Genomic DNA, 144,179 nt, shown 5'->3' on the forward strand with positions numbered 1-144,179 from the left:
GAAAATGATGTTTTGAGTTTTGGTTCACACAACTCCCTGCCACCACAGTCTGACGTAACAGTCGCGACAATCATTGCTGTAAAAGTTGTTACCGTTTGACAGCTGGAGGGACACTAGCGCTCCAAGCGGAGAGTAAGGAGAACGTTAGACGCGTCGTAAGAATAATGTTTGTTTTGCATCAATTTCCTACGTAATTTACGAAACATATGAATTATTTTCTTGCTTCTGAGGGTTTGTGTAGTATCAGAAGGCATATATGTTTGTAAAATGATTCGAAAATTAGCACAAATATGGACTAAAACCATGAATCGAGTTGCAAGCTACAACACATTCGTGAAGAAACACTTGTGACGTTGGATAGAAATGCAACTTACCACGTTGATATCAAAAGAATATAAAGACACAGATTCACCTGTAAGAAGCACAGACATGTACCTCTACATGCGAAAGCGAACGACAGCTCATTTATCGTTCTGTAGGCATACTGTGTTTGTCATTGTCGCCTGTTGCCGCAAGTATAGCCTTCATCTTTATATTATTCTAAGTGGGACAAGCAACTGCCAGATAGTGGGAGAAATATGTTGAAAACTTTATAATGAGCTGATTACATTACATTTCACGCAGAACCAAATATATGAATAATTTTCAAACAATCTGGCAGTGAACAAGGTGCTAACAAAATGTCATCACACGAAGGGAGAAAAGGAAATTAAGTGACTAACAACAGAAGTGAATGAAATACATACCTACAGACTTCAACATTCGTTTGTCCTTGTTCACTTGATCCTTCTGATACAGTTTCTGTCGCTGTCTGTAGACATTTTTCTTTTAGTGTAATAGTTTTGCTCGAAGTCTATCGATCTGCACATTCTGACACTTAACACGCACTGTGCAACAGTAATTACTAATTTATTATCAGCAATTCCATACTTAGGAACAGATTTAGCTCAATGAGTATCTAACCACTTCATCGTCACGTGCGTTGACGATCTACTGGCACTGATACATGGAGAGTTGAACTGGCTGCTTCTGTGTCATAGGACTATTTGACAGCTTTAGATGGATTGTCGAAACTCTGTGGCAGTTTCCTCTTCATAGTCAGTTTAGGTGGCAAATTTGGGATGAGAAACAGTGTGGGTAATGCATTCTACACAAGTTTAATATTGTCTGTATTCATGGACTGATTTTGTTCGAAATGTAGCGAACAAAACCTAATATTAGTATACAGGTAAACTGGGTGCTTTTTCATCTGCTATTAACTAGCCATTTGCTGCTCCTAAAACGAAACATTAATCATTAATACACATGTAGTTTGCAAATGAATCCTGACGATACAGTTTAGTTACATGATGGTTCTGTATATACCTCTCAGGATCCTTAGGAAACCTAAAAAGAGACAGCTGTGGTGTCTTCTTCCTGTTGTTGCTGCAATTTATTGTGCTACAAACGCTCCCGCTTGTAAAAACCATTGTAGATTGAAAATAAACAACCAATATTCGCTTTCACGATCGCACCGAACTCACAGTTTAACTTACTGGCCGCTTGGAGCGCTGCTGGCGCGGTAGGCAACAAAATCGAGGCAAAGTGTCGTGACTCAGTCTAACATAACAGTCGCGACACTTCGCCTCGATTTTGTTGCCTACAGCGCCAGCAGCGCCCCAAGCGGCTGGTAGGTTGAACTGTGAGTTCGGCGCGATCGTGCAAGCGAATAGTGATTGATTATTTTGATTTATACAATGGTTTTTACCATCGGGAGCGTTTGTAGCGCAATAAATTGCAGCAACAACAGGAAGAAGACACCACAGCTGTCTCTTCTGGGGTTTCCTAAGGATCCTGAGAGGTATATACGATCATGTTACTAAACTGTATCGTCAGGATTCACTTGCAAACTATATGTGTATAAATGATGAATGTATAGATTAGATTAGATTAGATTAATACTAGTTCCATGGATCATGAATACGATATTTCGTAATGATGTGGAACGAGTCAAATTTTCCAATACATGACATAATTAAGTTAATGTAACAACATACTTAAGTTAATATAACAACTCTTTCATTTTTTGTGTTTTTTTATTTTTTTTATATTTTTTTTTTAAAATATTTGTTTTTTTTTAAAATTTATATCTAAAAATTCCTCTATGGAGTAGAAGGAGTTGTCATTCAGAAACTCTTTTAATTTCTTCTTAAATACTTGTTGGTTATCTGTCAGACTTTTGATATTATTTGGTAAGTGGCCAAAGACTTTAGTGCCAGTATAATTCACCCCTTTCTGTGCCAAAGTTAGATTTAATCTTGAATAGTGAAGATCATCCTTTCTCCTAGTATTGTAGTTATGCACACTGCTATTACTTTTGAATTGGGTTTGGTTGTTAATAACAAATTTCATAAGAGAGTATATATACTGAGAAGCTACGTTTTAGGAGCAGAAAATGGCTTGTCAATAGCAGACGAGAAGACCTTATGAAGAAAGACCCAGTTTACCTGTATAGTAATATTAGGTTTTGTCCGCTACATTTCGAAGAAAACCAGTTCATGAACGCAGACAATAACAAACTCGTGTGGAATGCAGTACCCAGACTGTTTGACATCCTAAATAAGCCACCTCAACTGACGATGAAGAGGAAACTGCCACAAAGATTCGACAGTCAATCTAAAGCTGTAAAACAGTCGTATGACACAGAAGCAGCCAGTTCAGCTCTCCGTGTATCAGTGCCAGATTCGTGCGAATCGTCACCACAGACATGCTTTGACGATAAAGTGGTTAGATTAAGTGCAGCTGTTCATGTCTTACAAAAGCGTGTGAAGTGTCAGAATGTGCAGATCGAGCGAAAGTATTACGGGACAAGGAAAGTGCCTACAGACATTGTTTGAAAATTATTCAAATATTTGGTTTTTCGTGAAATGTAATGTGATCAGCTCATTATAATGTTTTAAGCATATTTCTGCCACTATTTGGCAGTTGCTTTACCTACTTTGAATAATATAAAGATTAAGGTCGTACTTGTGGCAACAGGCAACAATGACACACACAGTAGGCCTACAGAACGATAAACGAGCTGTCGATCGCTTTTGCATGTAGAGGTACATGTCTGTGCTTCTTACATGTGAATCTGTGTGTTTATATTCTTTTGATATCAACGTGGTAAGCTGCAATTCTGTCCAATGTCACAAGTGTTTCTTCACGAATGTGTTGTAGCTTGCCACTCTATTCATGGTTTTTGTCCATACTTGCGCTTATTTTAGAATCATTAATAGAAACATATATGACTTCCGATACTAAACAAACTCTTGGAGGCAAGAAAATAACTCGAATAATTCGGAAATTACGTAGGAAATGAATGTAAACAAACATTATGCTTACAACGCGTCTGATGTTCGCCTTACCTGCCACTTGGAGCGCTAGTGTCGCTCCATCTGTCAAACGGCAACAACTTTTACAGCAGTGAGTGTCGCGACTGTTATGTTAGACTGTGGCTGTTACTGTATCTACGAGTAGTGGCGCCACTTTAGCTGTGCGCATGACTATCGTAGCTTCGTTCGAAGTTCTCTGGTGGCATAAAAGTTTACGTTGACAGGACGCTGATGTGCTCGTGGACTGTTGTGACGCGTGTTGATAGACAGAACTCTAGCAGAAAAGAACGATTTATTTTTGTTGTGGGGCATGTTGTAGCAGAAGTTATAAAATGGCGCGGAAAAATGTCGCGGTTGTAGTTTTGGGCGATATTGGAAGAAGCCCAAGGATGCAGTATCATGCGCTGTCGTTTGCCAAAGAAGGATTTGAAGTTGATCTTATTGGTTATGATGGTTCAGAACCGATCAAGGAGTTGCTAGAGAATTCACATGTTAATTTTCACTACATGAGACCTTGCCCGGAGTTCCTCAGGCGTACGTATATAGTGCATTTCATTGGCTGCATGTGGTGTCTTCCAGCTGTTAATGTCTTTTTCTATGTACAAAGCTTATATTGATTCGTTGAATTTAAAGTACTTTAAAGGAAGATCGTTCTAAGAACCCCCCTCCACCAAGCGAACGTATTTAAGTGATCAATCTATCGAATTAACCAGAAAACTCTTTTACATTGTAAGCTACAGGCCAATGAAGACGTCGCCTTCTCTACGTATTTTTCGCAACGTTGCTGCACTTTGGATTAGACTTATACTGCACTTTAGATTAGATTTACTTTTCGTTCCAGTAGATCCATAATGAGAAGATCCTGCAGGGTGCAGAACATGTCAGAAAAACAATCATACATAAATAAATCCGTTGAGATTCATCATAAACTGACCTTTAATAATACTTAAATTTTTCATATCTGCCGGCAAGTTATTGAAAATGTGTGCTCCTAAACAGTGCACTCTCTGTGGTCCGAAGTAAGCGACATTAGATTTTTGTGGAACTTGGTCTTATTTCCCGTATTGATTCCATGGGGTGAGCTGTTTGGTTGAGTAAAGGATATATTTTTAATGGCAAATTTCACCATGGAAAAATTATATTGGTAATCAGCAGTTAGTGTCTCTAGTACCCTAAACAAGCTTCTGCAGGCTGGTCTTGAGTGTACACCACAAGTAATTCGTACTACATGCTTTTGGACCCAAGGAACTGTAGCATGGCTTGATCAATTATCGTAAAAAATAAACCTGTGTAACATTATGGAATGAAAGTTAGCGCAGTATGCTGGTTCTTTTATACCTCATATGTATGTAAGAATTCATGTTGCAAATAGAAATTTGAGTAACTTGTGGACCTCACCTTGCTTTATTCATTATGGCGCGGACATAAACATTATAAGTCACTACTGGTCAATTTTTTACGACAATCAGATTTTCTGCGTTTGCATTTGTTGGCCACACCAACTCACAACCAAATTGTCATCTTCCAACCTAACGTAGACCTCGGGCTGTGCTACAGATCAGGCTGTCACCATAACCAAGATTCCTGGGGGAGAGGGGGGGTGGTCCAATACGTCACTTTAGCCTGGATTTGTTTAGGCACTTCAGAAATTCGTTGACATGCTCCTGCAAGTTGAACTTATTATCAAGCTTTAATCCCAAGACTTGTTAACATTGTCTAATTCTATCTGTTTGTTGTTATATTTTAGGCAAATGGTCTACAGGTGGGATGCCTATAGTGTGTTTTTTTATAAGTTTAGTGATAAAAAATTAGCCAGTAACCATTTATTAATGTCCATGAAAATTTTATTAACCGATCTTTCAAATGTTGTACTTGATTTGGTATTTATTGCAATGTTTGTGTCATCTGGAAACAAAATAATCTTGGCATCTGCAGATGTTACTGGTGAAAGGTCATTGATGTACATAAGAGAAAGTAAGGACCGTAAGATGGAACCTTGTGGGATGCCACATGTAATTAGTCCCCAGTTGGATGAACTGGATAGCATAATACTCGTCTCTTTCCTGTTAACACACTTTATTTCCTTTCAAGGATATAGTATTTGAATCATTTTGCAGCACTTCCTATTGTGCTGTAATATTGTAATTTACTTAAAAGGATTGTATGGTCTACGCAGTCCATTTACAGATCACAAAATATGTCGGTAGCCTGTAATTTTTTGTCGAATGAATTAAGTACATTCTTGCAGTATGTAGGTATTCTACTCCATATCTGAACTTCTTAGAAATCCAAACAGTGACTTTGACAATGCCTTATGTTGTTTATTGTCATATGGGTAAGATGCCTGATTGTGTTAAGTTTTCTAAAAATTTTGGAAATGCTGGCAAAAGTGAGATTTAGAGATTTATGGAAATTTGATGGTATTTCTTTGTTTCCTTTCTTAAACAAAAGTTTACCTTCAGCTTATTTCAGCCACTAGGAAATGTTCCATTGATAAATAACTTAAATATGTTACTAACCTCGGAAGTACACTCTCTAATTAACTTCATTGATATTTTATCATAACTAACTGAGTATTTTGATTTTATGATGCACATTAGTTCTATTGGTGTAGTGTGTGTCGTATTCGTATTATTGAAGTTGTTTTTAAACTCTTCTGTGAAATATTTTGTGGCTGCGTCTACTGAATCTTGCACACGTTACCATTTTATCATTTACTTTAAAATGCTATTTGCTCTTCTTCATGTCCGGTTCTAACATTCTCCTCCTTCAGTATATTCCATATTGTCTTTATTTTGTTATCTGATATGATCATTTTCTCATAATGCATTTGCTTTGATGTCTTTATTACTGTCGAGAGTTTTACAATGAGCTATAGAATCAACATCAGATCTGATTCAGATTAACAGATACAGTTTCCTTTTTGTTTTACATAATACCTTTATTCCTTGAGTAATTCATGATTCTTTGTAGACTTTGGTCTAATGTGGGTTAGTTTTAGGGGAAAACAATATTAAAGCAAGTGAGGACTTAATTAATAACAATCTCGTGTTTTTTACTCATGCCGTGAACACTGCATACGTCACTCTAGTTCATGTCTTTGAGGAGTGTCTTAAAAAAATCGACTTTGGGTGACAAGTACATCGTAGTTGATTCTGAAAATCTTTAAGTGATACTGCTGTACTATCCACTTTCAAAATTTTTGTTATGCTTACAAGGAAATTCTTATCAGTAAAGGGAAACACTGTCGAGTTGCTGCCACTGCATATCATAAACAGTGGATTCTTTCTTTTCTAAGCAATGTTGGTTCATAGTTATTTTATTTTTATGTTCTGAACACAACTGAAATCGCACCCACATCAGAGGTAGCCCTATGCTGCAAGTATCATAAACCCCAAGGTAATCATACATAATGCTTTTGTAGTCATTGATCAGACAGGAGAACAGGCACCTGTGGTTTATTGTGAAATCGAAAGTGCAGCGCAATTTTCATACACACATAAAATTTCCAGAGGGTAAGTTATATGAAGTGAAGCATATAATTTTGGAAGAAACTAAGGCTTTAACTCTGAATCTTTGAATTTCTTGTCTGTCACCCACAGACACTAAACCATGTAGGTCCTAGTAGTATTGTACAGCTGTATTATGAAAAGGATAGATTGTTACTTGCCAAATAAAGGAGATGTTGATTAACAGAGAGGCACAACAAAGAGACTGCTATACATTTGCACTTTTGCCCGGAAGGCCTTCTGAGGTACACACAAATTCACACAAGCACAACTTGCACACACATGACCACTGTGTGTGGCCACTGAGGCTGGACTGTGCACAGCAGCTGTGTTGGGAGAAGCAATATGTGAGTGGTGGGGGTAAGGAGGAGGCTGGTGTGAGGAGGGGGAGGGATAGCAGGTTAGGAGTGGGGGGGGGAGATTTAGTGCTGCTTATGGGCGGTGACATGTTGCCCTCCTTCCCCCACCCCCTTCCACCCTCTTTCCTGTTGTCAAGCCTCTCGACTACATCTAGAAGCCATATCTTGTCTCTCACCCCATCCCAGCATTGTTCCACAAGCAGTACTACACCTTCCTCCACCCTTCTGCTATCAATGCCCCCCCCCCCCCCCCAACTGCCTTCTCCTTAACTCCATCACCCACAGTTTGCTTTAACCATCAAGTGCAGTTTCTGTGTGCTGTCCGGTCTCAGTGGGCAGACACAATGATCATGTGTATGCGCAGATTGTGCTTGGGTAGCTGTGTGTGAGTTTTCTGTGTTCAGAGTAGGTCTTTTGGCTGAAAGCTCAAATGTATAGCAGTCTTTCTGGTGTTCAAAGAAGGCCTTTTGGCTGAAAGCTCAAATGTATATCAGTCTTTCTGTTGTGCCTATTTGTGACTGGACTTGTATTTGGGAGGACGATGGTTCAAACCCCCATCTTTCCATCCTGATTTGTTTTCTGTGATTTCTGTAAATCGCTTCAGGCAAATGCTGGGATGGTTCCTTTGAAAGGGTACAGCTGACTTCCTTCCCTAATCTGATGGGACCAATGACCTTGCTGTTTGGTCCTCTTTCCCAGATCAATGAACCAGCCTATCTGTGATTCAACGTGTCTTCTATATGGTGAGCAGCAATTTATAATATTCGTTGTACTGTCATGCCATACTGGATTTTCCATGGTCTAAAAGTATTTTATGTGTAGGTACTGATACAAAGAACAAGAAAAAGTCTGTTCTTCACCTAAATATTAATAACTTGCAAACAGTATACAATAAAAAGTGACATTCCAAAAGATACAATTGGAAAAAAATACTAAGCATTATTAGAGCAAGTTGGTGCAGTTGTTAGCACACTGGACTCACATTTGGTAGGATGACGGCTCAAACCGGCATCTAGCCATCTTGATTTAGGTTTTCTGTGATTTCCCTAAATCACTTCAGACAAATGTCGGGATGGTTCCTTTGAAAGGGCATGGTCGATTTCCTTCCCTAAACTGAGCTTGTGCTCTGTCTCTAATGACCTTGTTGTCGATGGGACATTAAACACCAGTATCCTCCACCTCCTCTTCAGTTGAGTGTTTGTACAATAACAGTTTTAAAGCATTTGTTCTTACAGACCATTCTGTTCCAAGTTCTACTTTTCACATTCCAGTAGCTGTTTGGAAAACATGTAATGTTGATCGTGAATAGGCCTAGGTTTGTATGGCACATTGTTAACCCTTGTTTTATAATACATATAACTGAAGTAATATAGGCAGGATTAATTCAGCTTTCAGTAGGAAGCAGGCAACAACTCTTTAATATATCGGCAGAATCAGCAGAATTTCTGTTAATTTTACCGTTTCAGTTTTAAATTTAGTAATGCAAATATTTCATAATTGTTTAATAGATTTGGTTTATTAATACAGTTTCTAACAGGTGCTTCACTTTGTGGAAATGTTGAACCTTTTAATACCTTCTGGCTACTTTGACCCAGACAACATCAAAATGGTGGACATGAGCCACTCGCTGAAATACAATATGTGTAACATATGCACCAGTACAAGGCCTATAGTTTTCTGCAGTTTGTTAACAGCATGATACGACACCGATAGACAGTGACGTCATTAACATATGTGAGATAAGAGGATAAAGAACAATCAGTGGCTGACATCAAAAATTATTTGAAAACATTGGTAAAATAAAATTTGATAAACTAATGGGACTTCCCAGTTTTAGACCAGGAGTGTTCTTTTGATTAATGCCTCTAAACTAATTAAAAACTTGAACAGTGGAAAATCCAGGATGGAATGTAACAATATTATGAGAAAGAACGCTGCTACTAACGATATAGCAGAGATGCTGAGTGCATATATGCACAACTGGATCAAAGGTGATGACATGCTATCCACATTCCTCCAGAACCTCAACAACTTCTCCCTTATTTGCTTCACCTGGTCCTACTCAACCCAAAAAGTCACCTTCTTAGATGTTGACCTCCACCTCAAAAAAACATTTGCAGTGTTTTGTTCTATTACTGTTAGTGGATAGAAACCTAATGTTTGGTGCTGGTATGTTCACTGGACCTGAAAAAAAAGATTGTAATTACATACTCATTTACATTGCCAACTCTCAGTCAACCTGTCACTTTTAACCTGCCCCAACCACCTGGCAACATTACAGATTAGTCTGTCACCACAAACTTTGTTTACGAGAATGATATTTTGTCATAACACATCGATTGGCTTCACCTACTCACAACTGAACTATCACCTGCCAGTCAAAACTAGAGCTCTGGTCTACACTACAGTTCACTCTGTCAAAATGGCTCTGAGCACTATGCGACTTAACTTCAGAAGTCATCAGTCGATCAATCTGTCACCACGCCCTCATAAAAATATGGAGGTGCAATGAACAACACAATAGAACATTGTTCCTTTCATTGGATTGCCATCTCAACTAGACTTAGATAGTGCTAGTAAAAAAAGCAGTGTAAACCATCATCCAAAAGAACTAAACATGTGAGTGATGTCTACAACTAAAATTTTCAGACAGATACCATCCACATAACATATGATGTCACTCTTCAAAGTAAATACCGATGGCTCATGTTGTTCACTTGACCCAGTTTTCTTATGGCATCACATTTGTGGGCGTCGTCATCTGATAACCAGACTGTCACTTTTCAACAAAACAAGGCCTGGAGCTATGCTACAGATCAGTACATCATCACAGTTGAGATCTTGTAGTACAGTCCATTGGGTTTATCAACTCCTAACATGCCTGCCACCTTAAAAACTAAGCTAGACACTGGGCTATTCTACAGATGAGAATGTCTCCACAGCCTACATTCCAGAGCAAAATAAATTTGTGATCTTTCTGTTCCTGCTCTTTTTACGGATGTGTGACATAACATGCCACATCAATTACAGTGGGTAAAGGGCAGCATCTGATATTGCTAGGTTCCACCTATTTCCACTTTGTTAGTGAAACTTATACTTTTTCCACCTCTATGGAAGTCTTAACTGTGGAATATCCAGGATGGAATAATGACAGTATTATAAAAAAGATAAATATCTACTTGCCATGCAGTGGAAGTGATGAATTGCAGATAGGCACAACAAAAAGAATGCTAAACTGGCCAAAAAGCCTTCTGGGAGATTCCATGGTGACTCATGTTACGTTTTGAAATCAGTGGTTAATTATGTTGACTTTTGTTGTTGTTGTTGTTGTTGTTGTTGTGGTCTTCAGTCCTGAGACTGGTTTGATGCAGCTCTCCATGCTACTCTATCCTGTGCAAGCTTCTTCATCTCCCAGTACCTACTGCAACCTACATCCTTCTGAATCTGCTTAGTGTATTCATCTCTTGGTCTCCCCCTACGATTTTTACCCTCCACGCTGCCCTCCAATACTAAATTGGTGATCCCTTGATGCCTCAGAACATGTCCTACCAATCGATCCCTTCTTCTGGTCAAGTTATGCCACAAACTTCTCTTCTCCCCAATCCTATTCAATACTTCCTCATTAGTTATGTGATCTACCCATCTAATCTTCAGCATTCTTCTGTAGCACCACATTTCGAAAGCTTCTATTCTCTTCTTGTCCAAACTATTTACCGTCCATGTTTTACTTCCATACATGGCTACACTCGATACAAATACTTTCAGAAATGACTTCCTGACACTTAAATCTATACTCGATGTTAGCAAATTTCTCTTCTTCAGAAACGCTTTCCTTGCCATTGCCAGTCTACATTTTATATCCTCTCTACTTCGACCATTGTCAGTTATTTTGCTCCTCAAATAGCAAAACTCCTTTACTACTTTAAGTGTCTCATTTCCTAATCTAATACCCTCAACATCACCTGACTTAATTCGACTACATTCCATTATCCTCGTTTTGCTTTTGTTGATATTCATCTTATACCCTCCCTTCAAGACACCGTCCATTCCGTTCAACTGCTCTTCCAAGTCCTTTGCTGTCTCTGACAGAATTACAATGTCATCGGCGAACCTCAAAGTTTTTATTTCTTTTCCTTGGATTGTAATACCTACTCCAAATTTTTCTTTTGTTTCCTTTACTGCTTGCTCAATATACAGATTGAATAACATCGGCGATAGGCTACAACCCTGTCTCACTCCCTTCCCAACCATTGCTTCCCTTTCCTGCCCCTCGATTCTTATAACTGCCATCTGGTTTCTGTACAAATTGTAAATAGCCTTTCGCTCCCTGTATTTTACCCCTGCCACCTTTAGAATTTGAAAGAGAGTATTCCAGTCAACATTGTCAAAAGCTTTCTCTAAGTCTACAAATGCTAGAAACGTAGGTTTGCCTTTCCTTAATCTTTCTTCTAAGATAAGTCGTAAGGTCAGTATTGCCTCACGTGTTACAGTATTTCTACGGAATCCAAACTGATCTTCCCCGAGGTCGGCTTCTACTAGTTTTTCCATTCGTCTGTAAAGAATTCGTGTTAGTATTTTGCAGCTGTGGCTTATTAAACTGATTGTTCGGTAATTTTTGCATCTGTCAACACCTGCTTTCTTTGGGATTGGAATTATTATATTCTTCTTGAAGTCTGAGGGTATTTCGCCTGTTTCATACATCTTGCTCACCAGATGGTAGAGTTTTGTCAGGACTGGCTCTCCCAAGGCCATCAGTAGTTCCAATGGAATGTTGTCTACTCCGGGGGCCTTGTTTCGACTCAGGTCTTTCAGTGCTCTGTCAAACTCTTCACGCAGTATTGTATCTCCCATTTCATCTTCATCTACATCCTCTTTCATTTCCATAATATTGTCCTCAAGTACATCGCCCTTGTATAGACCCTCTATATACTCCTTCCACCTTTCTGCTTTCCCTTCTTTGCTTAGAACTGGGTTTCCATCTGAGCTCTTGATGTTCATACAAGTGGTTCTCTTATCTCCAAAGGTCTCTTTAATTTTCCTGTAGGCAGTATCTATCTTACCCCTAGTGAGATAAGCCTCTACATCCTTACATTTGTCCTCTAGCCATCCCTGCTTAGCCATTTTGCACTTCCTGTCGATCTCATTTTTGAGACGTTTGTATTCCTTTTTGCCTGCTTCATTTACTGCATTTTTATATTTTCTCCTTTCATCAATTAAATTCAATATTTCTTCTGTTACCCAAGGATTTCTACTAGCCCTCGTCTTTTTACCTACTTGATCCTCTGCTGCCTTCACTACTTCATCCCTCAAAGCTACCCATTCTTCTTCTACTGTATTTCTTTCCCCCATTCCTGTCAATTGTTCCCTTATGCTCTCCCTGAAACTCTGTACAACCTCTGGTTCTTTCAGTTTATCCAGGTCCCATCTCCTTAAATTCCCACCTTTTTGCAGTTTCTTCAGTTTTAATCTGCAGGTCATAACCAATAGATTGTGGTCAGAGCCCACATCTGCCCCTGGAAATGTCTTAAAATTTAAAACCTGGTTCCTAAATCTCTGTCTTACCATTACATAATCTATCTGATACCTTTTAGTATCTCCAGGGTTCTTCCATGTATACAACCTTCTATCATGATTCTTAAACCAAGTGTTAGCTATGATTAAGTTGTGCTCTGTGCAAAATTCTACCAGGCGGCTTCCTCTTTCATTTCTTAGCCCCAATCCATATTCACCTACTATGTTTCCTTCGCTCCCTTTCCCTACACTCGAATTCCAGTCACCCATGACTATTAAATTTTCATCTCCCTTCACTATCTGAATAATTTCTTTTATTTTATCATACATTTCTTCAATTTCTTCGTCATCTGCAGAGCTAGTTGGCATATAGACTTGTACTACTGTAGTAGGTGTGGGCTTCGTATCTATCTTGGCCACAATAATGCGTTCACTATGCTGTTTGTAGTAGCTTACCCGCATTCCTATTTTCCTATTCATTGTTAAATCTACTCCTGCATTACCCCTATTTGACTTTGTGTTTATAACCCTGTAGTCACCCGACCAGAAGTCTTGTTCCTCCTGCCACCGAACTTCACCAATTCCCACTATATCTAACTTTAACCTATCCATTTCCCTTTTTAAATTTTCTAACCTACCTGCGCGATTAAGGGATCTGACATTCCACGCTCCGATCCGTAGAATGCCAGTTTTCTTTCTCCTGATAACGACATCCTCTTGAGTAGTCCCCGCCCGGAGATCCAAATGGGGGACTATTTTACCTCCGGAATATTTTACTCAAGAGGACGCCATCATCATTTAACCATACAGTAAGACTTTTTTTTATCAATATATAAACATATATTTTCTTTTGTAAATCATCATCATCATCATGCATTGTGTTATTCAGGCAAAGATCTTGAATTAATAGTTAAGCAGTGAAGAGCATTGAAATTAAAGAACAAGAAAGTAATTTATATTGTGACTTATGTTACAAATTTGGGACATTCTATTGCTAATGTACAATTTAGGTCAAAAGTGTCTTCAAACTATTAGGAGTATGGATCTGGTTTTTATCACAGAAAATGCAGCACAGTTACAGATTTCTAAAAATATTTATAACATGTAAAATATTGTAATATATTGAAAAAAAAGTGTGTGACTCAATGTAAATAAAAATATGACATTATTTACCAAATAAGATAAACTCAACATTAACATTTCACTTTTTAAACACTATGAAAAATTATAAGAGCATGACATCTGTGCAAATAAACTGTTAATTCAATTAAAAGTCAGAGAATTGAGAATATCCTTTTGCATTGACAACATCAGGGGGATTAATTTTCTTTATAATTTTGTCCTTTGTGTACAGTATTTCATCACATTTTGCAGGCCATTTCCAGTAGTGACCAGCATGCTCCATTGTGCTGATTAGATAAGACTTTCCAAAAATTGCATGTATCTCTCCAGCATAGAATTTACTACCATACTCTGCTTTGTACCAGTTTCCAATTTTTACACTTTCTGTAGTCTCTTCAGTATGATGATTGGCAGCAGGGAAATTCTTTGGAGACAGCATATATTTTTGTAGTACCCCTTTCCCATAGTGAAAACAGCGAATGCTTTTTATGATTGGTACTGATGGTATTAAAGAAAATATTTGAGCCAGATTGAGTTTCACATTGATTCCTTCAATTTCATCTGTAGACACATAAAAAAACCTGCATAGTTGTGGTACTTGCAGGTGCCTCAGCAAAAGTTGATGCATCACCTACTATGAATTTTTGTCTTTTTACTGCATTCCACACTTGCCATTTCACAACTGCACCAATGCCATCTACAGCTCCTTTACTGTGGGGATGTAGCAAAAAAAGTTGCAATAGATTCCTACATTATGGCACTTTGAAGTTGAGGTACAGCAGCAGTAATATATTTATTTTTGAATTGTGAGGCAGATCCATGTGACCTGATTGAAACTACCTTCACATTTTCAGGTATAGTTGACAGTACCTTGCTAATGGACACGATCACAGTATCCTTGGAATGGGTTAAACAACAACAATTGGGTGATGAGAACCTGAATGCCACAATGACACAGTGAAAATACTAACTTGTGCTTGTGCCGAGGGTGCACTTTGCACCTCATATTGATAAACACAATTGTAATTTTCAGCAAAGTCAATATGCAGCAATACAAACTGCTCAGTATCTTGGCTTGGAACCATTTCATTTTGCTGACAATAAGATGTGGACTGAGCTCTCTCTGTGTAGCAATGAAGAAGAAACTTAGGAATTATGGAAATTACATATTTCACTGTACACTGTGTGATCAGAAGTATCTGGACACCCACAAAAACATACGTTTTTCATATTAGGTGCATTGTGCTGCCACCTACTGTCAGATACTCCATATCAGTGACTTCAGTAGCCATTAGACACCGTGAGAGAGCAGAATTTGGGTGTTGTGCGAAAGTCACGGACTTCGAACGTGATCAGGTGATTGGGTGTCACTTGTGTCAAATGTCTGTACACGAGATTTCCAGACTCCTAAATATCCCTAGGTCCACTGTTTCCAATGTGATAGTGAAGTGGAAACTTGAAGGGGCATGTACAGCACAAAAGCGTACATGTCGACCTCGTCTGTTGAGCCCCCTGCGGGTTCAGGGGTAAGAATAGGCCCGCGGTATTCCTACCTGTCGTAAGAGGCGACTAAAAGGAGTCTCAAATGTTTCGGCCTTATGTGATAGTCCCCTCTCAGGTTTGACCTCCATCTTTCTAAATTCTTCCGAAGAGCGAGCCAATTGGGGAAGGGCGCCTTACATGGTGCACTGTATCCATCGTGCATTGAGACCTTTAGCCGGCTTTTTCGTCATTGCAATGGTGTCCCGCTCGTTTTCCATCTCTTGGGCGAGGATACGTCCCTGTGTGCGATTACCATGCTGCACTCTGCAGTGTTGCTTTTAACTGCGACGACAACCTTGGACATTTTTGCACCTAAGATCCAGCACGGTAGCCAGTCCGTTGTGGTGGGGCCGGCATGTACCCTGTTGGTTGTAGCCCCCTGACAACACAGGGATCGCTCTGCTGATGCCTGCACCGTTTACTCCCCATGTATTCCAAGGAGTAGATGCCCATCTCCCTGGGGCATCGGGACTCCCGGCAATGGCCATCCTGCCAGATGGCCCTTGCTGTGGCTGGGTGGTGCCCATGGGGAGGGCCCTTGGTCGGAGTAGGTGGCATCAGGGTGGATCACACGCAATGAAGCGTGATACATCATCTCTCGCTGGCGGCCAGCCACCAGCAGTCTCTAAACGTTCGAGGGCTCATTTTAAAGCTAATGTTTATGACCCCAAATCGTTCCCATCCCTGGCCACACCATGGGAGGAACGAAAGGCAATGAATGACAGTGATGTGTATTCGCCCAGGTATCTTGTCTGTAACAGAGCTGATGGTGACTCGTTTCTATCCGTGAAGCCTCAGTTCTTTGTAGGGCATTTAGAGGACAAGTTTGGGGAGGTGGAGGGCTTGTCCAAAATGCGCTCTGGGTCAGTTTTGATAAAAACGGCATCCTCTGCCCAGTCAAGGAGGTTACTTGCTTGTGACAAGTTGGGGGATGTTAATGTTACCATCACCCCCCATAAGAGTTTAAATATGGTCCAGGGTATTATTTTCCATCGGGACCTACTTTTGCAGTCTGATGACGAGCTGCGCGCCAATTTAGAGCGCCGAGGTGTACATTTCGTCCGGCGCGTTCATCGGGGTCCGAGGGACAATCAGGTAGCTACCGGTGCCTTCATCTTGGCCTTCGAAGCTTATACATTACCAGAGAAGGTCAAGGTGATGGTCTACCGATGTGACGTCAAACCCTATATCCCTCCCCCGATGTGGTGCTTTAAGTGCTGGAAGTTCGGTCACATGTCCTCTCGCTGTACTTCTAGCCTCACATGTCAAGATTGTGGACGCCCATCTCGTCCCGATACTCCATGTGCTCCGCCTCCCGTCTGTGTCAACTGTGGAGAGCCTCATTCCCCTTGCTCGCCGGACTGCAGTATCTTACAGAAAGAACGCAGAATCATGGAATATAAGACCCTGGACAGACTGACCTACACTGAGGCTAAGCGGAAATTTGAACGGCTACATCCCGTGCGCATGATGTCATCTTATGCCTCCACTGTCACTCCTGCTCCAGCTCCTTCAGCTGCAAGACATACAGTCAGCTCTCAGAGTCAGAGGACCTCATCTGCCCCCTTGACGATGGGGGCCCCTTCTCTCGCTGTTGCTCCCATACCATCTACCTGGGGAGCAGCACCCACTAAACCACTGGGGACACCAGTCGTCACTTCTAAGCCGGAGAAACGCAAGTCTTCTTCGGCTTCTCTCGTTCGGAAGGGATCCCTTGGGTCACTCCCTTCCCAGGTTCCTACCAGCGGCACAGCAGACACCAACCAGTGGCTGAAGAAGCCACAGGTCGCTGGTCGACGGGCTTCGCGATTCTCTTCGGTTCCGGAGACTGACTCCAATAAGCCCTCTCAACAACGGCAACCAAAGGAACAGCGAGAGAAAACGACTTTGAAGACCCGTAAGACCAAGACACCTGCGGTGGCACCTACTCCACCGCTACCTAAAAGCTCTGCGTCTGACGATGAGGTGGAGATTCTTGCGTCCGCTGAGGACCTCGATCTCGCCGGTCCCTCAGACGCAATGGATAGCACTTGCACGGGTGCTCCATCGGAGGCAGGAGGCAGTAGGTGACCCAGCGGCGTAATCTGCCTTCCCAGTCCCGTCACGCCTTTCTCCGCCATGGACAATACCATCCTCCAGTGGAACTGCAGCAGATTTTTCCACCATCTAGCTGAGCTCCGCCAACTTATCAGCCTTCACCCTTTCTTCTGCATTGCTCTTCAGGAAACTTGGTTTCCAGCAATGCGAACCCCCGACCTCCGTGGCTATCGGGGTTATTATAAGAACCGGGCAGCATATGAAAGGGTGTCTGGTGGCGTCTGCCTCTATGTCCTTCACACTCTGCACAGCGAGTCTGTCCCTCTCCAAACACCTTTAGAGGCTGTCGCTGTTCGGGTGTGGACGCCACAGGCTGTTACCGTCTGCAGTCTTTACCTTCCACCGGATGGTGATGTCTCGCAGCATGTCCTGGCTGCGCTGATGGCCCAATTTCCGCCACCCTTCTTGCTATTGGGCGACTTCAACACCCATAACCCTCTGTGGGGTGGGTCAGTGGCAACAGGTCGAGGCGCCACCGTTGAGCATTTATTGTCGCAGCTCGATCTCTCAATTTTAAATGATGGTGCCTTCACACACTTCAGTGTGGTGCATGGCACGTACTCCGCCATTGACCTTTCAATCTGTAGCTCTAGCCTCTTACCGTCTGTCCAATGGAGTGTGCATGATGACCGGTGTGGTAGTGACCACTTTCCGATCTTTCTGTCGCTACCAGAGCGTCACTCTTCTGGGCGCCCTAGCAGATGGGCTATGAATAAGGCTGACTGGGACTTGTTCTCCTCCACTGCCGCTATTGAGCCTCTCTCTAATGATGACATTGATGCGGTGGTACAATCGGTCACCACCAGCATCGTTACTGCCGCCGAATCTGCCATTCCCCGTTCCTCTGGGTCCCCTCGGCGGCGGACTGTGCCTTGGTGGTCGCCTGAGATCGCTGCAGCGATTAAAGATTGCCAGCGCGCGCTACAGCGTCACAAGCGACATCCCTGAATTGAACACCTCATCACCTTCAAACGGCTGTGTGCGCGGGCCTGCCGCCTTATCCGCCAAAGCAAGCAGGAGTGCTGGGAGCGGTATGTGTCCACCATTGGCCTCCATGTCACTCCATCGCAGGTCTGGGCCAAGATCCAACACGTCTACGGCTATCGGACCCCTGTCAGCATCCCTGCGCTCTCACTGAATGGAGCAGTTTGTACTGACTCCGACGTCATTGCAAACCGCTTAGTAGGGCATTTTGCTATGAGTTCCGCTTCTGTGAATTACCCCCAGGCCTTCCGCTCCATTCAAGAGCGGATGGAACGTCGGAGCCTTTCGTTTCGCACCCACCACCCAGAATCTTACAATGCTCCATTCAGTGAGTGGAAATTTCGCAGTGCCCTAGCCGCTGGCCCTGATACCGCTCCTGGGCCTGATGGCATCCACTGTCAGATGCTGAAACACCTTTCAGTGGACTGCCAGCGACGATTCCTCAACCTTTATGACCGTCTTAGGGTCGAGGGGGAGTTTCCGTCGCAATGGCGGGAAAGCTTTGTCATCCCCGTTTTGAAACCTGGAAAGAACCCTTTGGAGGTGGACAGCTACCGTCCCATTAGCCTCACCAACGTTCTTTGCAAGTTGCTTGAACGGATGGTGAGCCGGCGCTTGAATTGGGTACTGGAGTCTCGGGGCCTTCTGGCTCCGTCTCAGGGTGGGTTCCGTAAAGGCCGCTCCGCCACCGACAATCTGGTGAGCCTGGAGTTGGCCATCCGTACTGCCTTTGCCCGCCGTCAGCACCTGGTCGCTGTCTTTTTCGACATGCGGAAGGTGTACGATATGACATGGCGTCATCACATCCTTTCTACGCTTCATGGATGGGGTCTTCGGGGTCCTCTGCCGATTTTTATCCACAATTTTCTGTCGTATCGTATCTTCCACGTGCAATTCGCGGCCTCATATAGTCCAGGAGACCGGTGTGCCACAGGGTTCTGTTTTAAGTGTCTGCCTGTTTTTAATAGCCATTAACGGGCTCGATGCGGCCGTGGGAAATTCTGTCTCCGCTTCCCTGTATGCCGACGACTTCTGCCTTTGCTACAGCTCTACTGGCATTGCAGCTGTTGAACGTCAGCTACAGGGCGCTATCCGCAAGGCGCAGTCTTGGGCTGGGTTCCAATTTTCGGCAGCCAAGACCTGCGTTATGCATTTCTGCCGGCGATGTACTGTCCACCCGGAGCCGCAGCTTTCTCTTAACGGCGAACTTCTTTCAGTGGTGGAATCACACAGGTTTTTGGGGGTGGTTTTCGATGCCCGGTTGACTTGGCTGCCTCATATCCGGCAGCTCAAACAGACGTGTTGGCGGCATCTCAATGCTCTGCGATGTTTGAGCCACACCCGCTGGGGCGCCGACCGATCTACCCTGTTCCGGCTCTACCAGGCGTTAATCCAGTCTCGTCTGGATTATGGGAGCCTGGCTTATGGCTCAGCTTCCCCATCTGCGTTGCGGGTGCTGGACCCAATCCTCCATAGCGGGATACGCCTTGCCACTGGTGCTTTCCGCACCAGCCCTGTGGACAGCATACTAGTGGAGGCAGGTGTCCCTCCACTGCGGTTACGACACCAACAGTTACTGGCTGCTTATGCTGCCCATGTTTTTAGCTTGCCCGGGCATCCAAATTACCGTGTCCTGTTCCCGCAGTCAGTCGTCCATCTGCCAGACCGTCGGCCCCGGTCGGGTTGTCCGATCGTCGTACGCGTCAAGGAGCTTCTCTCCAGGCTTGGGTTTTTCCCTGTTCCACCTCCTTTCCGGGCACCTCTGTGTACACCCCCATGGTGTATTCCTCACCCTTGCCTTCGGCTCGACTTGGCACAGGGCTCGAAGGACCCAGTCCCTCCAGAAGCCTTCCGCCGCCGCTTTTATTCCATCCTGGCCACGTATCAGGGCTCTGGAATTGTTTACACTGACGGTTCGATGGTTGCTGGTTGTGTCGGGTATGCGCTAACTCTAGGGGACCATTCCAAACAACGTTCCTTGCCGGATGGCTGCAGCGTTTACACTGCTGAGCTGGTTGCCATCTTTCGTGCCCTAGAGTATATCCGCTCCTGCTCAGGTGAGTCCTTCGTTATCTGTAGCGATTCCCTGAGCGGTTTACGAGCTCTCGACCAGTGTTTCCCTCGTTCTCGTCTGGTGATGGCTATCCATGAGTCCCTGTATACTCTTGCCCGTTGTGGCCGCTCTGTGGTCTTTGTGTGGATCCCCGGTCACGTCGGTATCCCGGGCAATGAACGTGTTGACCGCCTGGCCAAACAGGCCACCAGTGAACCCACTCTAGACATTGGCCTTCCAGAGACTGATTTGAGGGTGGTCTTATGCCACAAAGTTATCTCGCTCTGGGACACTGAATGGCGCGGTCTGACCACCCATAACAAACTTCGTGCCGTCAAGGAGATGACGACTGTGTGGCACTCCTCCTTGCGTCCTAAGCCGACTGCGCATTGGGCACACACAGATGACCCACGGCCACTTATTGCTCTGTGAGGACCCACCTCTATGTCGCTGCGGCTCCATTTTATCTGTGGTCCACATTTTCCTGGAGTGTCCACTTTTAGCTGTGCTCAGGCAGACGTTCGCACTGACTGACACGCTCCCTGCCCTTTTAACTGATGACCCTGGTATGGATGGCTTAGTTTTACGTTTTATTCGGGCAGGGGGTTTTTATCATTTAATCTGAGTGTTTCTGTTTATTAGTGTTGATTCTGGCTTTTGGTCTCCGATTTTAAACTGAGTTTTTAATGTGTTCTCGGTAGTTGGCTTTTCCTTTTTTTTCTCTATGGTCGGCCAACCACCGTCACACTCTGTGTGATTTTAATTTGTTTTGTCTGATCTCTGTCGGCATATTTCTTGTCCCGTGTCGTCTGACGTCTTTCCTGCTGTTCGTTTTTATTGTCTTTGGGTGGTTTTAATTTTTTGGAAAAAGGGACCGATGACCGTTGCAGTCTGGTCCCTTTAATCCCACAAACCAACCAACCTTGTCTGTTGACTGACAGAGACCACCGACAGTTGAAGTGGGGTGTAATGTGTAATAGGCAGACATCTATCCAGATCATCACACAGGAATTCCAAACTGCATCAGGATCCACTGCAAATATTATGACAGTTAGTCAGGAGGTGAGAAAACTGGGATTTCATGGTTGAGTGGCTGCTCATAAACCACATATCATGCCGGTAAATGCCAAACAACGCCTTGCCTGGTGTAAGGAGCGTAAACATTGTACAACTGAAAAGTGGAAGAACGTTGTGTGGAGTGACGAATCGTGGTACACAATGTTGCGATCCAATGACAGGTTGTGTGTATGGCAAATGCCCTGTGATTGTCATCTGGCAGTGTGTCTAGTGCCAACAGTAAAATTGGGAGGCGGTGGGGTTATGGTGTGATTGTGTTTTTCATGGAGGGAGCTTGCACCCCTTGTTGTTTTGTGTGACACTATCACAGCACAGTCCTACATTGATGTTTTAAGCACCTTCTTGCTTCCCACTGTTGAAGTGCAATTCATGGTTGACGATTGCATCTTTCAACATGATTGAGTACCTGTTCATAATGCCCGGCCTGTGGCAGAATGGTTGCATGACAATAATATCCCTGTAATGGACTGGCGTGCACAGGGTCCTAACCTGAATCCTATAGAACACTTCTGGGATGTTTTGGAATGACAGCTTTGTGCTAGGCCTCACTGACAAACATCGACACCTTTCCTCAGCGCAGCACTACATGAAGGATGGGCTACCATTCCCCAAGAAACCTTCCAGTACCTGACTGAACATATGCCTGCAGGAGTGGAAGCCGCCATCAAGGGTAAGGGTGGGCCAACACCATATTGAATTCAGCATTACTGGTGGAGGGTGCCATGAACTTGTAAGTCATTTTCAGCCAGGTGTCCGGATACTTTTGACCACGTAGTGTATCAGCTGTAGAGCCTTATTCTTTGACTTTAATAATTTTAGAACCTTTTCTTCCATCTTTCAAACATACCATGATAAATTCACAATTTCCAACGTGTCAATTTTAATGGGCTTTGTTGAAGCCTCTACCATTCTGACATGTGTTTCATTCATTCTACCAACAAAACTCACTGGGTGGCTGGCATATGATAATTGATACAAATGTGTTGCTGTTAGTTGGAATATTATCATGTTTGTTATGATGGCTGCTGATAGCATTTATGAAATTTTCACATTATTTACGCAGACATATGTTATGAGGCAGTTTGCTGCTTAACTGAACGTGTGGTGGCTGTATTTCTGCAAACGTAGATTTCCCAATTTGAACTTCAGGGTTTGAATGCCTCATATGTTTCCATGGTGGACATGACTCAGTGATGAATATGAACTATCTTCTTCTCATTATTATTTCTAACCACTATTATGTCCTTCCTGCATGGTGACTGGCAACTAACGTCATCACGACAGTAGAAACCAGTTACCAGGTGTCTAGTTTCACAAGAAAGGTCTCTATTTTGTGGACTGCTGCCATGACTGCATGTTTCTAACTTTCCATCTGATGAATTTCCACATAAGTCACTGAACAGCTTACGAACAACTACGACTTTATGCCATGGTGAAGATGGCAAGGAATGACTTGCTCGAGCTGTTACTTTACCCTGAGCACTATGTGACTTATTTGGTGACAAACCAACCTTACAAGGCTGCTGATTTTGCATCTTACATTGCATATGTTTTCTAACTCTCTCCGTGGTTTTGGTTCTTCTTTCTTCTAATAACAGATGTTGCTTACGTTGACTCAACTATAGGAACTTTTTTTTGTGCTTCTGTTGACTTTTACTAGTGTCTTCCAGATGCAGCTTCTTAAATTCTTCGTATTTTCCTTCACTCTTTAACTTTTCCCTTCTCCTTTTCTGTCTTTCTTGTGCTGTTGAAGGCATCTCGTTTTTTTAACCTTAAAAAAATATAACAGTGACTCAGATTATGTGACTCACATTAAAAATTTAATTTTCTGTTTTTACAATATTGGATGAAATTGGGAAATTTTTAATAGTGATGTTAGTTACGCATTCACACAAAGAAGTAAATTACTTAACAAGATGAAGTGAGCTGTTATATTAAAGTTCATGCTGTTGTATTATATTATTTATCCTAATCTATAATTTACATACTTCAATTTTATACTGTTTATGCAGTACATTACAGTATGTAACTGTAATGTAAATGCTAATTATTACCTTCCAATTAGTTGAAACGAAGGTCCAAAATCTCCAATAATTCACACTCTCATCACATGAAAAACATATGGCCTTACAAAATTGCCTACAAATTGTGGAGGAAAAGCAATAATTGGCAACAAACCATTGTCGCCATACAATAAAAATCCAGCCTTTCCAAACAATATATAAAATGTACTAAATTTTAAACTTTTAAAAATCATAAGTGTGTCCTACTTTACGTGGAATATCCTGGAATATCCTTTCTTCTGAATTAGGTAGTACACACACACACACACACACACACACACACACACACACACACACACACAAATGCAACTCCCATCAGCATGACCACCCTCTCTCAGTAATTATGTGGGTGTGTGGGTGGGTGGGTGCGTGCGTGTGTGTGCTCAGAAGAAGGCTTTTTGGCTGAAAGCTTACTGGTTTAGCAGTCTCTTTGAGACACTGAGAACCATTATGCCCTAAATCATATCATCGGCAAGTCTACATTTAAGTGAGTTTCAGAGAAACCGGTGAGGCAGATTTTCATGAATGTTCATATATACTATGTGATCTCACCGCACAGATAAACATGATTCACCATAAAATCAACAGATGTCAGAAGCATCATTAAATACGGGGTTATTACAAATGATTGAAGCGATTTCACAGCTCTACAATAACTTTATTATTTGAGATATTTTCACAATGCTTTGCACACACATACAAAAACTCAAAAAGTTTTTTTAGGCATTCACAAATGTTCGATATGTGCCCTAACGTTTTTTTCGCAGAAGAAAAAGGGGCCGTAAACTTTAAACCGTGAGATTGCACAAAACACGTTAACTTTTCGTGAATTGCGAATTTGCTGCACGAATACGTGAGGATTCTCTACCGCTCAGATTCGCACATTGTGTCTGTTCACTTCACCATTAAGAAAGAATGTTGCTTCATCACTGAAAACAAGTTTCGCACTGAACGCATCCTCTTCCATGAGCTGTTGCAACCGCGCCGAAAATTCAAAGCATTTGACTTTGTCATTGGGTGTCAGGGCTTGTTGCAATTGTAAACGGTAAGGCTTCTGCTGTAGCCTTTACCGTAAGATTTTCCAAACCGTCGGCTGTGGTATGTTTAGCTCCCTGCTTGCTTCCGCGGGCTACGCGTGAAACTTGCCCGCACGCGTTCAACCGTTTCTTAGCTCACTGCAGGCCGACCCGTTGATTTCCACTTACAGAAGCATCCAGAAGCTTTAAACTGTGCATACCATTGCCGAATGGAGTTAGCAGTTGGTGGATCTTTGTTGAACTTCGTCCTGAAGTGTCGTTGCACTGTTATGACTGACTGATGTGAGTGCATTTCAAGCACGACATACGCTTTCTCGGGTCCTGTTGCCATTTTGTCTCTGGCGGCAGAAACCTGAAGTGCGGCTTCAGCCGAACAAAACTTAATGAGTTTTTCTACATATCTGTAGTGTGTCATGACCATATGTCAATGAATGGAGCTACAGTGAATTTATGAAATCGCTTCAATCATTTGTAATAGCCCTGTACTATAAATACTACAGTCTCCCAGTTGCTGATGATGTGCTTTAGGCCCTTACATTTCTGATCACCACAGGTACACTTTTTCATTTACATTTGATGAGACTACTTTATTTCATTAACAGAAAGTGCTGTAACTAGTGCCATAACCATGATGTTTGTGAGGTTCATTATGCAATTTACTATGTCTTTCAAGGAGATTTTGCGTCCTCCGTGCACTCAATCTGGACTTTCGTGCTTTTATGTATAAATATAAAAAAATTCTTCTAAAAGAAAATAGGGAATCTGTACCATTTCAGAAATATTGTGTCTATGGTATAACATATTCATTCATTCGTGCATCATGTTACAAAAAGTCCATCATGAAGGAGAACCTTTAGGGATGTGGAACAAGTCAAGTTAATGTGTGCAAAAGCAGTTCCTGTTGGCTACTTCTGTAAAGTGAAAATTATTTTTACATCTAGTGTTGTGATTGTAAATTTTATGGTTCATCCTAAATTCACTCTTATTACGAGGGCTGTTCAATAAGTAATGCAACACATTTTTTTTCTCGGCCAATTTTGGTTGAAAAAACCGGAAATTTCTTGTGGAATATTTTCAAACATTCCCGCTTCGTCTCATATAGTTTCATTGACTTCCGACAGGTGGCAGCGCTGTACGGAGCTGTTAAAATGGCGTCTGTAACGGATGTGCGTTGCAAACAACGGGCAGTGATCGAGTTTCTTTTGGCGGAAAACCAGGGCATCTCAGATATTCATAGGCGCTTGCAGAATGTCTACGGTGATCTGGCAGTGGACAAAAGCACGGTGAGTCGTTGGGCAAAGCGTGTGTCATCATCGCCGCAAGGTCAAGCAAGACTGTCTGATCTCCCGCGTGCGGGCCGGCCGTGCACAGCTGTGACTCCTGCAATGGCGGAGCGTGCGAACACACTCATTCGAGATGATCGACGGATCACCATCAAACAACTCAGTGCTCAACTTGACATCTCTGTTGGTAGTGCTGTCACAATTGTTCACCAGTTGGGATATTCAAAGGTTTGTTCCCGCTGGGTCCCTCGTTGTCTAACCGAACACCATAAAGAGCAAAGGAGAAACATCTGTGCGGAATTGCTTGCTCGTCATGTGGCGGAGGGTGACAATTTCTTGTCAAAGATTGTTACAGGCGATGAAACATGGGTTCATCACTTCGAACCTGAAACAAAATGGCAATCAATGGAGTGGCGCCACACCCACTCCCCTACCAAGAAAAAGTTTAAAGCCATACCCTCAGCCGGTAAAGTCATGGTTACAGTCTTCTGGGACGCTGAAGGGGTTATTCTGTTCGATGTCCTTCCCCATGGTCAAACGATCAACTCTGAAGTGTATTGTGCTACTCTTCAGAAATTGAAGAAACGACTTCAGCGTGTTCGTAGGCACAAAAATCTGAACGAACTTCTCCTTCTTCATGACAACGCAAGACCTCACACAAGTCTTCGCACCCGAGAGGAGCTCACAAAACTTCAGTGGACTGTTCTTCCTCATGCACCCTACAGCCCCGATCTCGCAACGTCGGATTTCCATATGTTCGTCCCAATGAAGGACGCAATCCGTGGGAGGCACTACGCAGATGATGAAGAAGTTATTGATGCAGTACGACGTTGGCTCCGACATCGACCAGTGGAATGGTACCGTGCAGGCATACAGGCCCTCATTTCAAGGTGGTGTAAGGCCGTAGCATTGAATGGAGATTACGTTGAAAAATAGTGTTGTGTAGCTAAAAGATTGGGGAATAACCTGGTGTATTTCAATGCTGAATAAAACAACCCCTGTTTCAGAAAAAAAATGTGTTGCATTACTTATTGAACTGCCCTCGTATTAAGCATAAATGCCATTATACAGTAAGTGAAGCTCCCAGATGAGATTTCAGCAAGATATTTTATTTCCAACCTAACGCACATTCTTACTACACAGTTATATTGAATAAAAACTTTCTGATCTTAAATTTATTGTCTCAAGCATTATGTCATAGGTGAGTATTCAGTAGAAGTATCCTAGCAAACCTGCATGCAGGCCAGCACAATGAAAAGATTTCTAAGTGCTAAGCAGGTGTGACTGTGTTTATTGGTTAACTTATCCACATGCTGGTGCCATCTCAGTTTATTATCCATCTAAATGTCAAGGAACTTTGCACATGGAGTCTCATCAAGTGTATGCCAATTGATCTCTATTACTGGTACCCGTTGACACAGGCACTGACTCCATGGGGCCTGAGGGGGTCCGAGCCCCACCCCAATAATTTAAGATTATTAGGTATATTATGCTTTGTAAAATCACAAAATTATGTTGAAATTTTTTATTTTCTTTGATTGACGATAGCTGCCTTTTAAAATATATTCAGTAATGAGTTAAAACAAATAATTATTATGGTAGGAAGCAGATTAACTGAAAACGAGTGGTGTGAATCATGATAGTGGTACGGTGCTGCGGGCACACATTGAATTTGTCCCGGTGCGTGAACTTTTGGGTAAAGTCTGGCACTGGCAGGCCAGCAATGCGGCCGCTTTGGCATCAAAAGGACTGGAGCAGAAGCGCCTGGAACTCTCCACCTCACATCGCCTTGGCGCGTTGAGATATTATGACGCCACGGCTATATAAAGCCCACCCTGCTGTCGCAGTCATTCAGTGTTGATAGTTTCATTCAGTGTTTAGTGTTCTGACTTTAGTGTCTAGTGGACTATTTTATATGACTATATTTTATTCATTTCCCATAATCTCTTAGTGTATTGTGAATGATGCAATGGATAAATTTGTTACCAAAAAGGCGCGCTTGGAAGTTGATGAATCTGCAAGTCAACCTCCAACAATTATTGTCATCAATTGCTTCGTTGGCGTCAGGCGAGAACCGTTCACAGCCAAAACCTGGACAATCTGATAGGGAAAGATCATTTCAGAAGTCTTGGTTGATAAAATATACATGGCTAGAATATGAAGCATCTACCGAAAAAGCTTTTTGCAAAACCTGCGAAGAGGCAAATGCTAAAAATCTATTACAATTTTTTTTAAAAAAAAGAAAAGAAGATGCATTTACTTCTGTAGGGTTTTCTAACTGGAAAAAGGCTTTGGAAAAATTCCGTCTTCATGAAAATATGTTTACGCATAAAGAAGGTGTTCTGAAACTAAATTCTATCACTAACCAAAGTGTGGCATCCCAATTAATGAGCAGTTAGATAATGATATGAAGAAAGGCTGTTTAGCTCTTGAGATAATTTTTACTGCCATGCAATTTCTATGCCGACAAGGACTAGCAGTTAGAGGGCACAAAGATGTAAACTCAAATCTTTTTCAGTTTTTGGAACTCCAAAAGAATGACATACCTGAGTTTAAAGATTGTTAGGGTGTTCGGGCTATAAGTGGACATTCTACAATATTTAAAATGAGATCATTGATCTACTAGGAAAGTCTGTGTTGAGAAAGGTCTTGGCTTCAATCAAGAAGAGTGAACATATTTCTATTATGGTTGACAGAACAAGTGATTCTTCGATTTATGAACAAGTGTCATTTTGTATTCGTACTGACGATGATTCTTTAATCATCAGCGAAGACTTTATTGGCTTATATGAGATCCCCAGCACTGAATCACAAACTCTGTTTAGTATTTTAAAAGACTTTTTGCTCATCATGATTTGTCAATGGGTAACTTAAGAGGACAGTGCTATGATGATGCCTTGAATGTGAGAGGTAAGTTCAAAGAACTAAAACGTTAGTTTTGGATATACAACCAAAAGCACATTATGTGCACTGCACTGCTCACAGTTTAGACTTGGCAGTTGTAGACAGTCTCCGCCATCTTATGCCTATAAGGAATATTATGGCTTTAGCCAAGGACTTAATAAATACCATAAAGGAATCCAACAAAATGGTGGGACTTTTCAGAAGCTGTGAGAGCACCAACGACCAAGCTGCTCTACGAACCCTTTGCCCGACTCGATGGACTATGCGAGCTCCTAGTATCTTGAGAATATTGAAAAACTTGGAAGAACTCTTCTAGAGTTTTTTTGAAACATTTACTGCAGAGGACAAAACAGAGGCACGTTACAAATCTGTGGGCTACCTTTAGTCAATGTTACAATTCAAGACTTATTTCTTTTTACCTCTTTATTGCCATGCAATGAACCCAGTAGAGGATGTCAATGAAAAAATTCAATGCCCTCATCTAAGTGTTACTGATCTGGAAAAAATATATGAGGGCTTGATTTGTATGTTGAATGGAAGGCGTGATAGTTTTTACAACTTTTGGGAATTGTGTTTAAAATAAAAACCTTCACAAGTTGATGATCCTTCGCTTCCTCTGAATCAAAGTATACCAAAGAAGTATGAAAACAGTGAAGCCACCTCACCACACACTTTCAAAACCCAAAAGGAATACTACAAAGCTATTTACATTGAAATTTATGAAGCGGTGCAATCTTGCATACTGAGTGGTTTGCTTCAACTGTACTCACACAAGTCATTGCAGTGGAACAAGAGTGCTTGCTTTTAGTAAACAGAGGTGTAACAAATTTGAAAAATCAACTGAGTTTTTCAAAAATGACTTAGACGTTGAGAGACTGCACACACACTTGAATATGTTAGCCAAAATCGCTAATAAAAAACAACTGGTCTTAAAAAAACATGCGTGATGTTTGAAAGTACATTACACAAGAGCCTGCAGTTGGAGAAATGTTATATCAAGTGCATTAAGCTTCTCCAAGTAGTTCCAATCATGACAGTAACAGCAGAATGGTCATTTAGCCCTCTTAGACACCTGAAGTCATATCTCCGATCAACAATGGTACAGAAGTGATTGAACAACTTGGCTATTCTTCATGCCCACCGAGATGTTTTGGATGAATTGGATATCCAACCAGTCATCAACAACTTCATATTCAGTAATCCAGTCAGACGGTTGACATTTGCACCTGTCTAATGACACTCTAGCCCTAATAATGGCGTTTAGAGCAATATTAAAAATCTTTATAAAATTGAAAATTAAATACATACATAATGTTAAATTTCCGGTTTCGAAATATTAGTACTAGTTTACTACTGTATTACTATATTACTATAGTATTGTATTAGTTATTTTCAAGTACTTAAATATTTTTGGGTGTAAGACCCAATTAAAACCCGCTATTTACATACTTTTTGACTGAAAGCATTAGGCATACTGTATTAACTTTATAACTGTATTAAAGCATTAAGTTTGAGATATTGTTTTTATTTAATGAACCCTGAGCCTTATTCAAAGTAAGCTTAAATTAGCTATTTCACTTATTAATCAAAGTGCTACTACTGTGCGACAGCAATATTTTATGTTTTATTCTTTTAATGATAGTTTAAGATTTATTTAAATATAATTTCAGTCTTTTCAGAGCTATATATTCACTGCTCTGTAATAGTCTATAAGCATGATTATTATTATAAATTAAATTAGCTTTTTATGAAAATACTGTGTGTGTTTATGTCAAAGCCTTTGTCCAGTTTTTGGGGTTCTAATGTTGATCATATGACTCTAAGATGCTTAAAAAAAACTGTAAAACTCACTATTTTTCATCTAAAATTTAGAAAATTTCCTGGGGCAAGGCCCCCCGTGTGCCCCCCCCCCTCCCAATATTTTTTATAAGTTGGCACCCTGCCTGTTAGTCGTTTTATTTGTGTGGACTTGCATAGTATGAGCAGTTTTTTTTGTAAGATTAAGGGGTAAGCTATTTGCTTTAAACCAGCTAGGTTTTATTGCTACGGCAACACATTTTTCCTGTAGAGGCATTTGTATCTCTAATGAGTGGTTTTGGAATTGCAGTTCCCTGCTTCTGGAGCACCCTTCATTTTTTTTGGTGCTGACATGTTTCATGAACGCTGCAGTGACTTCTGTAGCTTCATTTTGTATCACAATCCTCTTCAATAACTGCCCTTCATGATCTCTCAACAGACACTTTTGTCAGTGTTCTGACTTAGTTGATGATACTTTTCCACTTTCCCTGCATGCTTTATAAATATTTTATACAGTCCTTCTTGAAACACCTAGAACTTTGGTACTGGTTTCAGATATAATGAACTCACAACTGTACAGAGTGCTGTTGTGATCATAACTGACAGTTGAAACGTTTTGAGGACACTACACAGTTGCCATTCATTGTTAAATAGAACAGTGTAAATTACAGGCATGGCTAGCATCTGCATTTGTCTCCCTGTAAGTCTAAGGGATCATCATTTCATTTCTAATAGTACTTCAAACTGCCTTTGCTTTGTTCTTTGTATTTTGAATTTTTGATCATAGTGTTTATATAGTTGTAGCCGTTATGTTTTGATTGGAGTTGGTGATCCATGTTAAACAAAACTCTCTTCCTGACACAAGACACTTTGATCCCAGATGTTACTTATCTTCGCTCTCAGTTTCCACTGTAATTTTTCCTGGCCTATTTTAAATAACAGCTGCATTCAAAGTGCTGTGAGAATATTTTTAGGAAATAACATTAAATTTCTCATTCACTGTGTGTCATTGGCAATAGAGTAAATTTCTCCTAGGTAATGTGACTCATTCAGTATTTATATCTTTATACTGGAAGAACGAATGGTAATGCCTTTAGTAACAATTTCTTCATATCTTATTCAGTCACACTGTGCATTTCAAATCCTGTGATTCAATAAAACCAGAAAAATTGTGACTGGAGGCAGTATCATTCGTACCTCCTGTGTATTGAATACAGTCATGTCCTCAACTGTGAAATATGGATAAATTTGGGATGTTACTTTGGGGACAATTCAAAGTCAGACACCAGTATTATCCAAAATGAAATTAGATACAATGATTACCCATTTTTTCTATTATGTTTATAAGTGTATGGCTTAAGCACAACATCAAAAGAGCTGCTCAATATACAGGGTGGTCCATTGATCGTGACCAGGATAAATATCTCACAAAATAAGCGTCAAACGAAAAAACTACTAAGAACGAAACTTGCCTAGCTTGAGGGGGGAAACCAGATGGTGCTATGGTTGGCCTGCTAGATGGCGCTGCCATAGGTCAAACAGATATCAACTGCGTTTTTTTAAACAGGAACCCCCATTTTTTGTTACATATTCGTGTAATACGTAAAGAAATATGAATGTTATAGTTGGACCACTTTTTTCGCTTTGTGATGGATGGCGCTGTAATGGTCACAAACATATGGCTCACAATTTTAGACGAACGTTTAGTAACGGGTAGGTTTTTTAAATAAAAATACAGAATGTAGGTACGTTTGAACATTTTATTTCGGTTGTTCCAATGTGATACATGTACCTTTGTGAACTTATCATTTCTGAGAATGCATGCTGTTACAGCGTGATTACCTGTAAATACCACATTAATGCAATAAATGCTCAAAATGATGTCTGTCAACCTCAGTGCATTTGGCAATACGTGTAACAACATTCCTCTCAACAGTGAGTAGTTCGCCTTGCGTAGTGTTCCCACATGCATTGACAATGCGCTGACGCATGTTGTCAAGCGTAGTCGATGGATCACGATAGCAAATATTCTTCAGCTTTCCCCACAGAAAGAAATCCGGGGATGTCAGATCCTGTGAACCTGTGGGCCATGGTATGGAGCTTCAAGGACCAATCCACCTGTCATGAAATATGCTTTTCAGTACCGCTTCAACCGCACGAGAGCTGTGTGCCAGACATCCATCATGTTGGAAGTACATCGCCATTCTGTCATGCAGTGAAACATCTTGTAGTAACATTGGTAGAGCGTTACGTAGAAAATCAACATACATTGCACCATTTAGATTGCCATTGATAAGATGGGGGCTAATTATCCTTCCTCCCATTATGCCGCACCATACACTAACCCACCAAGGTCGCTGATATTCTACTTGTCGCAGCCATCGTGAATTTTCCGTTGTCCAATAGTGCATATTATGCCGGTTTATGTTACTGCTGTTGGTGAATGACGCTTCGTCGCTAAATAGAACACATGCAAAAAATCTGTCATCGTCCCGTAATTTCTCTTGTGCCCAGTGGCAGAACTGTACACAATGTTCAAAGTCGTCACCATGCAATTCCTGCTGCATAGAAATATGGTAAGAGTGCAATAGATGTTGATGTAGCATTCTCAACACCGGCGTTTTTGAGATTCCAGATTCTTGTGCAATTTGTCTGTTACTGATGTGCGGATTAGCCGCGACAGCAGCTAAAACACCTACTTGGGCATCATCATTTGTTGCAGGTCATGGTTGACGTTTCATATGTGGCTGAACACTTCCTGTTTCCTTAAATAACATAACTATCCGGCGATTGGTCCGGACACTTGGATGATGTCGTCCAGGATGCCGAGCAGCATACACAGCACACGCCCGTTGGGCATTTTGATCACAATAGCCATACATCTACACGATATTGACCTTTTCCACAATTGTTAAACGGTCCATTTTAACACGGCTAATGTATCACGAAGCAAATACCGTCCACACTGGCGGAATGTTACGTGATACCACATACTTATACATTTGTGACTATTACAGCGCCATTTATCACAAAGCGAAAAAAGTGGTCCAACTAAAACATTCATATTTCTTTACGTACTACACGAATATGTAATAAAAAATGGTGGTTCCTATTTAAAAACCAAGCAAGGTGGCGTAGTGGTTAGCACACTGGATTCGCATTCGGGAGGACGACGGTTCAATCCCGCGTCCGGCCATCCTGATTTAGGTTTTCTGTGATTTCCCTAAATCGCTTCAGGCAAATGCCGGGATGGTTCCTTAGGAAGTGCAAAGCCGATTTCCTTTCCCATCCTTTCCTAATCCGAGCTTGTGCTCCGTCTCTAATGACCTCGTTGTCGACGGGATGTTAAACGGTAATCTCCTCCTCCTCCTCCTATTTAAAAAAAATGCAATTGATATCCGTTTGACCTATGGCAACGCCATCTAGCGGGCCAACCATAGCGCCATCTGGTTTCCCCCTTCAAGCTAGACGAGTTTCATTCTTTGTAGTTTTTCCGTTCGATGCTTATTTTGTGAGATATTTGGTCTGGTCACTATCAGTGGACCACCCTGTATTACTTATTTAGGTTTATTGCCTGGTGCTTTCTTCCACTTTTTGTGTAAATATTCACTCCTTGTTTCTTTTAACTGCCACAGGCAGAAATCCATGGCTAACACAGAAGATATTGAATTCAATTTACATTTATAACATTTGTAGATTTCTGAGAATGTATATTTGGAGCAGCATTGTATAGCGGTGAATTATGGACTAAGGGGAAACTGGAAAAAGAAGAGAATCAAAGTGTGTGAGATGTGATCCTATAGAAGCGTGTCGCGAATTAGGAGGAATAATAAAATAAAAATGAGGTGGTTGTGTGGCAGAATTGATGAGGAGAGGAACATGCAGAAAAATCACAGGTAGAAGGGACAGGATGATATCAAATTGGGTACAATGTCAAGAATAACTTTCATGGTGCTTGCGGGAGCTGTAGATTGTAAAAGCTGTAGAGGAAGACAGATTTGGAATATCCAATACATATAGGTTCGGGCAAGTAAAAGGAGCCTGGAGAACAGAGTTCAGGGTACAAAGAACACAGCTGAAGAAAGGAAATACAGTACTAACCAACTACAGCGGATGTTGAAATTGACCGTCATTCATCACTTGGCACTTTTTTGCCCAGATCAGCAAGTTGCCGAAGGCAGATTGAAGTTGGATTGCTGGAATTGCCTCAGTCTCATTTGAAATGTTCTACTACAGTTCTTGAAGACTATGATGGTTGTTTGCAATCAACTTAGACATGAGAGCACCCCACACAACATAATTGCACACTGGCAGATCAGATGACCTGGGTGGCCAGCTAGGGCTGCGACCAGGCTGACCTCTGCTAAAAACTCCGTCAGGCATGAAGATTGTGTAAATGTGCTCCTGGGTTCAGTTGGCTGTATGGGCAGTTGCTCCGCCCTGTTGGAAGTAACTGTTGGGGTTTCCTTCCTCTGTTAATGCTGCCTCAAACAGTTCGAAATCTTGGCAATGTCACATGCCGCAGTCAGTGTTTGATGAAAGAAGATGAGACAAATAATGCGGCATGCTGGTGCTACACACTAAACCATTGGTTTTTCATGGAAGTTATGCTGGTTTTCCACTGCCCAGAACCAGTGATTCTGTGAGTTGACAAAACCACTCAGATGAAACCAGGCTTCTTTAGACATAAGGAACAGATCCATGTCCAAGTCATTCATTGTTGTCTCAATGAATAGCCACTCACAAAACTGGAGATGCTTAGGAGCATCTGCTGGTTTTAATGCATGAACAACAGACACTCAGTAGGGACACTTGTGCAGGTTCAGAGGGAGTATTTGTCCACGTGATCGACGTGATATGCTGGTCTCTTGCAACAGGCATCAGGTTGATTTGGGTCCGCAGCTCGTGGTCGTGCGGTAGCGTTCTCGCTTCCCGCGCGCGGGTTCCCGGGTTCGATTCCCGGCGGGGTCAGGGATTTTCTCTGCCTCGTGATGACTGGGTGTTGTGTGATGTCCTTAGGTTAGTTAGGTTTAAGTAGTTCTAAGTTCTAGGGGACTGATGACCATAGATGTTAAGTCCCATAGTGCTCAGAGCCAGAGGTTGATTTGGTGGGACTCAAGCATTTTCTTGTGAACTACAACCATATTTTCTGGTGTGTGGACTTGTTTTGGAATGTTATTTGACTTGTTAAAAACAGATCCTGTCTGACACGATTTTCGGACTAAGCATTGCATGGCACTGTAATGGTGTCAAAGCACCACCAAAAACTTCTCAGCAAACAGCTGACCATACCATTTCCACGACTTGTATCATGTAACTTTCAACAACAAAAATCCACTGTCCCACTGTAAATATTAAGTTCCATTCACACTGTTCCACTCACACTGACATAGCCCGCACTACACTCTGAACCAGTGTGGATCGCGTGACAGGTGTACATATGGTGTGCATGTCATGGAGTGTGATTATATGCATAGATCTACACCCAGTCATATCCACTCGTCTGGGAGTTTTTATTTGCCCAACCCTGTAATTGAGGCTGTTGGTGCAAGTGCTACTCTGAGATAAAGAGGTTGGCACAAGAGAAGAATTCATCACACCATGTAGAAAACAGACAATAAGGAGAAGAAAAAATAAACTCAAGGCATTCCATGATGAAATGCAGGCAGAGATATTATCTACAACTTGTAAAGAAACCATACTTCCTTTATAAGAGTTGAAGAAAATGAAAAAAATGAAAAGGTGATTGCGGAAGGGAGAGATATGTCTGTAGCCTGTAACCCATGTTATTCTCTCCCCCCCCCCCCCCCCCCCCAACCCAAAAAAATGGTAAAGAGCCCAAGGAAAAGTTTGGGAAAGGAATCAAGATTTCAGGGAGTAGAAATAAAACATTTGAGATTTGTCTAAGAAATCAGTAATTCAATGACAACAAAGGACTTGAAAAGTCAGCTGAAGAGAATGAATACTGTTTTGAGAAGAGCCTGTAATATGAACAGTAACAAAAGTAAAACAATGTTACATAATGGAATTAAATCAAAATAAATCAGGTAATGTTGAGATAATTACAAGGGGTCTTGAATAAGTAATGCAATAGTTTTTTTTCTTGGCCAGTTTCGATGGAAAAATGCGGGCTTTGTTGTGGGACACCATCGAATATTCTCAGCCCCTGTAGTTTCATTTAGTTACAATAGGTGGTGACCATATAGATAGCCTTCAGAATAGCATATGTAACTGAGGTGTGTTTCAAGCAGAGGGACCTGGTGGTGAACAGAGCATGGTTAATTGTTGGGTGAGACGTCTATGTCATGATTGCAGCAAGTTCGCACAAGCCTGTCTGACCTCCTGCATGCCAGCCAGCTCCACACAGCTTGCCACCTGCAATTTGGAACATGCAGACTTACAAATTAGGGTAATTGACGGATCACAATAGAACACCTCACTACACAACCGAATGTCTCTGTTGGTAGTGCTGACACACTTGACCACCAATTGGGGTGCTCAAAGTTGTGTGCCTGTTGGGTTCCATGCTGACTAACAGGAGACTATAAAAAGTAATGGAGGACCACTTGTGTGGAACTGCTTGTGCATTACGAGGACAATCATGACAATGTTTTGTCTAGTTCCTCATCATAGGCAATGAAACGCGGGTTCATTACTTCGAACCGGAAACAAATTGCAATTCAAGGAGTGGCACCATACCAACTCTCCTCTGAAGAAAAAGTCTGAAGACACACCCTCATTCAGTAAAATCATGATGACAGTCTTCTGGGACTCTGAAGGGGTTATTGCATTCGATGTCACCATTCATGGTGCAACAATTATCTCTGAAGTGTATTGTGCTACTCTCACAAAATTGAAGAAAAGACTTCAGCTTGTTCTTCGCCACAAAACTGCAAATGAACTTCTCCTTTTCCATGACAACACAAGATCTCACACAAGTCTGCCCACCTGAGACTAGCTCACAAAACTTCATTGGACTGTTCTTCTTTATGCATCCTACAACCTGGATCTTGCATCTTGCTACTTCCATCTTTTCAGTCCAGTGAAGGATGCACTCCGTGGGAAGCAGTACTTGGATGTTGCGGAGATTGTTGCTGCAGCAGAACATTGGCTGTGACATTGATGTGTAGGGTGGTATCATGAGGGCATACAGGCCCTCCCAGTAAGGTGGCATGAGGCCATCGCATGGAATGGAGATTATGTTGAAAAATAGGGTTTTGTAACCAAAATTGTGGGGTATAATATGGTGTACTGAAATCATAAATAAAAACAACCTACTTTCAGAAAAACAATGTGTTGCATTACTTACCATATTTTATGGACCATAAGACACACATTTTTCTTTGAAAAATTGCCTCCAAAATTCAAGTGCACCTTATACTCGAAATTTGTACAAAAATGTCCAGTGTTTGTTTTAAAGTTCCCACCAGTTTGAAAAATGGCCATATATTTGATGCCGTAGGAAACCTCTATCTGGCAACATTCGATTCAACTGGCAGCAACAGTGCACCAATGCAACGAACATGCGTTGTGTGGATTATGAGCTAGCTAGCTCTGTCTCCCTCACACCAAGCCGTCACAAATCCAAAACACTGTCTAGCCTATGCTGCATCATTACTGTCTACGGCACCAGTGAACTTGAAATGAAAGTGATTTGTGCTATTAGTAACAGTACAATATTTTTGTTAGTAGCTAGTTTTGTAATGGAAAAAAGTAAAAGGTGTTCATATGATGTGGGCTATAAATTGAAAGTAATAACATATGCAGAAGAATGTGGAAACAGAGCAGCTGAGAGACATTTCGGTCCTTCACCAACAGAAAAAAACCATTCGTGATTGGTGGCCTTGTAAAGAAGAACTGAAAAAAAAGAGGAAGGCTAAATGTGCGAATAGAGGACTGAATGCAAAATGGACAAAAATGGAGGGTGACATATTGAAATGGATTCAAGGAAACCATCAAAATGACATCGAAATTAATACAAAAATGATTAAAGTAAAAGTTTGTAAGCTAGTGCTACAGTGGAAGAAGAAGAAGAAAGTTCAGATGACAATTTTCAGGCATTTTAAAGGTCAATTTGGTTTTATAAACCAAGAATTTTTTTAGTATGATGTTGCAGTCTAATAATAAAAATTGGAAAAATTGTTATTTTTTAAAAAAAAATTGCTTAAAAATTAAGGTACGTCTTGTAGTCAGTAGCGTCTTATAATCCATAAAATACGGCATTGAATGCACATCACATATCCCTGATGACAAACCTAAACACCCTAAAAATCTCTGCACTGTGCAAATTGAACCATGTGCAACTTCCAAATGATGAAATCTATCCTACCATGTATTGGAATCCTGAATAAAACCAACCAGCTCTCAGAAAAGAAAAAAGTTCTATTCCTTATTGAACGTCCCACATACAAGAGAAAATTAAACATTAAAAATAATAGATAGTTTTGCTGCTTGGACAGCAAAATAACCAACAGTGGCAGAAGTAAAGAGTCTAAAAGTACAGACTGAGTATAACAAGAAAATATTTTCTGAAAAATAGAAATAAATTAAGATCTAATTTAAATTTAAGTGTTCGGCTGTATTATTTGAAAGTATTTGTGTGAAGTGAAGCATTATGTAGAAGTGCTATCTGACATGGCAGAAGAGCAACAAGCCATTCTTGTGAAAAAGAATGGTGATAAAAATGTCATGTGACTAGGGCCTCTTGTTGGGTAGACCATTCGCCAGGTGCAAGTCTTTTAATTTGACACCACTTCAGCAACTTGCATGTCAATGGGGATGAAATAATGATGATTAGGACAACACAACACCCAAGCCCTAAGCGGAGAAAATCTCCAACCCAGCCAGGAATCGAACCTGGGCCCTTAAGATTGACATTCTGTTGCGCTGACCACTCAGCTACAGGGGTTGGCAGATGGATGATGAAGACTGCTGATGAGTCTGGGAAAGAAGGTGAATTTGGTCATCTCCGGGCAGATGTAACATCATTGCGTCAGGCTTGCAGTAGTTAATACTCACACTTCTGAACCCTTGTCTCCAGCTTTACGTTGATGCAAACCAGCTACGAGGCTGAATCGGTGACGTGTTGCTACTGTTTGCCAAGATGACTTCTGTCTTTGGGACTGCTACCTGTCTGAGCAAGCAAAAAGGAATACAAACGTCTCAAAAATGAGATCGACAGGAAGTGCAAAATGGCTAAGCAGGGATGGCTAGAGGACAAATGTAAGGATGTAGAGGCTTATCTCACTAGGGGTAAGATCGATACTGCCTACAGGAAAATTAAAGAGACCTTTGGAGATAAGAGAACCACTTGTATGAACATCAAGAGCTCAGATGGAAACCCAGTTCTAAGCAAAGAAGGGAAAGCAGAAAGGTGGAAGGAGTATATAGAGGGTCTATACAAGGGCAATGTACTTGAGGACAATATTATGGAAATGAAAGAGGATGTAGATGAAGATGAAATGGGAGATACAATACTGCGTGAAGAGTTTGACAGAGCACTGAAAGACCTGAGTCGAAACAAGGCCCCCGGAGTAGACAAAATTCCATTGGAACTACTGATGGCCTTGGGAGAGCCAGTCCTGACAAAACTCTACCATCTGGTGAGCAAGATGTATGAAACAGGCGAAATACCCTCAGACTTCAAGAAGAATATAATAATTCCAATCCCAAAGAAAGCAGGTGTTGACAGATGCAAAAATTACCGAACAATCAGTTTAATAAGCCACAGCTGCAAAATACTAACACGAATTCTTTACAGACGAATGGAAAAACTAGTAGAAGCCGACCTCGGGGAAGATCAGTTTGGATTCCGTAGAAATACTGTAACACGTGAGGCAATACTGACCTTACGACTTATCTTAGAAGAAAGATTAAGGAAAGGCAAACCTACGTTTCTAGCATTTGTAGACTTAGAGAAAGCTTTTGACAATGTTGACTGGAATACGCTCTTTCAAATTCTAAAGGTGGCAGGGGTAAAATACAGGGAGTGAAAGGCTATTTACAATTTGTACAGAAACCAGATGGCAGTTATAAGAATCGAGGGGCAGGAAAGGGAAGCAGTGGTTGGGAAGGGAAGTAAGACAGGATTGTAGCCTCTCCCCGATGTTATTCAATCTGTATATTGAGCAAGCAGTAAAGGAAACAAAAGAAAAATTCGGAGAAGGTATTAAAATCCATGGAGAAGAAATAAAAACTTTGAGGTTCGCCGATGACATTGTAATTCTGTCAGAGACAGCAAAGGACGTGGAAGAGCAGTTGAATGGAATGGATGGTGTCTTGAAGGGAGGATATAAGATGAACATCAACAAAAGCAAAACGAGGATAATGGAATGTAGTCGAATTAAGTCGGATGATGTTGAGGGTATTAGATTAGGAGATGAGACACTTAAAGTAGTAAAGGAGTTTTGCTATTTGGGGAGCAAAATAACTGATGATGGTCGAAGTAGAGAGGATATAAAATGTAGACTGGCAATGGCAAGGAAAGTGTTTCTGAAGAAGAGAAATTTGTTATCATCGAGTATAGATTTAAGTGTCAGGAAGTCATTTCTGAAAGTATTTGTATGGAGTGTAGCCTTGTATGGAAGTGAAACATGGACGGTAAATAGTTTGGACAAGAAGAGAATAGAAGCTTTCGAAATGTGGTGCTACAGGAGAATGCTGAAGATTAGATGGGTAGATCACATAACTAATGAGGAAGTATTGAATAGGATTGGGGAGAAGAGAAGTTTGTGGCACAACTTGACCAGAAGAAGGGATCGGTTGGTAGGACATGTTCTGAGGCATCAAGGGATCACCAATTTAGTATGGAGGGCAGCGTGGAGGGTAAAAATCGTAGGGGGAGACCAAGAGATGAATACACTAAGCAGCTTCAGAAGGATGTAGGTTGCAGTAGGTACACATCCCTTCGACGTCTATGAGAACTCTCTGGTAAAAATGCTATCTGCATTCTTGGCAGCAAACGCTTGTCGTAAGGGCTTCGCGGATTGCCAATGCAGCCTGCTGCCCACCCTACAATGTGGTTAAGTAAGCCAGATAGTGAAGGGCCATGTCTTCCAGAGATTGCTGAGATAGCGTCAGCAAGCTGTTAGGCTGTGTGCTGCACTGCTGCTGGCCTGGCTACATGATTGTAGCCTTAATGTAATAAATTCTTATTTCGCTAATGTCATATCGTTAGCACCCTACCACACTCCATGCTTCATCTTCCCGACAAAGTAGGGGTCTCAACCCAGGCCCTTACAGAAGCTTTTGAAATGCGATGTTTCATAAGAGTGTTGAAGAGTAGATGGATAGATCAGGTAACTAAGCAACAAGTATTGAATTGAAGTTGAGCAAAAAGAAATTTGTGCAACAAATGGAAAAAAGTAAGGTATAGGTTATAGAACACAATCCGAGACATCAAAGAATAGTTAATTTGGTAATGAAGGGAAGCTTTGTGGGCAAAATTTGTAGTGTGCGACCAAAGTGTGACTGTAGTAAACAGCTTCAAATGAGTGTAGACTGCAGTTGTTATGCAGGTATTAAGAGGCTGGATGGAGAAATTAAGAGATACACTCAAGGTAGGTTATTTTAGAGAGCTGCATCAAACCAGTTTTTCATCTGAAGATAACTACAACGACAATAAAGTGATAGTAAGTTGCTTGCATATAGGTGTGTTTGTTCAAATTCTCTGATTTCCAAATGATTTTTTGTTATGTGTAATGCATCTGTAGAAATCCTTTAAGATTTTCCAGTTTCCTGTTGTGATGTGATAAGTTCATCCTTCTTATTTAACAATCATCTTATATTTTGATGGAAAAGTCCAAATCTGTTACACTTGTCACCTTTTTGGGCTGTTCAAGATGTTGTTTTTCAGTTTTGCTTGCATCATGAAGGTACAAACATCATTTGTAGCAATTTTATGACTGCTGAGCATGGCCTTATCACCTCTATTTGGCTGCTAATGACAGGAATCAAGTTGTTAAAACTTCGTTACTTATTCATTCTGTTCACAGGCCATCATCAGAATATCTGCCACAAACATCGCAATTGTCATGAAATAACTAAAGCATGAAGAAGAGTTCACTGCAAGGCTATTAGGTATTGCACAACTACATACTTGATGAAAGTGAAATTTCTTGAATGACCAAAACATATACCAGTAAAAAAAAAAAGTTCTAACGAAAAGTGGACCCCTGTTATTAGTGGTAAAAAATCAGTGATAAGGACATGTTCAATACAATTGCTTTTTTTACCCCTGAGTGTTCTGATGTTGGTCAGTAGTTATTCAGCAGCTCTGTCTTTGAGAAACGTTTACTCTCCCTCCTCCCAAAAGAAAAAAAAGTAATGAAAATAATGTTGGAGTCACACAGGTAACTTCTTATTGGGAACATTCAAATGTGTCCTCACACTCTGTTAAGTGACTCGTGAAATTCCGCATTTACACACATTCCACAGAACAATTTGTCCAGGTCTTGTCATATCATGCAAATAGTGATACTCTTCACATTAGCATGAGGAGATTCTCTTTGATGTGCCTGATGTTATCCTTGATTGAGAAATTAAACTTATGGTCCAAAATATTTGCTACCTATGGAATTCTGTTCCAATTCAGACATTATCCTCCCATGATCATTCCATAGCAGAAGGAGCTTCTTGGTCTTTTTAGCTCTCAGATTACTGCTGGCCTTGGAACTTTTTTTCACTTTCTTGCCAGTGTACCTGAACTCCTTGGGTTGTCTGCACCCTTTTGTCTACAGTCTCCAGAGCAGCAAAGCTGTTGGAAGTATCTAAATAACACACACACACACACACACACACACACACACACACACACACACACTGAAATGCATGGCAGAGGGTACTTCCCATTGTACCTGTTTTTAGGGTTTTCTGTCGCATTCATGTACGGAGAGCAGGAAGAAGGGCTGTTTAAGTACGTCTGTGCTTAGTATAATTAATCTAATGTTGTTCTCACAATATTTATGGCACCAGTTTGTAGGTGTTTGTAGCATATTCTTAGAGTCACCATTTTAAGCTTCTTAAAACTTTGTAAGTACGCTTTCTCAGGATAGTTTTTATCTATCTTCAAGTGTCTGCCAGTTCAGTTTCTTCAGCATCTTTGTGATTCTCTTCCACAGGTCAGACAAGCTTGTGTCCATTCATGCTGTCCTCCTATGCACATATTCAATGTCCCCTGTTAAAACTAGGAGACTTGCAGAACCTCCTGAACCTCTTGCCAGATTTGACCAAAGTCCAGTCATCTATCCTATCCTATCCTATCCTATCCTATTCTTAAATTTACTGCTATGAACCGCAGCTCTCAACTGTTCTAATTTTGCTTGTGTTCCTTCCAGATCAGCTTTTCGTTTTAAGATCAAGTGCTCTTTCTTCTTAATTATGTAGTGACAAACGCAACTACTAAAGCACCAGAGGTTAGTCACATCTTCTTCAAAGAACAAATTTTCTCACTTATCCATTGTGATGATGTTTTTTGAGACCTGGCAGATTATTTAATGGTAGCTGTTCAACAAAAAATATATTTAACTTTTTGCTTGTTATTTAATCAAAAATGGCTGACTTATGATACACACTGAATGGAAGAAAGGTGTATATAATAATAAATATTACTAAAAAAACACTATCTGAACAGGCCTTAAAGGCCCAACAGTAGCGACTGGTTGCTGTATATCCTCAGCCCTTGGGCGTCACTGGATACAGATACAGAGGGGCATGTGGTCAGCACACTGTATCCTGGCAGTTGTCAGTTTTTGTGACTGGGTGTAAATGTATTCCATTAACTAAATTTTAGGTCAATAATTATTTTTCAATGAGATGTGATGGCATGTACCTGATTGAACTGGCTGTATAGCAGATCTGAGTTTATTAACTGCACCTTTGAACAGCTATTTCAGTTCCTGCAATAGCAAGTAAAATTTTGTATGTCTTACGTTACTTAGATAACACCTAATTTAGGTATACTGAGTTAAATACTTCATTTTCTAAACATCAGTCGTTCTGTAACTAAATGTTTGTTCAATGTTTCCTTGTCTACATGTGTTAAATTGTGTTACTGATTAATAGCATTGTGGACAGTATTACTGTAAAATATTGGCATATTTGAAATTACTGCTTTTCTTACAGGTAGAACAAATATTTCTGCTACTTTTCATGGGTGACATTTAAAAACATGACTGTATGCTGTTCATGGTATCCATACTATTTTGCAAAATAAAAATATCTGTGCGTCTGGCAACTGACTTTTATTTTTATACAAATACTTTCTTTTTTTGCTGGATAGAAAGAGATCCTTCTTTTGATAGTATTTATGTATTTGTTGATAGCAGAAGGTAAATATGTATTTTTCTGCCCTTATTTTATTATAGTTTCAATTTTGGAAACATCATTTGAGATATATAGCATTCTTATAGCTGTGGTAACTGAGATACTAACATTCTCTATGGAATTAACTAGATTTTGGACTGTTGATTGCATCATTATATATGCAAATATTTGAAGGAACTTTTTAATGATTTTTTATGTGCAAGTACATCTGTGTTGCAGTGCATAATGCTGTGCAGTGTGCTTATTCTAGGATCCTGCAGCTCTTTTTATTACTAATTCGTATACGAAGACAGGAATGTCAGCCACTTCATTTGCCAGTGTTGCAACATTGAGTTCATTTCCATTGTTTTATGTATAGATATTGGGCACTGCACTCAACATTATTTACGTGACTGAACGGAAATATTGTGTATATTTCTTTTTCTTCTTCTTCTTCTTCTTCTTTTTTTGTTTTTTGAAATGGAAGAAGGGTAAAGAGATATGTTTTGAATAAGAAACATTACAACACCAAATGTTCACAATGACACGGGTGATAATGCTGATAATTACCATACTTCACCGTTTTCTTTATGTTACTTGTGATTTATTTTGCCTTTTTTTCACTGTGTTTTTTTGTGTGTTTATAATTAATTTTGTTTTTCTTGCTTCTAGTTTTTTTGTTTATGCCTGTGTTTTGTGTGTAGTTCACAGTTGACTAGAACCATCAAACTTAACCAGTTTATTACATCTTCAAGTGGACACCTGAAAAAGAATTATCATTTACAAATGGGCAATTTCTTCAGTGGTCCAAAAGGGTTAACATTCTCTCAAAATTAATAAGAAATATTGTGCCTGAAAGAATGAGCTGTGGTTGGCTGAATTGTGAGGTCCATTTTCTGACGTAGCATTCGCATATACTGTTTCATTGACAAGTTATGTAAATGATGATGATAATTTGAATTACTTAGTGTTTGATATATTGTTCAATTTTAAAGAATGAGGGTGATTTGGTATCAGTGATGCGATAGTGAATTCATTTTATTTCTTGTTCGTGACGAAAAGAGAGAATGCAGTTGATAGTGAACTAATCCTACTTGACTGTTTGCACTAAAGTGTAATTGTCATTACTCATATAAAATTGGGGAGGAATAGCTCAGCTGTTTTATGTTTTGGGAGACATCTTTAACAAGTATTGTACATTTTCAGTGGATAACAGGACAGTAAAATGTTTCTGTACCACTATACCAGCTGACAGCCTCCTTTTACACTAAGTTATAATGTTCACAGTATTACTAGTGTTTGCATGCTTTTAGTTCTGCAGTGACTAGATAATTTCATTTTCTTTCACGTAATATTCTTTTCTTGATCATTCTTATTTCCTTACTTTCAGATTGTCCCCGTATGGTGTTATATGCCTTGAAAGTAATATGGCAGAGCCTGACACTTTTGTTTGCTTTGTTATTCAAGAAACGTTCCAATCATGTCCTAGTACAGAATCCTCCTGCTGTTCCAACACTAGCTGTCTGTTGGTTTTATTCACTGTGTGTAAGGGCAAATTATGTCATAGATTGGCACAACTATGGTTATTCAATCATGGCCTTAACCCTGGGAAAAAGCCACAAGCTTGTCCGTATATCCGAATTATTTGAGAGAACATATGGAAAATTATCAGATGGAAATATATGTGTCACTGCTGCCATGAAGACAGATCTCAAAGAAAACTGGGGAATAATGTAAGTCCTGCTTTCTGTTTGGATCATAATATGATGTTGATACAGAGTGAATATTGTTGCAGGTCTTCTATGTGTAGATGAGGTCTTACTTTTCAAATAAATCTATGTCCACGTGTTATTCATTCCAATATCTGTTACCATCTTTCCAGTTTAGTTGTGGTACAAATTATTTTATCTGTCTGTAAGGCAATTAATAATAAAAGTTTTATGATTAACAGTGAAGACACAGATTTGGTAATGTTCCACAATATTTATTTATTTTGTGAACTGATTTTCAGCTTTCAAGGCTGTAATCAGATGATTTATGTCTTTGTAAGCTGAAATCCAGTTTATGAAATAAATAATACAGGGCATCAACATCTTATGTTTAAAGGTTAATTATGAAATCATCTTACCATCAACACCAGAAAAACATACTAAAATTTTTTTTGTTCATAGAAACCACACTTTAAAGTTAAGAATTGCTGTTTGTAGGCAGTCATACCTTAAACAATAAAGGAATAATGAATAATTACTGTTTATATTTATTGGAGAGAACTTGTTGTCATATCATATGCAGCACACAGAAACAGTGTTGTGTTCATGAGGGTATTTTTGGTCTGTCGTTGCAACTACAAAATGCTTGATTTTTATCACCAGATGCGTTTCGCTGTATTGAGGTAAAGCATCATCAGTGGTCTGTAATTAAGTTTGTTTACATTTTGATTTGCTTTTTAAATTGGAAAACAGTTCATTATGAATAGGTTGGTTTGTACTATGGTGATTTTCTGGCTGCTTTCTCACTTACATCGGGAAATGCCGTCTGCTAGCACATTGTTGATTTTCTGTGTGAGACACTGATAATTTTTGTCGACTTTTTAGATGTTCTGCAGCACTATGCATTTCTCACAACACACTTTTATGCACACCACTGTATTCTGTTTGTTTTCGTACTTAAAGTATGTGCTGAAGTTTGTTTTTTGTAGTGTTGCCAACATAACCTTTCCACTACTTTGTCTATGACCTACAAATATTCTTTTTTAAATTAGATTATTGTATGTGTGTGGTTCTATTTATGTATGTTTCTGTGTATTTGTATACTGTGTAAGAGTAGAGAAGGAATAGCGATGAGACTTTATTTTTTAAGGAGAAACAATGATGAGTGGACATAAGTATATAGCAGTGTAATGGAGTGTGGGTTAGAGGAGAAGGTGAGGAGCGAGAAGTGAAATGAAATTGTTAATGGGGGTGGGGTGGGGGGTGGGGGGGTGGGTGGGTTGTGGGAGAGTGGGAGGGGGTGAAGGATGAATAGACCACCATAGACCAAGCAATATCGGAAACGATATGAATATCATAAAAATCAGTAAAGACAGACACCTCCTTCCTTTCCAAGAAAATTTCCACATACAAAAAGCATTAACACAAAATAAACAGTTGTTCAATGATCAGATAAATATTGGAAACCAGACTCTGTATAGAATAATTGACGAAATCACATGAAAAAGAAAAGAGCCTTTTCATCCTTCAGCCCTCCCCCCATTCACAGTTTCATTTCACCTCTTGCTCCTCACCTCCTCTGTATATAAATACACAGAAACATACTTTTAAATAGAATTACAAACATACAATAATCTAATTTAAAAAAGAATATTTGTAGATCAAAGACAAAGTAGTGGTAAGGTTATGCTGGCAACACTACAAAAGACAAACAACAACACATACTTGAAGTACGAAAACAAACAGAATACATTGGTGAGCATAAAAGTGTGTTGTGAGAAATGCATAGTGCTGCAGAACATATAAGAAGTAGATGAAAATTATCGGTGTCTAACACAGAAAAACAATGATGTGCTAGTAGACGGCATTTCCCGATGTAAGCGAGAAAGCAGGCGAAAAATCACCACAAGTATAAACCAACCTGTTTTTAATGCACTGTTTTTCGATCTGGAAAAAATCATGCATTTTGTAGTTGCAACGACAGATCAAAAATACCCTCATGAATCATAAAGCAACTACGGACACTATGGCCACACAAATACAGTATCGTGTATTTAACTTTTTGATTGTTTAACCAGGCTATGGCAGAATTAACACAAACATTTAGAAGTATGTTATCTCCAGTTGGATGCCGAGAGTAGGTCTCCATGACAAAATGTCTTTTGAGAATAATGAATCTGTGATGGCAACACATGGTGCATTCCTCAGATATTTTAGAGTTCATTAACTGGCACCAACTGTGATCAAAAGAGAGTTCTATTGTGGCTGTTGAACATGACAGTTAGTAGGTCACAATCAAAACAATCTCTGACAACTTGATCCATGAAAATTATCATTCAGTGAAAACTGCCCTCACAGCATTCCGCAATGAAACTAATCTTTCGAGTTTAAGATCATAGTGTGAGAAATAATCTGTAGCTCAACAAGATGGGGCTTGAATCTCCTGTGGTCCAGGTCAGATAGACAATGAGACAGTGCGTGATTTCAGTAGAATAGTGTCACAGCTGACCGCATTATTCTCTTTAAAATTTGCGATTAATGTTCACTGTTCATCTAGGTGTTGACATGGTGACAGCTGTGGTGTGGGTTATCTAGTCATCCACTTTGATAATGTAAAATTTTTGCCTCATAGAGTACCTAAAGCATCATTTTTGCACGATACTGTGGAACTGTTGGGCAACTGAAGGAGGCAACACAAGAAACCTGCTGCCATTCCACTCCCAGTGAGCCACAACACTGTAAATGGTTTCTGCAATGGGTTTCAGTTATTTGCTATCAGTAACAGCAGGCTATGAATGATAGGATCTTTAAAAGTGTTTCAGAAAAATGCAGCTTATATACTATTTAAAAATGAATGAGGTTTTGTTTTTGTGGTTTGATTGCTTTCTATTGCTATCAAAATGTGAAATTAATTTCTGGCACTCTCTGCATTAATTTAAGGAGTAGAGTGCTCAGTTCCTCCTTTGTCATATTTCAGTAGGCACTTTTTAAAAGATGAGGATAATTGTGTGATGTTGGCTGAAATAATAATAATAATAATAATAATAATAATAATAATAATAATAATAATAACAATAATAAATAAATAAATAAATAAATAAAATACAGCAAAGACAAAGGGGACACATGTCATTAGTAATGTCATCAGTAATGACCTCCTTGTTGACAGGGTATTAAACCGTAATCTTCTTTTCTTAGCAAGTTCTTACATCTTCCAAAGAAGGTGGAATGTCAAAGGGTAGTGTTGAGAAACAGCTGAAATTATTAAAATTGGAAAAATTCCAGTTTCTATGCTGAATTTGCAGCTGAGTTAGCCCCTCTTCTAACTGTAATCTGTTATAGGTCCCTTGAACAAAAAACTGTGCCCACTAGTTGGAAGAAAGCACAGGTCACACCAGGTTACAAGAAGGCTAGTCGTACTGATCTATGAAACTACTGATGAATATTCTTGACATCAATTTGTTGTAGATTCTTAAAACATATTCTGAGCTCAAACAGAATGACCTCCTCCATGCCAGCCAGCATGAGTTCCGGAAACATCGATCATGTAAAACCCAACCTACACTTTTCTCACATGACATACTGAAATCAATGGATCAAGGCAGTCAAATGGATGCAGCATTTCTTGGATTTCTGAAAAGCATTTGACTTAGTACCACAATTATACTTACTGTTACAAGATCACTCATATGGGGTATCAAGTGAAATTCGTGACTGGACTGAGGAATCTGCGGTAGGATGGATGCAGCATGTTATCTTGGATGGAGAGTCATCATCAGATGCAGAAATAACTTCAATTGTGCTCAAGGGAAGTGTGTTGGGACACCTTCTGTTCATGTTGTTTATTAATGACGCTGCAGAAAATATTAATAGTAACGCCAAACATTTTACAGGTGACACAGTCATCTATAGTGAAATACTGTGTTAAAGAAGCTGCATAAATATTCAGACAGATCTTGACAGGATTTCAAAGTGGCACTAAGATTGGCAACTTGCTTTAAATGTTAGATATAAAATTGTCCACTACACAAAATGAAAAAAATACCATAATATCCTATGACTACAGTATCAGTGAGTCACAGTTGAAATTGGCCAACTTCTATAAACACTTGGGTGTAACACATTGTGGGGATGTGAAATATCATCACTTAGGATTAGTCGTGGGTAAAGCAGATGGTAGACGTCAGTTTATTGATAGAATACTGGCAAAATACAGTCAGTTTGCGGAGGAGACTACCTACAAATCACTCATGCACCCCATTCTGGGATATTGTTCATGTGTGTGGAACCCAAGCCAAATAAAACTAACAGGGGATATTGAACATATACAGCGAAGGGCAGCATGAATGGTTGTTTGACCCAAGGAGAGTGTCACAGAAATGCTGAAGAAACTGAACTGGCAGGCTCTTGAAGATAGATGTAAACCATCCCAAGAAAACCTACTTACAATATTTCAAGAACTGGCTTTAAATGATGATTCTAGGAATATATACAACTGCCTACTTATCATTCACACAGGGATCTTGAGGACAAGATTGAATTAATTACAGCACATGCAGAGGAATTTAAACAATCTTTCATCCTGTACTTAGTATGTGAATGGAATGGGAAGAAATCTTAATAGTTGGTACAGTAGGACTTACTCTTTGCCATGCATTTCTCAGTGGTTTTGCAGAGTATAGGTGTTGAACTAGGTATGAACTCTACAGGTTACGTTGGATTTTATAAAATGAAAAGGCATGACAGAATGCCAGTGCCTGTTGTTCTAGATCAGAATAGTGGCATGAGCACTTCTCTATAGAGCAAGGAAGATGAGGAAATGTAGCTTTGAAGCTGTTGATATCTGTGGTTGTGTTGTGAGTGGAACTTCTTGATGACTCCTAAAATCCCATTAGTTGCAAATGAGTACGTTCATTTGTTAGTCACTATGAGCTCTTAATTTCAGCCTATTGTGTAATATCCTGCCCCCAGCCCCTCACCCCCACCCCCATCCGCCCCATGGAGGTTTTGCCACCGTCACACTCGTGTAACTGCGGCTTCTATTTTCATAGATCTGTGACATGCCAGCTCTGTTTAATTGTGCTTCACCATTTCTTTCAGTGCATTGCTGATGTAGACTCTCAAGAACTTTTGTGTGCCCATCAATAAACATTAAATGTTCAGGTCAAGAAACTGGCTTCCTTAGAAATACATGTACCATGGAGTGCAAAAAGTCTGTTCCGAATGGCACAGGTAAAATATTTCTCACCATAAAAATGAAGTTTACTGTGAACTTCACAATTTATACGTCTGTCAGAAAATTCATTGTCACGTGTGTTACAATCACACTCACATCTTGCGGGAAACAGGAAACAGATGAAATTCTTTTATTGGATTTCTCAGCATTGCATCATATGAATAGTATCATGACTGGTTTCAACTTCTTAGTAAATCATCATCAGTTGTTTTGAATCCATTGCTATGTAACTTGTCATCTGAACAGGCCAGGAGAGGTGCCCTTTTGGCTTGTTTAGCTGATGAATTACTGTGTAATGTATTCAGAATATTTATTGATTACTTGCTAAGAAGTTAAAACTGGTCATGATACCATTTTTGTAACTTGGTGTTGAAATATACAATAAAAGAATTTTGTTACATCATGGCTACTGTGTTATCCTTAAAAAGTGTATGTGGTGTGTGTAGGACACGAATGATCAGCCACATCTTTGTGTAAATTTTCAATGCGTTCTGAATGACCTTTTTTTATGTAGTATGCAACAGCTGTTACTTGTTGTTGTTGTTGTTGTTGTTGTGGTCTTCAGTCCTGAGAGTGGTTTGATGCAGCTCTCCATGCTACTCTATCCTGTGCAAGCTTCTTCATCTCCCAGTACCTACTGAACCTACATCCTTCTGAATCTGCTTGGTGTATTCATCTCTTGGTCTCCCTCTACGATTTTTACCCTCCACGCTGCCCTCCAATACTAAATTGGTGATCCCTTGATGCCTCAGAACATGTCCTACCAACCGATCCCTTCTTCTAGTCAAGTTGTGCCACAAACTTCTCTTCTCCCCAATCCTATTCAACACCTCCTCATTAGTTATGTGATCTACCCATCTAATCTTCAGCATTCTTCTGTAGCACCACATTTCGAAAGCTTCTATTCTCTTCTTGTCCAAACTATTTATCGTCCATGTTCCACTTCCATACATGGCTACACTCCATACAAATACTTTCAGAAATGACTTCCTAACATTTAAATCAATACACGATGTTAACAAATTTCTCTTCTTCAGAAACGCTTTCCTTGCCATTGCCAGTCTACATTTTATATCCTCTGTACTTCGACCATCATCAGTTATTTTGCTCCCCAAATAGCAAAACTCCTTTACTACTTTAAGTGTGTCATTTCCTAATCTAATACACTCAACATCACCCAACTTAATTTGACTACATTCCATGATCCTCGTTTTGCTTTTGTTGATGTTCATCTTATATCTTATATACTGTAAAAATATTGGCCACGTTTAGCCCAATGGAAATGGAAATAGAGTCTAGGGGAATGATGCGGGAAACCTGCACTGCCATACTAGGCAAGGTCCTAAAGGAGATGGTTTGCCATTGCCAACCTCCAACTGTAATGGAGATGGATGATGATGATGCTGTGATGACGATGAAGACAACACAACAACACCCAGTCATCTTGGGGCAGGTGAAAATCCCTGACCCCTCCGGGAATCGAACCTGGGACCCCGTGCTCGGGAATTGAGAACACTACCATGAGACACGAGCTGTGGACAATCTAGCATAATACTGAATTATATCTTATTCATGTTACTGCTTATTTGAAATGCAATCTTTCTTGATGTGACTACCTAATAAAATACACTGAACAGATCAGTGGTACATCAAGAGGGTCTTACTTTATATTGTCATGAGGTGTGCTGCATGTAATGTCTATTAATGGTTGGCATTACTGGCCAGTGCACTGCAGGATGTCAGTTCAAATCTGATCACCAGAAAAATTTGTTATTTAGTACTTATTATTTCTAGGAGGTTCTCAAAATTTCTTATTTTTGTATTGTTTGCATATTTTGGAATGTTTGTGTAAATAGCAGTGTACTCCACCTGGGTGGCAGTTGTTTTCTGTGTGTGTACATTGGTGGCTATAATAAATGTGCTTACAGTGATAAAAATTATCTGCACCACCATGACTCTAGTTAGGCATTGTAAAAGCTGTTGCCCGCATGGACAGGAACTACAACACAAACAGTACATCATTCCACAGGTCCATATATTCAGGAGACCAATGAATTCGAAAACAGCAGTAAGCCAGCTGCACATCAGGCATCTATCATTGTTTTCTGTAGACACTGGCCAGGACTTGGAGGAAAGGATTCACCTGAGTAACCAAGTACAGTGAGTGGCATGACCTGGTGTGTTTGGCAGATGTGTACTTTTATTTGGATAGCAGAGCCCAGCAGTGGTTTGAGAAATATGAAGAGAAGCCTCAATAGCTGGACAATTTCCAGGCTAAACTGAAGAAGATATTTGCTGACAATCAGCAGCTGCAATATGCTTCAGGAATACAAAGTCACAGTGACATACAAAAGTGGATGCATACACAGGGACACCAACTGCCTTTCAAGGAATCCTTTTTGTGAAATACAGAAGAACAGGGCCCAGTACCATAGGGAAACAACACAATCTTACGTCCATAAAGTTTTGGTCCTGTGCCTCATTTTGAATCCAAATATGACAGAAGCTAACAAAATCTCACAATCGATGAAATAAGCCACTGAAGACGTGTACCAAGCTCTTCTGGGAGATGTCACAAGAACAGATGAATTTATCAAGTGGTACCACCACACTGAGGAAATGCAACGCAAAAAGAGTTGGATGAAAGGGCTACACAGACTCCTGAATGTGGTCCCTGTGGCAATTGTAGAAGACCACCATGACCTCATCTCTCATATGCCAGGTACTAAGAGAAGAGATACAGCAATCTGTGGCAGCCAGAATGTCAGACTGAGCACAATGAATGTTGACCTCATATGTTGGGAGATAATAGACGGTGGTAAAGAAAAATGGTATCAACCTTTGGTAACAGTCTCCACCACCAGTTGAACATGTTGCGAATAATGGTCATGGCAAACTCAGGCTCATTCTGCAACTGTTAAATGACAACCCAGAGTCTGACATGCACACAGAAGAACACACATTTGAACAGACATTTGTAGGATGGAGCATAACACTACAGTATACTTCAACTGTGAACACACTGGACACACTGTACTTTGTTGCAGAGAAAGATGGATGAGTGTTCAACAACTGTTGTGCTGTGAGATATCTACCACATAGCAGCTCTGTTCACACCATTCGACTCCACATGATTATTGTCGACCTGTGAGATGAAGCCCATTGCCATACCCTGGACGAGGTCACTTTCCAGTGTGCTGTAGCTGTTTCCATCGCCATACTGGAGTACCAGCATCTCGCCTTGCTATTAACTTTAGGAAAATAAGCGAGGTGAGTATCTATGGAAGTGAGTTTGCCACAGATGAAAATCCGTGTGGGAAGTCTCTTTGATATCATCATCAATGGCCAACCTGTCCGGACACTAGTCAACTGCGGGAGTATAATTTTCTGTAATGTGGAATGCTTATCACCACCAACTAAAAAAGATTACATTACTTATTAGGAAGTGATTATACTGAAGAGCACAAATGGGAACAGGTCCAACCAACAAGTTCATATATTGCAAGAATAACTACTAAGACAGACCACAGCCCTTGGTATTTTTCAGTTTAACAGAATGTAGTCATCATGTTATTCTCAGATGGGACTTCTTGCAGGGGTCACAAGCAGTCATAGACTGTGAAAGGTCAGAGCTCGAGATTGATGAAACTATTCCAACAAGCATACATAAGAAATGTTGCTCTAGGTGGTTGTTTGCTATTGCAGACATTGCTATCCTACCTTCATCAACAAGATAGGTTCCAATCATCAGCTTAGACACTCAGTTAAACTATGAAGCTTTTGTTGATTGCGAAAAGCTACTCAGGTTCACAAACACAATGTACGCACTGCCAATGATCATAAGCAGTGCAGCTGCCCTAGGAGAAATTTGGGTTTCCATTTATGATGAGCAACCACAACTCACCCCTAAAGATATGCACAGAGGAGCTATCGAACCAGTGCAAGCTTACCTACCACTACAGGCAATGCAATGGAGTAAATTACTATTGAACTGGTAGCTACTGTCCGACCTGACTGAGGAACTGTTTCAACATAGGGTGTAGCCACTCTGCACCAATTGGTGAATTCTTTCAAATCCAAAGTGAAAAAAAGGCATACCAAGTTGCCTATGGTAAAACACCATATTAGCACTGGGGATCATCCACCAAATATGTAAACGATCTTCCATCTAGTATACAAGCAGAATTAGTTCTTTTTCAGATGACACTAATATTGTAATCGATCCAAGCATACATATAGAAACAGAAGAAATGATAAACAAAGTTATTAAAGGTATCATTGACTGGTTTTCTGCGAATGGTCTCACCCTCAGTTTTAAAAAGACACAACTTATTCAGCTCTGCACATCTAGAGGTACTACACCAGTAATATGTGTAACACATGGTGAGGAAATAATAAATAGGGTGGAAACTTCAAAATTCTTAGGGGTCCATACTGATGAGAATTTAAATTGGGGGGGGGACAAGGGCTGTACCAAAAGTAAGGTTCCCAATGAGCTACAGCCTCGAGGGAAGGTGCTAGGTTAAATCTGACAATGGTGCCGTGCACAGTGATTCCACCACTCTCGAGCCCGCCCATCCGAAGTTCGCTACATTGCTCAGTGTTGACTTGGAAGCCGCCAGAGATGGAAGTGTTGATTACCACTTCCACCAAGTGCGAGGTCCGAGCAGTAATCCGGTTTCTCCACGCAAGGAAGTTATCGTCCATGGAGATTCATCAGCAACTGTCTGAGGTTTATGGTGAAGAGTGCATGTCCATTCAACACGTCTGCAAATGATGCAGGGCTTTTGCTGAGACTCGCACGGAAGTTCACAATGAAGAATGGAGTGGAAGACCGCCAGTTTTGTATGTGATTGTCCAGAAGATCAACATTGAGCTGCTCAAAGATCAGAGGGTCACTGTCCATGAACTTGTTGACTGCATTCCTGAAGCTTCCCATGGCACAATTGAAAGAACTTAAACAGACACGTTGGATTATCGCAAGGTGTGTGCCCACTGGATCTCTCGGATGCTGACTGACGGGCACTAGGAGCAACACCTCGACTGTGCTCAGAAGTTTCTTCAACAATGTGAGGGGGAGGGCAACAAGGAGAAGTTGTTGGACTTTATCATCAGAGGAGATGAAATGTGGGTGTTTCATTACACTTCCGAAACAATACAACAATCTCGTCAGTGGCGTCACTCCAGTTCACCGCCACCAAAGAAATTCAAACAAACACAGTTGACAGGAAAGGTTATGGCGACTGTGTTTTGGGTTCGGAAGGGGGGGGGGGGGGGTACTCATCGATTTCATGCAACCTGGGACGACAATAAACTCTGACAGATATTGTGAAACATTGACAAAACTCTGGCGAGCAATCCAGAATTGTTGGAGTGGACGACTGAAGGAGGGAGTAGTGCTTCTTCATGACAATGCTTGACCACATGTCACTCATCGAACACAGGAACTTTTGAAGAAATTTGGGTGGACTCTTTATGCCCCATCCCCCGTACAGCCAGGACTTAGCCCCCAGCGATTATCATCTCTTCCTCAAGCTAAAGGAACACTTAGTGGAAAACACTTCAAGAGTGACGATGAAGTCCGAGCACTTCCTCCGTGGGTTGTTGGCAGGAGACTTCTTTGACTTAGGAATACAAAAGCTGGAGCACCATCTTCAGAAGTGTGTCAAAAACATGGAGACTATGTTGAAAAGTAGACAAAAATGTAAGCTTTTCAATGATGTATAAATTAATAACAATAAACAATGTTGTCTATTTGTAAAAAAAATATGGGAACCTTACTTTTGGTACAACCCTCGTATTTTGAAACTCCAAAAACAACTTAGTTCAACTACATTTGTGCTTAGAATCATTGCAAATCTTTGGGAGTGACTAATTAGTAAGCTGACATATTTTGCGTATTTTCATTCAGTAATGTCATCTGGAATAATGTTCTGGGGTAACTCATCTTTAAGAAAGAAAGTCTTCATTGTGCAAAAATGGGCTGTGAGAATAATATGTGGTGCTCACCCATGATCATCTTGTAGAGATTTGTTTAAGGAGTTGGGCATCCACATTACATTTATTCCCTCATGAAGTTTGTTGTAAATAATCCACTACAGTTCAGGAGAAACAATGAGGTCATTTACACGGAGATATAAAATGTCTGACAGACAACAAAATAAAATTTGATAACAAACTGAGAAAGTGTCTCGTTGACAACTCCTCCTGTTCTTTAGAAGAATTTCTATTATTGTATTGTGTAAAAGGTGGTAGGCAGGAACTACTAACAAATGTCTGTATATATATTTTTTTTCTTGGAATCATATGTACAAATTAATTTGTATTGTGAATGTTTAATGACTTGTTCCGCATCATTACGATCCATCGTGCAAAATGATCCATGGAACATGTTACTAACTATCTAACTAACTAACGAACCAACCAGCACTCGTATAGTGTGTTGCCAGCTGAACAACACGTAATTCAAGATGACGTGGAGAAACTGCTAAAGGATGACATTGTTGAACCTTCAGAGAGTCCTTGGTTCTCTCCTGTGGTCCTTGTGAAAAATGGTATTTTTGCATCGACTACTGATGGCTGAACAAAATCACAAGAAGAGATCTCTACTTGTTGCCACACGTTGCTGGCACCCAAGAATGGTTGAAAGAACTGAAGTATTTCTCAAGTATGGCTACGCAGAGACGGACTGCTGGCAAATCAAGGTTGACAGAGCTGACTGAGAAAAGATTGCCCCTGTATTGCATGATGGCCTCTGTGAGTTCTAAGTTATGTTGTTTGGACTGTCTGAATCCTCGACAGATTCATAATGTGAGAAGTTTTCTTGGAATATGCTTGTGCTATGGGCTATTCATAAAAGACCTGTATACCAAGGCATGTCCCTTACAAGAACTACTGGGAGATGGCCAATTTTCTTGGAACGGTGTTAAAATATATATTTGCTTGTTTTTAAGTAGGTGCTAGCATCTTCACCAGTCTTAGCATTGTATGATGAGAATGCTGAGACAGAACTTCTCTTTGATTGTTTTTCGATAGGTGCAGTTTTAGTACAAATTCATGTAGGTGCCAAAAAGGTCATAATTTGTGCTTCCAGGGTACTCTCCAAGTCTGAGATGTGACATATGGTAACATGGACAAAATCTTAGCCATTGCTGCATTAAATGTCATTGCTGCTGAAGAGAGGGAAGATCCATCATTACTCAAAACTATAAAACCTTTGGAGGAAGAGTGGACCAAAGGAGAATTCCAATTAATAAACAGGATTGTATTAGAGGAACTACGATCTGATGGGGTGCAAATGGTTGCTATTCTTTCCATGTCATATATAGCCAGCTATCCTGAAGTATTTTCACATATGACAACCTGGGATTCATGACCAAGTCTCTGTTGATTTGTTGGACGCTATGTGAGTCACTGTAAGGAATGCCAGTGACAGAAGCATGTGCTTCAATTACCTTCATGGAATCTGATACCAGTTCCATCAGCAGCAGCACCACCTTTCCACAAGATTGGAATGGATCTCTTGGCGAAGTCCCTAAAGTCAACAAAACCCTGAATCAACAGATATCAATCTGCACAGTCTACTTCACATGCTACACTGGAACTAAAGTTGTGTCAACCGCTGAAACTCTGGAAATTGCAGGATTCCTTGTAACAGACATTATTTTGAAGCACAGAGTACCCCGTGTGATGATCTGCGATTGTGGAAAAGTTTTCCAGCTAAGACTAGTACCAGAGGCAATTTCACATCGTGGTGACAATTGTGTGACATCCACAGATCAGTGGCCTCACGTAATGCTTTAATGAGATGTTGACAGATATACTCTCAATAAATGCTGATATCGAACTGAAAGATTGTGATACAATACTGCCTACTATGACATTTGCATATAACATACTGAAGCAAGATTCTACAGGCTTCTCACAGTTCTTTCTGGTCTGTGGTTGTGAGGCTGAAACAACAGTGGGTACGTTGTTCCCATTTCAACTGATTGATACTGAGGATGACTATGTAAAAAAACTTCATTACTAGGACTGAAGTAACAAGACAGTAACAAGACAGTTGCATTGCATGTGTTCCCTGGATGCCCAGGAGGTGGACTAAAAACCTATAATGCAAAGCACTGGCCAATGATACACAGTCTGGGAGACTTGATATGGATTTTTATGTGTATGTGGAAAGCAGGACAATCAGAAAAGTTACTAAAGTACTAGTTTGCATAACCAGGGTTTCTTTCCTGTGGCAAATTACAAAAAATGGTTGGTGGAATCTACTATTAAAGTATTTGGCAAAAATCCATCCCGGAAACACGCCATCCCCCTGATACTTGAAGAGAGAGTGGTTATTAGTGAGCATGAAACCATTTAAGGATTATTATTTGTCAGTAACTGTGTCACCTTTGAGGAGTAGCCAAATGAAGAAGCCACATCTACAACCACAAGAGACATGCTGAATCCCTTCTTACACCATTCTTTTTGTGATTTGACCAGAGAAGGATTTTTGCAAGTTTTGGGAAGTAGGCTCTTGGCTGATTCCAATACAGACGTTCATATCATCTGTGATGTTGATTGGTGTCTTACTGATGGCCAGCTCTGTATTTCAGTACTTATTACTTCGACCAAGTAACAGCAATCTAGGATGAATATTTCACTGTGTATCATAGAGCACTTTGCATGGAAACTTCTTGACAGATCAAAACTATATTCGGATTGGGTCCAAATCTGGACCCCTTTATTTCATAGTCATTGTTCGTATTGAATACTCTGAGATATACAGGCATGCTTTTTTAAAAATTATTATTATGACAACAGCATATTTCATGAGAAAATGTTTTTCTTTATTTTGGCCATCCCAAGAATTATTTATTTATTCCAACAGCAACAAAAAAGTGTGCTCATTATGACAATGTTATACTGTGCTGGAATGCATCAACCACTTCTCTGACAGAGATTTTCAGAAGGCATTCTCCACGAAATGCAAATTTCTGTAACCCTCCAAATCTCCACGACAGTCTGGTCAGATTGCATCTCCTCTTCACAGTGTTTACTAGCAAGATTATTCATGTCTTTCTAACTGCCTTTGCTGCAAAACTTGTCAAAAGAACTCTCGTACTATTACCGATGCCAACCCAGTTACTGTCATGATCAACTTAATCAAATGGAGAGTTAATATGAGGTGAACCGTGTATGTACCAGCGTGTGAAAAGACAATCTCTAAATACTTTTCCACCAAATTAACAGCTCTCCATAGGCTGCAGCATGTTACATGCTTTGTTTTCCCCATTCATAACATTTATTTATGTCTCACCTTCTTTGTACTTTTTTTTTGTTACACAATTAGCTCCATCCTTCCTTTTCTTTGCCATGTGTCTCTTCATTTCATCAATGCTTGTAATCCTTATTTCATCTTCATTATGTCTAAATTACCAATTGCTGTCTCTGCCACTTCTAGGCTTTCAAATCTTGTATCTTGCTTGCATTTAAATGGTGCTTTCTATCTTGTATGGTTCAGTTTTTTCTTTGCATGATGGAGGATTACATGGTAATTACTAAGTAATATTGTTTAATGTATTTTTTTTTTTTTTTCGTTTTCATTCTGGACAAGTCCCACCCCCTCTCCCCTCCCCTCCAAAAAAGTCCTTTAGAGGTATCACAATTCATATAATATTTAAGGTGATTTTCACATGAGTACAATCAGGGAAAAGCATAGTTCCTGCTTGTTGTTGTTTCTCACTTCGGTCACTCCTACAGCGAAATAAAATCACTAAATGTTACTTTGAGATTAACTAAACTCTCAACTGTAAATGACACATATTTTTTGTTATGTTAGTAGTAAATGCTTTCGTTTGTATATTAATGTAGCAAGTACAGAATCGTGTAATTAAAGAAACAAATCTTATTCTTTTCTTAGGGCAACAACACACTATGATAGGCCTCCTCACCACTTTCGTCCCATCGCGGATATTGAAAAACACAATCTCTTTCAAAAGTTGGCTCAGCTATATCCAGTCTTTGGCAGTAATGATGATTGTGTCAATGCTGCAACAGCATTCACTAAGATGACTGAAGATGGAAAAGTACTTCTCAGACATGATCGCCCTGCATTATTAGTCTCAAGCACCAGCTGGACAGAAGACGAAGACTTTTCTATATTGTTGTCTGCACTACAAGGTAAATAAATGTGCATATACCGTGCAGTTAGAGTGAAATGTTAATCGTCTACAGGTAAGATGGAATTATGTGGAAATATTCAGATTGTTTACAAATTTAAAATCTGCATCAAAATGAAATATACAGTTCTTTTTTGTTTTGTAATATAGTGAACATAACTGAAAGCCTTACGTTTTCTCTTTTTGTCTTAGTGCATTATTTAATAATACTATGGCTGACTTTTGGATCTCGCTCATCATGCAATCATGCACATATGGTGTTTTTTTTTCCCCCACTTCTCTTCGGTATTTCTGACTGTGTGCAAGGTATATGAAAAGCTTTCTGTGGATAGTATCTTTAAAGAGCAGCTAAGAGCTCTTTATTTAATTAATTGGCTGAGAAAATATCTAAATGAATTATGCAGAGTTTGTGTACAATCAGTATTATTGTGGGTATTGGTTGTAATTGTGAAGACACTGTCACATAATGAATTTTCACTGCACAGTGGAGGGTCTGCTGATTTGAAACTTCCTGAGAGATTAAAATTGTGTGCCAGACAGGGACTTGAATCTGGGTCCTTTGCCTATTGCAGGCAACTGGTCTACCAGCTTCGCTGTCTTAAGTTACGTTGTGCAAGACGCGACAGTTGGCTGCGACTGCGATGCTGCCCCCTCCTCTTTTCCCACCCTGGCAGACGGCGACACGGCTGCAACACGACTGGAGCCGTCGCCGTTTCCCAAGCTCCGGTCGGCGGCGGCGGATTCAAATACATAAGAAAAATAAGAATTCTGATTTTCTTGCTGTAAAAAATACTGTATGTTAATGCAACAAAGTTACATCGGCTCCCAGAGTTAGTTTTTCGATACAGATTCTCCTTTTACTTTAAAAAATTGAAAAGTATCTCTTCCGGTTTTGCGTGTTTTTTTCGCTGTATATCACTTCTCTATCAATTGTGAGGAAAGTAAAAGGCACAAAAAATTGATGTTTGCGTTTCTTACAGTTTCACATCACAGCTTGATAATGAGGTGTCTATTTTTCCGATAATCGTCACAGTTATTCCGATACTTAATTTACAAGTAACCTACTGCATAAAATTTGAATAGTGTACAGTGAAAAATGTGGTCCCTGGCTACTTTACGTATGGTACACGTTAGGTCATACATCGTTGCCGATGAAAAGAAGCTAACATATCGAAATTATTTTTAAAGTTGAGATCAGAATGATATCGATCTCCGTTTCCGAGATTTGGGCTCATATATCTCCGGGAGCGTCGCGACTAGCTGCCAGTTCTGTCGACGCGCAACGAGAATCGTGTGGTCATCACACGATAGAGAATGCATTTGTTTTGTTTCGCTGACACATTTGGACCTAATGAAACCATTTTATGTCATATTTCTCCGGTATGAGTTACTAATATTTCTCCATATGCTCTTGACAATTTCATTTAAAATGCCACGAAATGTAGGTTTCTTAAAGCCAAGTGATCAAGCAGAACCCATTTTCTTGGTTTTGCTGAGGCATCTGAACCTGTTCCAAGCTTTCTTTCTCGTTTATTTCTCTGATACGAGTCCCGAATATTCCTCCATCTGTTTTTGCACATTTCACCTAAAATTCCAATGAAAGATAAGTTTATTAACAATAAGCGCACGCTAGCGTCATTGCATTGTTTCAAGTTCTTGACAACAAGATAGGGTTACACCTTAAACATCTCTAGAATTTTCATTCTGAACGTCTACAGTATACACTGGCAGAAATGTGGAAGAAATAATGTCCGTACTTGTTCACAAAATTTCTCCAAATTATACTTGGCAGTTTCTCCCATGCAGAAACTTTTGGAACAAGCTAAGGCAACTTTCATAGCCGACTGACTCTTTATTCCCATCCAAATGGACTTCCATATTCTTATATTCTGACAGCATACATCGTTATGGATGACATGAACATTTAATCTTGCCAAGCTGCACTCAAAAGATGACTCCAGGATTTACAAAAGACGAATTTCAATTGTGAACTGTGTCAGACCAGAAGGGCCTTGTAAAACAGTAGTGCACTTTTGGCACAAGTTTTTTGAGCACCATCTTCTACCAATGAATTGAAGTGAATGTGACGAATTACTTATTGCAGCATACTGTTTGCGCAATCTGTTGAGAAATGCCTTCCTCAAAAACGAACATCTATTGATTACAGAAAGCTGTACAACAATCTGGTGGTGGTTTTTCACAACTAGAAGGTATCATCAAGACACCAATCTACCGTTTACTTTCAAAGTGAAGGTATTGTAAAATGTAACTTTCTCGTTGTACTTTAGATTGTTCATTTTATAATGTACTTGCCGTTTTCAATTTTTATTGTCACAAAAAAGAGTAATGCTAAAATTGACCTTCAAGTTCATTTTCATCATTCTAATTCTACATCTTCATGGATTATACTGATTTTCATAACAGACCTGAAAAATTTGGATTAATTGGGAAAATATTATATATTTCACTCACCTGCCAGTTTCAACTGTGCACCAATTTCTTCCCAAATTCTGTCTCTGAACATAGTGTCTCTATATTTAGGGTTCTTCAAATCGTAAAGGCAAGGATGTTGCGAGACCAGCTCACAGACCATCACATCCTGTGAGTGGCTCGTTTCAGTTTTCTTTGACTGGCTCGACATCTTTCTGGCAGCCGCACGTCTTTGTGTCGTCCGACTTCCGTCGCAACACTGCTCACTGGTGCAGTGCTGCAGCAGCTGCCGCAACATTCGCGCGTCGCATCCCAAACTCGAACTGCGCATGTGCCAGCAGGCAACTTCTGACGTCACGTAGCGACCCGTCGCAGTCGCTAGTGTGTGTCGCGTCTTGGACAACGTACCTTTACCCAGCATGGCTCGTCAACCACCCTCACAACCTTAATTCCATCAGTATCTTGTCTCCTGCTTTCCATACTGCACAGAATGTGAACAGGAGAACTTAAGTGAAATTTGGGAGGCAGGAGACAAGGTACTGATAGAAGCAAGCTAAAACGATGTCTAAAGATGTTCTTGTTGAAAATAAATGCAATAACCCATGTAAATCTTCTAACTCTTCAGGCTTTCCCGGCGATCTAATGACATCTTGGGTTGTCGGGTGTTCTGCCGGACATCAGCGTCGTACTTGCACGATATTTCGGTCACATAGCTCGTGACCTTCATCAGGTGCGACCTGAGACTGCTCAGTCTCAGAGCAGTCTCAGGTCGCACCTGATGAAGGTCACGAGCTACATGACCGAAATATCGTGCAAGTACGACGCTGATATCCGGCAGAACACCCGACAACCCAAGATGTCATATAAATCTTATTGAGGTGGCATAGATGTGTTCTTGAACAGCAGTGAGGGTTTGAGACTGCCATAGCCAATTATAATTGTGGGTAAAATCTTTGGGAGGAGAAGGAAACTGTAATTTTCTGCAGCCAGCGAGGACAACACTATGGCCCTCGTGTCAGACATCTGGTACAAGGAGACTTTTGAATGATGTTGCATGCAGACAGAGTGATCTGAGTCCTGTAACTAAGACTGAGAGAAAGAGGATGACTCTTCTCACTCGCCAGGTAAGGTCATTTAGAGTTTTATAACATGAGCAGCTGTTCCACCACAACTATGTGGCTATGCTGGGATATACAAGGAAGGTATTCCTCTAAGACTCATAATACTGTCATATCTACATGCCAGCTAACAAAATATCTGAAACAGATTTTCAGTGAATATATGGGGAACAGGAAACATCACATTCGTAACTCCACTCACTTTGTACACTGCCTTAGTGAGTTGTGGCACTGGGCAATGAACATTGTGGTCAGTTTCAATGTGATTTACCTCTTTCCTGCTTTTTGAGAGTCCCTATTTCTGAATCCTTGGAATTAATCATGGAAAAGTTTGACAACTGTTTCACTGTAGCTGAATTCTTTAAGCATTCTCATACAAACTTATTTCCTGTTTGCTGGAAAACATAATGAAAAAACTGGTCCCTTGGCACTGGGTTGTCTATTATCACCTTTTGAGGCTAACCAGTACATGGGAGACTTTAAAAGCAAAGTCTCTAGAATCCACCATGTTCAAACCATTGTGTGACTACGTAGACTTTCCCGGCATATTAAGTGCTGATATTCTTGTCAAGTCTGCTGCCAGATAGACACAATATTTTCACAGTCCATCTTGCTGCCACCTTCGGGTGAGAATGCTGTTTGATAATTGGATTTTCCCAGAACTGATTCATACAAAATATGGTGGCCCTTTTGTATGCTGTGGAAGACCAGCAGCATGTGTTCTAGTAATCATCGCTGCTGCCCCCTTACACAAGCGAAAGTACAACATCTCAAAGGTGAAAGCTGACAGAAAGATGAATCACTTTTGAGTACTACTGTCATTAAATTGTGCCATAGTTTTTAAATGTAGCTAAAACAATGCTCCAAACCTTATTTAAAGGGTAACCCTTGTCTCTGTTTATAATGTTGTCTGCCAGTCTTATTTTGACTGATTCGTTTGCAGCAGTAGTTACACCTACAAATAGCATTCTAAATTATGGGCACACAGATTGACAAATTGTGTGGCCATTGCAGTCAGAATCGACAATGACTCTGGATAAGGTAGGGAGTGATAAAAGAAAGAGAAGCCAAGAATTGCTTATCGCCTTACACTGGCCCAATCTCTGGAAAAACTGGTAGATTTTTCAGAAACATGGCACTCAAGTCAAGATATAAGGGTGGTTTGAAAAGTTATCAGAACAGAATAGGAAAAAAATTACTTCATCACTGAATTTTTTTTATTTTTCAATGTAGTCTCCTTGTAGATTAATGCACTTGGTCCAACGATGTTCCTGTGCCTTGATCCCATCTCGAAAATGAGTTTTCTCCAAGCCTGCAAAATAGTTGTGAACTTTGGCTATCAATTCTCCATTTGAAGTGAATCTTTGTCCACCAAGAAAAATTTTCAGTTTTGGGAAGAGATGAAAGTCTGATGGAGTCATATCAGATGAATAAGGTGGGTGTGGCAACAATTCATACCTTAGTACTTGTAATTTTGCCATGGCGATGGCACGTGTGCAGGTGCGCATTGTCTTGATGGAAGATGACTTTCTTTCTTGTTAAACCTGGCCTTTTTTTGCGTATCTTTTGTTGCAATTTGTCCTGGAGGTTAGCATAGTATTCTCAAGTAATTGTTTGCCCAGTGGGGAGATAATGTACAAACAGAATCCCCTTCGCATCCCAGAACACTGATGCCATGACTTTTCCTGCTGAAGGAATTGTCATTGCTTTCTTTGGTGGTGAAATCAGCATGTTCCCACTGCTTTGACTGTTGTTTTGTCTCTGGGGTATAGTAGTGCACCCAAGTTTCATCTGTGGTCACAAACCGGTGTAAAAAAATATTGTCCATTTCTCCTAAAACAGGACAAACATTGTTCTGATATGTCCATTCTCAAGCATTTTTGATTCAGTGTCAAGAGACATGGCACCCATTTGCAGATAAGTTTTTCATTTCTAATTCTCCCTTTCAGATGAAATCTGGCAAGTGTGAGCAATTTCACGCACTTTCCATCAGCGGTCCTCCATGACCATTTAGTGCACTTTTGCAATGATTTCTGGATTAGTGACACATCTTGGCCAACCACTGCATGGATCATCATCTAAGCTCTCCTGACCAAATTTAAATTCATTTGTCCACTTGGCAACAGTTGAATATGAAGGAGCAGAGTCCCCCAGTGTATTCTGGAAATCAGCATGGATGTCGTTTGCTTTCATACCTTTCCTTACTAAGCACTTAATCACTGCTCGAATCTCAATTTTTTCCATCTTTGCAAATCACTAAGGAAGAACAACAACAGAGCCACGTCACTGCCACAGCTCTCTTCCAAGGGCACTGACATGGCGCGTGTTTACAGGCAACAGTGTAATGAATATCACATGAACAACTCATTGTGCTTGCACTGACCTCTCGTGGTGATTCTGAGACCCTTTCAAACCACCCATGTATTTTGTTCCCATCAACAAAGACCTTTTTTGTAATGTTCAAGGGAGTATATGTCTCCAAAAACCTGGCTGTGTAGCTTCCATACAAATGTAGAAAGCCTTACATGGTGCAGACGATTAGAACAGTCGGGAAGTTGTGCAAGGAATATTAGCAACACAACTCACAAAAACAACCAAGCAAGTCAGATCTCAAATATAATCACGAAATGAATTTTGACAAGACCAATGCTGTGGTGCAGATGCTAAGATTTTGGGACAGTGTGATTAAAAAGCCTATTGACATGAAGATGTCAGAAGGCCCAATAAACTGGGATGAAGGATTCAATGTGAACAAAGCTTGAGGTTTGGCACTCAGTTTATTAAAATCTTGTTGTATATCTCATCCACTTCAGATGGGAAATGCTGAAGGAATGTTTGTTTCGCAGAACTGGTTGGAGTCCAGGTAGCAAGTGCACATTACAGCACAGCTTGTAGCAACTGTAGATGACTAGATTGGTCTTGGTCTCTGAAATATTGTGCATAAAATGAAATAAAAAATGCGGCTGAACACCAGATAGCACACCATTAATTAATCACACCAAGAAAAACTGGGAGCTGACGTGAAACAAAATGTTGAAATATGAAAAACCTTATCTTCTGATTCAATCTTTACTCTCAAAATATGCCAGTCAGTAAAGAAATGTTTTGTGCCGACTGAGAATCTACTTTTTCTTTACTGTGCAAGTGGAAAAGTGTATTTGGATTTTTGTTTGTTTTAGTAGATCATAAACAAATTGTGATTCCCTAGTTATGGCTTTCACATGTAACTAATAAATTATTTAAAATAATGGCTTTCATATGTGAGTAATAAATTACTTAAAATAAGAGTTAATTTTATTTGCAGAATACGAAGATGCACGAAATCTGGAGACAGCATCTTACCCTTACTTAGTGTGTGCAGTCACAGGAAAAGGTCCACTTAAAGATTACTATAAAACAATAATTGCTGATAAACAGTGGAAGAATGTAAAAGTTATCACACCATGGCTGCAGCCTGAAGACTATCCTACACTGCTTGGTATGTATAATAAAAAATGTACAAATAACACATTTTTTGATTAAGAAATACTTAAATTAGGTATATTGCATCTTGTTATGTGTAATTTTTTCTCATGGGTCAAGTAGCTGTGTCTCAATAGATATAGTAGCGGTGACTGAATAAATATGAAACTGCTAATTGCAACAGATGTCGTGTACACCGTGGTGCAGAGAAACGCAAAAATTTTAAATAATTAGAAAAGATGAAAGAACTTCGCAAAACTTTATTTGAGGTTCATAATATGTTGTACGGGACTGCTTATTTCTTTATACACATTCGGTGTAATTGCTATAGGTTTTTATGGTGTAATGTCTTGAGCAGAACTAGGTTTTTTGGAAATGTGTGTGGAGTGTTGGAGCCAGAAATACTGCCAGTAAGTTGACATGACTTGCAGACCTCACAGGAACAGCAGTGTCTCATCTTAAAAAAATGTAGCTGCCCATCAGTCCAGGACATGGCACTGCACACCATATTGTAAATGACAGACTGTGTAATGGGTGCTGGTGAGGCTGAGCAGGTATTCCTTGAGCCCAGTACATTTTTGTTTATTAACATAATCACTTAAGTGAAAATGCACTTCATCAGACATCCAAAGATTTTGAATGGAGTTTGCATCAGATGACAGCAAATTTATTTGTTTTCAACTGATAATAGTCAAAATGCTGGGTACTTCAAGGTGTTCTGTGTTTTTGCCTAACAATGTTGAATAATATCACTCACCAAGGTGAACTGGTTTATCTCATTTAAGCAGCAACTAACTTGATCGCACAACTAGGTGCTGCCATGTTCCAATTCAAAGTAATGTATCTTGTTATCTCATAGTGCGAGTGTGAAAAGTGATTGTGGACATTTTTCTGAAGCCACACTAACTTGCTGTTAATGTAATTAATTTTACTGACAGTGTGAACAGAGAAGGCAGTGGAATGTGCAAGCAAATGTTAAGGAAGTCTGTGGTGTGCACATTATAGAAGGGGGGCACAGTGTTGAGCAGAGGAAGATGCAAGTATCCGCCCCAAAGCAGAATAAATAAAATGCCTACAGTAAATATTTTATGTTAATATAGACAAGTGGGTTATTAGACAGCAATTTCTTTAATATTAGGAAAAATACAAGGAAATACTATCTTTGCAACAACTTCAGAGCTTTAATCACATAGAACTGGACTTCCAGGCTAACAAAGAAACTCTGAGAACAACTGTTCCATTTTCAGTGGGGGTTTGACTCTGATAGATGGTTGAATAGACAAGTCATTATGTGTGGAAAAGAGAACATATATGTGGCAGTCCAATGAAAACAAGTGAGATGGAAAGAAAATAAGAGTACTGTTTATTATTTCAAAAGTAATTGCCTTAACTGTTATACATTTATTCCACTGTGAGACAAGAGAGTCAGTGCCTTCATGGAAAAATGTTCTCTGTTGCCTACAGAGCAGTGATTGTCCACAAGTGTGCACCTCTTTGTCTGAAGCAATTCAAAGGCCATGAATGTCTTTCTTCAGGACTGAAAATTATGAAAATTGTATAAGGAGAGATCAGGACTGTATGGAGGATGTGTAAGAGCTTCCCAGTGAAACATGTGCAGCTCACTTGAAATTCCCACATGTTGCCAAAGGTGTTTGTTATGCTGCATTAGTTTTACTGGGAAGCCTTTCATATTCTCCATGGAGTCCCAATTTTCCCCCATGTGATTTCAATATTTTTCGAGTCCTGAAGAAAGATATTGGTGACAGTCGATTTACTTTGGAGAAAGAGGTGCACAACAGAGTACAATCTTGTTCCCTTAGGCAGTTGCAAACATTTTTCCATGAAGGCAGTGGGATAAATGCATTAACACTTATGGTGATTAGTTTTGAAATAATAAACAGTTTACTTAGCTTTTTTCCCCATCTCTTTCGTTTTCAGTTGGCCGCCCTTTATACTAGCAAAAAGAGCATACTACATTAGGTATTTTGTGAAAAATGAAGCTTCAGAATTACAGTGGCAAGGAGTTTATTTAGGTGAACCATGGACTTGTACTCGTTACTCTGTGAATAAATGTTGCCGAGTGACAGTATGTGAAGAGTATTCTCAAACATCAGTGACACACAATGTAGTGATTGCAGAATTTTGTTTCGTATTCAGTTCACCTCTGTGACAATAACAGGAGAACTTTGGACTATCATATATAAATGAACAGAAGAAATTAAAAGTACATAGTGATAAGGAAAGCAGAACCTGTACTATTAATTGAGGATTACCAGCCTTCTCCTGTTTATTGCTCTGACAAATTCTTGCAAGAATTGGTTAGGAATCTTGCAAAGTAAGCTCCATAACCATAATACATTAAGCCCCTCACTTTGTGACTCCAAAAATTAATGGTTTTGCTGCTAATAATGAAACATTGTGCGTCACTTTTACTACTTTTATATTCAAGCAGATTTTTAGTTTGCCTCACAAGGCTGAGTAACTGAAATTTGCAAACAAGAGCAGTCTGCTATGCATCCTCTTCTTTGCTCGGGAGTTTGTTCTGCATTTATTGAGATGAAAAGATGACCAAGAAAGAGAAACCAAAGACACTTGGGGGGAAGAAGTGTCTAAATAACAGAGGTACGGAAAATACAAAGCAACGACGACGTTTTGTTTGCAAATTTCAGTTCACAATGAGATTTTAGATTTTCTGCTTGAGAAACTACAGTGGTAAGGCTGGCAATAAAATGTCTTTCGCTGGTAACCAGCAACTTATATACTAATTATTTTGCAATTAAAAACAAAGCATTTCAGTGATTATTTATGTAACTGAGAAATACTCAACGAAGGTTCTTAGTTGTTAAGTGAAAGTTAATTCCCTTTCAATACACGATTTGTATTTTATTATGTAACGAAGCTCTTAACAGAACTTTAATAATAAAAGATTACTTTAGATAAACATCCTCAGACTCAATAAATTCAGAAATGTCACAGACTCCAGAATCCACTTAAATGGAAGTTGTATTTTCTAAGTTTTACATTTTTTGCACAAGTCTCCATTTTAATTTCTTGTATTTTGTTGATGAACTGTGCATATCCCACCTTTTTCTTTTTTACAGATGTCAGGTTCCTCAGTTGTTGTGTTATTAAGCTGCCATAGCATGAATATTTGTCCGCAGTCTTCATAAACACTTTTCACAAATTTGTAGGCTGCTGCTTCTCTGCTTTTCTACTTTGACAAGTATCTAATTCTTTACAATAAAATGATTGACACGTTTTTCCTAATATCTGACACTCACACATCACATCTCCAATTTTTATTCAAATAATATTCAGAAGTGGCATTCCACATGACTTCATTGTGTGTAATCCCCTATAAATTTCATCAGGCATTTAAATCATCTTAAAGCATAACCTCAATATACTACACAGTGAAACATACATGGAACCCAGTTACCTGTCATCTGCTAAACAGTGCAAGAGATTACCACCTAACCCAGCAAGCATTGTGCAGTTATGCATGGCTTCCATTACGAGGAAGCTCTGCATGCGTAGTTGTGCTGGTGGAAATCTTAAGTGCATGTGCAAAACTGAGAACTGCCTCTCCTCCCTGCTTCTAGGGCATAAACATGACAGTGCTGCCACCATGGCCAGGTAACCAATTCACTTTATTCAGTAATAACGAAGACTACCATGAGTGTGTGTGTATAAGTGTGAAAAACAAAAAAGAACAACATAAGTGTTATTCATTAGAGAAAGACAAGTGTTCCTGGTGGTAATTTCCCCGCAATTCATCTATAAACCATCACCCACATTCCGATAAAGGCATGTAAGCCATTTGATAATGAGTAAATAATTTCAAAACCTGCAACAGTGCTTTTCTTAATACAGTAAACCAACTAACAGTGACTGGATGCTGCTTTACACTGCCAGCATTCTACATCACACACAGCCACATAGTGCCATTACACATATGTGGTTGCAGTCAATTGCATAATTTTATGCAATACTTGCCATGTAACGAGCCAATGTCATGTGTTGTTTTTGCGGCACAGACTAAAGTGCAACCAGGAGTTGTTGAACATATCAAAAGTAATAACAAGCATTTGTTAGTCAGTGTTATTGGTTCAGTGGAAGGACAGTGCATCTTTATACGTACCAACCTACACAGCTGATGGAGTGGATTTTTTCAACAGGGAGAAGGCAGGAGTTACTACTGATGAAAATACTAGGTCTCAAATCTTGGGAGTATTTAATGTATTCATGCCCCCATCATTTTGTAAACTTTATTATTGAAGAGAGAAATCCGTTCTTTTGAAAAGTCAATTGAAATCTTCTCATGATCACTACTGTGGATCTATGATGATTGTTTTGTTACATTTTCTCTCTTCAAGCCTCTTGTAAAGAAGTCACTAGGTGATTCTCTGGAGACAACACATTGTATTTACAAAGTAAATACCGTTGTTAATGAAGTATAGCTGAAAGTCTCCTTGTGCTTAAAAAGAAATTATTCCATAAGCAATAAATTCCTTCCAAAAGATGTAGATTTGGAATAAAATTGTGAAAACCATAAAATTGTACAAGAAGCTTTTTTTGCAAATTTGTACTAGTATCATGTGAAAGCTCAAAGTCAAAACTAACCGAAATACTGTCTAATGACAAAGAGGAGAGGGAGAAGGGTGTATGCACCATTTCATTGTCACTTTGTAAGTTACGATCTTCAATTTTAAAGGAGGACAAAAGCAATTGAGCCCCACTTCAAAACATACAACACAAAAGAAAACTTTAAGCTGCTGAATGTGATAAATGGGGAGTTACAAAGGTAATCCAATGTGTCAAAGCTTTAATTTCTTTCCATTCATTTCTTTGTGATGTTTTTATATATTACATCACATCATTATTCAGATGACCAGTTCTGGGCAGATTACTACTTTTTCTAAGTTATTGAATGATAATGAAATCTTAGCTAAGGAACCGCATAAAGCAATTAATAATTTTTGTATGTGATGGTATTTTTGGGCAGAGCTGGACGTTTGGACATTTTCTCTATTACATACAATTAATTCCCTATTTGTGTCAAAACTGAAGAGATGTAATCATCGAATAGCAACATAAATAAATATTTTTAACTTCACCCGTGCTGTGCCTCTGTCCAGATAAAAAATAATAATTAAGGGATGTCTGGTTCCTGCTATAGAGTTTTTTGCGCATGAAGCTGTGGTGTGAGTTCCTCAGTACTGCAGTGAGTGAAGAGTCAAGAATGCTTACTCAGCAGGAACTTTATGTCATCAATGGCCGTGGCTGTACCTGCCGGTAAACTTTTGAGTGAGGTAGAGAGTCCCACTCTGCCTACCTTGCTATGTCACAAAATGCTTCTACAGGTTGTTTCAGAACCTTGTACCAGCCATTCTGCGGCACTGCTTTAAATCCGTGACGGTACAAGATGCAGATACATCCATGCAGTATTTATTTTTAGATGGATAAGTTAACTGTAAATAGAATATAAAAGCTGATTGTTTTCTTCTGAAATACAATGTTATCAAGTAAATTATATTAACATAGGAATGGAAGTCATAAGTCGGGAGTTACTTATCTACTACAAATTTAGAACAAAATGAATGTTCATCTAATATCTGCTGTTAAACTGATGTGTGTATTCCAGTGTCATTTTCAGTGCAGTGTAGTGCAATTATTCTACACAATTCAAGTCCTATTCTTACATTGTGTTCCCATCAAGAGGTAGAAGCTTTCTTTGACGGGCTTGAAAGGCAACAGTTATTATTATATGAGGAGAGTTCAAAATGTAATGAAGAAAGAATTTGTAATTTCTCATGTTGCATTAGTCCATCTTGCATGACATGTTCGGCATTGTGTTGATAAATATATCAGAAAATTGTGTGTAGAATGTTATCCATATCAACTACCTAGTCTGTTGTCAGCTGTCAAAAAGGTTACATGTGTTTTGGTAGCACTGTTGATTATTTATTATAGAAATGGATCAGAAAATTTGTATTAAATTTTGATGTAACAGGTTGTATACGACTTGGGACAACTGGGAGATCCAGGAAAAACCTGAGATTTTTTTCATCTGAGAGAAAACTGGGAAAAACCCGGAAATTTTTTAGAATTCTGGGAATTTTTCATTGTTTCAGTTTTCTCATAAATTTTTGTAATTTTGACTGGTAAGAACCGATACTCCAATAAAGGATATTACTGTATCCTGCTACTGCAGAATAATACTTCAATAATGAAACATAAACGAGAGAAAAAACAAAAATAACTTAAATTGCAAAGGAAATGTGCCATATACAGCACTGACACACACTGCTCATGCAAGTGTCTGCCAACAGCAAAATGTGTCAGAGGTTTTAGGAAGACTATGCAGTGCTTCATAACAACAAATTGCCTCCGATGAGCATGAAGTCACAACTGTTTACCTTAACCCTTAACTACTATCGACCGTCTCTCAGACCGCTACTAATTTTTGTGTCGAGATATTTCTCACACTCCTGTAAAGCCAAATGGACTCTGCTGTGTACCTTCCTATTGGCTACAAGTTACACATGCCAGCATTATTGCATTGTTCCTGCGCTTTGTTTTGTAATTATTAGCCTTGAGAGGTCTCACAGATGTACCAAGTGTTTGCGTGCCACATTTTTGTTGCATGCTACTGTTTCTCCATGGAGGGGAAAGCTGGGCCTTCTGTGCAACGTGTGTTATGTGAGACAGATGTTGATGTTCAAGATCGCCCCGTTGAATCTTCGGATTAAGACTTTGATGACAGCGATAATGACCCTGATTTTGAGATATTTAGTGATCATGACACTAATTCAGTGCAGGAAACCGAAAGTGATGAAGATGTGACAGCTGGTGACGACGGAGCTCACTTATTAGGTAAGAATAGATGTTTCCGACGGAGAAAAAAGCAGCCACCAGCTAATGTAAGAACAAGGCAACACATCATCATCTTGCAGCTTCCTGGACTAAGACAGATGGCGAAAAGTCTTGGAGAAAACCCTGCTGTTTTGGAGGTATGGAAACTATTCTTTACACCAGACATTCTACACGAAATCATTCGATGGACAAATCTGAAAATATCTAAGCTTAGGGCACAGTATGCTAACGATCGCTTATCCTATCTAGAAATGTTGATGTCATTGAATTGAAGGATCTAATTGGTCTATTAGTGTTTTCAGCCATTTTCAAGTCAGGGAACGAGTCTGTTTACAGCTTGTTTGCTGCCGATGGAACAGCAAAGAAAGATTTATGTTTTTTTGGTTTGCATTACGATTTGACAATCCAGATGATCAGGTGGAAAGAAAGAAAATAGACAAAGCAGCAGTTATTTCACAAATCTTTTTGCGTTTCATAGAAAACAGTCAACTTTGTTACTCTGTAGGTGCAACAGTGTGTGTTGATGAAATGCTTGTTCCTTTTCGTGGAAGGTGTGGGTTTAGAATGTACATGCCAAACAAACCGGCAAAGTATGGCCTGAAAGTTCAGTGTTTGACTGACGCTTGTACAAGTTACTTGTACAATGCATACATATATTCTGGAAAAGGCAGCGACGGTCACACCCTTCATAGCCTTGAGGAAGGTCACAGTGTTCCCACACAGGCTGTTCTTCGATTGGTGAAGCCCATTGAAAACACAAGGAGAAATGTTACGGTTGACAACCGGTACTCATCAGTAGAACTAGTCAATGAACTTTCAAAAAAAGGTCTCACATACGTTGGTATGCTGAAAAAGAACGAAAAGGAGATCCCACAGAACTTCTTACCTAATAAGAAACGTGGTGTGAAGACATCTGTTTATGGTTTTACAGAAGACACGACTTAGGTTTCCTTCGTGCCCAAGAAGTCCAAAGCTGCAATACTGATATCTTCTATGCATCATTCAGTAAAGAATGATCCTGAATCAGGAAAACCTGAAATCATCCTGTTTTATAACATAACAAAAGGTGGTGTGGACTGTCTCGACCAAAGGTGTGCAGCTTATTTGTCAAGTCGCCAGACAAGAAGATGGCCTTTGGCCATTTTCTTCAAATTAGTAGTTGTTACTTGCCATGTAAATTGTTATGTGGTACATCAAGCTTATCCAAAGGAAAAGGTAATGACAAGATTGAACTTCATGAAGACTGTAGAAGAGACCTAGTTGAACCTCATATGAAGCGTAGAATTTCTATTGGGCGCTTGCCATGAGAGTTAAGTGACACTATCAGAAGAATACTTCACTTACAAGATGAACCTCAGACACTGAAAGAAGGATTCGAAAATAGAAAAATGTGTGCCTTTTACCCTCCTCATCTGAGGAGGAAAGCAAGGTATCTAAGTCAACAGTGTGGTGTTCCAATTTGTTTGGAGTGTTCCAGGAAGGTCTGCGTGAAGTGTTTGCAGGTGGAAATTGACTAAAGTATGATTCAGTGATGCATGAGAACAAGTATTTAGTTTTTACTTGTAATATTAGAAGTAAAATGTGGCAAAGTTTTTCCATTCATAGACTTATGGACTGAAATATTCGCTCTACATTGCAAAGATGAGTCATAAACTGAAAACTGACTTCGCACACAATTTATCGTAAGTCATGTTGGATTTTTCCACCTAGTTATATTGCCAATTTGTAATATAATCCCTCTGATGAAAATCTGTGTGTAAGTGGAGAGCTAACTATTTGCTGTTATTTTTGTAACTCATAAAATAAATATATACTCCATATTTTGCTTTGTTTTAATTGTCGAAGTGTTTGAAATACTGCATTGTTAAAAAAAAGAAAAATCAAATTTCTACAAAGGCCACCTCTAAGAAGTGTAATGAATGACAGGAAGTCGAGAAACTATAAATCATCTGCAAAATTCTGGTTTGAAATACAAAATAGAAAAATGCAGTCTGTGAGACCCCTCCATAGTAATTGTGTTCCTAGTAGTTAAGGGTTAAATTTGTTTTAGCAGTTATGAGCGGGCTCATGCGCATGCGCAATTGAGTCGTGTTTGAATAGTAGATTCTCCTGCTTCTGGCTACAGGCATGTGGCTGTTGGCTGTGCAAGCAGTTGCAGCAAGCAGCTAGTTGCTACTGGGAAAAGGGGTGACAAATTCATATTCTTGAGGAAAAAAACCTTGTTTCAGAAAGCACCTTGGTCTCTCGATTATTCATATGATTTTGAAACACATCCCTGTTGGTTTTTGAACATTGTTGAACACATTTTAAGTTGATTTCTGATAGAATCATAAGTTGATTTTTGGATGCGCGCATAGTGTACATGATGTGTCTGTCAGGAGAATACTCGTCGCATCTAGAAATAAACTTTACGCTGACAGAAGGGGGCGGGACTATACGAGCTGAGCGGAATAAAGCCGAACGGATTAATGCCAATCGCTGTCCGATTATGTGGTTGATTGGGTTTGTGAATGATCAACATTGTTACTATCGAAATTCATAGATTCAGACTACTAGAATGGAAATAAACAACTAACATAGGAATAACAGGTGAGAAAGATTACGTATTATCTTTTCGGTGTACCCAAGAAAATGAAATTTTGACAGAAAATATTTGGCCAGATCGCTACACTAGTAAGGACCAGTTGTACAGACTACGGCTAGCAGCCGCTTAAGTTCAATTCTGGAACTACCGTGGAAAATGTGTTGTACGAACATGGAATAACACCTAACCGGAGAATAATAGCAGGATAGCTAAACCTGTGATTCTGGCAAGGTTAGTGAAGTTAATCGGCGAACAAATTTTGACAATGGCAGGAATAGCTACAGAATTGGTGATGATTGTTAGAACGGGGAAGGAGAAGAAACGGGGACATCACACAAATTATGGAAGAATAAGATGATTCCAAATTCATATAAAAATGTCGTAATACTACTTTTTGATCCTATGCTTGAGAAACGGGTGCGTATGAATGAAATGTGAAACTATTTCCTAACATAAAGCTTTTTGCTTGCAGTAGGCATAATAGTCATTTGATATTGGTACTTCGTGAATTATATTCTGTTGTGTTATAAAAATGACCATTTGCGCCAAAACAGCTCATTTATTTGGTGTGTGTTACAAAATTTCTGCAATATTAGAAAGGCCTATTTTGTTTTATCTAGCAAACAGTAACAAAATAGACGTAATCATGTCAAGAAACCACACCAGTCGTGGGTATTGTTTGTATTAACAGCTTTTTCAGTATTAGATAATGACATTTCAATTTTTCATGTAGCAAAACGTTTGATGAACTTTGATGAGGTACTGTAATAGATTCTTTCGCAGCAAGGAAAGCATGCCATGTAAAGCTTTGGCAAGATTAGAGAGAAAAAAATGCTAGGATCTAAGGACTGAAGAAATGTGTACTTTCTTGCTTGTCTTTTGTCTTCATTGGTTTTATGTATCCTATATTTAATTTTGTCACACAAAACAGCAAGGGGCAGGATGTCAAACCTGGTGACTGGGAGCAGGAGAGGCACCACAGGACATTTTATTTCCACTGTCCTGAATATAGTTTGATGGCATCCAATACAAAATATACACGTTTCAATGCCACAGAATGAATTACAGTGATGTGCAATAAAAGAATGCTGTATGAAGAGGCGTGGCACTGCACTTTGGCACAATTAAGACCAAATAACATGTTACATTTCCTCAAACACATATGTTTTATGTGTCAGACTTTTCAGAAAGATGTGCGCTACAAGATGGACATATTTTTGAAAATTTTATTTTTTTAGTATTGACCTGGTTAGCAAATATCACAGATCCAGGGCTGATTTGCAGAGCAGTCTGAGTTATAGTGGATAGTCTCCACGTGACCTGCTTTTACATTTAGTAATTTTGCTTTCTCCCTTTCGTATACTCTCACGTCAAATGAAAACAAAACGGATATCTGTGGCTGGGAGCTATCAAGTGAATTAAAATACATTCACGTAACTATGGAAGGCTGAAATATGTTATTAGTTTCAGATTTTATTTTATTTCCACCTTTCCGACAGTCAAGCATTAATCGCCTTGCAGAACAATGAAGTTATTTTTGTCTGTGTTTGCTAAAGAAATTTGACTTTTATTAACCTTTTCCGCAGAGCCAGTCAATCAATGTATTTGAAACAAAATGTTTAATTCCACAGTACTGGCTAGTTTCAACTGTTCGCTGCATTTCCAGTGCACGTTTTCGTCTTCTAGCATGTATGGCATTGTGCCATAATAAAGAACCAAACATAATATAATACAGTACCTGTGCTCCAAGAAAATTTACATCCCGAAAGCCACACTGGAAAGCTGAATATCAGGAGGAGGTCTACTTCATTGGGAATCTGGACATATGAATGTGAACTTTAAGTATGGAATTTAAATGTGCACATCTTAGTATGGTTCACGAAATTCCGATGCTCTTGGAGTATCCTCTGATATCTTGTTTCTTTTATACATAAAGTATGATCTTTCAATGTTTTACACGTACATACATATGGGCTTCCTATGTCATGGTAGCTGCACAAGCGCAGTGTCACCTGTTATCTGTGCTCTCTGGCAACTGCTGAAACAAACCTATTTCTTACAGGTTGCAAGAAAATATTGCGAATGGTGGTTTGAAAAGCGTTACTTTCAAAATAAATATCCTTTTACGTAAGTTGAACTATTTGCGAGAATGTACCATGAATTTCTTAATCACAGAGCGTTTGACTCTGATTTAAAAATCAACTCTTTGATGATGAGCCATTTAGAAGAATTTCAAACCCTGAAGATCAGACATTTCTATCATTATTAAAAAATTTACTGGCACATTTGTATGACATATCTTAAAGTGTAACACGCACAAAAAAAATCAACATTATATGCGAAAGCTTAGCTTCTCTTGCAGCTTATTAACCTTAGAGACCAATATTATATGTGAAAGCTTTTCTTTTTTTTGTAGAAACACTATGTATATTAATTCAGACTATTAACTTTCCCTGTTTGTGTGTTCGTGCTACATAAGTGATGTTGCTGTTGCCTGACTACATCACGTGTCCTATGCTCTGAATATCCGCTGTCATCGGCTGGCGAGATCACGTGACATGAGCTATGACTGGCTTACAAAAGCACATCACACTCTCCATTTCAATGATTCAGAAAGCAACATGCAGTGTGTGGTGGAATTCCAATGTATACTTTCATAATACAAAAATAAGCTGTGTACATGTTGCTGTACATCAAAGATGTTTCCAAAATGTATCTTTTTCCCTGAGTTTCGTTTTCTAAAGTGCTGGGAAATTCTACACCTGTGTATAAAACCATAACCATTCAAAGGATTGATAAGTTTGCAGTTCTGAGGGAAAATATACTGTCACTTAACACGGAAAAAGGGTGTTTTCACCTGGGCAAAAGTGTTATTTTAACCGCGAATATTTTTTCCTTGTCTGCATATACACCCTGTGTAAGAGCAGAGAAATCTTGAATATTGCTTTTGGTGAGTCTGCTGTTAGTAAAAAAAGGGTGTACGAGTGATATAAGTATTCTGAAGGTGATGAGCACCCTGGATGCCTCAGCACATCAATTGATGAAATTGCAGAAAAAGTGAAGGAAATGAATAAAGGTATGAGCGAGTGCTGAATCACAATCGAGGTTGCTTTTGATGTTAGGATAACAGTTGGATCATGGCACGGGCAGACGTTCTGGGTAAATTTGTTCCACAGGTTTGATTTCGAACAGCAGCAGCAGCAAATGCAAACTGGTCAGGAGTTGCTACATCAAGCCAGAAAGAATGCCTAACTACTTAAAACAACTATATGATGTTGAAACTAAAAGACTCAATCATCCCAGTGGAAGCATTCTGGATTATCAAGACCTAAAAACAATTGACAAGTGCGGTCAAATGTGAAGGTTATGCGCGCTGTGTTCTTCGATTTTAACAGTATACTGCACCGTGTTCTCTTGCCACAAGCTGACACAGTCAATAAAGACTACTAGCTAAAATTTCAATGCTCTTTGTGTGAAGCAGTCTGAAGAATACGTGTGAATTTGTGGCATAACAATTCACAGTTTTTGTACCACGATAAAATGCTTACAACATTGTGTTGTTTGTTGGTGAATTTTTGGCCAAAAATAATTCTGTAATGATGCCCTAGCCTGCAAATTCATGCCATGTCCTACGTTCCAGAAAATAAAGGAAACAAATACATTTTATTTTCATTTTACACTGATTTGTTTTTTGTTTTGATTACAAAGATGAACAGAACAGGTTTTGCTCAGTAAGACCAAATCAAATAAATAACAAAAATAATTTATGCAGCTGTTAACGAAGTTTAATAATTTTTTCTATCAGATGTCTCTTACTGTATCTTATCAAAAGTAGCCAGTTACCTCTGTGTAATATGGAATTGATCACTCGATGTAATAAGAGGCAGACCCATCAGTACAAGAGGAGGCAGAGACTAGTGTCGTGGCAGTAGGATAATGGTAACAGCAGAATGGGAGAGTCCAGTGAATTTGAACATGGACTAGTCACTGGAAGTCATCTGAGTAAGAAATCATTTGCGGACATTTAAATCCTTCCAAAGCCACCGAAGTCACACGTTAAAATTTAGTTGTGAAGTGGAAACATGAAAGAACAATCAGAGCTAGCCCTGATATACTGATGGGCAGGACCACTGAGCACTGAGGAGAGAGGTTGTAAAAAATTGGATGGAGTTAGTGGAAGGAATTTCTCAAGTTCCAGAATGCTACCAGAGTCCAGCTAGCACAATGCTGTGCACAAGGAGTTAAAAAGAATGGGGTACAATAGTTGAGCAGTTTGTCATAAGCCACACATTTCTGTAGACAATGCTAAGCAAAGCTTGAGGTCCTGTCAAGAGTGATGCCACTGTGGATGGCTGGACATGAGTGATTTAGAGTGATGAAGCACAATGTGCATTATCGCAGTCTAATGGAAGGGTTTGGGATTTAGCAATGTTACCTGCCATCTGTGAAATATGAGGGAGATGGTGTGGATGTCTTCCCTTTATTCTAGTTAAGAGAACACAACAGGACTGATGACCTCGGAAGTTAAGTCCCATAGTGCTCAGAGCCATTTTGAGAACACAACATGTGGAAGGATATGAACATATTTTACAATAGTGTGTACAATAGAGGAACAGTTTGGAGATGATTGTAGCAGCATGGCAATGCGCCCTGTCATAATGCGACATCTGTAAGACAATAGTTTGTGTATGGTAACATTCCTGAAATGGTCTGGCCTGCCCAGATTCCCCACTTGAACCCAGTGGACCTTTGAGTTGAGTTAGAACATCAGCTTGGCTCTGGATCCAAGTCCCCAACACCACTACCTTACAGTTTTGGCTCTTGAGGAGTAATGTACTACTATTCCTGCACACTTCACTGAATGTATCCTTAGCAGAGTTCAAGCTGTTATAGAGAGACAGTGTGGACACGCCTCGTATTAACGTCCACTAATAGGTGTCCAGTTATTTTTGATCAAATAGTGTGTTTTTAACCCCTTACATAGAACTCCTTTTTGACAGAAACTTAAAATCGTGAGTATATCCATGCGCCTTGAGAAGAGACCTTCACGGAGGGGTGGGGGGACCCCACTTAGATCTATTTCAGCACTCATTGGTAAATGTTTGGCTGCTGGATAGCACTGGTACTACATTTGTAGCATTGCTATTGTGTTTGCCTCTAGATATTATATTTACTGTGTGCAGCTTGAGATACTGGACAACAAAATGTGTACTTTCAGTCTCTCTTCTACGCTATGTGATCAAAAGTATCCGGACACCCCCAAAAACATACATTTTCCATATTAGGTGCACTGTGCTGCCAGGTAGACATCGTGAGAGAGCAGAATGGGATGCTTCGCGGAACTCACAGACTTCAGATGTGGTCAGGTAATTGGGTGTCACTTGTGTCGTACGTCTGTACGTGAGATTTCCACACTCCTAACATCCCTTGGCCCACTGTTTCCCTAACATCCCTTGGATCACTGTTTCCGATGTGATAGTCAAGTGGAAACGTGAAGGGACACGTACAGCACAGAAGCACACAGGCCGACCTAGTCTGTTGACTGGCAGAGACTGCCAGCACTTGAACAGGGTTGTAATGTGTAATAGGCAGGTATCTATCCAGACCATCACACAGGAATTCCAAACTGCATTAGGATCCACTGCAAGTACTATGTAAGTTACGCAGGAGGTTAGAAAACTTGGATTTCATGGTCAACTGGCTGCTCATAAGCCACACATCACGCTAGTAAATGCCAAACGACACCTCGGTTGGTGCAAGCCGCGTAGACATTGGACGATTGAACAGTGGAAAAACACTGTGTGGAGTGATGAATCATGGTACACAATGTGGCGATCTGATGGCAGGATGTGGTTATGGCGAATGCCCGGTGAACGTCATCTGCCAGTGTGTGTAGCGCCAACAGTAAAATTTGGAGGCGGTGGTGTTATGGTGTGGTCGTGTTTTTCATGGAGGGGGCCAGAACCCCTTGTTGTTTTGTGTGGCACTATCACAGCACAGTCCTACATTGAAGTTTTAAGCACCTTCTTGCTTCCCACTGTTGAAGAGCAATTCGAGGATGGCGACTGCATCCTTCAACATGATCTAGTACCTGTTCGTAATGCACATCCTGTGCCGGAGTGGTTACATGACAAGCACATCCCTGTAACGGACTGGCCTGCACTGAGTCCTGACCTGAATCCTATAGAACACCTTTGGGATGTTTAGAACGCCAACTTCGTGCCAAGACTCACTGACTGACATCAATACCTCTCCTCAGTGCAGCACTCAGTGAAGAATGGGCTGCCATTCCTCAAGAAACTTTCCAGCACCTGACTGAACATATGCCTTTGAGAGTGGAAGCTGTCATCAATGTTAAGAGGAGGCCAACACCATATTGAATTCCAGCATTTACCGATGGAGGGCACTACAAACTAGTAAGTTACTTTCAGCCTGGTGTCCAGATACTTTTGATCATGTAGTGTATATTGATGTCCAGGTAATGCTTTGAAAATGGATTACTATAGTGATCGTGAGTCTGATATTGAATTTAGCAGCTCAGATAGTGAAGAAGAATGTAATGTTACTTCGTTAGACACTGAAGGTGATGACAGTTTGTCAGCTGAGTAGCAACTGCTCGCCATTGGTACAAGATAAATAAATCCACTGTGTTCTAGCCAGCTCCTCCACGAACTGTTGTGAAATACATGGTTAGGCTTGAGAGCTACACAGAAGCTAAAAATTGATTTCAGGTTCAGGATATTTTAGTCAGTCCAGTGCAGGTGTATACTTGGGATTTTATTGTTGGTGATTTTCAAAATTTTCTAACCTATTATTTTTAGCCATAAAAGCCGTCTCTATATGTTCGTATGTAATACTATTCATTATAGGATATTTTTCATTAAAAAATAGTTGTTTTTGGAACACAGTTTGAAAATGAAATTCAGTAACTTTACACCAAACATACACAGATCTGCAGTCCATAGATGTACAGTAATTCCAGTCAAAATTACAAAGACAAGTCAGTCCTTGTTTGGGTGCACATAATAAGTTGGGGTGAAATCGAGAAACTTAAGTTTCACTGAAGGAATAATTGGCAAAATGAACTACTGATAAACTGAAGCAGACACACACATGTATTAAAAAATTAGGTTTACTTTGGAAACTGTGGTACATTAAGAACCTTCTGCCACACATGTCTTGCACTGTTAATCATCCATCAGGACAGTGGTACTAAGCATACTGTACACTCCAGTCTCTTGATTAATATTTGTTGAATTTTGGGGAACATCGTAAACTCCTGCAGTAAAAGCAATCGTATTACAGTGTGTTCAAAAATGACACATACACTCTTTGAAACTAAGGCAGTGAGAAACTGAGAAATGCTTTCATTTGTAGCAGGATTGGAAATAAACGGCATTATTGTTTGAAGAATGGAAGTGGGTGCTAAAGAATTACTGGAAAACAGAGACTGCGAGGATCAGCAACATTGGAGAATTGACTCTGGAACATAACTACTTTCATAGTTCACAGTTGATAGAATCTGAGACAAGTTTGAAGTCGCTGGAATTGTGTGTGTTGCGAAGGAATGTAGTGGAAGAAAGATTTTCAACAGTCAGCATAACAACTGTTCCCAGAATTTTGTGGACTCTGAGGTGGAAGCTGCTTTACATTCTCCTTGCTCTGAATGAGAATGATCTTGATAGCCGAATTGAATTTTGTTGAAACACATATGGAGATAATGAATATATATGATTTGTTTGGTCAAATGAAGGAACCTTTAAACTTAATGGAATAATCAGTTCTGTGACTCAGTTCAGGAGAATAGTGACACTATAAGCATGCTTACATTACTGAGATTCTCATGAGACACACTTTACAAGATAAGCACTGAGAAGTTGAAGTTACACGAGACAAGCTCATTCATTCCTAAGCAACACTGTGTTGCTATTGCCATCTTTAATGAGTTGACTGCCCGCTGGCCGCAACACAACCGCAAATCCAATGCCGTTTGGCCACATCAGAACCTCATGCCAGACGCCATGTGCCTGGCATCACAGTGAAACACCCGTCACTGAAGTGCTGAGTGTGCGGCGGTCAGCTTGTTAAAGGTTGATTGACATTTTTTAAACTGATGATGTACCTACGCACTATAAACAACAAATGAACTGCTGAAGTAAATTCTTGTCTTTCCAGCTGCTGATAAAATAACTTGTCACTGTAATTCTAATTTACTGGAAATGTCTTTAGTGGAGCTGCAACAAGCAGTTCTTGGAGGAAAAAAAAAAAAAAAAATAAAATAAAAATAAAAAAATTGCTTGTAATGTTATATGGGTACGGAGGTACGTTTGAACATTTTATTTTGGTTGTTTCAATGTGATACATGTACCTTTGTGAACTTATCATTTATGAGAATGCATGCTGTTACAGCGTGATTACCTATAAATACCAGATTAATGCAATAAATGCTCAAAATGATGTCCGTCAACCTCAGTGCATTTGGCAATATGTGTAACGACATACCTTTCAACAGCAAGTAGTTCGCCTTCCGTAATGTTCGCACATGCATTGACAATGCGCTGACGCATGTTGTCAGGCATTGTCGGAGGACCACGACAGCAAATATCCTTCAGCTTTCCCCACAGAAAGAAATCTGGGAACAGATCCGGTGAATGTGCGCGCCATGGTATGGTGCTTCGTCAACCAATCCACCTGTCATGAAATATACTATTCAATCCGCTTCAACCACATGTGAGCTATGTGCTGGACATCCATGTTGGAAGTACATCACCATTCTGTCATGCAGTGAAACATCTTGTAGTAACATCGGTAGAACATTACGTAGGAAATCAGCATACATTGCACCATTTAGATTGCAATCGATAAAATGGGGGCCAATTATCCTTCCTTCCATAATACCGCACCATACATTAACCCGCCGAGGTTGCTGATGTTCCACTTGTTGCAGCCATCGTGGATTTTCGATTGCCCAATAGTGCATATTATGCCGGTTTATGTTACCACTGTTGGTGAATGACGCTTCGTCGCTAAATAGAACGCGTGCAAAAAATCTATCATCGTCCTGTAATTTCTCTTGTGCCCAGTGCCAGAACTGCACACGATGTTCAAAGTCGTCGCCATGCAATTCCTGGCGCATAGAAATATGGTACAGGTGCAATCGATGTTGATGTAGCATTCTTAACACCGATGTTTTTGAGATTCTGATTTTCGCGCAATTTGTCTGCTACTGATGTGCAGATTAGCCTCGACAGCAGCTAAAACACCTACTTGGGCATCATCATTTGTTGCAGGTTGTGGTTGACATTTCACATGTGGCTGAACACTTCCTGTTTCCTTAAATAAAACATCCGGCAAACGGTCCGGACATTTGGATGATGTCATCCAGGATACCGAGCAGCATAGATAGCACACGCCCATTGGGCATTTTGATCACAGTAGCCATACATCAGCATGATATCGACCTTTTTCGCAATTGGTAAATGGTCGTTTTTAACACGGGTAATGTATCACGACAAATACCGTCCGCACTGGCGGAATGTTACATGATACCACATACTTATATGTTTGTGACTATTACAGCGCCATCTATCACAAAGCGAAAGAAGTGGTCCAACTAAAACATTCACATTTCTTTACGTACTACATGAATATGTAATAAAAATGGGGGTTTCAATTTAAAAAAGAGAGTTGATATCCGTTTGACATATGGCAGCGTCATTTAGCACGCCAACCATAGCGCCATCTCGTTTCCCCCTTCAAGCCAAACGAGTTTCGTTCTTTGTAGTTTTGTCGTTTGATGCTTATTTCGTGAGATATTTGGCCTGGTCACTATCAATGGAGCACCCTGTATACATCTATATACATTCCATAAGGGGTTTAATTTGTGCTGATAGAGGCGTTTGTGTTTAGCCTTTGTATGAGAGGGTGGTTTAGCTGTGCAAATTTTTTGCAACTATCTCTGTACTGAAATACTGTGTTTTATTTTAGGAGATAAAAATGATGTGGTTGATGTGAATATAAATATCATTTTATTAATGTGATTATTAGCTGGGTGCAACTTTTAAAAATACATCCCATGTTTACCTGAGTGGAAGATGACTCGACCCCTCTTCATGACACTTATTGAGAAAAAATTTATTTTTGACGTGTTCTGACTAGTCGGATTACAGACTGTTTTATTGGCAAAGTATCTGCCAGAAAGTCAACATTATACCTGTTTTAGACATGCACAATTTATTGATTGTTGTCTACATTTTCATGATACTACAAGAATAAAACGAACAAAAAGAAATGGTTTACATAAACTTTTGGAATATTTCTTTTCTACCTTTTTTGCTTTCTAACCCTGCAGCCTGTGGTATCATTTTTAATCATTGCCGCCACTGGTGCTGCCGCTGTAACCCCCCCCCCCCCCCCCCCAAATGGAACAGCTGTTAAATTTGTCTTCGTTGTCCAAAGTATTTGGCTGTTTTTTTTTCTGAATATGTTGTTATTTCTGAGGCTGTCATTAGGGTGTGACCTAAGAACATAACTTTTTTCCCGAATATGTATCGAATTTTGCTTCTATAATGACGTGAGCATGTTACATTGTCTCTTGCTTTCAAACATATCCCCTGCTCATTGCTCTCTTATTGGTTTTTGTGGAACCACCTGATGCACCCCATTTCATTGTCTTCATATGTTATGGTTAGTGTTGATGACATTGCATCAAGAAATACATAAGTATGCCACTGGCAGCTATCTAGACTTTTACTGTCTCCTGCATAAATTAGTACTATTGTTGAGTACTTTATATAAAGTCAGTTTGATTCAGACTACAAATTGATTCAAGCAAACTGCAGTTTAAATGTGGTAGATGTAAAAAAAATTTGCCACTTGCTCCCCACACTGCAATCATCCTGGCTCTTAGCCAAGCTGGGGGTCCCTGTTCTCCTTCCAATCATTCTGTAGTGCTGAGATTGAGGAACTGTGAAAAAACAGACTGCAGTATTGTATAGTGTGCAAATCATGTGTAACAACAGCAACAACTAATAGATAAATGATCAAAATTACAATGCAGTCCCATTCTCGAACTTTCGCTTGTCCCACAATCTAGTGACACCTTTTTGCACTCTCACATAACGGTTGCACACTGTTTAATATGATTTGTTTCCTTCATCAGACATTTCATTCTCGATTAATTTTCCATCTTGTTTCAACTGAATGTCACTATGTTCTAAAGCTGGTAACATTTTCACCTGGTGGTATTCTGATATATGAATAGTGACCGAATTTCTCATTTGCAATCCACTACTTAGTAAATTATAAGAATTATCTTATAACTAAATTAAATACTGGTCTGGGTTCTGAAGCAACTAACATTTTTTGAAGGACATTTCCGTTCTTGAATGTTACCTTTTCTTAAAGAGCAATAAACATTGAATATGGTATCCATAGAGGTATGAGGTTTATTGCAAACCTGTTCAAATACAACAGAAGTTAAGATGATGATAATTAACGCAATTTCCTCGTGTGTTTTACAAAACTGTCAAATTTTAATCAGAGCAGCAGACTGTCGTAGTGGCTAGTTCATACAATAGTGTTCAAAATTAAAGCAACAAATGAAAATTTTGCAAGGCTACATTTATTTTGTCACGAAACAGTGTAAACATTTGATAGTAAAGTAGAAAAACAATAAACAACTGCAACTTCCATAATGGTAGACAAAAATGTCTATTTTTCCAATGTAATGGATTTTCACACACATTCCTGAAACTGGTTGATGTGCTCAGCATGGAGTGTGACCACTTCCAGCACCAATACAGGCCTGACGACGATGGGGCATGCTGTGAGTGATGTCATCGGTTTTATGTTGAGACAATAACACCCATTCTTCCTGCAGAGCTGGCTCGCAGATCTTGGAGAGGGGTTGCTGGATGCTGACGTGATGCACACTGTTCCCCTAGTGGACCCACATATGATCTATGGGGTTCAAATCGGGAGAACGAGCAGGCCACACCATCTTTCTGTTTCCAGGAAAACATCAGCCTCGAGGTCGAGTGTTATTGTCCGTGAATACAAAGTCTGAGCCTACCCCACCTTGGAACAACCACACAAGGTCCCAAGATCTTGTCGCAATACCCAGCAACAGATAAACCTTGCTGATTCACCTGTACAATTTCATGAAGAGGGGTTCTATGGTCCACATAATCCCTGCTCACACCATTAAGGATTATCCTCAATATCGGTCTCTTTCCACATTGTTTGGGTCCCGAAATCATGTTCCTCCAGATGAAAATGCTTTGAGAATCGCTCTCCACACCAAATCAGGACTTATCTGCAAAGAGATCATTGGTTCATTGTTCGACCGTCCAGATGGCATGTTGACGACTTCACTCTAAGATGTTCCCTTCTGTGAAGATGCATCAGAGGTACACATACAGGTCTCCAACAAAGTCTTCTGTACATCGTTATCACGATACGATATGTCCACTGAATGCTGCGAGTTTAGACCAAGTTGCAGTGCAAAGGCAGTACCGTCGTGCCTTTATTGCCAATTAATGGTCCTCCTTTTGGATATCACATGTGGATGGTCCTACCCTGGTCTTTGGGGTACTATTTCAGTCTCTATATTTTCGCCCCACCTGAGAACAGAATGATTCACAATAATCTTTGGGCCCCATCAGTTTGCGACTGTCCTGCTACATTTCTTCTTATGGCTCTCCACCGCAGAGTGACTGGTAGGGACCTTCTTTGTGCCAGTCTGTGACTTTATACACAGCTATTGTGGATGTGGAACTACCTGGCACACACTGTCGTGTTTGATAGGTGCCCTGACATTATCGTTAGCATTGTTATCCATTGACCAGAATGCCATATTCCATGTAGAAACACAATTGTACGGACATCAGTTGACATTTTATATGATTATACCATAAATTAGACACAAGACGGGGAAATTGCAGTTTGTTGCTTTAATTTTGGACAACAGTGTAGTTTCTAGCACTAGCGTCGTGTGAGTGTCATGTGATTGCTAGTGTTGATCCTCTTGGAATGTGATCATTTGTTGAGCTCTGACCTTCCAAATTATTCAAAATAAATGTGCACCTGAACTTGGTACCCAAAGCTTCTTCTCTAAATATAAGATGACCCCTACAAATACCATACGCACTACCAAACAAAAAATGTTGACTTTGGCAGCAGTAGTTTAATCTGGGAGTATAACAACCCTGTTTTTTTATGACAAATTTGGGAAAAAATTTATCGGGTAGATATGGTAATTTATCTTGTGTTCAGTATGTATTACAGAAATATCAAAATCATTATGGATCTTAAATGCCAGAGATTTGTGCGAGGGGGGGGGGGGGACCCAAAAGAAACCGGATTGTTGTCATAAAAATTTACACTGTTGGAAGCATGTTTGGAACTCTTCAAGTTTGATATTGTCCAGTGCCCTTTGCGAAGCTGTTTTTACCGGCTCCACATTGTCATAACACTCCCCTTTTAGCATTTTTTATTTTCATTTGTGGAAATAGGAAAAAGTCGCAATGACTTTTCCTGTAATGACTGTTCAAGAAGTTTGGATCACATGCAATCTCTGTTTTCAAGTCCTGACACACATTCATGCAGATGGTTCTTTGCTCCTGTGTGAGAAGGTGCAGAACAAATTTAGCAGCAACACGTCTCGTGTGCAAATCCGCTGGCACGAGCTCCAACTGATTCCTGTCTCTGCTGAAATTTAGTCGTTCGTTTGGTGGACCTTTTCAATGTTCTCATTTCGCGATGTTGAAGGGTGTCCAGAACGAGCTTGGTCTTCAACACACATCTCACCACATTTAAAGCATGCCCAAACCACTCGAAAACCTGTGCACGGCTCACAGCGTCCTGGAAAGCTTCCTGAAGCATTTGGTGTCTCCGTTGTTTTTTTAAGCAGGAAACAAAATTTCACACACACTCTGTTCTTTTAAAGTTGCCATAAATACTTCGCAAAGGTAGCCGCCAACAGTCAGAGAAACAATACCACACTTGCACGTTCAGCAGTACACTGATGCCGTCTGCACAGCTGTTTCATGAAGGTCTATATTAACACCATCTAGTGTGAGAACCCTGCACTACGTCTACCAGTGGCAGCGCCCTCCAAGTCCGGTTTCTTCTGGGTCCCCCCTCGTATGTTACTGAATTTACAATTCTGGTTAGATTGCCATAATACATTTTCTCTTTCAGCAAGTGCTGACCTTGGTGTATGTCTTCACACATCATCCAGTGGCTTGGATTTGCCAATGAAAGTAGTTGATATGTTTGGTTGCGGGCTTCCTGTTTGTGCCTACAGTTATGGCTGGTAAGCCTTTTTATATTTATTAAAAATGTATTAATTGTACCCAATTCTAAATCTGTGGAATTAAAAACAATTTGATTACGATAATATGGCATAAGAAGTCTAACTGGAACCAACTTGTACTGCAGACAATTTTCATTTCATGGAAGTAATGTGATACTAATTAAATTTTTTATTCCTTTCAGCTTACATGAACTTGTGAAGCACAAAATTAATGGCTATGAATTTACAAACAGTTCTGAGCTCTCTGAACAATTGCAGACTTGGTTTTATCGTTTTCCAGAGAATGAGACACAACAAAGAATTGCTGAATCCTTTCGCCGTGAATTGAGGAAATTTCAACAACTGCGTTGGCATGAAAATTGGAAGTTTAATGTTATGCCCATTTTTACAAATTAAATAAATAACTTTCATATTTTTTTAAACTTTATTTATGAAACTAGATATAAAATGAATGTTTTGTAACAAAATTACATAAACATCTGTTCACACAAGGAGCCTTTCTATCTCTTGTTGGATAGCCTGGATTTGTGGTTTCAGCTGTGAGCCTTCATTAACAGTTACAGAGCACGCAACAACTGGACGCGAAACACCACACGCTCTCCCCAGAGCTGCAACACAAAGAATACTTTAGGTGTTTTTGAGAAGATTACACTGACAGAATATGCTAGAAATGCATCAAGCTGCACAAAAAGGGAAATACGCTTTAAGTTATTGAGTAATTATGAATATTAACTGCATGTCACTGAGTCTGCTTCAGAACAAACTTACTGGCAGTTGGGTAAAGGGTGTTTATGAAAAATGCAGGCTGCTAGAGGTTGTATGAAGTTTTGATAATGAACCCATGTCTGGAAATTTACTGTTTGCATGTAACAAAGAAATATTTCATGGCATACACACACACACACACACACACACACACACACACACACACACGTTGTATACAAGGACAAGTCCGCCGCTCGTGATATCGCCGTAGCATTCTCGTTTTCATTTCCATATGAGGACAACAGGAGAAAAGTCTTATTTCCCAGTTAACAATACACCGAATATTAAGCTCTTCAGTGCAGTTTTCGACACAGTTTTTCTTGGTGCACTAATATTGTATGACCTCACGTTTGGCTCTTTGTTATGGTATAATGCCACACACGCCAGAAGTTAAAAATGTGCACTTGAAATTTAGCAAACAAATCCAGAATTTGAAGTCACATGTCTGCGTGGAGTGAGGTAGCAAGAACAGTACTGTATGTGCCAGATGGTAGAACACAGGGTTTCAGACTAGCCAACAACTTGCGAGCGACCGGGTAAGGTACTTTTTCCTTCACCCAGATCTCCTGGACAGCCCGCTCATCAAGATATATAGGACAATCACGGGAGGAGGCGGCATGGTCACCATTGCAGTTGATGCAGCGGGGAGATGGAGGTGGACAATCGGCCTCTTGAGCATCCCTACTATAGGTTACACATTTGGCTGTATGTCGACAGGACTCTCAAGTGTGGTTGTAACGATGACACTGATAGCAGCGCATCAGGTTTGGAATATATGGTTTGACTGTGATAACTTTATAACCTGCTTTGATCTTTTTGGAAGAACCACTATCAAAAGTGAGAAAGGGTGCTTGTGGCCACTAAGGAGGCCTGATGGACAGCAATGACATCCTGATAAAGAGAGGTACATTTAGATCTCTGCCTTTGTCAGCCCATCGAGCAGCCTGGTGTATGTAATACCACAGAAAGAATGCAGCTTTCAATGGACCTCAACACGAACATGATAGCCATGAAGGAAGTGTAGTTGCAAGCAGTAGTTGTGCTTCAGAATCAAAAGTAGTCTCCGAAAGCGAAGTGCCATTGCGTAAAAGAAGTGCCATTGCGTAAACGAGAGCAGGAGTTCACAGGGCCAGCAACTGCATCAGCATTTTTTCTGAATAATAAACGGATTTACTGTAGTGAAGGACTGATCTTCAGTACATGAAACGAGGAACTATGGTGCTGCTAGGAGGCTCTCTGAATCGTTAGCCTCATTCTGTTTACATTTCGTAGGCACTGATTGTGAAGACAATTGGCTCACTGTGAGAAAACTCCCACAATTACCAGCATCTCTGATGGCACACTCCTTCCAACTGGGGGCCTCCTTCACAAGGAGTGTTCACACCTCAGGTCACACCTCAGGTCACACCTCCTGAACACCTGATGGGGGGAACAATCCGACAGTTTGGGAAGGTAACAGCTCAGGCAAACAACCCTCCCTGGGCCTGGCCTGTACCAGGGGTATGCATGAACCCTACCTGTCAACATGGGGCTGGGAATTACACGTTACCCAGTCACCTGTTAATAATTCAGATGCTTGGGCCGGCCTTCACAAGTGCACAAAGAGGAAGAAGAAAAAGAGGAACCTCAAATGCCGAAGTGGAGGAACAATAGGAGAAGATGGAACGAATAAAGGAACGGAAAATGGTGGGAGAGTATTCCGATATTGACTACTGAGAATGCAGAACACATTTCCAGAAACAGCTCAGATATGGTCCCCCAAGGGAGGGGGAAAAAGAACAGCAAGCGGATAGACATGCAGCATTAAAAGGAAAAGATGTTGCAAAGGATGGGAGCCTGTGGCAGCCAGACATGAACCCACCAGAGAGAGGTGAGCCTCGAGGGGGGAGGGGGGCTGATTATGTGAATGTATTTTAATTCACTACATAGCTTTCGGCCACAAATTAGTTTTGTTTTCATTTGATGTGAGAGCTGTGAACAAAGAAGAAACAGCAAAATAACTAAACATAAATGTGGGGAGACAGGCCCCTCCCTACTCCAACTCAGACTGCTCCGCCCAGATTCGGCATGCCATAAATTTGTTTTAAGTAGCCAGAAGTGGGAAATGGTACTGCTCATGTGCAACTCAACTGTGCATGTGCATGAGCCCACTGGCAACTGCTCAAACAAATTTAATCTAAGATGATGTGATTTCATGCTCATCAGGAGCAGTTCATTCTTGTGAAGTATTGTGTAGTCTTCATCCTAAAGCCTTCGACACATTTTGCTGTTGGCAGACACTTGTGTGTGCACTATGTTTTGTTGTTGTAAATTGCACATTTCCTTTGCAACTTAAGTTTAATTTTTTTTCTCTCGGTTGTTTTATTGCTGCAGTAGTGGGATACAGTAAAATTCTTTGTTGGAGTATCAGTTCTTACCAGTCTGAATTACAAAAATTTAACTGAAAACTAAAACAATGAAAAATTCCCAGAATCCTAAAAATATTCCTGGGTTTTACTGGATCTCTCTCTCTCTCTCTCTCTCTCTCTCTCTCTCTCTCTCTCTCTCACACACTCACACTCACACACACACACACACACACACACACACACACCAAATTGGAAAGTGATCAGCACGAAGTCCACTCTACAACCTCTAGAAGCCTGTAATTTGGATTGTGAAACACCCTGAGAATTCCTCACACAAAGTGAAGTCAATATATTTTAAAGGTATATGAATTTATTGCAAATTTAGTTGATACGAGTAAGAAATTACCTTGCTTCGAGCGCACAAACACATAAGGAACATTTTTGTCTTCACATAAAAGAGGTAGATGAAGCAGAATTTCTAATGGTTCTGCATCTGCAGCCATTACTATAAATTCTGACAGTCCACGATTCAGAGTTTTTGTAGCTGGAACATTAAAATTAAATTAAGACAACATATAGGAACAGAAACAGATGTTACACCTACAAAGATTGAATATATGTATTGTGATAAGGGTGTCTAATGTTGAAAATAAGCATAAATGCAAGTTAAACTCGGCTGCAGTGTCAATTTTGGCACACATCTCCTTGAATCACCTAAGTTTAACAGACCTTCAAGCCAACTTAGATTTTGAAACATAGCTAAGTGGAACATACCCATTTGCTCTGCCATCATTTCCAGGCTGTATAAATGCTATTTTCTTCCTTTTTGCAATTTACTTTTAAGGAATAATTACCTTGAGTCAGAATTACATCACAGGCTATTTTTATGAATTATTGTGTTTAACTTTGCTGAAACTTTAATGTTACACAATAAGCTGACATTTAACATTTCATAATTCCCTGGGCACTAAATACTTCAAATCAGCTAAACCTTTTGGTGGAATGTTGCACCATACTTATTTAAGGCTTAGTCAAAGACAATGGGTAGCAGCTGCAACACACTGCAGTCTGTTATGCATACTACAGCATTGTCAAACACAAGAAGGGCATCTGCTTTAGACCAGTCTTATGTGACTGGCCACTTGTCATTTTTTACAGAGACTGTTTGGCAAGTGTGAGAAATGTGAAAAACCGCAGGTATAATTGCTTTGTAGTGTGTCACTTTTTATACTTCAATTGATATTATTATATGCTTCCATGAAACTTTGAGTGAATCACTCTATATCATGGTTAAACCTATGTGGAAGCTTGGGCTAGACAAATTAATACAATTATCATTGCCCACTCTGAGTTTAAAAAGTACAAAGTAACATCATATAAAAATTGTGAGATTTAATTATGAAGAAAAGTGCTTTAATTCTGCTCCAAGAAGTAGGACCTGATTAATTTTGTAAATGATGCAAGGAAAGGCATAGAGTGCTCTGATGGTCTACTTAACTCGCAGAGTGTTTATGTAGTTGAGGCCAGAGGTAGTTCTGTGATGCTTTGAGGGGTGTTTTCATATTAAAACCTGGACCAAGTCATTCAACTCATTCAAGGTACCAAGAACAGGAAACAGGGTGTTTACTTCAACACTTATCGTATTGTGTCTTTTTTTTTTGTTGGGTTTAAGGGTGCTCAATTGCTGAGGCCATTAGCGCCCAGTCACTGTTGTTAGAGCACATGGAATCTAGTAAAACTCAAGGGGATGGAGGGGACACCAGAAGGGCCTGACAAAGATGCAGACAAAATAAGTAAAAAGATTAAATGTCTTTGGACAAACCAGTTAAAGTTATAAAACGCAGAATACGAGCAGCTGCTCGAGCATCATCAGCTAAAACATCCGATAAAGTTGATGGCAGGGACAGGACAACACGAAATTGACTAAAACGGGGACACGACAATAAAACATGGCGCACTGTTAATGCCTGACCACAAGGGCACTGCGGGGCTGGGTCACCGGAGAGCAGGTAGCAGTGGCTAAACCGGCAATGCCCAATCCGCAACCTGGTCAGAAGGACCTCCTCGCGCCGCGTCTTCTTCTATATATCCGTGGTGAGTATGCTGTGGACACTTCCGCCTTCTGAGGTAACAGCCGTGTTCAAAGGGCTGCACGCTTGGTTTGATTAACATCGTAACAACCTATGGCACGCCAACTAGCTGGCTACATCGCCAAACCTTAATCCCACAAAAAAAAAAAGGGCCTGGGACTATTTGGAATGGGTGAAACGTAAGCAGTCAATGTGCCAAAAATTTAGCTCTGTGGGATGTAATCAAGAAGTGGCTTCAACTGGCTCCAGCATACCTTCTTCATCAAACTAAGCCGGTTACTAAGAGTAGACGTAGTGGGTATTTAGAAAATCCTGGACATTGTTCTGCATTCTTTGTCATCAACATCCATCTGAGGGATTCAGAAGTTTTCAACATATCTATGCACACTACTATTCCATTGATCGTTTTTGCTTGGAAAAAGAAAGTTCCATTAACTTTGCTGTTGCTCAATGCACAAAACGCATTCAATTTTCTGCTGTCACATTCACGTTCCAGGGATTTTCGTGGATTTTCACTGCCCCAAATTCTACATTTGTGTATATTAACATAACCACTTGAGTGAGCAGAAAGAAAAGGGAAATGGAGAGAGGGCAGGATGGGGGTCACAGGTAGCGGGAAGGGAGGGGGGGGGGGGGCTGGGTGAGAACAAGGAAATGGATCCACAGGATGCACGATGGATGAAGAATACTTCGAAATTTGGGTGGGCAACAGAACACTATTTTGGCCGATACTGATAGGATGTCAGGTAGGCTATCCCTTATATCACATCATGACGAGAAGTCGAAGCCTTAGTGAATGATGTGTGTAAGCTTTTCAAGACCAGAGTGAGTGATTGATAGAGGGGGGGGGGGGGGGGGTTATGGGACTAAACTTCAAAAGTTATGTGCATAAGATAAATGTGTCCACGAAAAGTGGGCGGATCTAATCAGAAGGAGTCAAACTACAAAGCTAAAAACACACACACACACACACACACAGTAGAAGGCATAAAAGGGTAGGTCAAATCTAAATACTGGAAAAACATAGGGGGGAAAAAAGCTGTCTGTGCATGGGGGAGCGGTAATGGGTCCCGGCTCCCAGACTCAAAAACACGAGGAGGCTCCAACCACAACAACCCAGCCCTTGCTCCAGGAGGAAAGCAAAACCTTATAACTGAAAATAAAAACCACTTTCAGTAAGGAATCTTGAGTATCAGTTCGACAATCTGAATCGTCCGCTCATATTAAAGACTAGGTATTTGGAAGGCTATATTTAGTAGAAGGCCCAAAAGGAGGGGACAGTCTACCAGTATATGCCATTCTATCAATCTGGCTCCAGAACCAAATTGAGGGGGTGGCTTGTTATGCAAGAGAAAACAATGGATAAGCCTAGTATGACCATTGCGTAGATGGCATGAGACAGTGGACTCCTCTTGAGAGGAGCGGAAGGAACAGCGCCAAACTTCAGTAGTCCCCGTGATTGTGTTGAATTTATTATTAAGAGCAGCAGCACACCAGATGTCATTCCACTTTTGAGCAAAAAGAGGTCTTATGTGAATCCGCATACCTGGAATCATGAAAGACAATAGGGCTAAGTATCTGCCCACCTAGCCAAACAACCAGCCAGTTAATTCCCTGGGATGCTCACATGACTTGGGACCCAGAGAAAGACAACTCAGTAGGTAGGCGGCACAGCCAACGGGAGAGAGAAGGTCGTGGATAGCAGTGACCAAAGTGTGACGGGATTAGCATCAGTCAATAGCCTGCAAGCTGCTCATTGAGTTGGTAAATATTAAAACACTATGGACGGCCCTGTGAATGGCTAGCAGTTATGCTGTGGACACTCCACAATCCCAGCAGTAAATGGTGTTGCATGCCAATAGGAGATATAAAAGCATATCCCACCTTATCTGTCAAAAAAACCATCAGTGTAGGAGATGGTAGTACCTTGAATACAAGGATGGAACATACAGGACATAGGAATAACTTAATGACAACAGAGACCTTATGACCCTGGAATATATCAGTCCTAATCTATGGTCGAGGTACCACAGGACACTTCCCAGAGAGTGGAGATACTGACAGATGAAAGTGAGACATTCCAACCAGCAAATCCACTCTAAGGTGGTCAGGTAATTATTGAATGGCAATTGCGCAAGAAACCAGGATTTGACTTTCATATTTGTTAAGGGGAATCCCCGCTTCTGCGAGGAGGCTGTTGCAGGACTAGTGTGAAAGACACCGATAGCCAGATGCACTGCATAATAATGAACAAGGTTAAGTAGTTTCAGAGTGGAAAGAGCCGCTGAGCCATAATCCTGACAGCCATGATCTAGTCCGGACAAAACCAGAGCACAGTAAGATGGAGAACAGCTGCACAGTCTGCACCCCAACACTTGTGGGCCTAGATGCGAAGAGCATTAAGATTCCACAAGCATGTAGTCTTCAGGTGGCAAATATGGGGCAGCCATGTCAACTTTTTATCAAAAAGAAGGCCCAAGAAATGGGACTGCTACTATATCTAGGCACTGGTCAGCTAAATAAAGTTCGGGACCTGTGTGTACTGTAGGTCTAAGGTAAAAATGCATAACCCATGTTTTGGAGGGAGAAAACTGGAAGCAACGGGAAAGGGCCCATCCAGAGGCCCATCAGATGGTGCCTGGGAGGTGGCGTCTAGCAGATGCTACAGAGTGGAAGCTGCACCAGATACAAAAATTGTCAACAGACAACACCGAGGTAACCAGAGACCCAACAGAAGGCACAAGCTCATTGATGGTGGTGATGAGCGTGACACTTAACACAGAACTGTTTAGGATACTGTTCTCCAGGATCTGAGAGGTGCCGAGCGAGGTGCCAACTTGAACCCAGAAGAGCTGATCGAGGGTAACTAAAATGTGATGGTGTCAAGCAATGTCGTAAGCCTTACGTAAGTCAAAGAAGATTGCGACAAGCTGCCGGTAGTTGGTAAAAGCCAGTTGGATTGCCAGTCTGAGTAAGTGGTCAGCTGTAGATCATCCTTCCTGGAAGCCACACTGATACAAGGACAAAAGTGGATGTTGAAACAGAGAGAAGTTTCAACTTCATGTTTTTTATTGGGAAAGGTAATAGGATATGAAGAAGATACTGATGCTGTAGCAAAGTGTGTCACGAGATGTTCTGCAAGGACCGATGGATCAGTACACAGAGCACCCTGGAAAGCTAATTGTCACTGGCAGCCCAGAAGGCTACGGAGCTCAGACCAAACCTATGATGAAGAGGCATCCCCAGTGAGGAAACAGCACTCCCAGCATTCCTTTTTACCCTGCTTAATAAAGTAACGAGCCTTAACACAGAGTGTTTAAGAGCAACAAGATTGGTCTGTGAAGGGTGTCATTTAAATCACCGCAGCACCTGTCAGTTGCTCTGGATATTGATTGCTACCTCCTTGGACTCCAAGGTACTGGGCAACCTGTGGATAGGGGGATAGCAGTGCCAGTAGCATGAAGGATAGTGTCAGATATGTCTTGCACAATCACATCAATGCAATCCGAAAGAGAGGTGTCAAAGTGCACAGAAGATGAATATAAAGACCAACTGGCTCTGCAGAATGCCCAAAGTGTGGAGGGGGGGGGGGGGTGTCTGTCTGCCTGGCAGTGGCAGGGGAATGGTAGAATCACCGGAAAGTGGTCACTGTCACAAAGACCATCATGGGATGACCAATGCAGAGAAGCCATGAGAGCAGGGGAAAAGATCTCGAGATTGATAGCAGAAAAGGTGCCATGTGTGGGACTGAAGTGGGTAGGAAGCAGTCACTGAGGAGACATAAATCAAAGTCTGTAATAAGTTGGTCAACTAGAAGACTCCCATCCATTACAGTGGCACTCCCCACCTACGAGGTGGTGTGCACTGAAAACCCTGAGGAGGAGATATGGGGGCAGGAGTTACTGTATTACGCCAACAGCCTTTCTGCAGTGGTAACATCAGTTCTCGTCACATCATCGAAGTTAAGCGCTGCCAGGTTGAGCTAGCACTTGGTTGGGTGACCATCCAGTCCGCCGAGCGCTGTTGGCAAATGGGGTGCACTCAGCCCTTGTCAGGCAAACTGAAGAGCTACTCGGTTGAGAAATAGCTGCTCTGGTCTCTGAAATTGACATATGGCCGGGAGAGCAGTGTGGTGACCACACGTCCGTCCATATCCACATCCAGTGACGCCTATGGGCTGAGTATGACAACAACCAGTCAGCACCGTTGGGCCTTCACGGCCTGTTCGGTGTGTTTTAATTACTGTACTAAGGTATGCAGTGCAATGTAAGGAAGTGGCCTACCCGAAGGGAGGTAGATATTTAAAATCGTGATTGCTTGAGTTGTTCGCACTCATACCGCTATTACTACCAGGTTGGTACACAGGGGGATGCAGTTACTAATGACATTGGTGTGACCCATTACAGTGTAGACCCCTCCAGATGCTATCCCAGGGCCGGCACAGTTCCGACAGAATGCTTGATAACCACAAGATGTTTGAGTGTGATCACCACAGAAGTACTTTTCTTTAAGAGCAAGACAAAATGCAAAATAAAAGGAAATAAGGTTTCGTGATTTCGGTAGATGGCTGGATTTCATCATCATCTCTTTTGGAGGATGAGGGGGGCAGGGTGCACAGGGGCAGCAGGCTTCTGCAAGATCCGGGACCAAAAGACAACAAGTGACCTTGGAGCGCATAGATGGTGTGTCTCATGGCCGAGTTGTGGTAGCAGGCTTCCAGCACTGGTGGGTGCGTAAGTAGGAGGGCAGCAGCAAAAGTTGAAGAAATTGACACTGGGTGGAGTCTGTCATTTTTGATGAGCCTCAGCATAAGATAGGTGACCCAGGGACTTTTACTCTTGCATCTTGTTCTCTCTCTTTTAAATTGGGCAATCTGGCGAGTGTGGAGAGTGGCGGTCATGACTATTCAGACACGTGTGGTGGAACACAGGGGCTTCTCTCATGGACTGGGTGTCCACAGGGTCCACCATTCAGCGGGAAGACAAACACCCAAAACGCGTGCTCCGAAAACACCTCATGGATGACGAGACACACAGCTTTATGTCATATCGATAACACACAACCCTGACCTTCTATGGGAGGGTATATCCCTCTTAAGATGGCATAAGGGCACCATTACTGGTGTGATTGTCTTTTTATGACTTATGCACATGTCAAAGTGAACACCGCGTTGTCCCAGATTATATTAGAGTTCCTCATCAGTTTGCAGCATGAGGTCCCAATGAAAAGTCACTCCCTAGACTACATTCAGTGGCTGGTGGGGGTAAGAGACACTGGGACATCACTAAGGCAATCACAAAGATGAAGAGCTGCAGACTGGGCAGCATAAGAAGCTTTGATCAGCAGCGAGTCCAACTGCACCTTACTGGGACTCCACTTCGCCAAACTTATCCTGAATATTCTTTCCGAGATGGCAAGAGTGGCCCTCCTCCCACAGTGTAGCCAGGCAAGGGAAGCCTGCAGGGTCATACGAAGCAGCAGTCAATGATTGTTTACCACTCAGAGATGGCTGTTTGCAAACAGCCAGATTTTTTTTTTTTTTTTTTGAGCTTGATATGCGTCATGTGCCAAGCATCATCCTGATACCACCCATTCTGATCATGGGCTCTCCCCATGGGCATACCAGCCACAACAAGGGCTGCTTATCACGGCGGTTGTTACCGGGAGTTCTGATGCTCAAGGATGACAAGCAGCCACTCCTTGGCGAGGCAACTGCACAGGTATCAGTAGTGTAATCACTGTTGTCAGGGGGTCAACCAGATGGTTACTTAACAGTCCCACCAGATGGACTGGCTGCACGTGCTGGTGACCTAATGGGGTGGAGGGGGTGCCTATGGTGCGGAAGGAAGGGGGAAGGCAGGAGGAGTCCCCCACTTTAGATGCTAGGGAGGGAGTTCTTCCTCAAATAGTTCATACTAAAGACAGAAATTTATAATAGGAGGTCAAATCCCGGGGGGGGGGGGGGGGGGGGGGCAAAACACCAAAAAGGATGAAAGAAAAGGCAAGAGAAACAAACTTGCAAGGAATACAGGGAGTCAGGTGGACAGCCAGGTCGACATAAATCAGAACACTGAGAGAAGGGAAGAAGGGGGAAGCGGGAAAGTATCAAGGATGGGGAGGGAGGAACACAGTGAAGGAAATACAGCCAGGGATGGACAAATGGGCTACAACAGCTCGGGGCCCCATGTGCACTCAAGAAAGAACCTTGAGCCCCTGGGGGAAAGCCAGGGTGATGCTGGGTGATAAGAGTAAGAGGAGTGCTGAACAATGGCTTGTTAACTGGTTTACTGTTGTCAGAGGTGATGGTAAGGGAAATATGTTAACGGATGACCTGGACAGGGTATTATCTGTCAAAGACTCTAGTAAGGTTACTGGTGTACTCCGTCTACTACTGCTTTGTAGAAGCGAGGCTGTGAAGAAGAGACTTTCACATGAAACAGATGTATCTATCAAGCCATCCGAGATGTGGAGGTTGAAATGTAGTAAGGTTGTCTGTTGGAACTAAGAAAGACTAGGTGAAACAGATTTGAGAGCAGAGGTTGAGGTTATGGAGAAAAAAACAAATGTTGCCTCTCTCATGAGTCCAGATCACAAAAATGTCATCAGTGACTATCAATCAGACTTATTTTTATTAAGTGTTTAGCTATTTTTTCAGTCAACCTTTTGGACTCCCAGACATCCAACCACAAATCCCTCCCCATTCTACCGATGCTAATTTCAAAAACTCCGCTCTGCCTGGGTGAAACTCCAATCACACCCCAATGATAACAGCCAACCAAAACCCCACACAGAACCTGGTTTAAGGAAGTTCCCATCTCCTTCCCCTTCACATAACTCATCCCTCAGTACTCTTTCAGGAATTCCTCACCTCTAACCTGGCCTCAGCTTCCTTTCGTATGTACCTCCCCAGTGAATCCAACATCATCCCTATGAAACACACTGCTATGGGTTACCTGAAAACAAGTCCAAACCTTATACTTTCCACAGACAAAGGCTCCACTACAGTGGTCATTAATCTTAATAACATGTGGCTGGAGGTCTGACAACTTTCTGGACATCTCTGCATACAAAACAAATGACAATGATCCCGTTACAGAAGTCCAGGATCTCCAGCAACTTCTAAATGCCTTAGACTCACCCCAAAACCAGATTCCATTTCACTCTTCACACAAGCACCCCCCCCCTCCAAAAAACACACACACACACACACACACACACACACACACACACACACACACACACACACACACCTTTTACCTACTCTCCAAACAGCACCCTACTGATCACACCTTTGATGCTGCTTACAATGCTCTCGCAGAACAAACCTATGGCTTTATTGACCTAAACTTCTAAACTATTCTCCATAACCTCAGATCCAATATTAAAGACAACACCCACTTCTTGAAGCATGACATCACCCTCTTCCTTAACCATCTTTCCACTCTGCCTGTCCACTACCACCACACTCCCTGTTCACTGTGAAAGCGACAACCTGGTACATGGCCTTGTGGCCATGAAAACTATCTTCCCTAATGTCACCTGACACTAAAACTACCACCTCTTTCCTAATATTCCTAGCCAACCACACCCTGGTCCACAATGATTTCAATTTCAAATGCCAAATCTTTAAACAAATCTGTGATACTGCTATGGGACTCACATGGCAGCATCCCATGCCAACCTATATATGGGCCACCTGGAGAATATCTTCCTAAAATGCCTCGCCTTGTTCAAATTCATTTATGATATTTTCATGATCTGGACTCAAAGCAGCGACAATCTATGCTCTTTCCTTCACAACCTCTACATCTACTCACGTATCTGCTTCATGGTCCACTTTCTTAGCTGTCACCAGTTCAATGTCATAAAGTCATCTTTACCGCCTCACCACATGTGAACACTGTACCTGCTATAGAAAGCAGGAGTTGTCAAAATATAACAAAAACTTTACCAGAGCCTTTACTGATAACAGATTTACCTTGCCCCGTCCTATACCAGTAAACCTATTAACCAGCCACCAAACAACACACTGATCACCCAGTTTCAGCCTGACCTTAGAAAGCTCAACCTCATCCTATACTATGGATCTAACTCTCGCCATTCCCAGATATGAGGGACACCCCAATTACATACGTCACCCTAAGGAATGTTCTGCTGCCCTCCCAACATACATAATATCCTTGCCCATTCCTATTCCATCTCTGCACCATGGACCTGTCCATTACACCTACACATCACCTCTCCTACTGCATTCCAGTCACAGGTATTTCCTACACAATGGAAGGCAGGGCCATGTGTGAAAGCAAGATGTTACACAGTGTATCCCTGGAAGAATGGTCAGTTTGTATTAAGGTATATCATAAGAAGTTACAGTGAAGCAAAAAGTCTAATAAAAATTGGCTCTAAAATGCATACCTTAAAAGCTATGTGCAATTATTTATCTTTGCTACTGTGAAAAACACCTCTTCACTTCTTCTACTGAAGAAATGTTCATAGCTTTTAAGATATGCATTTTAGAGTTCCTGTTTACAAGACAATTTTGCACTGAGTGAACATTCCTGTCATATACCTGCATATTTACCATTCCTTCTGCAACACCCTATATACCAGCTATGCTGCAATTACTGTGCAGCCTTCTCTATGAACATATGTGGAACCAACTATCTACTCACATGAACGGCCAGCACCAAACTGCAGACTTTACCATCCAATTAGTGAACATCCCGCACACAACACCACAAATGACTTAACAGCTACATCATTTGGATACTCCATTCCAACATTAGTTTTTCTAGACTTTGCAGGTGGGAGTTATCTCTCCAATATATCCAAAGCTCTCACAAACACCCTGGCCTAATCCTCTGCTAACCAGTTTTCCACTGCCTCACCTTACTTCTCCTTTCCCTCTTTTGTACACAACACACCTCCCCCACCCAACTTGTGTACTGGCTTCTTCCACCTTCCTACATTCACAGTGAGGCTCTTCTCTTAACCAAGGGACTCGGCAATTTCACATTTTATTCTTAATTGTGTAAGATGAAACAATGAATAACAGTTTCAATATTTCTGCAAATAAAATATCAACCTCCATAAATATTTACAGCACTGTCCCTGAATATATGAGCATCACACAATAATATTCAGAAACCAATGTTTGCAGAAACTTCACGAACAAATGGGAATAATGTGGAGGCTATTTCCATGTATTATTTTTACACCCCAGTCCCATATCTCCTTCAGTTTTCTATAGGTATAAAGATGATAGATGTAGGGTCTTTTCCTTCATATATTTTACGTACCAGTTTATTACCAGTCACAACCATGAAACAACTTATGCACATATCTATTAAGAAGACACAAATGACAAAAATAATTAAATTGTATAACAGTTAAAATGAAATGGTTTTGTGCTAGACATTTATTATAGTGTGAAAGAACATTGTTCTTTCTGGGGCGTATGGACACTACATAATTGTATCTTTTGACCTTAAATTATAAAAGTACATCAACCAAAACCTAACACCAGAAAACTCGATATTCCAAAAAAGCACAACGAAATTCTGCAAAAGCTGATTTGCATTATTCTTTGTGTCTATATTTAATTTCAAATTAGTGACTGTTTACGGTACTTAAGCAGTTTAGGGGGTATATGCGCTGATCACGAGAAAAGTACCTATTTTTGAAGGAAACGCTTATTTCTGAAGGTATAAGCATATATATGCACGGAATACCAAAAATATTTATTTCAAAAATTGTGTGTTACAGTCATATCTGATGCGTTCGTCACCAATAGAGTACGTATTTCCATATGGATGAAAAAAAAAGATCAATTAACTGTCTAAAAAAATTTAATAAAAAATAATCTATTGCATATGTATGCACGGAATTTCAAAAACTTTTTGTTTTGCAAAAAAGATGGAAAATAAAATTTTCCCAAAAAATCATTTGTTTATTTTGCACAGATATACATTAGAGCTCGAATAACAGATCAGATAAAAACAGCTACCTCAAGTTAATTTGCAGCATTACGATAGATTTTTCGAACATGCTCAATGAAATTGTGGAATGGATTTTCCTCAAAATGTTGACGCCAGAAAAATTTCCGCCAGGTAGTTATTCAGCATAGCACTCAAAGTTCCGAAACGCCTTTTATTTTTTTTCTTCAGCTTTTTGCCTGACTGACGCCACGTGATTTGTGGTTGTGCTTATATCTTCATAAATACGAGTTTCCTTCAAATATAGATACTTTTCTCATGATCAGCGCGTGTACCCCCTATATATAACGTCTGAGGATACACGTGCAACTCTAATATATTCTGTTGCTATTTGAACCAAATGTGTTTACACTTGTGGAACACTAAAATTTGCCAGCGACTTACGACTTGATAACATCAATCAGAGTTGGGATTTGCTTACCTTCATTAGCACCTTTTCTTAACTGTTTATAATTCATGGCTTGTTGCACTAAGTTAAGGATCTTCGTTGTGAGTGTGGCATCTGCCAAAGGGTACGCCTTTGGATTAACCTCCTCGACCTAAAGAAAGTATTCAAGTAAATAAACACTATAAGCGTCTTTCAAAGGGGGAAAGAAACACGTGCTTCTTTCATTACGATACTATAATAATCATGCTTTACCATTTCTTCAGCTTTGGTGGTTCGGAATGAGAGACTTGGAATTACCTCTCCGCGAATATTTTCGCTTCACTGAGGATTTACACTTAACACTGCCTTAATTTCACTCTTCACAACCACGCTCAAGTTCCGCGTCGAATACAAACTACTTCAATGAGGCTCTGGAAGATATGTCACTACAACTAGATAACGTCGGAGATACGCCACTTTATTTGAAGGCGGCCCGTCCACGTGCAACGATCAGTCTGCACAAATTTATGTAGAAATCACATCTACGACGACCTGTGGGAAGTTTGCGCAAACTGGGAAGCTGAAGTTGGAGGTTGAGCAAAATTGCTCAAATCTATGGGGCACCAACCATATCTGCGCTCACAAATCCTAGCTTGTGAACAGAAGATCGTGGCAAATCTGGCGAGCGAAACGTGTTTGAGTCAGGTGTTTAATCAGTCGAGTGTTTCTCGTCTGTGGTCCCGAAGTGAATTTTAAAGTGGCAGACATGCATGAATGTTTTAGAGAGTTCATTGCTGAACTTACTGAATTGTATAGAAATCACACTACTGTGGAAAATTAAGAGCAAGGAATCAGCGACAGAGACAAGAAGACTGCAGTTTTTAACTGTTTATTAGAGAAATTAGGTGCGACTGGCCTTACACCAAACAGCGAAGAAGCAATAGAAATAATAAATTCGCTGCGGACTATGCACCGCAAAGAGCTAAGCAAAGTAAAGAAATATATTTGATCTGAAGCTGGGGGCGACGATAAGAAAGCCAAGTTTGTGGTATTTTGACCTCCTCTGCTTTCTGTTTGATTCCTATGAAGGTGGCCCATATGAAACACATTTATTGTTTATCTTGTAGGTAAAACTAATTACAAAATGTCTTTCGCAACCCTATTCACTAATCTACTCCACAAAACTCATACAAGTAAGAAATGAAGGGAGTGACTGCCGATATTAACACAGAGTTTTACCCGATTCCTCTTTTAGATGCTACTGATGGAAATCTTTTCATCAAATTGAGATGGCGCTAGCTTGTGGATGACGAAACCTAAATGCGCAGTTCTGCGTGCTTTGCACTGAGAATCTCTCTCATTACATTGATCTGCAAAACTAATTGGTAGCATACTTTCACTCACTACTGTCCTATACTATAATCTTACGTAACAGTGTACCAAAAAGGCCCCCTTTATTCTAAAGGAAAGTACACTAATAATGCCATGTGAAGTTCGTAATTGAAGATGTTACAGCAGTGCCTTCAGGGGCACAAGAATTCTTAAACTTGTTTTTCTTGCAAAAAATAATATGTGGTTCACAACCAGAGTGAATTAGAGACAACCTATAGAATTCACTACTACAATACTAGAAGTAAAACTTTCGAGATATACTATGAATCCCTGTCCAGAGATCAGACTGGAGTTTTATATTTTGGTAAAAAAGTCTACACAGGTTGTTGGAAGACTTCAGGCACAGAAATGAAAATCCTGACTCAGGAACAAACTAAACAACAACTCATTGGCCACACCTAAGATTTCTAAGACTCTGCTAAGTTTCAAGCACATCTAAACCTGTAAAAATATTATCTGTAAGTTCTCAGGATTGATATATTACGGAGCTCAGATACAACCTGTACAGAAAATTGGAATAGAGATCAACATAAACACAATTTCCGTCCTGTTTATTGTTCATAAAAACACACTGCATTTTGCACCACCACACAGCGAGACCTTCAGAGGTGGTGGTCCAGATTCCTGTACACATTAGTACCGCTAATACCCAGCACCACGTCCTCTTGCACTGATGCATGCCTGTATTCGTCGTGGCATACTATCCACAATATGATCAAGTACTGTAGGTCCAGATTGTCCCACTCCTCAACGGCGATTCAGCGTAGATTCCTCAGAGTGGTTGGTGGGCCACGTCATCCATAAACAACCTATTTCAATCTACCCCATGCATATTTGATAGGGTTCATGTCAGGAGAACATGCTGGCCACTCTAGTCGAGCTAAGTCGTTATCCTGAAGGAAGTCATTCACAAGATGTGCACGATGGGAGCGCGAATTGTCGTCCACGAAGATGAATGTCTCCCCAATATGTTGCCGATATGGTGGCACTATTGGTCGGAGGATGGCATTCACATATCGTACAGACGTTATGGCGCCTTCCATGACTACCAGCGGCGTACATCGGCCCCACATGATGCCACCCCAAAAGAGCAGAGAACCTCCACCTTGCTGCACTTGCTGGACAGTTTGTCTAAGGCGTTCAGCCTGATTGGGTTGCCTCTAAACACGTCTCCGGAATGTTGTTGGGTCCATCTGTAACGCTCTGCTTGGTGTTGTGGTTGCAAAGATGGACCTCGCCATGGACGTTGGGAGTGAAGTTGCACATCATGCAGGCTATTGCGCACAGTTTGAATCGTAACACGACGTCCTGTGGCTGCACGAAAAGCATTATTCAACATGGTGGCGTTGCTGAAAGGGTTCCTCCGAGCCATAATCCGTATGTAGCAGTCATCCACTGCAGTAGTAGCCCTTTGGTGGCCTGAAAGTGGCATGTCATCGACAGTTCCTGTCTCTCTGTATCTCCTCCATGTCCGAACAACATCGCTTTGGTTCACTCCGAGATGCCTGCACACTTGTTGAGAGCCCTTTCTGGCGCAAAGTAACAAAGTGGACGTGATGGAACCGCGGTATTGACCGTCTAAGCGTGATTGAACTACAGACGACACGAACTGTGTACCTCCTTCCTGGTGGCATGATTGGAACTGATTGGCTGTCAGACCCTCTCCATCTAATAGGCACTGCTCATGCAAGGTTGTTTACATCTTTGAGTGGGTTTAGTGACATCTCTGAACAGTCAAAGGGACTGTGTCTGTGATAAAATATCCACAGTCAACGTCTATCTTCATGAGTTCTGGGAACCAGGTGATGTAAAACTTTTTTGATGTGTGTTTTTTGCCAACACAAATTACAAAAAATTTCCTCCATTACGAATTTCTGAAAAAATGAAATAAACATTGAAGTTGCGAATGCTTAATAGCTTGCTGCTGAAATTTCTTTTCTACACCGACAGATGGTGGATAAACAGTAGACTGGATTGAATTTGGTGTGTTCACACATCAAATTAGCAGTAATTAATTGCATACACAGACATTTACATAGATATTTGTGCAGACATATCATTGTGTATCGACAGGCCTTAAGCTTGGCAAATGCAATACTGCACCAGTGTACAATTTCTAGCAGTGTGCTTACAAGCATGTAGAAACATTCATCGTGGAAAAAATATTGACTGCAGTATTAAAGCCATATCAGTCAAAATGCTGCAAGAGAAAGATTTCTGTCAGGTCAACTGAAAATGGCGAAATCCCAAACACATTATGGATAAGTAAAGTAAAAAAAATCCGATTGTTGTGTCTTCAAGTGAATGTGCAGTCTTGGTGCTCAACAACCACTGTTTCGGAAAAAGTATTGGATACACTGTAGAAAACCTGTTGCTGGGCTCCATAAGTTTGCGCATGGTGTAAGCTATTATTTCCTTTGAATGAAGTGGAGATTTACGTTGTAAATTACAAAAAACATAAAAATAAAAGAACACTGCATGCATAAACAAATGAGTCTATGTGTTGAATCTAATATGGTTTTAAGGCGATTACCGAGCGTCTGCTTACTGAATGGCATTTAGTGTGGTAGGATCACTTGCTGCTTTCTGAGCACCAATAGGCCAGTGCTCACCATACCTGGTGCGTTTTGCTCCCCTGTCTCACTTCAAAGGGAGCGAATATTCGTCAAGCAGCACTTTGGATCCACATCTGCAGATTCGTGCTGTTCCAAGTGCTCGTCGGTAAACAGGTATGTAACAACCATTACTCGTTATTGCACATAAAGTTCTCTGTTTACTTGCCGTGTCAAATTCTAATAAAATCCGAAGCTTTCGATCGTTGCCTCCATCGTCATCGTCGGGGGCTAAGACTGATTGTCTTGAAATTGCGAGGCTTCCACCTTCATACTCAGGGGACAGCATCTGCTTGGTCTGAAGAAACGACAGCACTTGCTCTCGCATCAATCTACTGGAACTCTGTGATTAGTGAAGCAGTTGAAATTATACTTTCTGGTCCAATAGAAACATCAGGTATGCATTTAGCAGTGTGCAGAAGTGTACACTTGATAAAGAAAGAGTACAGAGGAAGACTTCTTGCACTTTACCACCTGATGCGATGGATGATGCTACAAGCAACATTGGATAGAGTGTGGAAACAGAATCTGCGGAAAGAAATGGCGCTACTTCGGTACACCCCATTTCCAAGTTGCCATCATGACATAATGCAGTCAATAAGATGCCATCCTCTGGCTATAAAATTGTAAGCTAAACAGCTGACGATGGTCAGTCTCAGCCTCAGACGACAATGATGGAGGAAACCATAAAAATCTTGGAATGTTATCCGAATTCGCTGCATCAAATAAACTGAGAACTTTTTGTAGCTCATTATTATTTTCTATGTAAGTATGGTACATTATTTTTTGTGGTACTTTATTGGGATATGTAGGACTGTTATTTACGATTTTCGTTGACATAGTGAACTAACAGTGTTTATATATATATATATAACAGCTGTAGTGCATTTTCGGGTTACTATGTGAAATTCTCGATAAATGACCGCTTGCTATGGATGATTATTTTTATTCTGAGAAACAGTGCCAACTGGTTATTTTTCATTCTCTGATGGCTGTCAGTTCTTGATACAAGCACATCTATACGTACATACAAACAGACATTTTGTATAAAATGATAATGTTTCAAAGTCGATATAAAGTTAATTAGCAGTAAGAAGCAGTTGCTGTGAATTTCACCTGCAATATGTGAACACACAACTGATGATGTCGACCACAAGCAAAAATGATACTTATTATGAAGTAAAGCAGAGACTAATCGCAACCAATAAAGCTTTTTGGCCTTAACAAAGCTATCTTCAATGCTCCTGATTAGAACCACGAAACTAACCATCTATAAAACACTGATCATACCAATGCTTACAGACATCTCTGAAACATGGGTTCTGACAGCAAGGGATGCTGAAATGCTGGATCGCTGGATGCATTTGAGAGATGATACTCACGAGAATAATTGGACGAGTTTGCAAAAGGGAAAGATGGAGGATGAGATACAACCATGAGTTGTGCACTATCTTCAAAGATCAGCCTGTTAGAAGAATTGTGAAGTCATCTAGACTGAGGTGGGCTGGACACGAGGCATGGATGAATGGTATGAAAATACCAAAAGACTTTACAAGGAAAGCTGTGTAAACACAACAGACCTGGTCAACTAGATGAGAGGACAGACTCATAGAAGACCTTAGGGAGATGAGGTACAGGAAATGTAAAATTCTTGCAAGGGACCAGGACGAATGGAAGGGGATAGTTGAAAGGGCCAAGACTTATCATGAGTTGTAGAGTCACAGGCGAAGAAGAAGAAGTTAATGCAAATATTTATGTCAAAATAGGATGACATATTTCTCTGCCTTGGTTCAGAGACACTGTTGTCTTCTCAGATTTTTCTTTTTCTTAGTCAACATACTGCCAAGAGCCATCATCTGAACTCTTAATTACAAGTTCAGAATGACCATCCACATCTACCTGCACAGAGCAGCTGCAGCTTGGCGAATATTCGTTGTTCCCAGAATGCTCACTACTTAACAAGGTGCACATGTTTCGCACAATGTACTCGTCATTTTGTGAATATTTGGTGAATGCCATGATGAGCACATCTGTTGCTAGACTGGTCGATGCTTGGTCCTTGGTATTCGCCATTTGTTACATGTGTGGCCCTGCCCTGAGATGCAGCATTTCTGTAGCCAAAACAGTCTGGGGCATGGCAGCAAAAATATAGAAATGTTTTGAAAGAAAAAACGAAATCTGTGTAACACTTTTAGACCTTAGCAAAGCATATGATATGGACTTCCACAACATTCTCATAAAAAAAAACACCACTAAGGAGTGGGAGAGAATGCTCTATATCTGGAAGTCGATTGACAGTAGGTGGCAATGGACCAGTACATCACTTGACGTCGTCATCACGTCAGTGTGTAGTCACATCAATTCGCTTAGCCCAATACCAGAAGGTGAAATTGAGGTTATGTGATACTATTTGTGACATAAAAAGTTATTGTAAACCTTAAATCATTTTCGTTTTTGGTATGCGGCCTCACTTATGGAAGAGAGCTCTATGGAAAAATATCTAAGTCGTCATGGAAAATTTGCAATTTGCCACCATAGGAACGAAAAATAACAAAATAAACAATTAAGAAGATACATAAGCACAAAATCCAGTACTATGACATGAGTGATCACTTCGAAATTTGGTTAACTCACGATGTTAGCAAACGTCGACACAATTCTCGCACACCAATGTCACGAATGTGACGTGGCATTCATTGCCGTTGTCGGCCTGTGTAAATGCCGCCATCCGAAATGCACTGGGAAATTTTTTGACGTGATGTGATGGCAATTGTGAATTGGCTTTAATGCTCTCTGACAACCCGGACAATATAAAACAGTTAACCATGGACCTTGCCGTTGGTGGGGAGGCTTGCGTGCCTCAGCGATACAGATAGCCGTACCGTAGGTGCAACCACAACGGAGGGGTATCTGTTGAGAGGCCAGACAAACGTGTGGTTCCTGAAGAGGGACAGCAGCCTTTTCAGTAGTTGCAGCGGCAACAGTCTGGATGATTGACTGATCTGGCCTTGTAACATTAACCAAAACAGCCTTGCTGTGCTGGTACTGCGAACAGCTTAAAGCAAGGGGAAACTACAGCTGTAATTTTTACCGAGGGCATGCAACTTTGCTGTATGATTGAATGATAATGGCATCCTCTTGGGTAAAATATTCCAGAGGTAAAATAGTCCCCCATTCGGATCTCCGGGCGGGGACTACTCAAGAGGATGTCTTTATCAGGAGAAAGAAAACTGGCGTTCTACGGATCGGAGCGTGGAATGTCAGATCCCTTAATCGGGCAGGTAGGTTACAAAATTTAAAAAGGGAAATGGATAGGTTTAAGTTAGATATAGTGGGAATTAGTGAAGTTCGGTGGCAGCAGGAACAAGACTTCTGGTCAGGAGAATACAGGGTTATAAATATAAAACCAAATAGGGGTAATGCAGGAGTTAGTTTAACATTGAATAAAAAAATAGGAGTGCGGGTAAGCTACTACAAACAGCATAGTGACACATTATTGTGGCCAAGATAGATACGAAGCCCACACCTACTACAGTAGTAGAAATTTATATGCCAACTAGCTCTGCAGATGACGAAGAAATTGAAGAAATGTATGATGAAATAAAAGAAATTATTCAGATAGTGAAGGGAGACGAAAATTTAATAGTCATGGGTGACTGGAATTCGGTAGTAGGAAAAGGGAGAGAAGGAAACGTAGTAGGTGAATATGGATTGGCGCTAAGAAATGAAAGAGGAAGTCGCCTGATAGAATATTGCACAGAGCACAACTTAATCATAGCTAACACTTGGTCCAAGAATCATAAAAGAAGGTTGTATACATGGAAGACGCCTGGAGATACTGACAGGTTTCAGATAGGTTACATAATGGTAAGACAGAGATTTAGGAACCAGGTTTTAAATTGTAAGACATTTCCAGGGGCAGATGTGGACTATGATCACAATCTATTAGTTATGAACTGTAGATTAAAACTGAAGAAACTGCAAAAAGGTGGGAATTTAAGGAGATGGGACCTGGATAAACTGAAAAGAACCAGAGGTTGTACGGAGTTTCAGAGAGAGCATAAGAAAAGAATTGACAGGAATGGGGGAAAGAAATACAGTAGAAGATGAATGGGTAGCTTTGAGAGATGAAGTAGTGAAGGCAGCAGAGGACATAGTAGGTAAAAAGACGAGGGCTAGTAGAAATCCTTGGGTAACAGAAGAAATACTGAATTTAACTGATGAAAGGAGAAAATAAAAAATGGAGTAAATGAAGCAGGCAAAAAGGAATACAAACGGCTCAAAAACAAGATCGACAGGAATTGCAAAATGGCTAAGCAGGGATGGTTAGAGGACAAACGTAAGGATGTAGAAGGTTATCTCGCTATGGGTAAGATAGATACTGTCTACAGGAAAATTAAAGAGACCTTTGGAGAACAGAGAACCACTTGTATGAGTATCAAGAGCTCAAATGGAAACCCAGTTCTAAGCAAGGAAGGGAAAGCAGAAAGGTGGAAGGAGTATATAGAGGGCCTATACAAGCGCAATGTACTTGAGGACAATATTATGGAAATGGAAGAGGATATAGATGAAGATGAAATGGGATATACGATGCTGCATGAAGAGTTTGACAGAGCATTGAAAGACCTGAGTCGAAACAAGAACCCGGGAGTAGACAACATTCCATTAGAACTACTGACAGCCTTGGGAGAGCCAGTCCTGACAAAACTCTTACCATCTGGTGAGCGAAATACCCTCAGACTTCAAGAAGAATATAATAATTCCGATCCCAAAGAAAGCAGGTGTTGACATATGTGAAAATTACCGAACAATCAGTCTAATAAGTCACGGATGCAAAATACTAACGCGAATTCTTTATAGACGAATGGAAAAACTGGTAGAAGTTGACCTCGGGGAAGATCAGTTTGGATTCCGTAGAAATGTTGGAACACGTGAGGCAATACTGACCCTACAACTTATCTTAGAAGCTAGATTAAGGAATGGCAAACCTACGTTTCTAGCATTTGTAGACTTAGAGAAAGCTTTTGACAATGTTGACTGGAATACTCTCTTTCAAATTCTGAAGGTGGCAGGGGTGAAATACAGCGAGCGAAAGGCTATTTACAATTTGTACAGAAACCAGATGGCAGTTATAAGAGCCGAGGGGCACGAAAGGGAAGCAGTGGTTGGGAAGGGAGTGAGACAGGGTTGTAGCCTCTCCCCGATGTTATTCAATTTGTATATTGAGCAAGCAGTGAAGGAAATAAAAGAAAAATTCGGAGTAGGTATTAAAATCCATGGAGAAGAAATAAAAACTTTGAGGTTCGCTGATGACATTGTAAAAAAATGGTTCAAATGGCTCTGAGCACTATGGGACTTAACATCTCAGGTCATCAGTCCCCTAGAACTTAGAACTACTTAAACCTAACTAATCTAACGACATCACACACATCCATGCCCAAGGCAGGATTCGAACCTGCGACCGTAGCAGTCGCGCGGTTCCAGACTGAAGCGCCTAGAACCGCTCGGCCACTCTGGCCGGCTGACATTGTAATTCTGTCAGAGACAGCAAAGGACTTGGAACAGCAGTTGAACGGAATGGACAGTGTCATGAAGGGAGGGTATAAGATGAACATCAACAAAACAAAACGAAGATCATGGAATGTAGTCAAATTAAGTCGGGTGATGTTGACGGAATTAGAGTAGGAAATGAGACACTTAAAGTAGTAAAGGAGTTTTGCTATTTGGGGAGCAAAATAAATGATGATGGTCGAAGTAGTGAGGATATCAAATGTAGACTGGCAATGGGAAGGAAAGGGTATCGGAAGAAGAGAAATTTGTTAACATCGAGTATTGATTTAGGTGCCAGGAAGTCGTTTCTGAAAGTATTTGTATGGAGTGTAGCCATGTACGGAAGTGAAACATGGACGATAAATAATTTGGACAAGAAGAGAATAGAAGCTCTCGAAATGTGGTGCTACAGAAGAATGCTGAAGATTAGATGGGTAGATCACATAACTAATGAGGAGGTATTGAATAGAATTGGGGAAGAGTTTGTGGCACAACTTGACTAGAAGAAGGGATCGGTTGGTAGGACATGTTCTGAGGTATCAAGGGATCACCAATTTATTATTGGAGGGCAGTGTGGAGGGTAAAAACCGTAGAGGGCGACCTAGAGATACTACAATAAGCAAATTTAGAAGGATGTGGGTTGCAGTAGGTACTGGGAGATGAAGAAGCTTGCTCAAGATAGAGTAGCATGGAGAGCTGCATCAAACCAGTCTCAGGACTGAAGACCACAACAACAACAACAAGGTAAATAATCAAAAGTCAAAATTTCTTCCAGTAGTGAAGGGTGTACCTCAGGGATCTGTTTTTGATCTTCTCTTGTCCGTATTTATATAAATGATTACATACAGGGATAGGGGCAGAAACAACACTTGATAAAATATTTAGTAACAAACAAAACTGTGGCTATAATACTGAAGTAGCAGATACTGGGTTTTCCGATCAAATGGCTTTAAAAATAATACTATTGAATGGAAACAATCAGAAGGATACAGTCAGTGAAAGCACATAGAGAGAAAACTTCCTAATTATAACAAGATAAGGGGTTTTGAAAGTATACTATATGAGCTGCTCAGGGGAACACAATGGTAAGCGCCATCGCTGTGTATTTTGCGGTAGATGGCTACCAGTGGGATGCACAATGCAGTAAACTTACTAGGAGTTCCAAATTCACTCAACAGACATCAGGGCCGAGGTTAATGGTAAGCGCCCTGTTTGTATGTTGCGGAAACATAATGGTAAGTGACAGAGAGAATGGCGGCAAGTAAAAACATCTCCAAGATTATGGCAACAGTGAACATGGCAGAAGACGAGAAATATACTTTCAATGATACTAATATCTTCGAGAGGGATCCAGAATACATTCCTAACGATTCAGATGACTCAGAGGTATGTTATTTTGTAAATATACTGTCTTTAGTACGTTTCACGAACAAAATAGTAAGTGCATGTACATACCATTATGTTCCTGAAGTACGTTAATTTTGAGGTTATTTTAGGTTGGCTACATTTTTTTGGCTAAGTGGTGTGTGAAAGCGCATTTTTCATTTATATTGTTACATGTAATAATAATAATGGAAACGGTAATAGTAGTTTTCGTTGTTATACAGGTTAATAGCGAATCAGATCATATTGCCCAAAACAACAAACAGTGTATTGCTCCTGCAGAAACCATTCAGGAACAGACAAAAACGTCGTCTCAGAAAAGGTGCTGCTGTGGCCAAAATAAGAACTCGAACATGGTACTGTTTTGGAAATATCTAATTTCAACTGGTAAATTTCGTGTGGTTGAACACCACTTCCCCGTGAGCGGGCACACAATTTTGCCGTCCGATAGAGATTTCGCGACAATTGAAAATTACATTCGCCGACAAGTACAAGATGTGTACAGTTCAGATCAGTGGTGCGAGATCATCAAGAAGTCGGCTAAGAAGAATCCATTGCTTGTATATAATATGAAAAGAGAGGATTTCTATCAAATACAATACTCTAAAGAAGCGTTTTTCTTCAGAAAGAAGACAGTTGATAGTCGAGATGCCAACCTAAGGAAAGTATGTAGGTGGAAGGTGACCGCCGAATATCCATCATCTTTATTCATCAGCGAGACATTTTGTCATGACAATTGGCATGAAATAAGCTTCAGGAAACGTGGAAGACAAGGACCAGTTCCTATGCTTCGACTTAAATACAATGGGCAAAGGCTTATTGAAAAGAAGAAAGTTGCTGACGTCCTGTCGCTCCTAAATTGCATAGCTCCTGTCCACCATGGATTTATCCTGTCACTAAAGCCAACAGTTTTGGATGAAAAAGACTTTAGTAATGAGAGTGATGAATGATTTTGCAGTTTCAGTAAAGTGTTGAAGACTTACTGTAAAATTTAATATGTAATGTTCTATCACTACGTGTTGTTAATGGTGTATGGTAATGTAATAATTTTTGTATATTTCATTTGTTTTGGTCAGTTCTGAGTTTCATTTATGTCTGTCTAGTAGAAAATAGATGTTAGAATCACTACAGAATAAAAGTACTGTTCAAAAAATTATTCAGATTTGCAGATCAATTGAAACTTTAGATGCGGTGTATCCCGAAACTGTGATTTTGGCGCTTACCATTTTGTTCCCCCGAGCAGCTCATATATGGTATCCCAGGACAGAGAACAAAATGATGATAGAGACTATATATATATATATATATATATATATATATATATATATATATGTATGTATGTGTGTGTGTGTGTGTGTGTGTGTGTGTGTGTGTGTGAGTGTTTGTGTGTGTGTGTGTGTGTGTATTTATATACAAATATTGCTATGATATAGCATTCCCATTTAGAAGAAAGTCAATGAAAAATCAAACACATGGGTAATGAAAGGGATAAAAATTTCGCAGTCGCCATTAGAAACCTAAGCAGACATGCCAAAATGAATAAATCAGTAAAAGTATACTGCAGAGAATACAGAAGTGTGTATAGGAATGTTTTACAGACAGCAAAAATATGCCTGTATCAACAGAGGAAGCTATGAATGAAATACAGTTTGTAAGGTTATGAAGAATTGCATAGGGAAATGTAAAACGAAAACCCAAAGTTTCAAAATTAAAAGTGAAGTTTATGTGACAGAAGATGCTCAACAGATTGCCAATATATTTAATGAATATTATGTGAACAAAGCCTCAAACTTGATTACAAAATGTACTGTTTAGATAATAGAACTATAAAAAGTACAAGTTTCTAAAAATACAATGTTTCTGTATCCAGTGACAGAATCTGAGGTGAGAAACTCTATTAATAAATTAAAACATAAAATGTCTAGCGGTACTGACGGTATTCCAGATAAGGTAATCAAACACAGTCCCATCAGTATTTATTCTCAACTTGATGGCACTATTAATAATTTTTTCAGGATTGGGGTAGTTCCATTAAAACTAAAGCTGTCCTTAATGAAATCTCTCTACAAAACAGATAGTACATCTGGAGTAATTAGTTATAGGCCAGTGTTACTACTGACAGATTTTTCTAAGATTTTCAATAGAGGAATATATGAAAGGCTAGCTCATTTCCTGGATAAAAATAAAACAATAACTAATATTCAGATTGGGTCATGGAAGAACAGATTAAGAGAAACAGCAGTCTTTCAGTTAATGAAAAGGGTCAGAATCAGCTTGCATATGAATCAATTAAACAGTGGGATATTCATAGATCTATCCAAGGTATTTGGTCTAATCAGCTATGAATGACTGCTTATGAAACTAGATAATTACCAGGTGTAGAAGTATGAAACCTGATTTTGGTTGCAATAATTACACATGTGTTGTTGGAAACTGATAAACAATATTTTATTCAAAATAATCCCCATTGCTATTTATACATTTCTCCCGCGTCTCTGGTGGACCCATTTTTATGTGTGTAATGAGGCGTTATCATGGAGCAATATGACTGTGTCGCCTTTTTCCATATTTCGGTCGTTTTTCACGTAATGCTCGATTTAAATGGATCATTTGCTGTTGGTAGCGGTCAGTGTTAACAGTCTCACCAAGTTTTAGCAACTCATAACAGGTGACATCCTTCTGATCTGATCAAACAAAGAGAATTGTCTTCTTTCCTAAGCGATCTTTGCAGTGGATGTTGATGGTTTGCATGGATTCACCCATGATTTACAGCACTTAGGATTCTCAAAATATATCAATTTTTCATCACCTGTCACTATTCTATGGAGAAATGACTTTCTTTTGTATCTGGCGTGCAGCATTTCACAAGTGGTCTTTCGATTTGCTTGCTGTCTTTCATTCAATTCAAGTGGAACCCATTTTACCACTTCCTGCACCTTTCCCATAGCTTTCAAGCGAAGAGAAACGGCTTTCTGCCTCACATTCAATTGTTCCACGAGTTTCTGTTGAGATTGAGTGTCATCTTCATCCAATAAGGCCTGCAATTCGTTGTCATTGTACTTTTTTCAGTGGTTTCCCGCGTTCGTCGTTTCTCACAGTAAAATCACCACTTTTGAATTTTTTGAATCATTCGAAACACTGTGATTTCCCAAGAACATGTTCGTCGAAAGCTTTGACATACTATGCAATTCTACAGCAGTTTTATTAAAATGATAACTGAAAATTAATGCTGTGCGCAAATCGTAGTTCGTAGATACAAAACTCGACAAGCGCTGAATAAAATAGGGACATTTGCCTTGCAGATCCTTTGATATGCATGGCGTCTCATAAACAGAATGCATTCTTTCTTGTAAGCAGTTGTAAGTGGTCCACAGAAGGAATCATCTCTTGACAGCAATCTCTGAGATGTTTGCGGTGCAATGAGACCACTGTGAAGCCATTTCCTTTGCAGAAATTGTAACTTATTCAGGATTTGTGACAGGAATGACCGTTCATTACCAGAACGGTTGTTGGACTTCCAAGTGAAGACTGTGTCTATTCTATTCTAGAAAGGTCTCATTCATTTTAGAAACATTCTGACTCTGATCAGTAATAAACACTTACTGCAAGTTCTCTACATGTTAATGCAGTCGATGATCTCACATCAGGAAAAATAAACATAGGCAGTATAAATATGGCTATATATCTCACTGAACAAGACACTGTTATGTTTCGGTCCCATTGCAAACGTCTAGCAGTTCCCAATTATTTCAGTCCTTTCAGCCTGATGATTGGTGGAGGTTTCCATAATGTAGAAATTGCCACCTCATCGACATAGTAAATACTTGGTGGAGGAAATTCACACTTCTCGATATTGTCATAAAAGATCTGTATCTTTTGTTTATTAAAGCAAGCTATTCTGTTCACACTTTTTGACTCAGATTTCTGCATGCTTAGAACTGGATGCTGCCACAAACATTTTTGTGCCAAGCCAATTTAGTATCAGAGCTGAAACCCTGTGTAGCTTATTTCCTTCAGCAAATTCATAACCAATTTGCCTTAGTTCTGATAAACCCATACAACAAAACAATTTCGCCAATATCAGCAAATGGTCAGCATGTTCTTTTTCTTGTTCTTCAACAAATATTGTTTTTTTGCCGTTTTTTGAGTAGCTGTAACAACCTCCTTAAATACTTTCCTAAATGTAGCCTCACGAATACCCAGCTGTCACCCAGCTTCCCTAATTTTCTTTTCTATTTCCAAACGCAGCCATGCTGCAGTAAATGATTCTTCTGCCCACGAAGCTTCAGTAGCTTTCAGGCATGTTGTGACCCATCTGTAAATGAAATGAATCACTTACTAAAAGCATCATAAAATTCAGATATTGGTTATCTTAAAAACCTTTGTAAAAATCAAACAGTTATCCATTACACGAGGGATAATAGCACACAGTGTGAAGCACCTTGTCTCAGCCCTCATGCCGTTACCCACATGGCACCATTTTGTTTTGCTCACATTCACATTGAACTGGAATGTATAACTAATCAAGCAAATCAAGCATTTTGTAACACACTCACAGAACATCATTAAGCACATTGACTGCACATTAAAACAGCGGTTTTCTGCTTACCTTGTTTGGATGTCTATACCTTCTTCGAAGAGTTTGTAGTAAACAAAAATCCAACCATAACCCAAATGTCTCTCACTGACGGAATTCCTACTCACTATCATTAAGTCAGGGACGCTATCACTCAATGTCACGACACCCACTTGCATCTATGGAGCGAAAGCTGCAGACTTTTCATGGTATGTCCTATTCAGCACTGTACCCTCCTTGCCCTATTTCTGACTGCTCATCAAAGTTATTCTTCAGATAACGGTCACAACCAAGCCGAAATTACCAGGTAAATTATCCTAACGTCACTTAGACGTTATTTTGCGCAGGTAGGATGGGTTCTTCATGCTATTACGTGAATAGACGTTAACCGGCAGTTATCTCAAATTTTTAAAACTGAACCTCGAAAGGATAGTTTGATCAAATGGTCAGACACCTTTGACAGATCACAGGATATAGCACTAACCCATAATTTATTGCTGAACGAATCAAATACATTCTTATTGTATATGTAAATAGCCTTCTCAGTAACGGAACTGTTGAGAAATCAAAACTGTGACTATAAAAATATATTAATTGTGGCCAGGTAGTTAAGAAAGTAGTGTCCAGTACCTGACTCCAAGTACCACTCTTCGTTTAAGAAGCGACTGACAAGTCTGAGATTTTATGAAATGACAAGAGCTTCTGTGGGACATACGAATTGCAGTGATATTTGTACAGGTCACAAAGGGAAGACAGTTTGATCTTCTCAATATATCACTACAACAATTTAGTTGGAAGTGTTTGTAAACAAATTTAAATTAAACACAACGGTAGAAAGGAGAGCCGGCTTCACATACGCATCAAAAGTATCGCCACAGCTAGTGGGATAGTCCAGCTGCAATGCAGTTGCATGTGTGAAGTCCCAGTTGTTAGTGGCACAACTTAACAGATGCAACTTTTAGAATGCCATAAAAAGTTCAGCTTGGTTGTACTTTGTTGCGCCACTTTCCTTCCACCACTTCTTCCTGGTGGCAGTTGTTGTGGAGTAATTTCTGCTGTATTCCGTTCAATTTCAATGTCTTTTCATTTTATTCCTGAAAAACTGAAAACGGTGGTTGGAAGGTACGCTTTCACAGTTTCTGGAACTACAAGAACAACAACTTATGTTTGATTTTCAGCAGCAGCAGTTTGTGTTTGTGTGTGTGTGTGTGGGGGAGGCAATATTTGCAAACGAATGACATATCCCACATCTTAAAAGATTTTTTTAATGAATAAGTAAACTTAATACATGTAACCAAAAACGGGAGTCATACACTCCTGGAAATTGAAATAAGAACACCGTGAATTCATTGTCCCAGGAAGGGGAAACTTTATTGACACATTCCTGGGGTCAGATACATCACATGATCACACTGACAGAACCACAGGCACATAGACACAGGCAACAGAGCATGCACAATGTCGGCACTAGTACAGTGTATATCCACCTTTCGCAGCAATGCAGGCTGCTATTCTCCCATGGAGACGATCGTAGAGATGCTGGATGTAGTCCTGTGGAACGGCTTGCCATGCCATTTCCACCTGGCGCTTCAGTTGGACCAGCGTTCGTGCTGGACGTGCAGACCGCGTGAGACGACGCTTCATCCAGTCCCAAACATGCTCAATGGGGGACAGATCCGGAGATCTTGCTGGCCAGGGTAGAGCACGTTGGGTGGCATGGGATACATGCGGACGTGCATTGTCCTGTTGGAACAGCAAGTTCCCTTGCCGGTCTAGGAATGGTAGAACGATGGGTTCGATGACGGTTTGGATGTACCGTGCACTATTCAGTGTCCCCTCGACGATCACCAGTGGTGTACGGCCAGTGTAGGAGATCGCTCCCCACACCATGATGCCGGGTGTTGGCCCTGTGTGCCTTGGTCGTATGCAGTCCTGATTGTGGCGCTCACCTGCACGGCGCCAAACACGCATACGACCATCATTGGCACCAAGGCAGAAGCGACTCTCATCGCTGAAGACGACACGTCTCCATTCGTCCCTCCATTCACGCCTGTCGCGACACCACTGGAGGCGGGCTGCACGATGTTGGGGCGTGAGCGGAAGACGGCCTAACGGTGTGCGGGACCGTAGCCCAGCTTCATGGAGACGGTTGCGAATGGTCCTCGCCGATACCCCAGGAGCAACAGTGTCCCTAATTTGCTGGGAAGTGGCGGTGCGGTCCCCTACGGCACTGCGTAGGATCCTACGGTCTTGGCGTGCATCCGTGCGTCGCTGCGGTCCGGTCCCAGGTCGACGGGCACGTGCACCTTCCGCCGACCACTGGCGACAACATCGATGTACTGTGGAGACCTCACGCCCCACGTGTTGAGCAATTCGGCGGTACGTCCACCCGGCCTCCCGCATGCCCACTATACGCCCTCGCTCAAAGTCCGTTAACTGCACATACGGTTCACGTCCACGCTGTCGTGGCATGCTACCAGTGTTAAAGACTGCGATGGAGCTCCGTATGCCACGGCAAACTGGCTGACACTGACGGCGGCGGTGCACAAATGCTGCGCAGCTAGCGCCATTCGACGGCCAACACCGCGGTTCCTGGTGTGTGCGCTGTGCCGTGCGTGTGATCATTGCTTGTACAGCCCTCTCGCAGTGTCCGGAGCAAGTATGGTGGGTCTGACACACCGGTGTCAATGTGTTCTTTTTTCCATTTCCAGGAGTGTATAAACTTCGTGGAGACAAACCATTGTGTAAATTGTGGGTTATAAGCAGGGAATAGCCCCCGAGTGTGATGGTGGATGTTAAATTAAAAATTAGTTATTCGAAATGCCTATATCAACGAATACAATAAGATTCTAAACTCTTGGAAGACCGGCATGTCTGCATATGATGTTTATGTGCCAGATGTTGTTTAGTTTACCACCGCAGACAGTATTTTCGCGTCTGACATGTGACTGTTATTTCTCTTATAAATGGGTTTGTGGCCCATGATTCATCCCTGTGCAAAATCTATTTTCGGATTCTACATTTGGTTTCATCTTCCTTGTACTTAACTCTTGTCACGGTTAAATTACCATAACCTGCAGTGCTACATTCTTACCACCCACGTGATTTCATCTAACACAATACTGGAAGCTGTGCAACCATGTCGAATTTGTGGCATCTTATGTGAAAGGTAGCTTGCGATACCACTACAGAAAGCCACAAGCTGTGATGCCACGTTAGATACCGTGTGAACCCTGTTTCACAGTACTACATACTCGTTGTTTGCTGGTGACAGCAGCTGAATACAAAATTATCCTACAATAAGTATCTTCTTCTTCTATATTACTGACACTCGAACTGATTAAGGGCATTTTCTTCTGTTTTGATCATGAGTTCTCAAAGCAGAAAATAAAACTTTAGAGAAAGAGGGAAAAATTGCACAAATTCAGGTTCATCAGATTTAGCAAGGGAAAATATTTATTTCTCATGTCACTGACTCAAGTACGATAGCAACACTGGAATTACAATGTGAACTGCAAAACATTAAGAAACATAATAAACAAAAAATTATGTAAGATAAATTGGCATTGTGTAAAAGTCAATATCTACTTCCTGTCATCCTACAGAGAAGCGGTTATGTCTTTTGACTCAGCTGCACATGGTTTTTTGATGTGTTTATGCCACACTATTTTCCTCCTCTTCTTTGTAGACAAAAGTCATTAGTAGTAAATGGGCACGTCGAGTGCCCTTGGATGAAAAATCATTATCACAGTTTTGTAAACCCACCTACTCAGGGAAAATAACCAAAATGAACAGGCAGCAAGACTGTAATTCAAACCTAAAATTTATCATTAGAGTAATAATTTAGAAAACAAAAAAGGCATCATAAAGGTTGTCACCATCTATGAAGGAGCTAACTGCAAGATGTGTACTACAGAGCCATCAGCAAAAGACTTGACTAAATTGTTTTCGCAAAGCTTGTAATGAATGGATGAAATAACAGATAATCTAAGGAGAATTTTCAATTAGAATTAAATCCTCACTAGAAATTATAGATCATGAAACTCATTGTCTTTATTTTTAAGTTTCTTCATTTTTTTATGTCTCAGTTCAACATTTCTATCTTCAAAAAATTGAAAATCCCAACCAGTAATTAATTTTCGATATATATCTGCCAAAATAATCTTAAGCCCATTATTGAGCTCCTTATTTTCATATAAAACATTTACTTCTAGCTCATTAAGTTTTTTGAACAAATTAGAATTGTTGAGCCTTTTCAGTAGTTGCCATTTATATATAAAAATTGTTTAAGAAGGCGAAAAGAAATTATTTATAAGTGCAAGACGTTCTCTATAAAATACTTTTCACTCAATGATCATCTATAAATCAAGCTTCCATCCCATGACCTCGTGTTTATTAGCACATCACAGAGAATAACAGAAGTGCTCCATTTACTTGGGCTGAAATACACCACCCCTTCTTGAGGACAGATCTCAAACACACCAAGGGAATGGTGAGAATGGCGATAAGCTATACAGAAGTGATGAAGAAAACGTCGTGCAAAAAGGCTAAGTCTCCCCACACATATGATGCACTATATGACACTATGAGATAATGGCAAAATTCTTTGCTCAGCATACTCATGTAGAGTTTGACACAGAAAAGAGGCTTGTAGCGTATATATATAGTTGGTATTTCAGTGACAAACTTCTATCAGCATTGCAGCATTTTTGTTTTATTTTGGATGTAAAAACTTTATTTTATTCACATTATTACGTTTTTTAGGAGACATGAATTGAAAACAGCTAGCAGGTGTGAATGTGAACATTCAAAATAAAATTAAAAAAATACCTTGCATGTAAAATGAAGCAGTTCCTGCATTAATTTAAATGGAGCTTATCACAATGCCATCTGTGTAGGTAGTTATCAACTGCTTCCCCACACATGCAACTATGAAAGAAAACTGTGGAAGAGCTACAGGGATAAGGAGCCTGAGCGAACTGGTGGGCATGGTTTGATAATGAGACGTGGTGCAACTGCTGCATATACTGCATCCACTTCCTGCTTCAGCCACTCCAGTCAATCTTCTCATGGAAACAGGAGCTATGCTCCTTGGTCTCCTGAGCTCCAAAATCCATCGATAAAATTAAAATAAAATAACAGAATATGATTTAAAAATTCATAATTAATATTTTATGTTGTGCATTATATGTGAGATTTTCTTCCCACAAGTTAGAGAATCATTTGATATTTTATCATTAAACGTAGAACACAATTTCATGTTAGATGTAATATTTTTTCTGCATGATGTGTTAATCATATAAATAGGATAATTTCTTATAAAATTATATCATTAATATCAACATTTCCTTTCAGTTGTGGAACTCGTTTAAAATCACAAAAGCATAATAAGTTTTCAAAAAGTTGTTTGTTGGATCTAAAAATCTACATTTCTTGTCAAAGTAATTTGTGTCTTCCATTTTTCAAATAAATTTATGAAGTTTAACATGATCGTATAATGAAGAATCAATCAAATGATTATGTTTTGTTTAGTTTAAAACACAACAAAAATAAAATAAGGCATATAAAATTATACTGAGTTGTAGTAATTTTTGATATCTAGATCAAACTTTTTTCTACCACTCAATCCAGCTATGTCTATAGTTTGTAATTCATAGAAAGATATTGGTATTTTTGGATTTCTGAGTCTTTCTTGGTGTAGTTGAAGTTTATATCCTAGTTGAAGTTCATATTCAGGTTCACATTTAACGACTACCTTTAGAAATTCCATGTTATCAACTACAGTCTATTAATCTACCATATTTCTAAAACACCTGTTACATTAGCACCATTGGAGTAAATCAAATTATCAGTTTCCTCAGTAATATTTATTTCTAAATCCCAATAAATTATCAATAATTTAGTTCATAAATTATTAGGGCACCAAATTCTACTTTAGGCTTAAATTAAGCACTAATATTTGTCTCTTTATGAAAATAATCGTCATTTCTTACAAACATTCCATCAGCTAAATTAAAATTAATATTAATTAATTTAAATGGATTTATTTTAGGAATATTATTAGCAATAGTTTTTTCATTAGCAGGAATAGTTTACTATTAATTCCAACTCACTTCTGCCACTGTCTTTTATCTCCATATATAATTCAACATCACTCTCAATAATAACTCAATTAAAATTCTCATCTGCTTTGATGGCTAGATTAGGTTTTCTGTATGAATAAATTTTTATAAAGGTCTTAAACTATGTTGACCAACAGGAATTTCTATTGCTTCTTCATCACAATAGAGTTTATTATTTTTTGATATAACATTTGGAGTCAAAAAGACTGTATAAAAACCAAGTACACAGCCTGTCACCTAGGATGGCACTTCCACACATAGAGGCAGAGCAGAAAGGAAGCATGGGGGCAATGAGAACTGTGCATGTGCAGCAGCAGAGAGCAGGCAGAGGAATTTCATGTTGCTGAACTGCATTGCTGCAGACAACAGTCAGTCTCATTTGCCTAAGGTACATCGTAGAAGACCTTCAGATTTATGAGAGGAATAATAAACATTAAGTCAGTATCGTTCAATCGTTATGAGAGAAACATTAATTCACACTGTGTCCACTGCTCCATAGATTTACTCTACGTGACGTCAGGAGGTGAGAACAGCTGACACAGCTTTGTGAAGATGTGAAGTACCATTTTTCTCAAAATGACAATTCTCTAACGACAAGGTCATTGAATCTGTTTCCAGTAGTTATCATTTACTGCAATTTGAACTGCATTATAAGTAAAAATTTAATACACAACAAAATTAACTTCATGCACAAAGTGAAGTCATTATATTTCCTTGGTCAGTGCTTCTACTCTACAGAATTTTTGAAAAGCATAAGGTGTGTGCATTTGGATGTCTTTGACTACAGTTAAGTGTAATCACTGTGTGTAAAAAAGAATTATTGGTAGAAAAGAGTAACGTAAAAGACTGTCATAAAAATGGTCGACATGTTGTTATGTTTTTCACTGTTAACAGGCATTGTGAGTGTAAATTAACGCATTTGACATTACAGTGAGAGACCGCATTTATAATTCATTGAACAAGCAAACAATTAAACATCATACACAAATAACTCCAGGGAATGCTGACCGATAACATAAAAAAGCTACCGATATTTCTACAAGTAACAGTTACTGTCATTTTAGGCCCTTATCCCGTTTGTGGCTTGAAAATGACAGAGGTTTACATGTGGAAATTCAGCTACATTTTAGTGTGTTATTAGAGCATAAAACATGGTGGGATAAGCTTAACTTCTCGTTGAGCAACATATTGAACAATATAGGATGCATAATTAAAAGGATAAAAAGTCCTAATGAAAAAAGCTACAGAGTTCTCATTGTTATGTATGCAACTGATATGTTAACAACTCATTTTTTAAAACACGAGTCTTTAAGAAATATTATTACTTTGTTCCAAAGTCTACTTTGTAATACTATCGTCAATTCTATTTGTCTCTCCAAACAATCTGATTGTAAATTCATGAAGATGGGATCAAGGCTTATATCCATCATCACTTCCCTGTGAAACTCTTCTTTCTGAAGCTTTTCAGCAAGCTGCACAGACTGTGCCCACACTACAGGTGGAATGTTGTCTATAACGTTATGCACAAGTGATTCACTGTATGCTATCTTTTGTTGTTTCTCCCACATAGCCTTAAAACCCATTGCCCAAATTAATTCCATGGGGATGCACTGATAGTGGCACGTGGGTAAACGCAAAACTGTGTGACTCCATACATGTACAACAAAGTCAAGTTTGTACATTTTGACAGGAGTCTTGTATAAATTAACGAGCTGCAGGAGACTGGCATGAGTCTGGTTTATACTGTGCTTAATATTTTTATTTTTAAGCCAGGTAAAAATATCCATTTTCTGGTGTTTGCACTTGATGTTTTCTCTGTAATAGTTGAATTATAACTGGCAATGACCGGCTTCAAAGCAAGGTATGACAAGAATTGTGAATTGTGTCACGAAACTGACAGTGTTTATTTCCGACTGATAGTCACTGCTGTTTTTCTTAGTCGTAAATAAAAGTTTATTCTCAGAAACAGAACCAGCAGAAGAGTGAGCATGCAGAATAATTATCCCAAAACCTCTTCCTATGAGAATTTTAAAACCGCAAGTAGCATCACTCATTTCCAAGGAGATTTTCCTTGAATGATTCTAAGTAACACATGTTTCATGAAGGTAATACACTGTTGAACTACTTCCTTCTGTTTTCTCGTTAATCTTATATGGGATATAGTTCGTGCTGCACCTATGTCACTTCTCAGAACTAAAAACTCTCTTCTTAACACATCTGGAACCAACGTCCTTTATAATACTGTACATTGGCGAAGAGCTTACCATTGACACCTGCATAACTGTAACACGTTTTTGTGATGTTGGGTATTCATCATTCACATGGAGCTCTTTAAAACATTATTGTTCATAACCATCCACTTGTGCTACAAGTTCCTTGCGATTTCGACGCTTTCTAGGCGACAAGAAACCAACTGCTATTACAGTTCCTACAGCTCTGACACTTTCGTTTATAATTCTGTTTGCAGTTCTATTGCTGACACCACATGGTTCTGGAATCCGTTCTTGTGTTTCAAATATCGATAGTAGGATTCCTGCTTACAAATTCACATTTGAAAAAAATTATAAATGAGGTAAATAATCCGCTTCACATGCTTGTGAAGCACTTCGCATTTTTTGTTGTTACTTGACTTTCTGGTAATTTAACTTAAACATTTACAGATATACATTCACAGCTACACTGCTCCAAGGAAAAAGAAATAAAATTGAGATTTGAATGAATAATTCATTTGTTGCGACGTACAACAACAGTCGAGGATGTAGGTGCGAAATTATCGCTCTCTAGTTCTAGCTCTCTCTTAGGTTGCTCAGAAAGAGAATGAATATTATTGGCTACCAGTGGTTAGTGGAGGGGGATGCACAGGTATAGTCAGTCTTTCTTTTTTTTGAGAACAGATGACTGCCCACTCAATTTAAATAGGCGATTCATTTACTACTATTAAATTTTACTATGTGAATGAAAACAGATTGGGGACCTGAATTAACAGTTCCAGAGAAGAAATCAAAAGATAGACACAATAAACTTTTACTAAATTCTATTTGATGCACAGTAAGTGGACCAACTGTTGTGGAAAAATTACATTAATGATTGACAGCTATCTTCTAGCTCCAGAATGGTGAACTGGAATAAAATCAAACATTTGTATGTTTACTCTAAAAGTTTAGATCATCCAACATTTCCAGTATTGATAAAAATATGTAAAAAAGTGGTAGATGAAATAATGAGATGATGACTACTTTTATTGAAAATAATGAGCATATCATACCATTAGATGACTTCAGGATAATTTACTTGGAGTATTTGATGACTTCAATGTTCAAAATGAGGGTGTAGCTAGAGAATATTTTATTAGAGGTAGACACAAAGGAATAGATTCCTTTTATTTACATCAACTATATACAAAAGTACCTAAACAGTTACTCAGAGATAATGTAATTTTTAAAAATATTTTAGACACAAATATAAATCATACTTACTATGAATTTGTTGGTGGAGATTGAAAATTTTAAAGAAATGTTGGAATTGGAATAAATTTGGTTTCTTTAACATTGTGGATGACTAGGAAAGCTAAAGAAGGCAAGTACAGAGATAGAATTAAAACTATGTAACAACTAACATTTTTTTATTTTAATTAAATGAGTAGTTTAAAAGCAGATAGTATGTATCTATTAGAAAACCATGGTAATTGCATTTTATTTGAACTCAAAAATGAATTTATAGGAACTCTTGATTACATAAAAATGTGAAAAATTGGAAGAAGTTGAATCTAAGTATGGTCAAAATTATAGAAATTGTTCATGGTTTACAGATGGTGTTCAATGTGTACCAGATACTTATGGTTGTTGTTTCTTTATAGGTGTATGAGCAAGACATGTTACCTAATTAATATGTTAAAACCAATATTAATTATTAAACTCATTCTTTAAATGTTTACAAAGAATGTAAAACATTAGAAAATTTTATTAATAGATTTTATTTATTAAATGTTTGTGAAATATTAACCAGAAGGTGTTGAAAAAGCTATACAAAATAGAAAGAAAGAGGAAAAGTAGCATTTAAAACATGGAAGAAACAATAGGGAACAGAATATGAAATATATAAAAAATATGAGCAACTGGTTATACATGCAATCAAACACACAAAACAAGGAATTGCAGGTTTAGATGATGACGTTCTGAAAGCTATTGAAGAAAACAGAGGCACTTAAAAACAAATGATTTCTTATGCACATCCACATCCACAGGAATTTGGAGATAGAGAAGAAATTAAAGAATATGATTGTGATAATGGAGATTATGCAGTAAGCGAATCAGAAATACGGGCTGAATTCAATAAATATGAAGAAAAGGAAAGAATAAAAAAGTTAAATGTTAAAAAAACATAAGTGTAAGTGAAAGAATGTTGAAGTGTATTAACAATAGTGAGGATAAAGTTTTTGGATTAAAACCTGTTGGCATGTTTACATATATTGGTAATTTAATAGCAAAATTTGGTGAACATAAATTAATTATTGGGGACAGAGAATATAGAGATGAAGATGGATCAATATATCTTTTAACAAAAAATATGACTGAAGGGAATATAAATACAAAGTTTGATTCTATCTATTTATCAAATTATGCTAATATATTACCTGATACAGGAACATTCTATTCTGAAAATTATCCAAATAAAAGAAAATCAAGTAGAGGAATTAAATATAATAATCTGATTTAAGATATTGTTGAAGTTCGTTTTCCAAAATTAAAACAACCACAATCAGATTATTTGAATTATTCAGTCCCAAAAGCAGATGAAGATCTCATTAAAATATACTGGCAAATCAGTGGAATACATTTTGATGAATGATGTACCTGAATTAATTGATAGCTTAGCAATCATTGATGGAGACAAATTGGCTGCAGATAAAAATTACCATAATGAAACAGTTGGCATAACACAAATATTGAGAAATAAATTTAGTGATGTAAGGGTCTATGGGTTGTATGCAGCTGTATGGTATCTAACACATGCTGGCCAGCTGACCTGTCTGGAATGCTGACAGTTTGCTTGGTCAGTGCATGTGTGTCTGGCCGCAGTGCAATGAGGGAGTAAGCCACTGGCCATCGTCTGCAGTGCACGGTTTTAACTAGCGTGGCCTTGGGCGTGAATATGTCTCTTTCTTAGCTCACCATGGAGCCTTTCGACATGACCGTAATTAGGATGTCAGATACAGTGATGATGGGTGTGCATAGCATGTGTATTTTATAATCACCCTTTGTTAATAAAAGTGTTAAAACTTACTTTTCATGTTCGCATATTGTAGTACCTCAAGCACCCACCACTTACAAATCCTGACAAATATTTCACCTAATTAGCATCCAGGGCAACAACTAAAACAGCCCCTTATAGTGATTTTATTTTCAACAATCCAAAAGAAATTCCTTATTTGATCAGCTATTTCAATAATTTCCCTCACACATTCTGGAAGAGCGAAAAACATGGAAAAGGGTTAGTAAACACATTTGTCAACAAGCTTGCATTCGAAATGTATCTAACATGTTATACATTCTGTGGTCCTGGAACCAAATTAGATGAAAGATTAATCAGAGTAGATCAAGGAATTAATCCATTAGATGTAGCATGTAAACAACATGATACTGGATATAGAAGTCATAAAGATTTAGAGAAAATGCATGAAGCTGATAAATAACTTGTGAAGGTGGTTCGATGAACCCTCTGCCAGGCACTTAAATGTGATTTGCAGAGTATCGATGTGGATGTAGCTGTAGAACTTCAACTAAATGGAAAAGAGAAAACACATGCTTGTGATACTTCATTAGCAGAAAAGTTAGCTGCAGCAGTTAGAGGTATAATACATGGAAAACGAAAATTTGGAAGGGGTTTAGATGTTGATGAAAATGTTATTATATATAAATTAATAATTTCAGTGTTGATTGTTCTATGCTACTTAGTGGCAAAACTAAAGCTAAATCAATAATGAACAGTTACGTAGTATTAATAATTTTTAACTATTGCATAAAAAAGAAAGAGACAAATAAAAAACTGGTGGAAAATTGCTTATAACGTTAAATGTAACTGTGGTGAAAAAATTATTGAATATATAACAAAAAAACGAAGGTTCTGGACTATTGCACTACCATTTTGGTGGCTGCTGGCTCATTGGCTGGTGGAGCAGCTGCTGCTGCAATTGCAGAAAGAAGTAAGAAGAAAGATGGCAGATAACTGGAAGAACAAGAAAGATACAATATGTCAATGGTGAAGGAGGGTTCTGGAGCAAAAAAGTTTCCAAAAAGTTATTGGTGGTTTATCAAAGGCATTAAGTAATTATGATATAGAAAAACTTGCTAAACAGTCAAAAATCAAGCATTTTGAAGGTAATTTTATGATTGATGAATTACCCAATGAACCAAAAATATTTGAATCTGGAATAGTAATTTAAATATTTCTGATAATATTGGGAGTCACTGGATACACTGATATAAGAATAATGACAAGAGATTTGTGTGTGAGTCATTTGGAGGAAATTAACGTGAAGAATTGGTTACATATCTTGCAGTATCGATCCAATGTGATCAGGCAGGTATATGTTTTTGCAGGTAGTTTCTGTGCAGCTCATTTACTATAACAGCTCATTTACTATAACCAGGAAAATGAACAATCCCCACTTACAGAAGAGTGAGGAGAAATATTAAGAATGGGAAATATATTCCAGTTATGAAACAGAGCCCACGTCCAGTAGGGGACAAGTTGTTTTGTGTTTATCAGACAGTTTGAAATAGCTTGGTAGTTGTCTCAACGCAAATTCTGTAAAAAGTTACTAAACACATATTTGGGGACCTCAAGTAAAGGCCACTTTTCTAAATTTGACTAGCAGTTTCCTCCTTCCATAAATATTTTGAAAGAGGACGAAGTGTGGAAATGTGTGTGAAGGACTTGAAGCCGTTTAGCAGTACATGGGCATTCTAAATTTAGAGCAAACATTGTCTGAAATAGGAAAAAAATGGCTCAGTGGATAGCAAAAACCACTTTTTGGTGGTATGCAACTTTGTGCAGAGAAAGTTTAGTATGAAAGAAAAGTTCCTCCTTTCAGATAAATATGAGGGAGTGCCCCAAAAAACTGGAATTCTTTTTTAAAATATTCTCAAATTGCTTACAAACCAACCTTACCCCTTCAAAATACTCTCCATTAGAGCTAATACATTTATCCCACTGGTGCTTCCACTGTTTCAAACGTTTTTCGTAGTCATCTTCTTTTATTTCTTGACTTCTTCAATGCTGTCAAATCGATGTCCTTTCGCGCCCCTTTTCATGCATGGAAATAAGAAAAAAATCCCATGGAACCGGGTCATACGAGAAAGGTGTGTGGGGTAGCGGAACCATGCCTCTTTCAGTCAAAAACTGTCTAACAGAGATCGTGGTGTGAGCAGATTTGTTTTTTGGTGGGAGAACTAGTCTACTATCTGCCACAAATCGGGTCTTTTTTGACGAACACTATTCGTAATGTTCTTAAAACTTCCACATAAAAGAGTTGATTGACGGTCTGATCGGGGGTGGGGGGGGGTGGGGGGGAGAGAACAAACTCTAAACTACGCCCCTACGCCCTTGGCATCAAAAAAGCAAATCAGCATTGTTTTGATGTCCGATTTGACTCGACGACATATTTTTGGATGGGGTTACGATGACTTCTTCCATTGTCTTGACTGTTGCTTTTCTTCTGAGTTGTAATCATAGCACGTGACTCACCACCAATGATGATCTATGACAGAAAATCTGGATCAGTTTCAAGCCGTTGTTTCAAAGCACGATATGTTGCAACTCGAAGTTCCTTTTGATTGTTAATCAGAACCCGAGGAACAAACTTGGCAGTAACGCTTTTCATTCCCAATTCGCTGAACCGAGTTCAAAGATAACACATTAATCTCTGACGGTTGATCAGTTGCCTGTCGACGGTCTGTGAGCACAGGCTCTCAAATTTTTTCAATATTTTTCTCGATTCGGGCAGTTGATGGACGTTCAGAATGAGGTTTGTGATCAATCGACACTTCGCCATTTTTAAATCGAGCAGACCACTCGTACACTCGAGTTTTTCCCATAGCAGCATTTTTACCGAGTAGGAAACAAAATTTCACAACTGCACGTTGTTTTCACTTTAACTTGTCATCATAAAAAACGAAACAACAACAAAATAGCCGTAGCAGAAACAGTCACTGCAGATGAATAGAACAAGTCAGGTCGACAACACAGATGGCACTGAACTGACAGTAACTTGTGCTCTATACGCCTAGCGGCAAAAATGCGTAATACACAAGCTCCGCCCACAGCAATATTATTGCGGTTTTTTGTTTTTTGGATACGGCCTCGTACTTTTTAGATTAATATTATATGAAAAATGAACTTTGTGTTTGCTAAAATGGAGAATTTAAAATGAACTATTTTAGCCACAATGAATTCAGCGATTCCACAGTACACGTCACGAAAAAAATAATAAATACTGGTATAATTATATAATATCTCTAAACCTTACATTAGTTGACGTTGCAGTATTATATATATCTGCTGTTTCTTGGATGCAAAGGTTCTCGACTCTCAGAGATGATTCTCATTATGAGAGAAACATGTATTCTAGAGGTGACCTGATGACCATTCGAATTGAGAATAGTCAATACTGGTCGAAAGAAGGTGAAATCGCAGAGAAAACCATTCATAACGAAGTAAATAAATAAGCCTGAATACGCTGAAATAGGAAAAAGAAAAAAGAAAAATCCACCAGTTTCTGGCCTATAACGAGCACAAATGAATATACTTTCCATAGAGCCTTGTCTTATGATAATGGAGCGTTTTCGTCGACTTCGAAACCCTGCTCATAACAGCACAGTGAAAGCGTACAGCCACGCGGGATTAGCCGAGCGGTCTGAGGCGCTGCAGTCATGGACTGTGCGGCTGGTCCTGGTAGAGGTTCGAGTCCTCCCTCGGGCATGGTTGTGTGTGTTTGTCCTTAGGATAATTTAGGTTAAGTAGTGTGTAAGCTTAGGGACTGATGACCTTAGCAGTTAAGTTCCGTAAGATTTCACACACATTTGAACATTTTTTGAAAGCGTACAGAATAAACTGCTACGTAGCGTAGCATAGCGGGAAGACTGGCAGGCATGCAAGACTCCTTAACTCTGCTTGGTCTAGGCATAGCGTGGCTTGGATGGGGCAGAGCAGCCTGCCCCTTCTGGTGACAACATGCGGCAGTTTGCCTGCCTTTCTCACAGGCAAGCATGGGCAGGTAAAAAGCGGACTGTGTACACCTATGATATTGGACGCCCGCATAATCTCGATACTTTGCTAGAAAATAATAATAGTGACACGCATCGAAACATCGCGGAATTTCAACGCAGCCACGCTGCTGGAAGCCTGAGAAGATTTCATCAATGAGAGAGACGTTTCCGATCAAAAAACACAAAAGAGGCACTACCTTTTTGAATAGATTATATTGACGTTTAGCTTTCGAATATTCTCTCTATGCTAAAAATCTTGCCTATATCAAACAGCGATCACCAAGCAGCATTAATAAGTTGCCAGGAATATCAAGCCATGAGACATTGTATCCATACTCTTGATTGTGCGTTTTCTTACCTACTCACGAGGGAAACTTCCTATCGCCCCCTCACAGATTTAGTGGTAAGATAGCTCAGTGGATAGTCCATCAAAAACTGAACACAGCATTGAAACAGAAAGAAGGTATATTGAACTGTGAAACAAAACAACATAGAAATGAAAGAACAACTCGTTGTGGTTATGTGGTCACAATGTTGGCCTGCGAAGGGGGAGATCTGTGTTCGTGTCTCCATTGCGCCCCATTATTTTTTTTCCCACAAAATTATGAACTGTCAGTCCGGCCATTGACGTGTCTGTTGTCCTTCTGTAGTCTTGGCAATTGTCATACTATACATAGGTTCAGAATATAAGTCATGTGGGGTAAGACTATATTACCGTCACAAGTAAATGATGAATAGCGAGAGCAAGTGAGATGGCGCATATGCCTCTCACGGAAATGAAAACAACAAATAAGCGGTTGTGAACTGTGTTATAACAAAGGAATTCAAGAGATAAAACTTTCAAATCAGCAAAAGTCGTAACATGTGGTACTTGTGTAGAGCAAATAGGAGGTACGTACGTCTGGAGGTCCTTTCCTTACAGCTTGATGTTGCAAACGTACATTACATCACGACACAGGCACCAGTTTGAATCTAGCGAACAGACGCGTCAATGACCAGATAATTTTGTGAGAAAAAAATAATGGGGCAAAATGGAGACTCGACCACAGATCTCCCCCTTCGCAGGCCAACATCGTGACTACATAACCACAACGATGTGGCTCCGAAATCTCGATCGATGTTGCACATGTTCAACTTAGATCTTCACTGTGTATATTTTGCTTTATTTTTTCATAGTCCAGTACATCGTCTTCCTGTTTTGATGCGTGATCTGCGTTCAGTATTTGACGGGTTATCCGCTGGGCTACCTTACCACTAAATGTGAGGGGTATGCGATGGGGTCTTTTGCTTGACAGTGACCTTCGGGTATGTGATTACACAACGCACCACGGCAAGAGCAGAGACGCAACTCAAAAACCCAATACTTGACAAAAATCGACTTAAATAATTCTATGAAACAAATATTGAAATAGTATAAGTGCCCTTTAAATTTCAAGCAAGTATTTCTGATAATAAATTCCATTATATTATAAACAACACTAATATGGACATGTAGTTCTGCTCTCGTCGAATATGAAGTGTTATTAGGTGCATATTAATTAGTTCTTTGTGTTGTGTCACTTTTTTGCTTTTCTAAAACAATTTTCTGTTTTTGTTTTGTTTGTCATTTTTCTACCACGAATGATAAATTACTTTTTTTTACCAACTGTAATATAATACGACATTGGAACATCCATCAGGCATTATAATTAAAGTTAGAATAAAAAATGAAAAAAAGTTAAATAAAAATACAAAATGCAAACTTATAGTTTATGAAAATTAATACAATTTAATTAGGAACATCAATTAGGTACAATTCAAGAATACAAATTACGAAAACATAGAATCGTAAGTGGCCTTATGTAATGTAGAAATACAGGGATGCTCTATGAGCTTTATTTATACGAGAAATTTCCATTTTTTTCCTTGTACGGTGCAATGCACTGCATTGCAGCGATGTTCAGTTGCTTTCTCCTGGTATTGTTGACAGTGATCTGCGAGCATTTTTTGCTCATACGTGGTTTTCACGAAAAGATTACTTGGAGCACACTTCTCCACTTAGAGTACTTTTATATCACTTGATACACACTCACAGTTGTGATTCCCGCACAGACAGAGACAAACATTTTTTTATTATCGTCATTTTAGCCCATCGAGACATCCACATCATTGATTATTACGATGTCTTGTTTATACACATTTATAAAAGTCTTTGATAGCGCTGATTATTACAATGTCTATGTTTATACGGTGTCTATATCTTACATTAAAATGTCCTATATACGTGCATAGATTGTAATAATCGGTGATATTAAAATTACGTTCAACTTACCTTATAAACGAAAAGTGTCACAATTCACAGTGTGCCGCTCTTCTTGAATGACTCGCGCACACATTACGTTACTAGTAGCAACGCTGAAGAGGCACTGTTCATGCTGTGGCTAATCACGAAGTAGCCTGCAACAAAAGTGACATAACTGTCCTCAAGTGGACAAATTGCGGGACAGAGATGTAGCATTTATCATGCACGTTGGATCGCTTCACACAAACTTTTCAGTGACATATACTAAAAATTGTTGTTTTTGACTTGGGTCACTTTTCTTGCCGGTGTGCGGTATGAATAAAACAGAGAATGTTAACACGAACACCGTACACTGTACTTTATTTAATGACATCTCGTAGCACTGTTGTTCGTACTACTATTCGGGTAAAGCTGCGAAGTTTCTCTCCTACAAGTCAGACGGCACGTCTTCAGTCCGGGAAGACGTGCCGACCAGCTGTGCTTTATGACATTTTTATCGTAGTTTTATTAGCACTCAGTTGTTTCCATTCATTAGCCGCCATAAATTTCGCCCGCCGGTGACGATAACAATAAATTGTCCCCTTTCTCAGTCGGCGTAAGGGTTAGAGGCGGCCGTTCGAGTCTGCCGGAAAATTTGCAGCTCGGCCGAAACCGTTACTGACGCGGGGCACTTGCTGAGACAGGAGGTCGTAAAGAAACCTTTGCATTCGCTGAAGGCACATTTTACGATCGCTGGATAAAAGCTCCTTCTGTGCGAAGAAATTTCGCCTCGAGACACAGATATCTGATGGAAATTGGAGTGATCGAATCCGATAAAACAGGCCAGTTTGCTCCTGTTGCCCGTGAAAGTTACTCCTTTTAGTGAAACATACTAGGATTCGTTCATTCGCGAAATACAGGCATCTTGTAGCACTTACAGAACGTGTAACTGAAGTGCTTGATATGCAGCTGAAACTTATTCGCGTCTTTAAATGTTTTCGAGTTGCGCTCTTCCAAGAATACTGTGAGATAGGTACGGTACAACGGAAAATGTAATAAATTGTAGGAGTACCGGTAGTATAGTAGCATTGGTAGGGAAGGAAACATAGATGAATGCCTGAGAAAGAGACTAGAAGCCGACGACTTCTCTGTTTTTTGTTTGTCTTGCACATAATTAGAAACACAGATCGTTGAGTATTAGTCCATTGTGGATTTCATATCTTTACAAAATATAATTTTTTTACAGGGAATAAAAGTTTTTTAATTTTTTTACAGGGAATAAAAGTTAGTAGTTAGCTTAACGTATGCGCTTTTATTTAATCAAAGTAGTTGCTTTTGATGCAACTACAGTTTACATGCACAAATACAAAAAATATATATAATTATTGTTATTATTTTGTACTCAATAGACCGTTCATTATCATGATTAAAGGCAACTTATCGATAAGTGTGGAAGTTGTTTATGAATAACAGAAACGTACATTATATAAGCTCGACATAGTATTGATGTGATGTTTGATATATTTTGGTTTTATGACTTTTTTAAAAATATTATTTTTTGATCAAATTGTGCTTTCTAGCGCCATGTAGTAAACTTTATATATATCTTTATATATCCTCACTCAGTTTCCAGAAGGTGCACCGCTTTCCAGTTTCTAGGGGAATCTAGTAACACATTGATCGGATATGATAACAAAGCAGTCGAAATGAGGTAACGCCTGATAGGTATACAGCACATCTAATGGACAGGTAACGAGGTTACGATCTTAGCTGACCAATACTAGGGAAATTACCGTAGTCGACTCTTACTTATGACTGTCTATATCTGATACCCTGGTCCAATGAGACCGAAAGCACACCAGAACGCATGGACCTGGACGACAGCCACTAGACGAAGCTCCCAATACGCTACTGGCCATTAAAATTGCTACACAACGAAGATGACGTGCTACAGACGCGAAATTTAACCGACAGGAAGAAGATTCTGTGACACCTACAACGTGCAGACATGTGGAGAGTTACCAACCGATTTCTCATACACAAACAGCGGTTAACCGGCGTTGCCTGGTGAAACGTTGTGATGCCTCGTGTAAGGAGGAGAAACACGTACCATCACGTTTCCGCCTTTGATAAAGGTCGGATTGTACCTATCGCGACTGCGGTTTATCGTATCGCGACATTGCTGCTCGCGTTGCTCATGATCCAACCACTGTTAGCAGAATATGGAATGGGTGGGTTCAGGAGGGGAATATGGAATGCCATGCTGGATCCCAACGGCGTCGTATCACTAGCAGTCGAGATGACAGGCATCTTATCTGCATGGCTGTAACAGATCGTGCAGTCACGTCTCGATCCCTGAGTTAACAGATGGGGACGTTTGCAAGACAACAACCATCTGCACGAACAGTTCGATAAACGTTTGCAGCAGCATGGACTATCAGCTCGGAGACCATGGCTGCGGTTACCCTTGACGCTGCATCACATACAGGACCGCCTGTGATGGTGTACTCAACAACGAACCTGGGTGCACGAAAGGCAAAACGTCATTTTTTCGGAT

General features: G+C 39.9%; 2 protein-coding genes across 2 annotated transcripts; one reads left to right on the forward strand and one right to left on the reverse strand.

Moving 5' to 3' along the window:
- Nucleotides 1-3,541: 3,541 nt before the first annotated feature.
- Nucleotides 3,542-93,312, forward strand: LOC126175236 (chitobiosyldiphosphodolichol beta-mannosyltransferase). The gene is made up of 6 exons (XM_049921870.1): nt 3,542-3,890; nt 46,386-46,728; nt 61,851-62,110; nt 68,962-69,135; nt 92,782-92,896; nt 93,079-93,312. The coding sequence occupies exons 1-6, from the start codon at nt 3,689-3,691 to the stop codon at nt 93,290-93,292; spliced, it is 1,308 nt and encodes a 435-aa protein (XP_049777827.1). The 5' UTR covers nt 3,542-3,688; the 3' UTR covers nt 93,293-93,312.
- LOC126175237 (NHP2-like protein 1) lies at nt 93,302-108,893 on the reverse strand. The gene is made up of 4 exons (XM_049921871.1): nt 108,735-108,893; nt 108,516-108,633; nt 96,416-96,553; nt 93,302-93,504 (listed from the first exon to the last, which is right to left on the reverse strand). The coding sequence occupies exons 1-4, from the start codon at nt 108,735-108,737 to the stop codon at nt 93,380-93,382; spliced, it is 384 nt and encodes a 127-aa protein (XP_049777828.1). The 5' UTR covers nt 108,738-108,893; the 3' UTR covers nt 93,302-93,379.
- Nucleotides 108,894-144,179: the final 35,286 nt, after the last annotated feature.

This window comes from Schistocerca cancellata, chromosome 3 (genome assembly GCF_023864275.1).
Source record: "Schistocerca cancellata isolate TAMUIC-IGC-003103 chromosome 3, iqSchCanc2.1, whole genome shotgun sequence".
NCBI classification, from domain to species: domain Eukaryota; kingdom Metazoa; phylum Arthropoda; class Insecta; order Orthoptera; family Acrididae; genus Schistocerca; species Schistocerca cancellata.

Excerpts from the sequence above, each read along its gene's own strand:
- LOC126175237 (XM_049921871.1), bottom strand. Across the intron at positions 96,554-108,515 it reads AAGAAAAGGTGCTAATGAAG|CTACAAAAACTCTGAATCGT; the intron begins GTAAGCAAATCC and ends TTAATGTTCCAG. Across the intron at positions 93,505-96,415 it reads GTTTGTGCGCTCGAAGCAAG|CTCTGGGGAGAGCGTGTGGT; the intron begins GTAATTTCTTAC and ends TTTGTGTTGCAG.
- LOC126175236 (XM_049921870.1), top strand. The coding sequence starts at position 3,689 with ATGGCGCGGAAAAATGTCGCGGTTGTAGTTTTGGGCGATATTGGAAGA. Across the intron at positions 46,729-61,850 it reads AAAGAAAACTGGGGAATAAT|GGCAACAACACACTATGATA; the intron begins GTAAGTCCTGCT and ends TTCTTTTCTTAG. Across the intron at positions 69,136-92,781 it reads AGACTATCCTACACTGCTTG|CAAGTGCTGACCTTGGTGTA; the intron begins GTATGTATAATA and ends TTTCTCTTTCAG.